Source organism: Vicugna pacos, chromosome 7 (assembly GCF_048564905.1).
Source record: "Vicugna pacos chromosome 7, VicPac4, whole genome shotgun sequence".
Taxonomy (NCBI): Eukaryota; Metazoa; Chordata; class Mammalia; order Artiodactyla; family Camelidae; genus Vicugna; species Vicugna pacos.
In genome coordinates this window covers 43,302,419-43,438,757 of record NC_132993.1, presented here as the reverse complement: position 1 = coordinate 43,438,757, position 136,339 = coordinate 43,302,419, and the positions used below count along the sequence as shown (strand labels likewise).

The window sequence follows — 136,339 nt, the reverse complement described above, 5'->3', positions numbered from 1 at the left end:
TCAAAACTAAATAATATCAGTAATATTGCAATATTTGTAACTATGCCAAGTCCTTGTTCAATTATGAAAGTTAGAAAAGTAGGAGGAAGCAACAACCTGTGCTTCTACATACAATTCTTAATCTGACTCAGTGCAAACTGAGTTCTGAGAACAACTGGCTTCTAAAGACTGGCTCTCTTTAGGACTTAATACACATTCAGTCAAGTTCTTGTTGAACCTGGTTCCCCTTGTTATTCTTAGAAAGTGTTAAGTGGTAAACTATGAGGGGTAGCCCGTGTGGGTGAGGATGAATTATTCTTTTCCGTTTATCTTTAAATGTAAATTGTGACTGGATTTGAAGTATATAAAATAACTAAGTAAAAACTGAGGGGTTGGGACATCATGCATTCAAATGTTGCCAACCATATAGATGCTAGCTTCCATGGAGACAACACATCTGTATTTTATATATTTCCAATTTTGTCCACATGTTAGGCATGCCACAGACAGAATTTGTGAATATAAAGTGTATTTTCTTCTCCTTGCAAATAATTCCCTTAGGCAATTAGTGTCAGATATGAGAAAAGTCTTTTATTGTAAAGTTAATCCTCTCATTGACTTTACTGGTAAACTTGACCTCTCTCTTTAGCTTTGTTTTCATTCAAATATTTGCCATTCGCTAATTTTCCCAAGAATGTATAGCCACAGTATGCATATACATCTGATATTAAAATATCAGTTTCTCCAACTCTTTAATTATTTACCAGTAAGCAATTATCCACTATGATACCTGTATCAAACACCAACAGCCAGATAACTCTTTGTGGAGGATTTACGTGGTTGGCCCTGTGGAGGAGCACTACAACAAAATGGGTAAGGGGTTGGGCTCTGGGGTCAGTGGACAAGTTACTTAATATCTTAGCCCTCTCCATTTCCTTATCTGAAAATCAAAACAATGAAAATACTTCCTTCTTGAGGCTGATTAAATAATTTAATGTATGTAAAGTATTTGACATACGACTTGGCTCAGAGTAATTCTGAATAAATACCAGATTTTCAGGATACTGGAAAACCACATCAATTTTAGAGAATAACTTAAAAGTCAAGACGAACATTCACCTGATTTTGTAACTTAAGAATCTCCCAGGTATAGAAAAAATTAAGTATCCTACCCAAGCTTATACTGTGAATGAGAAAAGACTAAACCCAAGTGTCCTGAATTCCAGTCCTGAGTACATTCCAGAGGGATTGCCTCGTCATACTGGATGCCAAGAGCCCTGCCCTCAAGAAGCTTAAGACCCCATAGCGGGAGCCCAGACTAACATACACAGAGAGTCGAGCTCACTCACAACCTCCGTTAGCTGCTCTATAACAAAGCTACCAGTGCAAAAGATGGAGCTCTGAGGAGGGGCTCAGCTGAAAGAGTCAGAAGTAGTACAGGAGACTTTTTAGAAAGAAGGGAGACTTGAGGCAAGGCAGGGTCTAACTCTGAAGCTGAATGAGGAGAGGACATCCGAGAAACAAGGACGTTTCCCTGAGTAGAGAAGCACTTGCCTCTCCAGGAACATTCACGGTTTAGAAAGTTCTACTCATCACACTGCAACCCTCACCTCTACCTCAGAACATGTAAGCTGAACTAGAAGGGAATGCATGCGTTACTCAATTAAATATATTTTGAAAATATCTGAGAGGAGGGCGCGGGCAGGGATTAAAGTCTCCCTCCCCTTTCAAATCTCAAAAAGGTGAACTAGGGGGCTGGTCTTCCGACCCGGTTTCCTGCCCTCAGGAGAATGTTCTAAGGCCCAGGCCCTCACCGGGAGTCAGGCGGCCGCCTGAGGCACTTGAGCTCTCCATTCCAGCTCCTGCGACTCCCTCCTGGTGCACCCCCGGGCGCAGGGGTGCTGGCGGGAAAAGAAGGAAGAAGCGGGAGGCGAAGTGGTCCCCGGAGACGAGGCGGGGCTCTCGGCCGCCGCAGGGGGCGCGCCCCGACTCCCGCGGCGTTCACGGTCAAGCCCGCGGGCACTCGGCTGGCTCGGCGGCGCCCGCACACTCGGAAGGCCCGGAGGCTGCTCCTTCCGCGCCGCGTGGGTCCCGCGAGGACGCGAACTGGAGCCGCGGCGTTTGCTCCGGAATTCGGAAAGAGAAGCCGGGGGAGCGAAAGGGGAAAGTGGTCGTAGCCATGCCGTCGGGGCTCCCCTCCACCCGCGCTGGCCCGCGGGGGCCGGGCGGCACCCCTAACCCCATCCCCCGAGCTAGTGGCGCCAGCCGGGCCGCTGGGAGGCAGGCGCGGGTCCCCGCGAGGCTCGGGCAGCTGCCCCCTGCGCTCCCTGAAGCAGGGACCCCATTTGTTCCTTGTAATGGAAAATTCCCGTTCATACGTTCCCAGACCGCACTGGTGATATTTGGCGGGCATTGGGGGGAGGGGGTTCGCGGGGGGGGTCGCCTACCATTTAAAATCATTGCTTTCTGCCTTCTCGTTACGGATCTGTGGCGATTTTTCTTTGAAAAGGCAGTAGGTTGTAGTTTGGGCAATGTCCAGCGTGGCTAAAAAGTCTCCCGATTTGAAGAGTCATTCAATAATTTTTCCTTTATTTTCTGTTGCAAACAGTTGGAGTGTTTTTTTTCAACCAAGAAACCACCCAAGCCTGAAAGGAAAACGTAAAACAATCTGATTTCTATAGATTAGCCTTGTGACTAGACGTTTTACAAACACGTTTTTGACAAGAAAAATTTAATGGAATTTTTTTAATGGAGACACATTTGAGGTGTGTCTGGAAATACTGAAAAAGAAACACTGGGCTTTTCATTTATTCACAATAAGCCCAAACTGCAGTCTTTCCAGAATATTTTGCGGGACATAATTGGGATTTGGGATTGAGGGGGAAAGAGTTCATAGGCTAACGTCTGCGGAGCAGAGTAGTTTGATTGATATTAGGTTTTCGGTTCTGCAACCCAAAGGTCAGCTGTATTTGCTGACTGGTGTTATTAAAAATAAAGGCTGTAAAACGCTAGGGATTCCAGTTCAGCTCTTCAAACACTGACAGCCGTAGATGTCCCTTTGGGCAGCAGGTTCTGCTGAGATCAGTACGACCCCACTGAGGAAGGAAAAGTTCTGTTGCAAGGAAACTTTATGTTAATTTTTGGGGTTTGGAGTGCCTGTGGGTTTGCACCCACGTGCGCGTTTTAGGTACATGAGTGAGTCGTGGAGAAAATCAAGAAACATGAACCGAAACATTCAGGAAGATATGCTGTACCACAAACCAAACAGAAACAAAGGCCAAAAAAAGATTCAGGGTTCAGACACCCCTGAAATGGTCCTTGCATCTCTAAGCCCTTCGTAGCTGATACCTCCTGATAATTTAAAGGAGTTTTATCTTGGGTGCAGGCAACTCTTCTTTCATTTATTCTTCCCTAGTCTAGGTTTAAAAACAAATATATATATATATTTGTATATATATACATACATACATACATATATACATACACATATATTGAACCTGCTCACTCTGTCTCTATTTTTATATTTTAAGAACATATGTCTTTAAAAGTAAGTAGCCTAATGTTTTGTTGTTCAAACAAGATGGCAGAAACATTCAACTGGGAGATGTTTCAAAGATCCAGTAATCCTGATGGCCTCAAAATCAAGGACCTGACTGAGTGGGTGACTGGTAAACCAGAAGCGGAAAAATTTAAGCAATATCCAGCCTGAAACAAATCACATAGAATATATGAGAAGGAACAAGATCGAATCAGGAATTTAAAATTAAGCGTACTGGCTTCAGGTTCTAAGCCACTCTGGTTTTTATTTAGAAAGTAAGAATATTCATATTATGTGCTCTAAGTTAAATCGATCTACGTCTGGGTGCCTTATCTATCTGATTCATAAAATGAGAGTTTGGATAGATGGATTCCTTTCCATTCTGGTCACCTAGGCACAAGAAGTCTTAAGGCAGAACTTTTGGAGTCACTTCCCCACTCCGCTCCCCCCAATCCTGTCTAAACAGCCATCTCAGATGGATGCTCTCAGAAATGAAGGCAAAAAGTAGATTATCTATAGCAGGGGGTCACCAAAGTTAGACATCTAGTGAGTAGTTTATTTGATAGGGACATACTAACTCATGTTCTTGTGTGTATTGAAAACAGCATTTCTAAGAGTGAGAGAGGTATTTTACAGTCCCATTCAATATAAAGAAAGATGCAAAAAATAAAATCTATTTTAAAAATCCAAAAAGGAAGAAAGAAAGAAAGATGCTGTTCATGCACTGATTTCAAAATTTTAAACAGAAGTGTTGCCTGTCATTCAAAATAGTAAATTAAAGACTCAGATTCCTAGAGCTTCTACTGCAAGGATGATTATTCTTCAGGAGGAAACACATACAGCAGTGGCTTTTTTTTCCCCCACAGATGTGCTCAGCCATCAGAAAAGCTTAATAAATCCCTATTTAGTATGCATTTATGCAGTGATTACATGAACTTTGACCTCCGAAGAGCTGTAGCAATTAGCTTCAGTGTCCAGCATCTTCTCCCACCATTCCCCACTGGCTTCCTTGGGCTTTCCTTTTTCATCTCAGCAGTTCGTGTACTAGAAGGGCATAAAATTTTAAAGTTGACTTTCCACCTGAGGTATTTGCTTCTATACAAGTCACTTCCCCACTCCGCTCCCCCCAATCCTGTCTAAACAGCCGCCTCAGATGGATTTGGGGGCTCTGATTGTCGATATTACTCAAACGCAAATGGATTTCAATTCAATCTTGCCCTGTACTTTCCCAAAGAAGATAAACTCTAATGGCCCAAAGAGCTTCATTTCATAGCTCGTGGCATCTGAAATAAATCGGATCCCTCCTGTCAGGCTAATTTAACGTTTTTAAAATATTCAGTGTAATTTGTTTTGAGTTGAATGAAACCTAGTGGACTGGCAGAAAGCTAGAAGAGGAGGCAGGAGAAGGGCAGACCCCCCTCCCAACCCCACCCCTAAAAAAAAAAAAAAAAGCCAGGAAGGGAGTGGAAAGTGTTTTAAGTTTCTAGTAAGCACTGTTTAGCAAAAGAATAATAGGAAAGTTGCCCCTTTTCCCAAAGAGGGATGGAACTGTAATTGTTGCCTTTAGCAGAGAGCTCAGATAAACCGCTGGGACTCATTCTAAAGTGACCCATCACTGCATTCATCTCTTCTTGAACTTTCGGTGAACCTGAGATTAAACAGGGGTGAGCAGCTAAGCAGTTTGTTGTTAGCAGCCTTTTCAACAACCCTTTCAGACTGAGTAAATATTGATCGGTTTGAATCTGATTGCCCCAGAGGAAAACACCACAGCATCTGAATAGCCTCCAAAAGTAAACTTTCAAAGGTGAAGCTGAGAGCAGACTTCAGAGCCACAGCACGATTTCAACTCAGCCTAGTTTGGGGACACCCTGAATTTCTGGAGAACTCTGAATGAATGTGAGAGAAGAGAAGTGAGAAAAAAATCATTTGGAAACTGGAATTTTATATTGCAATGATCCCAAGCTCCTAACTGAGACTCTTGTCCCTTTAAAATTTATCAACAAAACGTTATTTTCTGTTTTCTCTCTTCTGTCATTTTAGTTGCCATGGCTGCCATTTTTCAAGGAGCTAACCATGCTCCTCAGAGACCAAAACAGAAAAAGAGAGACCTTGAAATAGGATGTGTTAAGCGCCTTTGATTTAATCGATTGGGACAACTAAAAAGATACAAATGTTTTCCTCGTTGAAAGGTATATTAATGTTTCCTAAATGCATTGCTTGTTAACTGATTTATTCCATGACCTAGAAAAGGCTTGAGATGTTTAGCCATAATTCATCGTTCTCCTCCCTCTCAACTACATTTAAACCAGCACCTTGAAGATTGGAATCTCCGGGATTCCAGCAGGCCGACCCTGCTTTTAGATATTGAAATCTCGGCAGTGGCATGCAAATGACACTTTAACACATTAAAGTATTTGGAAACCAGCCATCTGTTTTGCTGTGTGACCTTACACTAATAAACAAAAGATACCATATAAAGCCAGGCGGGAAATGAAAGAAAGAGTTGGCCGACTTTGAAGTTTTTCTCCATCCACTTGAGTCTTTTAGAAGCAATCTCAGAACCCAGGAGCCGAGGGGAGGGCACAGGGTGCCCTTGATATGGCCGCAGCAACTGCGCCTGCAGAGTCCGGGCTTGCTGCCTTTTGACAGGGAACTACAGGAAATTTCAAGGATACACCAGGAGGCCTGCAAATAACAAGTTTTTGTAGGATTTCTCTCCCCAGTACAATCCCAGCCCATCCTTTGTATAACACCCTTTGGTGAGGAAGGAAGTCATATGTCTGTATTTGTTTGTCATGCTGTAAAATTTCTGCTCTACTCTTGGGGCTAAATTAAAGCTTTCAAAAACGTGTGAAAGTAAAGGAAACTGTGGTAAGAGGTCTAGGAGGAGAGCCACTTTGAACTCTGATTTGCTGGCTTCCTCTCCTTGAGAGCAGCAGATTCTTACGTTGGTCAGAAGCAACTTGAATATTGAGAGACTTCCTCGTGGCTTCCACAAGTTCACCTGGAAAAACCTGTTGAACCCAGAGGAGAAAATATAATTTTTTTCTGGGTTATGTGGCATGGAATTCGAACTGTAGACCCATTAGCGCCCTGATGGCTGTGAAGTAAAAGCTGAATTGGATGGGAATGAGATGTGTAACCCAGAAGGAACTGGGGGTGGGAGTTAAAAAGTGGCAGGAAAGGGTGGATATTGACAGGAGGACTGGGAGGAGGGATACAAGGGTTTACTCAGAGCAGACCACACTCAATTTAAAGGGTGGAATACTTTGGCGCACTATCTGACAATCCAAAAAAAGAAAGAAAGAAAGAGAGGTGGCGTGGGGGCCTCATCCTCAAACAGCTTTATACTGAGCTAATTAAATGTGAATCTCTCAGCTCTTGGTTCACTGATGTGAGGAAAGACTGACTGAAGAGTTTCAGCTTTTGAAGGGGATTCTGTTTATATATATGTCAACATTCAGTTGGAGGTGAAAAGGTTAGCACTTGACCCAGGAAGTATCCATGTTTGTTTCAAAAATAGATCTGCTCCATAAATTTCTTCACCATTCATTTTTTCCATGATGAACTTTGATTATGATAAAGAAGTTGTTGCTATTTAAAGAAAATCAAACTATTACATAGACATTGGCTAGGTGCAGTTACACTTACAGGGGAAGCTTCAGCTACATGATGAAAAGCATTTACTCTTTTTTTTTTTCAAGAACATGATCCATCTCTTTGAAATTACACACCACCCTTCTCCCCTTCCTCACGTGAAATGAGCCAACTTTGTCGGAACCAACAAATTGTAGCCAAGCCAAATACATGGATGCTTAAGCATATCTGAAACTTGAATATATTTATTACAGACATCTTAAGACCCGTAAACTCTGCTCTGGATCATATCACTCCAGATCTCAGAGCTGCTCATGATTGTACAGGAAATGGGGAATATCACAAAGGCTAACTAACTGATAGAACTCAGTGTGGTACTTTAGGGACATCAAAACATTGTGCGACATGCAAAAGCCTATTCACGAATCACACAAAATATACATTCATTGTGCCATCCATCACATTAACGATTGAGTTGAAAATACATCATATCCAGCTAAGGTAACTGTGGAAAGAAGAAGCTGGTTCGAAGAGTACATTTAGGACCCGAATAATCTAGCACAAATTTTAGAGTGTGGCCAGAGAAACAAGAAAGGGGTGGGGATGGGGAGAGACTCAGCACAGGAAGCAAGGTTTCTGACCTTGTATTCTGCAGGCCTTCTTAACTCACTGAAAGAACAAATTGAGGCTACCCTCTGAGGCATCTGATTTTAAATGAGATCTCTTATTCTTTAACCTACAATCACATAGAAAGTTGTACCAGCTTTGAGAGTTTGCCCACCCTGTTTTAGTCACTTAATCTAAACATTTCTAGAAAATCTGTATAAAGATAAATCTTTCAGGACAAAGTATTTACAACCAGCAAACTCAAACACTATGAAATTGAATTAAATTAAGGAATGAATTAATTGTGTAAACACGCTCATGGTACATCTCTTCTTCATGAGCTCCTGGACTCTCCTCTTTCTCTAGTCTGCTTTATGGGCAAAGTAGGGGAGAACTGTAAATATACACATAGATAAAAGATAAGGGGCCTCCTTCTGACATGATTCTGCTGGCAAGGAGACTATATTCCAAAGGGCATCTGAAAGGAACAGTAGGTTCTGTGGAAATCTCCTAAAAGTAGGAGTGTTAGGGGCCATCAGAAAATTGATGCTGGCACTCAGTCTGCATTAAGGAGCCAACACTCCCTCCTCTTTCCCTTCCCCATCAAGTCTCTATTCCAGAATTCTCTGGAAATACATTATCTTGGCCAGGAGTCCCCCAGATAGGATCAGAAAGGAAGAGAGAGATTGTAAATGGAAAGGAAGATAAGCTAAGAATGTGCTTTAGGTGAGAAGTCCCAGCCGGAAGACTAGCCTGGGCTGCTGAGTTTGGGGCTGGGGCGGCATCAGTGCGAGGTAGGTAGAGTGTCTGAGGCAGAAGACCCCGGGGAAGGAATGCAGGGTGACGAGCTGGACTTTTCTGAGGATTCCTCGGCCTTCTCCTCGCTTCCCGGTGGAGTGGCTGGAGAGATGGGCAAGAGGCCCTCCTTCTCTCGCTTCTTCTGCTTCATTCGGCGATTCTGGAACCAGATCTTCACCTGGGTCTCATTGAGCTGCAGGGACGCGGCAATCTCCACCCTGCGGGCGCGCGTCAAATACTTGTTGAAGTGAAACTCCTTCTCCAGCTCCGTGAGCTGCTTGGTGGTGAAGTTGGTACGCACTGCATTGGGTTGACCCACATAGCCGTACTCTCCAACTTTCCCTGGGGGCAAGGTGGGAAGTGATGAGAGAAAAAGGTAAAATTTTTATAATTGATATGAGATTCCCTACACCCTTCAAAGCAACATTTAGGTAAAGGGGGAATCAAGAATTTCTCAACACAAACCGTGCTGGAGAGTGTGAGTGATGAGGTGTAAAGGTTGTTAATCTGAAGCCGACCATTAACTTCATCAGACCAGTGATTAATAGAGCCTAGAGATATTAACAGAACGCCCCCCTACACACACAAACACACCTACCCACTTCCCCATTTCCTACTTCCAAAACCTCTAAAGCCCAGCCCCTTTGGAACCACAACAGTCCCAGATGTTCCTTTGCCCCAGCTGCACCTGGGCAACCTCCCAGCACCCTACAGCACTAGTGGGAAACAAGAACTTGGGGGAAAAAACATAATTAATTTGCCTTGCAAACTAAACATACCAGCTCCTTCCAGAATCATCAAGGAGCAATCTTGGAATGGCAAGACTGACCTGTTTTGGGAGGGTTTCTTTTGACTTTCATCCAGTCAAAGGTCTGAGCTGGAGAAGACGTCTCTGATGCAGGGGAGCGACAGGCTTCTTGGTGGCTGGCGTGGAGAGGGGACAGGGAGTTATTATACGTGGCCAGGGCCAGGCTCTGGTGCTCTTGTCCATATGAGTGGTGAATGTACTGAGGCGAGCCCACCGCGCCCCCAGCATAACCCTGGTGGTGGTGGTGATGCTGGACCATGGGAGATGAGAGATTTCCAGAGTAAACAGCGGGAGCGCACGAGGGGTACCCACCACTTACTTCTGCTTCCTGATTTAACGCGTAGGGGCTGTAAGGCGCGCCGAAGTTCTGCGCACTGTAGCCTGGACCACAACTCGAGTGGGAGTAGGACACCCCCAGGTTCCCGGGAGTCTGGTAGGTGGCCGGCTGGGGGTGGTGATGGTGGTGGTGGTGGTGGGGCGGGCTGATCTGCACCCCCCTGCTCACTAGGAAGCGGTCGTCGCCGCCACAGCTGTTGGCACTGACCGCGCACGACTGGAAAGTTGTAATTCCATGATCGGAAGGGTAGGCTCGCGCTGAGCAGGTTCCCGAGTCGCCACCGCTGAGGATAGGGTATTCCAGGAAGGAGCTCATTCTTGCATTGTCCATCTGTCACTGAGTGACCGGGTCCTGCGAAGCTCTGGGCGACCGTGCCAACTTTCTCACTTCCTCCATGGGGCTGGAGAAGAAAAATGATATGAATGTACAGTGCGCAGGAGGGGGGGCGGGAGGGCGGAGGGCGCTAGGGGAGAGGCACGTGACTGTATCAGCCAATGGCCGAGCCTTCTGCGAAAGTTTGCTGGCTCCTGCGGTGATGGATCACCGTTTCAGTGGCATTTAAATCCCCGGCGCTCCTCAGTCTAGGTGACGCGCAGTCGCCCCCCCAGGCAGCTCGGGCAGCAGCAGCAGCTGCGGCGGCTGCAGGGGCATATTCGGAGCGCTGGGGCGACGGGCAGCGGAGGCTGCCTTCTGCGCGCGCTGACTCTGATCGCCACCCTTCTCCGGGAGGGGGTGCTGGGAGGCATCCCCAGTCACCGCCCCCTCCCCACGGTGCACAGAAAGAGGAACTGGCAAGAGGTGAGAAGCGAAGAGGGCTCCGCGCTCTCTTGGGTCGGGAATCAGGGGGCGGGAGCATTGTGGGCCGCCACTAGCACAGAGGCCGAGCCCGGAACGCGAGGAGCTGTAAGAGTCGCTCCCCGGGCGCTTTCACTGCGGTCCCTGCTGTGTTGCCGTGGGACAGTGAGGAGCGCCGAGAACTGTGGCGTATGACGAATCTGGGCCACCAACTCTCCAAACTCCAGAAGGAGAGGAAAGTGCGCAGAGGGCTGGCTGGCTGGGAAGATCTCGAGTGGGCGTGGATGGGAGGAGGGCAAGAAAGGAAACTTCCCTTCTCCAAGGAGGGTCTTGAAGCCCCTTTCTCCCCTTCCCCCCTCCCCCCACTGGCTATTAGCATGGCAACGGGGAGCTTCTGTAATTCGACGCCCGGGAGCGAGTGAGCCTTGGGAGTTAAGCTTGCCGGAAGAGGTCGGGGTGGCCCGGCTCTTCGCCCTCCCTCTCTCCCCGCTCTCCGCCCCTTTCTCCTCCCCATTCAGAATTGCTCTGGGAGCCCTACGGGGTCCGGAGCAACTCCGCCGCTGGATTTTGAGGGGTAGGAGGCGGGGGAGAGAGATGACGCTAGCGGACGTGGCCAGCGTGGGGGCCGGGCCGTACGCTGCAGACCATCTGCCGGCTCCCTAGGACCCAGAAGTCTGGGTCCTCCTAACCCGACCTCAGAAGGCGAGCAAGTACACAGCTCCAGCAAAGTACGCTAAACTACCATCCCCGCCCCCGCAACGTTTCTCGTTTTCTGGAGGGGGATGTTAGGAATGGTAGAGCCTCCTTTATCCACCCCCATCCCGATTCTGCTGCACAACTGAAGTGGGGGTGAGAGCTGGCAGGTGGGAGGGCGGTGGACAGATGGTTGATGGTGGATGGGACATTTTTTTCCTCCCTTTTGTGACTGACTGTAGTTACTTGTGTGAACCTTCAAGTCTCTCCCTAGAGAGACACGTGTAAATCTGAGTGTCATCCCAGGACAGGGGTCCTGTTCTCCATCACCCTCATCCTACCCGGATGCTGACGGGGTCGTTAATTGCTGTTTACTATTAGGTTTCGTGTCAACCCTTGGCTTATAGAGAGAAAAGGCCAGAGGCCAAGAATTGATGCATTCTTAGGTAAAAGAAATCCAAAGATCATCCAAGAAGTTTTGTAGCCAATGCTGTGCAGGTTTTACTCTGACCATGTTTGCCACATTGCAATCGGACAGATGAAATTTATCTGAGGATTGTATGTGGATTTGGGGTTCCCACTCGCCTCTAGTTTTCCCTTCCCAATTAGAAGAAGGAAGTTTTGCTCGAGGCAAGCACATTTCCAATGTGTTAGCCTTTCAGGTTTCTGTGTCTTGTTCTCCACATATAGGAGTTCCCTCCTAACCTGTCCACAACTCTGGCAGATATTTGACTATGGATTCCTTCAGTAGCAAAGAAATATTTCCCCTAAACATTTCCTTTTGAAAGTGTACTTTCCTGTGACCTTTGACCCATCCCCAATAATGGTTAAGAAGGAGGCAGAAAAGGTCACTCCTGCCCCAATTGCAGCATCTGGGGAACCTCATCCTGGAGAAGGGAAAAGGCAAGGCAGCCCTACCGATGGTGGCTTCCTTGGGAGTGCCAGGCCTCCAGTCAGGGGTAGAGAAGGGGCTCCTGTTGGAGAGGAGGTAGGACGTGAGTGGGTCTCGGCTGGCATTGCGAAGGATCTGCTCTCCCAGCCGAACCCATCGGTACGTTCTCCTCACTTGTCTCTTTCTTGTCCCTTTGTTGGCCTCCTCGGCCGCCGGCCACAGGGCTCGAGCCACAAAGCCACCCTAGTCCACGTGCCGCTCGCCTTCCTCTGCTTGTTCTCGGCCTCTGGCGCTCCTCTCCCTCCGCCTCTCTTCCTCCCTCCGGGCCTCTTTTCAGGATGGAATCCTGGGTGGAGCGTTTTTCTTGGGATCACAAGTGTGCGCTCGCACCCTCGCCCGCTGCACGCGGGCGGGCGACCAGCCTGCCTCGGCTCACTGCTCCCGGCAGGCCGGGCTCTCGCGGCCTGGCCAACTCCGCCCCGGCTGGCTGCCCAGAGCGCTGCTCTCCCGGCGCGGCTCACAAAGGCAGCCTCCTCTGGCCACGAGCCCGCAGGCTTCCGTAGCTCGGTTCCTTCCCCACCCCCACGAAATACTAAGGCTCACTTCTCCTTGTAGGAGACCCTTGGTCCTCTGGGCAAGTGGTCTAGTGCCCCAAGACTCGAGCTAGTCTCTTTAACCCCCCCCCCCCCGGAGAGTGGGTGAAAGGCGAGCTTGGTCACTAAATGATCGCCTGCAAGCGGCTGCTGGGCTCAAAGCGCCTCTTTCAGGGCTCTTCTACTAGAAGGGGAAGGAGCGAGGAGGAGACAAAACATCGCCGAGGCCCGAGCGGTTCACGGCATCCGCGGCTCAGCCAAGCTGTTGTTTTTAAAGAGCAATAAAAATGAATTATGACTAAACGCCTTCTAACTTAATGCTTTCGGACGGGATCCCCGGCAAATACGTAAGAGGATTTTTATTTGTGCATGTGTTCCTGCAATTGATCTCTTTGATGACATTCTCATTCATAGAAAGCGTTTGATTTATGAGTGTAGGATGAATCGCAAACAGCAGCGGCTTAGCCCTGGCCGCAGCCCGGCCGCCTGCTCAGCTCCGCTCTGCGCCTGGGGCAGGAGATCGGCCGGGGTCTTCACACGCCTCCACCACTGCCGGGATTAAGGGGCCAAAGAGTGGGGGAAGGTAGGGAGCATACCTAGGAAGAAAGATCGCTGTTTCCTAATAACTTATAAGCCTTTGCTATTGAGAGCCGGGTTCTTGAATCAACCCGCCCCCTACACATGTTGCTTACACGCTGCGTTTTCTCACGGTCAGTAGCCATCAGAACAGAGCTCAGTGAGGGAAAAAATAAACATAGGGAGACATAAGAAGGAAGGAAAAAGACAGAGTAACCCAGTAACATAGCCTAGATTACATTTTATTGATATTTCATTTAAAGTGCTTTTCTGCTTTTTCTCTCTAGAAACTGGTTTAATTTATAACCTAGGGTGTAGAAACATTCTATTTTAAATCTCATCTTGCTAACCTGACTTCAAAGATTTAATGGTCCATTATTTGCCATGTAAACATATTTAAGAATGAAATATTGATTTTTCTGACCCTGGGGGAAAAAAAATCCTAGTTTGACTGAACCAAAGGATTGGAAAGAACTCTTTCCAAAGTGCATTTTCCAACTGGTAACCTCTGTTTTGTTTTATTTTTGTTTTTCTCTTTCAGGTCTGTTTGCCTGGACCCATCAACAGCTGGGAGACTAATCAACCACACTGAAAATGTTCGGGGATTTGTGGGGGAGGGGTTTGGAATGTAGATGTTTGAAACAGATATGTATAAATAAATGAATTGTTGATAACTTAGTTATTGACCTGATACCTTAGTTATTGGTAGCTTGTTAAAGAAACTTCATGTTCCTCCTTCCTGGAGTTGGGGGTTTCTGTAGGCACTTTGTTTCTCCACTTTCAAAAGCTTGGGCTTGGCCCAGCTCTGAGGCTGCCCAATCATGTTTCTATTACCAATTTAAATCTATGGCTTGAACCTCTACATTGAAAAACCAAATCCATTCCCTTAAAAAACAACAACAACAACAATAACAACAACAAAAAAAATCCCCACACTTCTCAGAAGCCCTAACCATTTTTTGGCTTTCTTTTCCCTTGCTGACTGTTGAAGACTTTGAACATGCCCCCTTTAATAAATATATTAAAATTGAAAAAGAAAATGGATTGTTCCAGAATTTTATTTACCAAGTTAGACTAAAAGAGGAAAAAGAAACCGTTATGAGCCTTAAGAGGGGGAGAAAAAAAATAAGAAAGCTACTTATAGCAAAGGAGAATTTATTCTACCAAAAATACGCATGACAATGCATCCTAATGTAATACAAAAATAAAAAGAAAGTGAAGATACAATTATATGATCACTTTCTTGCAGGCCTCATATATTGCTTTCAGGAAATCACATAGAGGATTGTTGGGCTAGATTTAAAACAACTAAAACTCCAAAATAATCTGAAAAAGATGGCTCTGAAACTGGGTCAGGGGAATCACTAAAGAGAAAATCTTCAGCATTTAAAGAAGGGAGAGGGTAGATGGATGGAGAAGAAAATAAAATTAAAATTAACTCTCAGAATAAAAGAAGGCAAAACCACCTGGTCAGAGGGGTTTTTGTTTTGTGATGCTTTGTTTTGTTTTAATGTTTTTAGTAATTCAGATGCTGCAAGTCAATTGTGGTGAGTGTGTCTGTAAAAAAGTCAAAGCTGTCAGCTGAAATATCTACAGGACTGTCGAGGGAACCTGGCAAACTGGGCGAGACTGCATCTGAAAGCTGCAGGCAGGAATCTGTGGAAAAAACGTTAAAGTCCTGCAAAGAGGGGACCTCGAGGGCCTCGGGACTGTCATTGTTTAGGCCAGAGCCACAGTTCTGGCCCATTGTTGACAAGCAGTTAGGAACAGTGGGTGACTGGTGCTGAAAATGTTTCAGATTTTTCTCATTGCTGGTTAAAGGCGAAACTGGGAAACTTTGGGAGTCGCCATTGTGTCCATTGGGAGCCTGCTGCTGAGAGAGGGCATTTTGCTGAAAAGTGTAACCTTCCCTCTCCAGAAGGGCCCCGGAGACGCTGAGGGCTTGCTCAAAGAGCGACTTCTCTTCCTCATCCTCCTCCACTTTCTCAGAGTCTTCAAGGCTTTTAAATTTTCCTTCACTGTTTTGGTTCTCCTTACACTGGGTCTGCCTCTTGTGCTTCATTCTCCGGTTCTGAAACCACACTTTCACTTGTCTCTCAGTCAAATCCAGCAGCGCTGCAATTTCCACCCTTCGGGGTCTACAAAGGTACTTGTTGAAATGAAATTCTTTTTCCAGCTCTAAAAGCTGCGTGTTGGTGTAAGCAGTTCTCAGGCGCCTGGAGCCCCCGCCGCTGCCATCGGCGATTTCCAGGGATTCTGCGGAAAGGGAAACCAACAAGAGACACACGCACAGTTGGAGGTGGAGGGGTCCAAGCAGGGTTATTCCACTGGAGAATAAATATAGCAGAAAAGATCAACTGCAACAAAATGGCCGCCCCTGGATGCAGGAAAGCTATTGTGCTGCCTTTCCTGGGAGCCCAACCCGAGGAGACCCCATCTCTTCCACTTCCATCAAATTCCTGCCTGTAGTTTCCTCCAACCTCTCCATCCGGGAGCAAACTTTATATTAGCCACACCACAATTTATAATTAATGCATCAGCTGCTTAGCTGAGCAAGAGCGATCTATCACTCTTCATTACTGTCAAAAAGCCAAACTCTAGGACAACTAGACAAGAGGAGGTCAGTTCCAACTCAAATAAATCATCCCACATTACACAAGTTAGGGAAAGTTCCCCCACCCCCTTCTTAAAAATATATATATATATGTCTCATAGTGGAGCGCAGGATCCCTTTTCTCAACATCAAACCCGCTCCTGAGCCCACAGGGGAAGGGAAACCAGCCAAGCATCTCTCCCTCTCCCCCTTCTCTCCCAGCCCACGCTCCCCTCCCCCCATAACCGCTCTTGGGGCAGCCCAGAAGGGGAAGAGGGTCCCGGGACCTGGGGCCAAGTCTTTGGACTGACCTTTGTGGCTGAGGCAGGCAGGGCCGGTGGCGGCGGCGGCGGCCGAGGCGGGCGGCAGCGCGGTTTTCTTGGCCGCCTTCTTCTCCTTCATCCAGGGGTACTCGGGCGGCTGCAGGGCGCCGGCGGGCACTGGGCTGCCGCGGCTGCCCGCGGGGCTCGGCTTGGGGCGGCCGCCAGCGCCGTGGCGAGGGTGACTGCCCGGGTTCAGGCTGGGAATGGTCTGCTCAAAAGGAGGAGGAATCAGTGTCGAGTGTGAAAGCGTCGAGGTCTTGATTGATGAACTTTGAAATGTATCAGCGACAGGGGGAAAAGATGTCAGGCACTCAGCGAGCGACGGCTGGCTATTGATAAAACCAATCTCTCGCTCAAATTCGTAATTCATGGCCTTCTCCTTGGAGCCCCCTCGGAGAAAAAGTTCCCTCTTCTGGAGGGGCTTTGGGGGGGCAAGGCCCAGGAAAAAGGCTAGCGCGGAGGAAAAAAAAATCTATCATAGAAGATCGCTGCTGGGGTGTTTTTTTTCTAATTCACTGATTACAGCCGTATGGGGACCGTGCTACTATTAAACTATTGAATTCATGGAGACAAGGTTGAAATTGGACCGAATTGGCTGTCACATGATTGCTTCTGCCCAATGACAATTTGGGCTTTAATCAAAAGAAGCCACTGTCTGTTTGATTGATCCAAAAAAGTCGGGAAGGAACGCCTCATTGGGGGCCAGCGAGGCTTTATTTACACTTTTTTCAGGGCAAAAATACATATATGTGGGTGTGGGTGGGGATGCCTGGGAGTGCGTGGGGGCGAGGGTGCCTGCTTGCCTCCTGATCAGCAAAGATCTGGTGTGTGCGCCTGGGAGTGTGTGTGAGTGTGCGAGTGCGTGCGAGCGGTGAGCCCTGCGCGGGTCCCGCCGGCAGCTGCCCTCTGCCTCCCCCGCACACTCCGCGCATTGTTTGGGACTGTCGGGAAGACGCCTCGCACCTCACAAATCATTTAAGCACCTCAGTCTGACGCCTGCAGTCATTAACAAAGTAATCCATTAATCTTCAAAGTTTTGACACCCGAGGGCCCCCGCATCCCAGCCACATAAGTTCTGCTAAAGCAGGAGGAAGAAGCAGAGGGAGAGGGGAGATGAGACAGAAGAGAGAGAGGAGAGAGAGAGAAAAAAAGGAGAGAACGGAGAAAGAGAAGAAGGATTCTTTTGGGGGATTCCCCCTTTTATTTCCCCCCTTTTTTTTTCTCCACCTTTTCTAAAACCAGTTCCTGGATCTCTGAACTCATCTGTCTCTGTTTTCCTTCCTATCAGTCTGTCTTTCCCTCTTATCCTCTTTTTTTCCTCTTCTCCCCGCTCCTCCTCCCTCTCTCCTCTGCCCACCTCTCCTCCCCCAACCTCCCGCAGGCCCTCGCCCCCCTCCCAAGCCCGGCTCCGAGTCCTCGCCCCCGGACCCCAGACCCCAGCCCATTGTTAGCCGGCTTTTCCAATTGTTAGCCGGCTATGCATCTGGCTCCACCGGGAAGCGGAAAACGGGAGACGGCTCTCGAAGCTTCCCGACCTCCCTGCGCCATCAACTTTTCAGAAGTGGCTGGAGAAAGATAGATGCATGTGCCAAGAGCCAACAATCCCAGGTCCCTGTGTCCAAATCCCTGTAGCCAGGGCGGCGGCCAGCCAAAGAAATGCCGCCCCGAGCAAACGCGTGCGGCTCCTGGCATTCTGGGTTTCATACCCGTGGGGCTCGGGTGCGGTGAGTATTTCTGATTTCCAGGAAGTCTTTTGGAAGTTAGCAGCAGGGAGGGAGAAGGCGCTTGTTCCTCTCTCTCTCTTTTTTTCCCCTTTCTTTTCGTCCCCTTCTTCTCGTTTTTTTTTTTTTTTTTTTTTTTTTTTTGTCGCTCTGATGGGGGCTTCTTGGTTCAGGCACAGTGAGCCCTCCCTGGCAGCCTGAACTGTCTCCTTCACCTTCCTGATTCTTGGCCACCAGGGACGTTTGCACTCGGGTTCAGTTATGGGAAACGGTATGGTGGGTGAGAGAGGGCGACCCATGGAGGAATTATAAAGGTTCTGTTTCTCTGTTCACTTTCTTTTTTCCAACTTCGAGACGAGACTCAGCGCATCTTGGACTGTGCTGGAGGGTTCAAAAGATAACACCTTTAGGTACCAAACAATAACTTCTAAAAAATCCACCAAGCCAGAAAGAAGGGAGGAGGCTGAGAGAGAAATCTGAAGGTATCTGTTTTCCCCCAAACCCTGAGAATGATGATTCGCTTTTGCTTCCTTTGAAATGGACCAAGTGATCAGACTCCCCCAGGCTGGCAGGCATCGGTGGCAGGAAAATAAATCATTCTGATGGCCAGGGAGAGATTGTCGAGGGAGAAAAATCTATGTAGAAAACAAGGAAGGCCGACCAAGGCACAAGGATAGGACTCCATCTCTGAGGCTGGCATCAAAGGGGGCTTGGGTTGGAAATTATATATAAAGTGGCCTCCGTCTTTGACTAGCCCAGAGCATCGCCTTACAGATAGAGATGCTATTTTGGAAAAATGTGAGGTTTTTCAGTTTTCTTGCTTTTATTCCAAACAAAGCTCTGAAGGAAGTCTGGGTGCGATCAATCTTGCTCACCAAAAGCCTTGACAGCTTCTGGCCCTTAAGAACACATTTCAGCTTCAAGCTCTTTCCAAGATCAAATGTGGCCGAGCAGAGAGGAGAGGAGGAAACGCAAGTAAACAAGGAAAACTAGTCTTTTAAAAGATATTTTTTGGCAGCAGAAAGAGTTATCAGGCTGCTTTTAGGAAGGGTGTTTTGCAGACTCTGGGATGGTGGCTTTTGGCATTTGCTTTTACCAGAAAATTTTGAGGGTTAAGGGGAGGGGGAGCACCGAGAGGGAGCAGCGCTGCCCCCATATCGCTGAGGCTTTGTCAGGGGCTGTGTGGGTGAGAGCTTTCTGCTTGTCTGAGAGGCCTTAATTCAAATACCATCTGGAAGAAAATCCTTTTCTTTGACCATTCAACACTGCAATCTTCCCCAAATCTATTACTTTAACTTGGGAGATATTTTAATAAGGATTACTTTTTAATATCTAGGAAGCTGGGGGGTTGAGATCGATATTTTTTCTTTGAAAGCCAAAATGGATGTCTTGACTGGCAAGATATGGGAAATCATATTGGAATCTCATTTTAAAAATCTCTGCCCTGAGGGAAGGAGGAAGCCTCCAAACAGTTCTCTTTCAGCTAAAGAGTAGATTTTAGAAATGGGTTCAAATAGTGAGATCCCTGAAAGATTTTCCTCCCTGGGTGGGTTGCTCACTCTGTCTCTCTCTGGCTCTCTCCCTGTCTCTCTCTCTCTCTCTCTCTCTACTGTTCTGAATTCTCCCAGGTAATTTTACACACTTCTCTAAAATTATTCATTAAAAGAAGACTCCCGTGTCTGCTCAGCCCACTGTGTCCAGAGCTGAACAACCAAAAGGGCAGAAGCTCCAGTCCTTACAAAGACTGGTTTTCTAGGCTTTGCATTTCTGAGGGTCACCATATTTCAGCAGGGAGGTTGAGGTGGGGTAGGGAGCAAATCTACTTCTTCCACAGACCAAACTTTTTAAAAAGAAAAAAAAAAAAAAGGACATAGCAGGAGCCCCAAGGACAGATGTAGGGGAAGCTTCTCTGGCATGAGAGAAACACTCAGATCTCTACAGCTTCCTGGCTTTGCATCTTCCCAGTCTTTCTTTTCTTTCTTTTTTTAAAAGTGAGGAGGTACCCTAAAAGCAAGTCCTTTGGACCCAGAAGGTACCCCAAAATGGCTTCAGTGTCTGTTTTTAAAGTTCATCTGAGAGAGCTTCTCAGGGGGAAGATAAAGGCCATAATGATGTATATTTTGAATTGCAAACAAAATGGCGACATTTTCCATCTCTGTCTCTGAAAGATACAATCCAGGGAGAAGGGGGATCTATTTCTCACGTAAGATGTTCTTGATCCCCAGACGCAGGTGGTTCCTCACTTCCAGCTTTAAGGGGAGCATGTTGATAAGGATGCAGTTCTGAGGTTTGCACTTTCTGATTTTGGTTCCTTCTCTGAGCAATTCTTTTATTTGACAATGAAACTATTTCCCTTTCCTGTGACTGCCTTTGCCTCTGCCAGCCAGTCAGTACGCAGCCCTATCTTAAATTCAGGAGTAGAAATGTAATGCTTAGCTCCTGTAGCATCAAATCAAAGAAGTACTTGTAAAACTGCATTTTTATTAGAAAGATACCAGTCTTCTTTCTCTCTCCCCCTCCCCCTGGGGCCATAAAAGGAAAGCGAGGAGGGAAGGAGAGGAAATAAATCCAGAGAACGCCAAATCCCAAATTCCGGGAAGAAGCCGATGCTGAACTCAAGTAGTCCATGGAAGGGCTCAGGGAGGCTCCTCGGAGTTCAGCCTTCCTTTTGCTGTAGACCTGGATCAGCCTCAGTCTTTTCCGAGCCTCTCTGCTCCCAGCGGCGATTTTAGGATTGATTCTTTCCTCCTGGCGTTTGAGACAGCGAAACATCTGCGAAGAATCCGATTGCTCCTAGAAAGTGCTCGGCATCCTCCGCGCTGCGGGCAAGTCTCCGTGTTAAGGCGTTGGCTGCTCCGCTTTGACCAGAGGAAGACGGAGGAGAAGACAGCCCTACCTTATTCGCCCGCGGGGCTGCGGGGCACCTGTGCGCCTCGGCCCCGCTGCCTTTGTTTCTCCTGCACGCCGCACTCCTCAGCCCCTGCGCCCATGGCCGGCCTCCGTGGCAGCTGGGCACCAGGCAGCCCAGCGGGCTGGCTGCTTGGCGTTTCCAGAGCTGCTGCCGCTAGAAGCTCCAGCTGCCTTCCCGAGAATTCGTCTCGCTCCCAGGCGAGCCGCCGGGCCAGGCCTCACGCTGGAGCTGGAGGGCCCTGGTGGCCTGCTCCGCCAGTTCGCCTCTGCCTGGACTCCACGCAGACCCTTATCTTCGGCCAAAGAACCCCTTCTGAACACGGATATTATTCAGAATAAAAACTTTATTTTTTGTTTTGTTTTGTTTCTCAGAATGTGAGCAGCAAGGAATGTAGAACTCTCAAAACAAATCTAGCATTTTTCGCGTTTACAGATTGTTTTTTTCAGTTTTGCCTGATGTTACAAACCTAAATCACTGTTTTCAAAAGCTGGATCCTCTCTGGTATTATTGCATCATTACCGTTTTTATAAAGGAATTATATTTCCCTTTCAAATAAAATTTTTTCTATGTACGCCAATACACCGTTGAACAAAAGGCCCAAGAAACCTTCTGAACAATCAGGGTACAGAATTTCTTTAATATAAATACGAGCGGATGGGGATAAATAATATTTAAAACTTAGATTATTCAATGCTTGCAAAAAAAATATAAATAAATCTGACTGTTCACCAGCATACACACACGGAAAGACGTACACTTAGTCATCCTTGCACAGGGAGCCCCTGTTTCAAAGCGCCTTTGATTTTTTTTTTCTCGCTCTTTACAAGAAGTGCAATTTTTAAAAAAACTAAAAATTAAAAAAAAAGTAATCGCTTCCCCTCGGGAGCCATAATGTACGAACAAATTCACATTGGAGAACTCGGCTAGAAAATCTGTTCATATACCCTGTTTCTGATCAAAGAGTAGAGAAGGTAAAGGGTGCAGGGCCAGCGGCCGAGCGAGGGGCGGGAGAAGATAAATATCGCTACCGATACAGACAGCCATTCCAGCAACCAAGATTGCTACGTCACATAAACTATAAAAACGTGATACCAAAGAAAACAAAACGGGGGAGGGGAGAGGGAGAGAATGGGGAATGGAGGAGAGAGAAAAGGGAGGGGCAGGAAAAACCTTAAACAAAACATAACAGAAAAAGCAAATGAAAAAGAAAAGTGGTGGGGGCGGGGGCAGTCTCCTGGCGCGCAGCCCTGAGCCCACCATCACAGATGGGTGAGCTTGGGGGCTTCCTGAATTCTTCCCTGAGAAGGATGGTGGGCGGTAAGGTCCGTGTAGGTGGGGTGCGGCTCCCCTGGCCCGGGCCCGTGATGGTGGCCGCTGCCCAGCGGCCCAGCGCCCCCGTAGTCCATGGCAGCCGAGGCGGCGTGGGGTAGGTGAGTTAGGCCAAAGAGGGGTGGGCCAGAGTTGCTCATGGGCTCCACATAGCTGCCCCCCACGAAGACGGGGCTTCCCTGTAAGTGTGGGGTCCCATAGCTGCCGTTGCCCTGCAGGCCATGCCCATGCGGATCATAGTCGGGTGTGCCCCCGGCGCCCGCCCCCGCCGCCGTGTAGCGCTTCTGTGGGGGCGGCGGGGGTGCACAGCTGGGCAAGGGTGCGGGGTAGGAGGCGGGGGGCAGCCCATAGGCGCCCTGGGGGGGCTTGGAGAAAGGCGGGGGCGACTGAGGCTCATAAGGGACGCTATTAACCAGCGAATGCATAGAGTTCAGATAGCCGCCCGCTCCAGGGGGCACAGGACTGCGACTTGGGGACTGTCCCCCTGAAGACGTCAGCATGCCCTTGCCCTTCTGATCCTTCTTGTACTTCATTCGGCGATTCTGGAACCAGATCTTGATCTGGCGCTCGGTGAGGTTCAGCAAGTTGGCCATCTCTACCCGGCGGGGCCGGCACAGGTAGCGGTTGAAGTGAAATTCCTTCTCTAGCTCCACCAGCTGCGCGCTCGTGTAGGCCGTGCGCGCCCTCTTGGACGACGCCTGCCCAGGTGGGCTCTTGTCGCCTGCACAGCTCTCCCCTGCGAGATCAGAGGAGAGAGGAAGAGTGGCATCAGGGGCTGCCCGCAGCCCCTCCCAGCCCCTGACCCAGCCAGTCTCCTCCTTTCTCCAGGCCCCAAAGATTCCTCCATCTGTCAGGGCCCAGAAAAGGGAAGAGGGATTAGAGGCTGTCCTCTGTCCTGGTGGGCAAACAGTGCTGGTAGCTCCTAACAGAGTAAAGTTGCAGATCATAGGCATCTCCAAGGCTGGGAAGGACAGAAAAGGAGAAGCCCCTGTTTGTTTTTCTGGTCTATATTTCCCTGCTGGAGCCATTCACTTTCTGTCTAATTTATGGACCCTAGGGATACTGGACTGCAAGCTCCCTGTGGGCAGTCTCACCATCTTCATTCCCTTCACAGTAACTGGAATATGGGGCACCTAATATACACTCAATAAACTTTTCCCTCTATCACTGTCTGACTGAAGAATTAGACAGTTGCCTCAACTGGCCACTTATTTAATCTACCAAGTGTAGATGTGTGGAGTGGAAGCTCCAATCTGGAAGGCTTCTTTGCCCAAAGGAAGAGGTCCCCATTGAAAGTATTCATTTCTGGTGGGGAGGCCCAGGCCCTTGATGCTGGGTGCGATTAATTAGGACTTCTCCATGTCATCAAGCAGCCTGTTCCAGCTTCACCCGCTAATCTTGACCTTCCTTTCCTCCCTGGCCCCCCAAATCCTGGCTCTGGATGACCCCAGATACTCAGGCTCAGAGCAGAGCCCTAACAATTGGAGAAGCCAGGGGCAAAGGAAATCAAGACACTGGGAAGCCCAAGACCCAACGCCTATCTTCTACTGGAATCTGGTTCCAGGAGGCCCATGTGGTTCCCATTAGAATGACAAGTCTGCATCCCCTCCCCCAGGAGATCCCTGGCTGCCTTCATTGTACTAAGTCTGAGTAGAGCCTTCCCAGAGGTAAGGCAGCCACTCCATCTGCTGGAGCAAAAATTTAAAAATAGGCTCTGATTATAGGCAGAGCATTGATTCTGATTTGGAGGCCTGCTTTCATTCTGCCACATTTCAGTGTGGAGTAGCTGTCACTGTTTCATTAGAAATGAGGAACTGTGATAAAAAGTGGAGTTCAGGTTTGTTCTGCCCAAAGGTCTTAACTCCACAAGAGGCATTCCAAAGTCACTAGGCCCCACTTGCTCTTAGGTCCAGAGAGACTCCCATCAGGTCTCTTTCTGGGATTTTCCTGAGCACACAGAGTCCTGTCACCTCTCTAGTGCAAAGACTCTCTGGAAACCTTTAAGGGTTTGAGGGAGGAGGAGTGAATTCTTGGGCATGTTTCAGGGCCCCTAGACCTTGCTGGCTGTGGCTGGCGTGGCCTGCCCAGCTGGGCGCCAGGCTGGAGTACCCTCCTCGGGAAGGCGCCCTTTACCTGAGCTGGAGCCGCTGGTTTTCTGCTTAGTGTTTTGCCGAGACTCTTTCATCCAGGGGAAGATTTGTTTGGCCACGGTGGGCGAGTTGAGTAGAGGGCTCTTGGCTGCGCTGGCAGGGGTGGGGTTGCTGCTGGCATTCTGAGGTGGGGAGACTGATGAGGGGGGCGGGGGCGCAGCAGGGGTGGGCGCAGGGGGCTGCGGAGGGGGTTGAGGCTGCTGTGGGGCAGGGGGAGCGGCCTGGGGTGGCGGTGGGGCCAGGGGCGGCTCGCCCAGGCCTGGGGGCTGGCTGGGAGGACCGCTCAGGGTGCGCAGACACGCCTCGCTCAGCTCGTGCGCCTTCGGGTGGACCCTGGCATTCGTAGGCGACTGGAGTGAACAGGCCGGTCGGTGGTACTCGCCATCAGCGCCCATTGCCGCAGACGCCGGGTACGGCTGCTGACTGGCATCATAACCGAACCCATTGGCTGCCTGGTAAGGGTAGCCACCGTAGATCGCCGAGCTGTCGTAGTAGGTCGCTTTTTGCATCGCGTTGTTTCAGGATCTTGATCGCACACTCTGACAGGGACTTGACACCCGTGAGGGCGCACATTGGCACGCCCCCGCGGTCACGTGACGCTCCGCCGCCAATGGCTGCCCCGCGCAGACCTGAGGGGCGAGAATCGCAGCGCCGTGAGGGCTCGGCGCAAATCCATCTTACTCTCAATAGCTAAGTGACATGAAAGCCATAAAAGAAAAAGTGGTCAGCAATATTTAGCAGCACGACTTGGCCCCGGGCGCAGAAAGCCACGCTATAAAAAGCCGCTGGAATTTACTGGCAGCTACAAATATTTGCTTAACTTGTGCCTGGAGTTGGGGGGTTTTCCGGGGAGTGAGGAGGAGAGTGAAAGGTCCTTGGAAGCCGGGTCTCGGGAGCTGGAGTTCAAAAGGAGAAAGGCCTGATGGACTAGAAAGGAACAGGGTCGGGATCCTTCTTTTCCAGGGAAGAAGAAACGGGGTGTCTCTTCGTCACGGCTCCTTGGATTTCTCCCCTCTGGGGATCATGGGCAAGGGGCGAGGGGGTAGAGGTGAGATTGGGTCACCAATTTTTCCTCCAATTCTCTCTTTAGAACTGATACTTGCCAAAAGAATCATGATGTGTGGTGACTTCCCATCCAGGCCCTTCTTGGACCGTCCAGCACCCTAGAGAGGTATGCACAATTTTTTTTCAGGCAATAGCCATACTCAGCCCTGCTGGATTTCAGAAGCTGAGCTTGTTAGGCAGTTAATCTACACTTGTGAAGGGATATGGCCTACCTCTTCCAAAGAGCCCCTTGTGGTCAAGGAGAGGAGAGAGAAAACTTCGGATGGAACATCCTGTGGGGAGGGACCAACACCACCATTCCCCTCCAGCAAGTCACTCAAATCTTGGACAATTCTTTACTCCTTCTCTCTCCCTGTTTCTCAGGCAGGTCCCAGCAGGTCACTCCCAGCTCTTTTCCCTTGCTACAGAAGGTCCCCAGACCTTCCTGCCTTGGACTTTCCGAGGTGCTGTTATTCAGGGCAACTATCAAATTCTACCTGTTAAAACATGATGGATTAGAGAAAAAAAAATCCACCAAGAACCTGAAAAACCAGCGTTCATCTCCATGACCACGGCTTGAACTCCCCTTCCAACTTAACGATAATAGATTCTGTCCTAGAAACTGCTATGTAATTTGATGTATGGGGGTCATTTAACTCCGGACGAGGGATGGAAGCACAAGCCATAAAATGCCACCAGGGTTCCCTGATCTTTGTGTGCTGTTGTTGTTAATATTCCTTGGCCTTTTTACCTGCTTTAGAAACACCAAGTAAAGGGCAAACCTGGAAATCTAAAAAGCAATTGAAAGCCTTCTCGACCCCTTTTTATTTAGGAAGTGGACTACAAAAGTGAAATCTATGTTTTATTTTTGTTCTCACCTTTTCTTGGTTAACCTCTGGTTCTCAGCTCAGAAAACTTCCATGTGAGTTCATATAGTTCCCTCCAAATCAGAATTTTAGTCTCCCTGGCCATTTAAGAAAATCACAAATTTTCTTTATGACAAATTCATGAAGAAAATTGTTTACACTTCTATGTTTCAACTATGTGTATTTGAGTCCTGGAGTTATTCAAGTCTTCCAGGAATAGCAGACACTTTGTTAACCAAAAAAATTAATGTAATAAGCATCTACCAGTAGATGATTATAATTTTGTTTTTAATAATGGACTCCTTTATATTTCATTATTAAACCAACAATCTGCCCAACATCTGGAAAACAGGCACAATTAATTTTCCAGAACCTCAATTAAAAATTACAGCAACCCTTATCCAGAGTTATTGTATGTGATCTTGAGCCCTGGAGTATTGTTTCTCTTTTGGAAATAGATAGGAAGCTACAGATACCATGGTTAAAAGTAAATAAATGATAAAATAAAATTTAAAACAGAATAGCAATTTAATGTCTTAGTTTCCTGTTCTTTCATTGAAAATAGTTCCAATTACATTTGGCAGTGTTAATGTCTGCCATCATAAATTTTTAAGATACTGGGCTTGTGTAAAATAAAACATCAGGTTAAGAAAATTACTCCAGACACTTGAACAGCAAGATATTAGATAAAACAAAATTAAGTTGATTTTGAACATGCAATATTTCAAGCGACTTGCTAATCCATTATCACAAGCTACACCAGCCTGCTGCTTAGGTCTTTCCATCAAGTTGTGCATTGTCTTGTAAAATAACAAAAATACCTTAGAACTCTAAGAACATACAACAACCTCCTAAACTTAAAATGTGAATTCACCTTGTAAATCCCACCAAAGTCCCTCCTATTGTTTGAGTCAGCAGATAATCACCTTGGGGTACACATAATCCACAATTCCCCCTCGCTGCCCCAACACAGCCCCTAAAGTTTGCAACCTAGTAAAGAAGTTGGAGATTTGCCAGCCAGGAAACTTTGCTTTGCACCCCTAAGCAAGGGCTGGGGATGGGAGGAGAGTCTCCTGGAAAGATGTGTTTCTGGACAATAACCCCCAGGTGCAAGAGCTGAAAGAGGGCTAAGGAGGCTAAACTGAGTTACAGGAAGCAAGCTCTATTGTCTCTCTGGAAGATCTGCCCAAATTCAACCTTCTACCTTCAGGCACCGCTCCCTTCTTCCACTTCTGACCCTTCCTCCGCCTGCCCTCACCCCGAGTTAAGCGGAAACAACGGGTAAGAGCCCCCGCATCCCTTTGCCCACCCCTTCCTCTCTCCCCAACCCCGAAAAGTTGAGGCTGGACTGGGGGAGAGGGAAGAGGTGGGGGCGGGGATGGGAAAGCGGCCTGAACTCGAAGTGTAAGGGTATCAGTCACTGCCGGGAAGGAAGCTCCGGCTTGTGAACTCTTCTTGAACCGAGATTTAAGTCTGCAGCCATAAATCACCGAGACGTAAACTCCGCCATTCAGCGCTGAGAGCAGCCGGTTGTGGCCCTGCTTACCTTAACTTCTGACGAGCGCTGCAAGAGTGGGCTCGGGCTCGGGCGCAGGCTTGGGATCCGGCCCCCGGCCCGGCTTGGCGGCCCGGCCGGGTCCCCTCGGCGCGGGATGGGCACCGACCCTCAGCATCAGCCGAGACGGCGGGCGGGAGGGAGACCCTGAGGCCCGGACGCCGCGGCGCAGAGCGTGGCCGCCTCACTGCTCCAGCACGGCTCGCCCAGGGCGGACTGGGGCGGCTCGGACCCCCCCTCCCACCCACCCCACCCACCCTCCCTCCCCTCCCCCACACACCCGCCCCCTGCCCTTCCCGAGGGCAGCAGCCGCGGCCTGGAGATAAGCGCTAGCGCGGCGCGGGGCTCTGCTTGGGCTAGTGGCACCGACTTGGGTATGTTTCTTATGAATATTACACGCGGAGCAGCGTCTGGTCGGGGAGTGCGATGGGGGGTGCTGGGGGCGGGCGGGAGGGGAGGCCAAGGCGCTGGGGGAGCGCGGGCCGGTGTGGGGGATGGGGCTGAGGCGAGGGGAGGGACAGGAGCGAGAGGGGGAGCTCCGTGGTTGCGGGAGGAGGGTAGCCTCCCCCCAATCCCAACCCCCGCCCTCTCCCCGCTCCTAGGCGTCTCTAAAGTCCAGGAAAATTATGCTAATGAGGACAAACGGCTCTCACAAAGGGGCTCTCTTGCTGGCTCTATTAGGAATCGGTTTGAAAAACCACCTAACCCTGTGCCCTGGACATTTCCAGTTGTGGGGCAAAGGGAAAAAGAGAACCAGAATAGAGTTCCCCAGACTTTGAGCAGTTTACCTTACTTGCCACCCCCAACCCAAGAACCTCAAAGTCAATCTCTGGGGGGCCCTGGATGGGACCTCCATTCTCGGAAGACCTCCCCAAGACCCAACTGAGCTGTCTCTGGTTATATTTTTAGGCAGCAACCCTTGAAATACTGGTAGCCAGGAGGAAAGTAGCCTGGGGAAGATGTAGTTTATGGGGCAGTGAAATGGGATGTTCTGTGCTCAGGTACACACAAAGGTGCTAGAAACTCCGTTCTCCAGCTCTTCTGTGCCCATTTCACAGTACAAACATGCAGCTCACTCTCAGGCAAAGACAAACTCTGACCCCAACAGGAATCCACATCTATACTTTCTCCCCTAATTAGTGATAGGCACGCTGAGCAGAGAGGCCCGGTGTACCGGCAATATTGCCACAACTTTAAGGAGGATGGTCTTTCTCCCACCTAAAGCTTCTTCAACTCCCCAGATTCAAAACTGAACTCTGCAAGGATATGTGTGTGAGAAAAAGAGAGAAATGGAGCTTTCGTGTAATTCCAAGGTGTCAACGGCCGGACCTTCTCAAAGGAAGGTGTTAAAAATATAAGTAGTATGTTTAAACTGTCAGGGAGCCAAAGTGTCACCTTAGAGCAAAAACAAAGCCAAGGGAAAAGGGAGAAATCAAAAAGCACTCCGGGCCAGGGTGGCCTCATGCATACCAATGGTTTTTGTCATTTATGGCTGGGTAAGATTTATGACTCGGCGCCCCAAAGCTGTAAACAGAGCACAAAACAGCAAACACTTGCTCCTTATGGCATATTGCTGCAGCACAACTTGAAAGGGGGAGCCGGGCCGCGTAGGAGGCGAGAGCCGGCCGCAAAAATCCGCTGGGCGGCATTTTCTCTTCAAACCGGCTGGGTCGGATGTGGCATTTGAAGAAAGAAGGCGTAGGTCAATAATCAACCCGCACTTTCTCCTCCAAACTGCTGACTCGACTCACCGCCTTCTCAGCTAAGCCAGCTGCAGGGAAGGCATGCACTCCGTGAGAAACTACCAGGGAGAGGAAGGCCGGGGCCGAGGGGGCCCAGGGCGCCGTGGTGAGGGCTGGGGCGCCCGGGGCGCATACCTTTCCATCTGTGCCAAAACCGGGCCGGCAAAACGCGGAGACTGGACACCGCCGAGCCGCAGGAGCCCAGGGCAAGGGGAGCCCAGGGAAAGCCGGGGCCTCCGCCTGAGTCCGACTAGGTGGCCTCTTGGCCGAGAGCTGCTGCGGACAGAAATGGGGCTCCGACCTCAGGACTAGGGGCCGGCAGCCTGACACGCAAATTGCTGGGGTTCAGGCCTCTGCTGAAATCCAAAGGACTGGCTTTTGGAGCTAGGCAGGTGAGGTGATTTAAAATAATAACGTATAATAGCTGAAGGGTTTTTATTGTTTTTTAAAAGGAAAATACCTTGTCGATTCCCAGCGTCAGAAATCACCCCGCGCTGCCGTTGCGGTCTTTCTAGGCAAATCCAGCAACAATTCACCCGGCTCCGCCAAAACCACTGAGGTTTTCTTTGGGGAGAGGACCTCTTGACTCCCCCAGTACCCCAAGTCCCATGTCCTCCATCTTTTGCCCGGGAGGACGAGAAGAAAACATTTTCTCAGCACTAGAAGCATATTTGAAAGGGCAGAGGTGTGCTGGTGCCTCTCCACCCTTCACAGTGTTCTCCCTGTGAACTTGTCGCGAGGGCCTCGGGTGGGTCCTAGGCTGGCTGTGCACCCAAGGAGGAAGGTGAGGAATAACTGTTGGCAAGAAGAGGCATGGAAATCCCAGAATGGGGAGAAAGATCAATGAGGAAATATGCTTGCCTTTGAGGGTTAGGCTGGCATTTTGAGGGTAAAAGAGGACTATCTTTTTTTTAAGCTATAGTTTAGCTATAATGGAGTGGCTTTAGCTCTTTCTGTGGAGGAAAAACCAACTGCTTCTCTATAAACACCACTATTGGCTTCTCTTTGTGCACACTTTCATACAGAATCAGCTTGAGAGTCCATCCTTAGATATTTATTCCACTTGCTGGCACTGAAGTGACAATAAAAAGATGCCTTTAACAAACCTCTATTCCCTCTCTCATTCTTTCTAGCGAAACTATATTATTTATGAGTCTTTAACTGGGTCAAAAATGCGCCAGAACTGGGTCATAAATCATATGAAATGCTGACAAGTAATTGAACAGCAATTAAAGCTTACATTTTATTTCCAAGGGGTGTTTTAGAGCACTTGAAACGGCCTCAGTTAAACACAGTTACCGCCTGGGCCAGTAGCAGGGGAGGGCTGAAGCAGCCCTTCCGTCTGGAGAAGAAAATCCCACTCAAGGAGGGGAAACCTGATTTGATTTTGTTTCAAGTGCAGAAAGAAAGAAGACTTTTTTAAGTCAGGGGATAAATCCAATTCCGGATTCCTTGTCAGCACCCCTTTTCTCTGCTCCAAGAGCTTTAAGAGCAGAGGAAAGCAAAGTTTCCCTCACCTTTTTAGGGAGTTTCCATCCTTCCCAGGAGTGCTGGGTCCCTAAAGCCCAATTAGCTCCGGCTTTCCCAGCAATTTGGAAGCACACTGTTTAACTCTCATCTGCCTCCATCCTGGCTACAGCACCGTTTCTGGACCTCTGAAGCCACTGAGGTATTTGCCTCTGCTTCCTACAGACCCTGCCTTCGGAATTCCCTCTAGCCCTGTCCTCCAACTCTCCACATCAGGTTGGTGGGGTGTACAACAGGGTGCCCAAGCCTTTCGCATTATTAAGCCCAAACTCATCTCCAGCTCCCTCCTTTCTCTGTCTCCTGAATGTTAGAATAACAGAGTTTCTGGGCATCCAGCATGCTTGCCCCCACCCTAAGCCTTTCCTAGATTTGCGCTGTCTTTCTCCACCCCCTGCTTGAGCAGAAGGTGCTCCAGGAAACAATGGCTCCTCCTCAGGGTCTGGCTCCTTCAGTCTGGCAAGTGGAAAAGTGCGTCCTGCAACCCAGCACTGAACAAAGTAGCCTGAAGCATCATCAATAAAATGGCAGCGCATCTGTACACTCATTGATTTCTCTCCCAGTTGCTCTGGCTGTCCAAGTCAGCCCTCACCCTCCATCCTGCCGGCAAACACGGCAAACGCGGCTAACCAGGAAGCCATTCCCCTCCTCATTCACCCAGCCCCCACCCTCTCCAGGCAGTGGAGTCCAGCAAGCGCAGCACGGGCCACCTTGGCCAGAGCGGGCGCTTCGGGACCCTTCCTCCGCCTGGGGCTCAGCTTCTGGGACTCAAGTCCCTCTGCAGTGGACAAAGCCACCAAGCATTGGAGGCCACCAGGCCCACCTAGTAGCCCCCAGCTGCTCTTTCTTTACATTCCCCCAACACTTCCCAGGGAATTAAACTCAGTCTGAGGAGCTACTGGGGATCTTTCAAATGCTTTCGGTTCTAAAGGAGAAACAAAAGAAGAGAAGTGCGGAGGGTCCTGTCCCTGAACCAGGGTCTCCTCGCCTGACTTTTGTCTCTCACAGCCATAACTCACTCTAGATATGAACAATCAACGGAAATACCTTAAAATAAATTCCATCCTCCCGGTGTGGCCTGGAATCCCATCGGCTAGCTCGCCCAGAACTGCTCCATGAGCGCTGAAAACTGCAACCAGCTAGGAGAGTGCTCTCCAGAGAAGGGGAAGGAGAAGGAGGAGGTGGGTGCGTGGGGGTGGGGGAAAAAGCTCTCGCTCTGTAGAGAATCTAGAAAACGTAATCACAGACGAAGCCCGCCTGGGTCTCCGCTCCAAATGCCACAATAATGCGCTATATTATGTGCTCACGTGGTCATACGTCAACTTAAATCCTTTTATTTGAAATAGGGAATCACTGAAGGAACTAGATTTGCTAGCAGAACATTTAGCTTTCAGGGAGGGGAAGTGGGGGACCCTGACCAGCAGTAGGGAATAGTTTTGTCTAGGGCAGTAGGACTCTGGGGGCACCTCCCCGCCCCCCCCCCCCACCAACACATGCCACGCAAGGCCACTTATCTCTGCTTAAATTTCTTTACACCCAATCCAAACACAAGGGAATAGCAATCCTGTCACCATCCTTATAGTTCATGTAACTTTCCTTACAGGCTTCCACTCACAGACAAGCTGAACTCAGAACATCCAAGCACCAGTCTCCCCTGGCCCACTGGCCAGTACATCAAAAGGCAAGGCACAGGTCCCTGTCTCCAGAAGAAAACCCAGTAATGACTGGCCTAGTCAGTGGACTCCCTAATGGCCTGCCATTGTATGGAGTTTGCTAACACCCACACCATACACCACACTCATTGGAGAAACCCAAAAGGCCCATAATTACCTGACAAAAGGCTCAAGCACTTCCTCCAAGTCCAGTTGGGTTTGTTTAATGGTAGCCCCCTAGAAGAGAGATGCTTGGCTCTAGAGTGGAGGGTCAGAGTTTTGTAAAACCTGGAAAGACCAAGTACCCTGGCTAAACCTGCACTTAATCATTTCCTCAGTGCATAGCTGAGTGATACATGAAATTATAGGCTTCTAATGATGAAAAATGTAAGAGGAAATGATTTAATTGTCTCTTCAAGAGAGAAAAAAAGGAACCAACCTTTGCTGGCATCCCTTGAATTAACCTACAAGACAATCTAGGACCCTCTCTGCAGATGGGTCCACTCCCCCAAGACAACTCTCTGTCAACCATCAGAAACTGAACTGGACCAACTTTGCTCAAGAGGAACCTAGCATTCCCCCGCCCTCACCCTACTCCAACTCCTGTCTTCTTCTAGGTGACACTGCCCACTGTCAAGCTCTCAGGGGCCCTCTAAAAATTTCCTCTTTTCAGGTCTTAGTTTCTGAACTTGGGGAGTGCCCTGAGGTGGTGAGATCCTCATGCCATATTCCTTTGTTCCTTGAGTGGGTCTTCAGCTGGCTCGGCCTCCCTAAGTGTGAGGACTCACTTGCAGCAGCTGTAGGAAGCTGTGCATGATTCCTTCCCCCCAACTCCTACCCTGCAGAGGAACAGAGGGGCCTGGTGAGAAAGTAAGGCCTTCCGTAAAGGAGCCTGGTCATGGGGGTATCCAAATCAGAAGGGCAATAAAAGAGAAGACCTAATCCCTTGGAAGTGAGCCCTGGTCTAAGCTGGAGGCAGTGTTCTAATAAGGTTCCATCTGTGGGATAGCTGGGAGAGAACCTCTAATGTGAACCTTCCCAGTTCTGACCTAAGCCACAAGCTAGAAAGTGACAACTCAGAGTGAAAACCTGCTTCTCTCAGGTTTGGGGGTAAGGGACAGGACCAAAGACTGGTTTCAAAAATGCACTCTCCAGTCCCACCCCCAGGGACTCAGACAACTAATGCACTGTCCTTTGCTCCTCTTATCCCTTCTACCCACACAATTTCACACGGAGCTCCTCAGATAGCCTGGCAAACTCCCCTCCCCCACAACCAAAGTTTCTGCAGAGGCTTTAACTCAAAGATGAGAAGGGGCCCCCTTCAGAACTCTCAGAGCAGTCTGGAGCAAACCAAACTCCCGAGGTAATAAATCAATGGGAGAAGCCTTTGGTACTGCTTCAGAGAAATGCCTTAACGCCAGCAGGGCCCAGCAGCATCTCAGCTCCAGCCAGGAGCCTCTATGCTGCTGTTAACAGCCCAGTTAATGCTTCAACTGCTGTTTAACAATTAACATTAACAACTTGGGGTGGGATGGAGTGATTGGGTGGGATGTGAAAGGAAAAATCTGAGCAAGTCAAAGGAAATTTAACTTTTGAGGTTGAAAACGGCTTCCCTAAGAGAGATCTTGGTTTGGTAAACCCCCAGGGAACCAGCAGCTGAGAGTCCTCCTTCACCACTCTGAAACCCAGCTTCCTGGAGCAAAGCTTTGGGCCTTTTATAGTTCAATTCCAGAGAACAAGAACAGAGATGCACAAGTATCTAGCCCCAGGTTGGGAAACCCAGCTGACAGTACCCCCTCTACTGACTCTCCACGTCCCCAGCCTGGCCAGGACTGGGGACACATGCCCTGGATCCACACACCAGAGCCAAAATAGCCGCAAAGTTGTCTTGGAAAGAGCAGGTGACCAAGGATACAGAGCTTTAGTCAATATTTGCAAGGCTGTTGGCAGATTAGCTATATCTGTATTCAAACACTGCAATCTGATTTCTCTGTCAAAAATACACTTAACATTTTTCTCCCTTTTCTTAACTCTAGTGGTCTTTCTATGTAGCATCAGGTAAGGCCCTCTTAGCCCACTTTGTGTGTGTGTGTGTGTGTGTGTTTGTAGGTTATAGATCATTATTTAACATGAGGTATTTCCTGTGGGTGCAACTACAGTACAAATAGGCTCCAAGTTCTCTGGACACATATGGATGTGTGTATCATTTCATACACAAGGCCACAGACCCCTGCAACTATTTATACATGCAGAGTGGTTCTGTTGTGTGCAGAGATGCAAATCCTAAGTACACATTGTGTTGCAAATTCCTGAAATGCTCCATCTATCCTTGGTATAAATAGACATACAGTAGCTGAGAAAGTAACCATCTTTATTATTACTCTGTTTACTTCCTATCTGATAAAGTAATAATTGTATCTGGAACACCATATCAGCCCTAGAGCATCACTGAATAGCATGTTTTGATTAATTAACAACCTGATATATACTGTGGTAGCAGATTTTAAGGAAGACTGAGGCCTAGGGAATAGAAAACAAAATCTTGGAAAACTTTAAAAAATAAGTAATTCCTGAAAGAATAAAGCAAATGCATTCCTTCATCCTGAGCTTCTGAAAGCTATTCCAGCAGCCCCTCCTCCAAATAGGCACAAATTTTATGGATCTTTTACAAGGTAATAAACCACAGTAATTACCTCCTTGCATCCCAAACTAAGAGAACAAATTAAGCCAGAACTTGAAAAGAATTTTAAAGAGTTTTCCCTCATTCCAAATAGGAAAAGAAAACGCCGAGACATAGAAAACCCATGCTTTTCCAGTTGGAGGAACAGCGGATCAACCCGGCTAAAGGAACTGAGCAGCCCAGCTGCCTGTGATGTTCTACACATTTGAAATACAGCAACTTCCCCGTACCAAAGAAAGGCAAGCGGATAGGAGAAACTGCAAGGTGGCGAGACAAGTTTCCTCCATGCAGAGCTGAGACTGAAGCCGATCACCTAACTGAGTCTCCGCAGGCGCCACGAACAGTGGACAAGGAGAGCAGCCCACGCGGCGGCGGCTGCGACGGTGGCCTCGACTTGCTTTTGCCCTGCTGTTCCGTGTGGCGGTTTGTCTAGGGCTTGCGGGAAGAAACAAACACACCCTTCTGATACCCTCCTTCCCCCTACAGTACACACATCTTTGGTCTCTGCAGCCGCCCCTCCCTCAGGACGCTGGCTTTGGGGCAGACTCTTTTGTTTGCCCGAAGCCCCAAGCCCCGCATTCATAGGACATACAGCTGAGAGGAACCAGCTCCCAAACTCCTCCGAAGTTAAACATTGACCGCACTTCTTTCAAAGGGCAAAGGGATGCGGCTGCCAGGGAAAGTAAACTCACAAAGGCCCGGGCGCAAAGCCTGGCGCAGTGAAGAGTTTTGGTGCAGCGCTTACCTCGAAAGATGTCGAAGACTGAACCAGAGAGTGTCTCCAGCTCTGGGAGCTCAGGGAACCGCTGTTTCCGGTGTCCAGGCACTCTGCGGACAAATAAACAGCAGAGGGTGAACGGTGGCTGCGGAGGAGGAAGGGAGTTGGAGGATCGGAGTCGGAGGCGCGGGCAGCGCGGGCGCCAAGGTGGCCCCCAGGGTGACGCGGACACGGAGGAGTCGCCAGGGCACTCGTCCATGAGGCGCACTCATTGCTCGAAAGGTTCCAGTCTACAAATGGCCTGAAGATGGTGATTTATTTTTGTAAAATAAATACGTACTCCATCTCCGCACCCACACTCTTCTTTTTCTTTCTTTGGGTTAGGGGAGGAGAAAGGGGAGCGGGAAGAAAATAGACCAGGCGGTGGAAGACGGAAAGGTGGAAGAAGCTTTCTGTTGGTGTGGTCGGCTCAGCAGCAAGAGCTCCTCACGCACCTCAACTTGGGGATGTGAATGCACGCTTTATTTTCTTTTGCTAACAAAGGGAAGCCTTGTCCGGGAGCATTCAATCACGGACTCTTCTGAAACCTCACTAATAGTATTCATTTTTGTTTGGCGCGAAATCAGACCCGGGTTCAGTCCATGGACCGGAGGGCAGTCTTGAGAGGTTCATCCAAGCCCTGGGACGTCACTTCTGGGTCCCAGTGGGCTGGCAGAACTACCACAGCACCCAGGTCCTCAGAGTAGGCTAAGTATGATTGCTGGAAGTAGGGGAAGCTGGGAAGGAAGCGAGCATCAGACAATACCGGCCCCGGAGTCCCTACCCAGCCTCCCTTTGCTCAGCGGGCCCTGAGCTGCACCAAGCCCTAATTCTGCTGCCGCCTCATCCCTCAAGATGTTTGCAACCTTCTTTTGCCCTCTAACTAGCAAATGGTCAGCCAAATTTGGGGGGGATGTGGGAAGACACTGAGGAGGGGCAAAGAATCTTCCTGGGTGCTGGGCCCTAGAGAGAAGTCCTCTGCTGGGCTAGGGACTTTGTGGGGTCCGATTGTTTCCACAGTCCTGTCCTTGTCCCATTACCCCTTCATCCAGATCTGGGCAGACTCCCCACATTCTAGCCTGCCCAAATCAGCCCTAGATGACTGTTCTGTGCCGATGCAATCCTGCTGATAGCCAAGAGAGGCTACCAAATAGCTGACAAGTCCCCTGACCCTCAGGCTTCAAGGCCTCATAACACACTGAACAAGTGGCCGCACACAAGCAGCTAGCTGCCTTCTGCTACCACCTCGACCTGCAGCCCCCACCATCCATCAGACACTTGGGATTCAGAATGCATGCTGGGCCCCTTTCTCTTGTTCATACTTGCCCTCTGTGTCCCCACAGGGGAGTGCTCCCTGGCCTTGGGGATCCTGGTCTGACTCTGAGCAAGGTAGGGCTTAGCTACCCTGCACGTTGCCACTGAACTTAGACCCGGAAAGATCCCTTATGCCACCATCCACTACCACACACACCTCACCCCTTGACGCTTAGGAGTATTGTAATTATTATGGTTATTATTATTGTTGCTATTTACTTATCCCCAAGTCAAATATTCAGGGCTGCTGCTCCCCATAAATCGTTCAGACTAATGAGTCACAAAGAGATGCTGCCTAGGTTTCTCCCTCTGCAATGGCCGCCGCCACCGTGGCTTCACTCTCGGCGTTTTTGGCGCTCGCTTGCTCCCTCGCTCGCCCGGCGCGGGTGATTTATGAACACCGGGAAAATTGAACAAAGCCGCGCACCCGTCCTGTGGTATCTCTGCAGCCTTCCCCAGTGTGAATCAGAACATTACCAACTGTCTGCGCATCCGTCCCACTTCATCACCAAAGCCAAGATGTGACCGCAGAAATCCCGAGCCCGAACTCACGTTTCCCTGGTCGCCGCGCAATCCCCAGACTCGCAGAAACCCTGCAGGAAAAGCCCCAAGACCCAGTGTGGGCCCGCCAGCTCCGGTCCTCCTCGTTGACCGGCTCTCTCCACCCCTCCTGAAGGAGTTAAAAAGCCTTTGGATGTAAATCTGAGGTTGTGTGCTTTTAAAAATCAAATAGGAAGTTGGGGGACTCACTTCTGAGAGATTCATTCCTAGTGAGGCCCTGATGACTCCAATCCATTCCTGACGATCCGCATTAATTATTTAATGAGTCACGTGACCTCAGAGATTACAATTTCAGTATCTCCCTGGAACAGACGCTACACCTTTATCTGCTGCAACCAGGGTCGTTGTTTGGCTTTTTTAGTTCCCAGGTCTCCGGATCACAGATGCTCTTGCCCGGCTCCCAGGCAAGCCACTGACACTGAAATCCCTGGGCAAGAATTAGTCATGCCAGGAGAACTGTAGACAGTGGGGTGCCCAATTCTCTCCCAGGCACACTGCCATCCATTCCCTCCTGAGCCCAGAGGTCAGTCCACCTGTCTCAGCGCCTTAGCTAAGGCCGTTTAGTCACAAAATCTGCCTCTCTGCTTCAATTTAGTAGCTCACCAGGCAAGAACCAACCCTTCTTCCCTGGCCGCTCCACACCTGTGGCTGTCTGTTTCAAGTGTAAGCCCAGATGCATATGTCCATTCCAGGCAGAATAGGCTTCTGAAGAGAAGAGATGTCAATTCACTTACCTCTACCCAAGGTGAGACCAAAGACTTTATTCAATCTACACATTAACACAAAGAACATGCAGGGGTAGGGGGAGCACTCAGCTGCCTCAGTTTCCTCATTGGTAAACTGAGAAGACAACCAAAATGGCCTCCAGATCTTTTACTTTGCACATTGCTTCAATCTGGGAATCTCTCTGAGTCTCAGGAATCAATCCCAGCGAGAATGAGACTGCCCTGAAAGGGGGAGGTGAGGCGGGGTTATTCCATGAGTTTGGGACATTAAGAAGAAATGCCAGAGTTCCAAGACTGAAGTTTCAGACTAGAATGTTTCACAACAGCCCCAGCAGCCTCCATGATGCTATCAAGGGGTTAGAACACACTCCTCTTTCCCAGCTTGTACTCTTTGAGAGAGGAATCAGAGTTATTCTTGGGCCAGCATATAGAACAAGAAGGGGCAAGAGGAGCAGCTGTTGGGAAAGGTGAACTTGTGTTCTTCAGTACTGGACTGCAGCTGGGGATGCAGAGACCAAGGGAATGCAAAGAACAGCTTATTGCCTGCACAGAACGGACTCATTCACATGGGGATTCCCAGGTTTCTGTTTGCTACATTGATTCTTTGAGGTTTTTCTTTCCTTCCATTCTAAAGAGTCATTTATCTGTTTCTAGGTTGAAACCACTGTAGGAAAGGCAGCGGTGAGAAAAGCAGCACAGTTTGGAAGATCAGGGAAGCAGGGGGAAAGAGGAGAGATGGTGACACCCACCCCATGGGGAAGATGCTGAAAGGTAGGGGAAGGGGAATGTGGGCACCCTGGGACAGTTGAATAAAAAGTCAGAGATGCTGTGCAGAGAGCCCACTCCCCATACATCTAGGGAGCTCCATCCTGGGTATTAAGTACTCTACTATGCCTGTCACAGTTGAATTCCTGCTGTAATAAAACACCGGGTATATCGTAGATTTCAGCAAAAATAGGAAAGAGATCCTACAAAGTGCCATTTTTCTTCAGGGGGGAGAGTGTTAAGCACTTAATTCAAACTGTGACCATTAAAGTGTCTCCTATCCGATTTAGGTTGATTTCAGATGTTGACAAAACTTTTATCTCTGGAGTCATGCACAGTGTGGCTCTGTGACTAAAGCAGATGAGTATGTATTAGAGAGAAGGAAGGAAAAAGAGAGAAAGAAGAAGGGAGCATGTATAAGGGTCATTTTGGTAGGAGAATTATAGAGCTTACACAAAATACTGTCTTTAAAGGTCAAGGGTTTGAGGGGCCAGTAGGGTTAGCTTTAAAAAAAAAAACAATTAATGAGATAGAAAATTTGTCCTCTGGGTGAACTCTCATGGTTGCCCTAGCAAAGGGCAGACAATGCACGATTTTGAAGCACAAAGTGGGATTTTCTAAGCTGTTATAACAAGCTCCCTTAAACCAGATCTGAAACAGGCAAAACACTTGAAGAAGTGACATAATCATCTGGATCACTGTGGATAATTTTAGCTTTGTAAAACTTAGCAATACCTTAATAAGCAAGACAGTTTGGGCAAAAACTTGCCATTTGTCCTGGAATATTAGAAAAACAAGCCTGATTCTCTCTCTCTCTTCCTTTCGTGGATAGGCTCAGAATAAGTGAAAGAAAGTTACCTCTTTCACCCCTATACAAGTGCCTGTGGTATGAAGCTAATGAATGCCCCTGTACCCTCCTTCCTTCCCTATCAAGGAGAAATATAAGAATTTACCTTAAGTGATGATAATCTGCCATTTGAGGTTTTGCAGCTTGACATTCAATTTCCACCAAGAATCCAGGCATTTTTTGAGCAGACAGTGAAGATGCTGAGTCTTTGCCCGAGACCACATTATTTGCAAGAAGATCCCTCGCTTCTCCATAGACTTTTCCCAGAGAATGCCTTTCAGAATTGCTGTTGAATCACAAAGAAGTATTTATTGTATAAGGTGATTGATGATTCCTCAGAAAATTGCTATTTTCAGCGTGATTTAATTTCGTTTTACAAGTGCGTGTGGTAGGGGGAGGGATAATAAGTTTTAGCAGTAGTCACAGTGCTTCCAGAAATCCCTGGCACCCGTTCACGCCTTGTAAGATGCATTTTATGCCAGGTTTGGCCTGACTGGGGAAGGAGTGTATTTGTTTGCCCCTGAATTTTCTTGGGGAGAAGAGGAGGGCCCTCAGAGACTAACTGTCCATCACTTTTCTCTGGAATTTGGTTTGCTCCCAGGTAGACAACTGATCGCCCTTGCCTGTATCACACACAGGGCATCAGAGGTGAAAGGGGTAGCAGCGCTGACCACTGGCTAACGGTTAGCCACTATCAGAGGAAAAAGCCTCTGATAGTGCAGAGGTAGGTGAGTGCCCCCTCCCATCTGTGCTAAAATTATTACATAAACTAAAAACTACCCTAATTCAAGGCCAGGTGACATTTCTAATATTCTGGGGGTAGTGTGTGCTGGTTTTCTGAATCTTTTTGCAGAGCAGTCCCTTCAGTGACAATCAAATCTAACTTCTCTTTTCTGACTTGTAAATCAGTAAATGAATACTAGGGCTATGGAGATCGAGAAGTGGGTTTTGAGTTCAACCTTTTGAATCTAGATCTCTAGGCTGGGCAGAAAGCTCTGGGTGCATGTGAGGAAGGTGACCCTAGTTCAGAGTTTGGCTTTCTTCCAGCACCTAATACTCCCAGGTCTGCCTTGCGTGGGGTGCATTTTTGGGTGCCATGATGCTTTTTCTTTCCTTAGAAGAAATTTTGGAGGGTGTACTGGGAAAGTTCAGTTTATTTTGAAAGCTCTTGCTTCAAAGAAAGAAACAAATAAACAAACAAACAAAAATCCCAAGCTGTAGTTAGTGACGAGAACCTTAAAAACAACCAAGAAACAAAAAGCAATCTCAACCCTTTGCACAAACTATTTTTTATCTCCAGGGAAACAGGCAGATTAAGTGTGAAGGTGCAATAAATACCAAAGGGACCACTTCTTTCCAAGTGTGTTCAGAGTTCAGCGTGTAGAACAGCTGCAGAAACTCCTGGGCCCACAGCACTGCGCGGTTTCACCTTTCATTGCAGGGAACGACACGTTTCTATGCCTTACACAGACTTGAAGCCTGAAAGCCTGGCCAAGTTTGGGAAGAAGAGGAGCCCTCTCAGAGCTCAAGAGCCTTCCTACTCTTTGGAACTTTTCCCATAGTGGGTCAAACTCAACAAGAGTTCAGCTCAAGTTGAACACACTCATACAAATTATGGGAGCAGTCAATCCAAGTGAACACAACTCAAGCCAGCTACAGGATTTTTACATGCAAGGTCAAACATCTCAATCCAGAGAATTTTTTTCTTAAATTAAAAGTAAGAAACACACAAATGTGTCATAGAGCTTTAATGTTTTTTAAACAGAGTTTATTCTTAGCACATGGCTTTCTATAGAGCCACACCACAATTTGGACAGTTGCACATGGGTCTAAATGCACTCCCCCTCCCCCGAGATTGTATCTCAGAATAAGACAACAATATCTCTACAACGTTTTAAATAAATGAAAAGAAGGGAAACTAACACATCATGTCTACCACCAATGTCTATACATTTTGAGAATTAAATAATCTTGTGAGATCCACAATGTCTACTAATTTATTCAGTTCAATACAAGCTTGTATGAGCTGCCTTTAATGAGGGAGGGGGAGGGGGGAAACAGGAAAAGGGTCTGTTTTCTTCCTCTTGAAACAAATATACACGTGCATGTCCGCTGTCAGCATGGGCTGTGCAGCTGACTTTAGCCGTCTCAAAAATATTTGATACCTAGTGGTCCTTTCGGATACCCAAACCTGGCAGCCTTGTTCAGGCCAGCAGGTTGTTCCACCAGCCAGCATCTTGGTCATTGTCCTCTCTTGGGTAGCAACCAGCTCATACTCTTACTAGGATAATGTCTTCTTCTTTAATTAGACTTTTCACCAAGTTGGGTTTTGTTTTGGGGTCTATTATGATCCGGGTGGGGAATGGTGGGTGGGAAAAGCAGCAGAAGAGAGGAGAAAAGGTGAGGGAAAGAACTGGAACATTATATGGAGGAGGGAATGGGTGTGGAGGCGCCCTGGTGAGGGTGAGGATGCGGGTGCAGGCTTTGAGTTTGTGCTTTCCCTGGCTGGCCTGCTGAGGCCGAGGCCGAGTTTGAGGATCGCATCTTTGTGTTGGGCAGTTTGTGATCTTTCTTCCACTTCATCCTCCTGTTCTGAAACCAGATCTTGACCTGGCGCTCGGACAAGCAGAGTGTGTGGGCGATCTCGATGCGGCGCCGCCGGGTCAGGTAGCGGTTAAAGTGAAACTCCTTCTCCAGCTCCAAGACCTGCTGCCGGGTATAGGCGGTTCGGGAGCGCTTTGCCTCCCCTCCGTTATAACTGGGGTTGACTGAAAGCCCATCACCCCGAAGGAGAAAGCCAAGGAGAAGGGAGTGGAAAAGAGGGAAAGGCGGAGGAGAGAGAAGGTGGGATGGGAAAGAGTAATTGGACATCATCATTATATAATAACCTGACACCAAGTTCACGCAAGATACATAAAACGGCAAAGAAAATGTTTCACAGGCTATTGACAACGGGAAACACCCGAGAGCCATAAAGAATGGTGCTGGGCATTGGGGCTGAAGAAAAGCTTCAAAGACACATGGCCTGAAGCCTCTGCCAGGGCAATTAAATTTATGGGGGCTATAATTACTGCCCTAACAGTTTGGCGTCTCGTAAATCTCCCGATAAAGGGACCCGGGTACAAAAGGGTTCTCACGTTGGGATCAGGCGGCTGGCTGGCGCACACACACCCACATCCCACTGTAGCTTGGGCCAGCTGGGGGCTCCCCTCTCGAGAGGCCCCCTTCCCCTCGGCCTCTCCCCCTGACCCTCGCCCCGACCCTAGAACCCCGGGCTCGGCCCCAGCCCACCCTCACGCGCCTCCCCAGCGGCGCCACGTACCGGCGCTGACATGGATCTTCTTCATCCAGGGGTACACCACGGGCTCCTTGCCCTTCAGGCCTGGCGGGCTCTTGTCGGCCAGGAGCAGTGGGCACGCGGGGGCGCTGCCCCCTGCCGGGACGCCCGGGGTGGCGGGAGCCGCCTCGCACCGCCGCGGGGCGGCTGGAGGAGCAGCTCGATGCTGCGGGGGAGGCGGCGGCAGGACCTGACTCGCGTGCAGGCCATGCGCGGGACCCTTGGCGTGCACCGGGGGCTGTTCGGGCTGCGGCGGCCGCCTGGGGCTGGCGCCGCCGCGGTAGCCAAAGGGGTAGACGGTGTCGGCTGCACCGTGCGCAGGGTAGAGAGCGGCCGCGGGGTAGGAGGGCTCACGGGCGGCCCGCGGCGCGTAGTAGGAAGCGGGGGGCTCGCGGCTGCCGCTCGCGTGGGGGAGCTGGGGCTGCTGCGGCTGCAGGTGCTGGGCCGCGGGCGCTGGGGACTGCTGGTAGCTGGGGCCCCCGCCCGGGCCGCTGTCTCCGCCGCCCGGGCCGCTGTGCTGCGCGTACTCCTCGAAGGGAGGGAACTTGGGCTCGATGTAGTTGGAGTTTATCAAAAACGAGCTCATGGTCATTAATTTGTGAAGTGCAAAAATACTAATTTTTCTCGCGTTGTCGTTTTTCTGGGCTGGCTGAGGCCCCTCCCCCTCCTGCCTCGCTTCCCATCCCCCCTTTCCTCCGCTCCCTTCCCCTCCCCCGCTGTCAAGCGCCCACCCCTCCCCCTCCCGCCGCCGCCGCCGCCGCCGCCGCCGCCAACGCCACCAAAGTTCGCGCCGCTCCTCCCCCGCCCGCGCCCGGGCGCGCGCGCGCCCCGCCCAGTACCTCCACGTGACCCACCCGCGCCAATGTGCGCGCCGCGCGCGCGGACCCGGATCAGGAAGCGCGCGGGCGGGTGATGGATGCTGCTGTCCGGCACCAAGCGGAGGGAGGGAGCTGGCTCTTTGGTCTTCCAACCCCCCAACTTTGAGTCCCTCTGGGAATTCGGGGCCCGCAGGCTTCTGGTCCTCTCAGATGCCCAGGCCGGGCCCTGTGCGTGCCCTACTCTGGCCTAGGCCTCGGGGCAGCTAGGCAGCCACGGGGCAGCCAGGCAGCCACGGCCCAGCGCTGACCTCGGGGGCTCAGCCTCGCCTGGCCTGGCCTGGCCTGGCCTGGCCTGGCGTCTTCCAGGGTTCGAGGCCTCCTGGGGGAGGGAGTGGCGTCGGGATCAAGTTTTTCATCCTGGCCGCGAAATGAAACGAATGAGGCCAACAGACCGGTTTCCCTGCCCCAGTTCGTGCTCGTCGCGTCCGCGCCCGACTTCCCCGGTTTGAGAAACCAGGCAGGAGCTGAAAAGGGTGGGTGGGTAAGCAGCTGAGAGAAATTGGCCTCAGGAGGTAAAGCAAAGCCATTCCAATATAACCGGATGAGCACTTTACCTTTTTCTTTTAAAAGCAGAATCAATTGGGTTTTTTTCCCTAAGAAAAACCAGAATTTTCTTAAATAGCATCTCATTTGATAGAGGTGTCGAATCAGAGTTAAACATGCTCGAATGTAATAGGTGCGATTGTGGGAAAGAAGATGATCCGGGGTGGGGATAGATAGAAGTGACGACACCTCCACAAAATCGAGCATTGACACCAACAACTTCCTACTTCAGAACAATCCGCAAACAAAAACAAGACGAGGATAGAAAACAGGCACTACGCCGATAGGTCTGTTCCCGTTACGAACTTTGTTTTGACTTTTGGATGCTGCTTTCTCAGGCTGTATCTGAGGCTAAAGTTACATTTAGGGACAGCTTATAATTTCTGAATTGCTGAAAATTAGCATATTAACGATTTCTGTAGCTTTGAAAAGTGGGGAGAGAGGACTGTTGCCTGCCATTTGGTAATTGAAATTTGATGGGTAAACTAATTACACCATTATTAACAAATAAATTACTTATTAATTCCATCTAATGTTGATCTTTGAAGTAAATAATGATGCCTTTAGTGTGTACTTTTCTAAGTAACAGACACACCTAGATCCTTTACTTTTCAACCTAGATTAAAGCGGTGCATAGTCACCATTTTAAAAATACTTTCATATTGGCATGCAAAGCAGGGATTTTTCAGCTGCTGTACCTTAGTTGATTTTTCAAAGAGCAGTATAAACAGCCTTCTCACAACTGAGTCTGGAACGCAGACAAGGAAAGTTATAGCCTAAGCCTGGAGACACTTCAAAAGGAATGTCAATTCTATCTTCATTTATATCGGTTACTCATATGAGTTACTAAATGCTGGAATATATCCATTTGATGGATAGTCATTTAATGCTTAGCCACATAAAGCCTATTATATGGGACTAATCTTTAAACTAATTTAGGAAAAGAGGTTAAAAAAGGGATCATGTTAGCTTTCTAACTGCAATCACCCTGAAGTGGTACAAAGAGGTTTTCCATGTTGGATGTGTGTCTGTAAAGAGTGCTGTCCATCGACATGTGGCACCCTGAAAAATTTTTTAAATGAAATCTGAGCCACAGACAGAAATCAACACTGACTGTAATCTTTAGACATCCTCTCTAGACTCGGGGGAAAAAATCTAGCCTGTGATATAGCTGCCTAAACCAGTATCTCTCTAAAGCAAGAAAAAATTATATATATATATACACCATATAACATGAATAATATGTACCTACATAATGTAATTTACAAAACTGGGCTCTCTAAGTTTCAGGGAAGGAAAAACATAGCAAGGAAATTTTGCCCTCCTCCTCGTGTCATCAGTCTTGAGTACAAGATCTTAACCATGTCTGTTCAATATTATTTACAGACACTAAAACACAAAATTCATGTTGTTTAGCCTCAGAACCTTCTACTGAGTTTCTATTTTAAAGTATTAACGAGGTTCGGGCACTGTTTTGTATATGTAACCTAAACGAGTTAACTGTGCCTATGTTTCATGTGGTTCTATTACTTTAGGAAGATGGGCTTACAGAGAATCCCCCCAAGGCCTGCAACTTGTCTTTGTGGTTCGTATCATAAACACAAACGGAGCCAGGACCACCAAGTGTTATCTCACACACCGACATTTTGACATTTTACTGCAAGATTTATGGCTGTAATAAACAATCTCAGTACCTTTTCTGATCCTTCCACAATCTCTCTTTGCAAGCCATAGCATCATTCAATTGAATCAAATAATCTTTTGAAAAACAAAACAAAAAAACTCTTGCCTTCACATGAGATCCAAGACACCAAAGTAAAGCCAGGAAGGAACTAACTCAATAAATAAACTGAAGTTCACCAGCAGCATCTCGCCCGAAAAAGATGGGACGCCCGCCCTGAAATCAAGCAGAGAGGGAGCGTGCTAATCTTCGCACACCAACTGGCTCCAGTCCCAAGCAGGGTGAAAGCGTTATCCTTTCCTTGGGAAACTGGTAAGCACATTTGCTCCTTTCCACGTGCTGGGATAACATATATTCCCAACAAAAGCTTTCTTAAAATCCCATTAAGTGAAATAACTTTTCATCATGTCCTCAAATCCCAGATGGAGGAGAGCGAAGGAAGTCCAAGGGAGAGGGAGGGTGAGAGGGAGGCAGTGTTTTGCAGCCTAGTTTGAATCTGATTTGAATCATTTTGAATATATTTGGAACAGCCTTCCCTCTTGAATGCAACCCTGTCCCAAGTTTCAAAGTGACCGAACAGTGACACCGTGTGCATTTTGTTTCTTATTAATCTTACACATTGACAGTCTTTGTTAAATCACAAGGCGCGCCCTTCACCAGCCGACATTTTCATATTTGTTAGACGCGTTGACCTGAAGTTCACCTCGGCCTTGGACTTTGCGCTTCTAAAAGGTCTATACAGTGTCTTTTAGAGAGCAGGGTGCTTTGCCCAGGTCACTCCTTCTCAGGGAAAATCGGGGTGGGGGGGCAAAGGAAATGTAAACGTTATGGAATGTATTGACTGTATTTGTCCTTTGTTCTCTAGAGTGAGAGACCCCCAGCCTGACTGTTCGCTGTCTGAAGCACGCCTCTGGAACGCACACGAGAATGGCTGAATTTCAAAATGCTTGATGGTGGCATTTGAAGGGCTTCCCCCGAACTACGCTAGGCATATGATTTTAGGGAAGCAATATTTTATCAACCATTTGACCAATTAATTGTTTGGAGGTAATTTCCTCCTAGTAGTTTATACTAATGAACACAACCCAAGCCTAAGGACTGGAATTCACATTCGGATTATACATTAATTTTAACCAGGATTGTGTGAGAGGCCTAAAGATCAAAATCCTCCAAATGAAAAAAGTACTCTAAAAGCAATAACTTCTGCAGGTACCTTTTCTTTTACTTTGCAAACTAGGTAAGAGGTGTCTGTGATTGTTGAACCTGACATGTTTCTAAGGTGTGGCGCGTCTTTAACCAATAACACAATAAGAAGGTTTTTCTCAAAGAGACACATAATTGTCTTGGTAATAGAGGCAGTTTCTGTTGTCATCATTTCACTGGCCCAGATGTGGTGAAGTGTTCACTGCTGGGACAGTGGTCACCACAGTTGTTCCCTTTCTTCTGTTCTCATCTGGCTCACACCCATTTGGCTTCAAGCTCTTGGCCAGAGTGAAAACTTTACACATTGCACAGTGGAAGCCATCTGATTACTTCCATGAATGCAGTGTTTGGGAAATATTTGTTTTTTACCACTGAACATACCTGGCACCAGCAAATCCAATCAACCAGAATATAGTGGGATGATCTTAAATGTCCCTGCAAGAGTCTCTGTTCTGAGTAGCTGAATTAGCTTATCTCTAAAGTTAGAAGAAAAACCTGGAAAAAATTTATTCTCTCTTCTCTGTTTCCCTACACTGATTACTTGAAGATCAATACATAGAGAAGAAAAATATGTCCCCCCAAAAGTAGATGCTAATGACACCAACACTTAAGGTTAATATAGATGCATGAATAATAAAATATTGTTTAGCTCTCCAGTTGCAACGCACACAGGAGGCATGGTTCCAGTCGGCTTCCTTCACACACTGTTCCCTTTCTTTTCTGCTCTCCTGCCCTCCCTCCTTAGCTTGCTTCCTCTCTCCTTAACTTTTATTCCCAATGTATTTTTAAAGAGTATTTTCTATAGAAGGGAAGTCTGTCTCAGTGGGCTTCTGAAGTGGTCTTGCATTTGTGGATTCCACCTTCCTGCTAAAATGGCATATTCTTCACAGTTCAAGTTATTCACCTAGAGATTACAGCATTTCTCTTACATTCAGTGAAGGGTTAACCATAAATACAGCGAAAACCTTTTGATAACAGGAATATTTCCATGGTACCAAGAAGCACTTTCTCACTGGTGGAGGGGTAGAGGAATCCTTTCCCTTTGGGAGGGTTTCTGCTTTCTTCCTGCCCTTCCCAGCTCTGAGATGTCTTCACGTTTACTGAGTGGCAGTTTCAGAAAAAGCACTCTGTGCTTGAAAATTGCAAAGAATACACTTTGCGAGAAGTGCCTGGGTTTGTCCTCGTTCTCACACACTTTAGGGATCATTATAGGTACTAAAAAGGGAAAAAACTGGCCAATCAAAATCACGGTTTTCAAGAAGTTTTCTGCCCCATTCTCTTGCCTTCGAAGGTATGATGGAACATTGGAAACTTGCTATGTTATTTCTTAAAGGTCCACTGATGAGTTTTGAGCTTTTTTATTTTGCAACAAACCCGCAGACTCCTGGTTCTCCAACATCTAAGGTGTTGGTTTTTCAATAATCTATGCCTATTTACCTGCTGCTATTCCCTCAGAATGGGAGCGATAATTCAAGATGAAATACAGCATGTATTACTCTTGAAAAGAGGAATTTTCTATCCTTTCCTTCATAATTGAGGTCATTCAACCACTAGGGTTCACCTGGAGTCCATACCATGATACACGCGTCACTCCGAGCCATTTTATCTTTTGTGCTGATAGTCAAGATCGCAGCTCTAACATTGACATCAAACTCTGTCTGGGCAGATGACTAAGAGTGCTGCACAACGTAAACTTTTGACCCTCAACTTTTTGACCTGCAGTTGCAACCACAAAGATACACAAAGCTGTGCCTCTTCTTTCAAGGGGAAGCCCCCTCCACACACACACACCCAGGATCGCAGGGATGCCCTGCCTCTGCCTCTGCCTTTTGGAATAAGAGAGTGAATTGGATTTTTTTTTTGTGCGTTTCTTACTGTATTTCCTGTCAAAACAGCCTCCTACCTCCTTTTGTCAGCACTTAAATAGGAATGAGATTACATTTAAATCACTCATCATTACCTTTACAAGGAAAATTTGTAGTGGGACAGGGGAAACTTGCAAAAAGTAAAAGAAAAAGGAAGACGGGCAGAAAGCAGGCAATGGGAGCTGGAGACTTTACCCCTTTATTTAAAAATAAAGATGCAGCCCTAATTGTTGGGAGAGCTGGCCCAGGCAGGCGAGTTGACTGTGAACTTGTACTAAAGCGTGCTCTGCTGGCGATTCCTAGGGTGTGCAGATTTATCTTCTCTGCATTTACTTAACCCGGCAGTGAACTGCACGGGCGTCATTTGTTAGGCGATGACAGACTTCACCTCCAGCAAGGGCTGCTTCACAAAATCGTAATAATTACCCAATAACCTTCATAACAAATATTATTATTGAAAAGACCCATTTGTGGGGAGAGGACCTGGTGGGAGAAGGGCAGCTTTCTTTGCGGAAAAACAGCAAATAAAGCAGACCTACACAGATCCTCTAGTTCTGGGGTATAGAATGGTTTGGACTGAGGTTCCCCTGTCCAGTGTGGGTGGGAGCTTTGGCAGACCCCCTGAGCCCTGCCTGGAAGCCCCGTTTATAGTTTTATCATTGACTGGAAAGAAATTCTACCTTACAAGCCAAAGGAATGGCACCCACAATGTTCTGCACTCTCCATGGTGGGCAAACCTCGGACAGACTCCAGAGCCAAGGTTGAGGAGAGGCTTTGAAGGGCATCTTTTAAGATAAAAGGATTGTTTTCCTCTTTAAAAACCCATCTTTCAGGATGTAATTTGCTCTCTCTTCACTAATTGTTTGGATATAATACTCTTCACATCTCAACAAATGAACATGACTCTGTTTCTGGTAGAAAATTCTGTTGCTGTCCCAGAGCTGCCAACAATGAAGCAGGGGAAAGAGCAGGGAAAAAAGGAATCTTGGCATAATGTTGTGAAATTAGACCATGGAAACCCTAACAAACCCCTAAGTAAGTGTGACCAGAAGCTTCCTATTATATTTATAGTTCAGGAAATATTGTCTCTTCAGCTTGTAGAAACACACAGGGCCCGGCACATTTCGGACAACTTCTCCTTTTACAAGACAAGGAGCAAAGACACTTTTGCCACCGACTGAGGCTGGATGTCTTCATAAAGCCCTTGATGACAGTTTTTTTTTCCCCTAAGTATGTTCCTCTGTGAAAATAACCCCACAGAATACACGAGGGAAAAAAAACTTTTCTACAACATGAGCAGATAACCAACCATCCTCTTTACTACGCTTCCTATGAAAATAGGAAGAAAGAAAAAAATTCCTCCAATGACGTTCACGTAGGTCTGACAGGATGCTGTATTTTTAAAAAGTCATTTAACTTCATGTGAGTTGGCCTGCTCTTTTAAGCTCTAAAGTTTTATGATGATTACAGCAGACAGAAATAAGCAAGCTGACAATATTTATAGCCTGTAATTTTTTTTAATACATGGGAAAGATTCCCCATATTCTGTGATGGTGGTCCAACAGTCTTTCTGCCGGTACCCACACCCTAGGGTGGGATTTGGCCATGGAGGTGGCGTGGACACTTCCTCCAGGCAAGTTACTCAAATGAACCTGCCAGTAGCCTTATCACTCTTTTTTTCTGCCACTAATTTAAGTCACCAAGAAATCACTCAAGCAAGATCACCAAATGAGTAACTAAAATAAAACCTTAACCCAATATTTTCCAATAAAGAACCCAAAATTCAGAGCAGCGGAACAAAGACTCCAGAATTCTCACAGACACAGAAAAAAAATTTGAGAACCCAAATAGAGTTTATATTCTGGTTCCCACTGAGATGGAGACACATCTTCCTAGGTGCTGAATTATCGATGCTCACTTTAACAGGTTACACAAAATGATTTCGGGGATTTGCCTTGCCACTATTCAAGAGAAATGGAACTTGTGAGAGGGTTTTGATTTTCCAAAAAAACTTCCCAGGTTTTGCTTTCTGGACTTCTGATTTTGGGATATCTGTTGGACTTACGTTGAGTGTAAGTGGCCTCTGCACAGTAAAGTCTGTGGAAATTCCTCACCTATACTTTCAATTTCTTCACTGTAAGGACTTAGTAAATACCTTTACCAATTAGCATTTGCAGAAGACTACTCAGCTAGCTCCTAAGCGGAAAAGCATTTGAAGACAGTAGATCCCATTTTTTGTTTCATTTCTGAATTGGAGAATTTAGCTTAGTTCTTCATATAGGATATGGGAAGTCTGCTAGGCCCCTGTGGGTACCCATCCAGAGAAAGACCCCAGGACAGGCCACAGTGTCCCCAGTCACGGCTTTGCCACTGAAGAATGTAAGGGGTTGGGGCCAGAAGGGGTGGCTGAGACCAAGCTAGAATTGTACCCCAGAAAAATTTATTTCACCTTACTTCCCCCATTGGTGCAATACTGGGGATTGTTTTGGAAATCATAGATTATGTAAATTTCCTGGGATCAAACAGAAAGACCAGCTAACAAAAGAAAGGCGGAAATCTCCTACTGACAAACGACCAATTTCTTCCCTAAACTATCCTTTATGATGTGTGAGGAAAAACAACCTAATGGCTCTGGGGACTTTTAAGTTGGGCATTGAAGACACTTCGATTTCCCCCCAAACTTCAGGGCACAGTTTGGAAGAGACTTTGCCTGTATATTGAGGGGGAATATATTTCTCTAATCTTTAGTGTTATCTAGGGGGATGCCTAAGTTGCCTTTTGAGGGTCCTGTGCATAGATGTTTTAATTCTACAAAGGAGGAGAGGAAAAGGAAAGAAGGGAGGGAGAAGAAAGGCAAGGCGGAAGAAAAGAAAGCGCTTTAACTCCTTTCATTTAGCCTGGGGATTCAAAGAGTAAAGTTAAATCCGGCCATAAAGTTTATTGCTTCAGACTCACAGGCGGGTGAGAACAGTCCCACCGAAGTAAAAAGAACGCGCAGGCAAACAACGTTCAGGGCCTGGTCCCGGGTGCGGAGGAGGGGGTGCTGAGCCCCCTACCCCGAGGTGGGGACCATCGGTCCTCAGCCTCCTGCAGGCGCCAGCGGCCTGGGCGCGGCCAGGCAACCCAGGGGCCCAGCTTGGAGGTGCGGCCCGCGCCCGGCCGGCCTCTGCCACCTTCCGGCTCTCCCGAGCCAGCCTGCAGCCCGGCCCCGAAGGCCGCCGCCTCGATTCAGTGCCGCCAAATGACCCGGGCCCGCGAAGACGTACTGCCACAGCCCCGCAAGGAATCCCGCCAGAGTCCGCTCAGCCCTGCCCGGGCCTTTCTTTCCGACTCCCCAGCGCGCCCCAGCACAGCGCGGCCTCGGCGCCCGCGGCCGGCGCCCCCCTGGCTCCCAGCCCCCACCCAGGGCTCCGCTGACCCCGCAGAACCGGGCCGCCAGCCCCGGAATGGGCGGTGGCCCTGCCCAGTCTCCGCACGCAGGCCCCTTCGCACACAAAAATCCTCTTTTTCCGCGAGGGCGAGAGCAGCGGAAGTCATTAACATCCGCGGTGGTGCAGCAATTAAAGTTAGGCCTGGGGATGCGGCGCGGCCACAGGCGCTTTGCACCGCTGTGCCTGCGAAAGCTGGCTCCTGGCGCTGCTAATATGGACAGAGGAAAAGTTTACTCTCCCCTTTGGAATTGCAAGGCAAGCTCAGAGTTATTGAACCAGAGAGAGAAAGAGAAAGATCGAGAAAGAAAGTTTTCAGAGTACAAATAAACTTGAAAGCGTTCAGGGGGCGAGCTTACCTTAACTCGGAGGGAGCCATTTTTCAGAGAGTTTTGAGAACTTGTGGTTTGGACACTTCTGGACCTAAAATTGACAGTTTGAATGACCAGGAGGCACACGTAGCCTGCAAAAGAGTCAAATGGAGTCCAGCGTCAGTGAGATTATATGTTATGTGGTATATAATGTTGGATGTCAACTCCCCAAAACCATAAAACTTACTTTAATGGCCCCACGTGACGTTTTATAGCCAGTGAGCCGATCTGTCTGTGCTATGGATGATTTTACGATCTAATTCATAGACAAAACCCTATTCATTTGGCACCCAAATGTCATATAGCCGGAACTGGGGCTTATAAAGTTTACTGTTTTATAACTTTTAAAAGGAAAGACGGCATCAGTGTAAGCAGTCGGTAAATGTGCAAATCTCTAGTTGCGCTTTAGCTGCTCTGAGGAGTTTCCCAACCGAGCTAGGATGGGGTAAGTACCTTCCATTTGTAGCAAATTAATTGTAGCAAAAGAAGCCAACTGGGTTCAGGGAGGGCGAAGAGTGGGAAAGGGTGCCTGGATGGGTTAGGGGCAGAGGCTTTGGGGGCCACAACTTGACATAGCAGCAAGTGGAGGCCTAGGATGGCCTTAGGAGAGAGGCAGCATCTGGGTGGGCCCCGAGGGTCCCTAACAAAGCCCTTGGCCTTTTCTCCTCTCTCTCTCTTCCTCTTTTTTTGTACCCAGCAAGTTAACTTGGTTTCCTCAGAGACAGGCAGGTTGGCTCAGGCTTTGGAACCACCAACAGCTTTTCCACCTCCTGCCCTGAACTCTCTGATGGGTCAGAGTTAGGGAGGCCGCGGGTCAGGATGTTGGTCTGAGGTCCTCTTGCACAAGCAGGCTGCTCAGGTAGCCTCAGACTCACTGCCTCCCAGCATTGGACAGACAGACAGACGAGCAGAAAGAGCCGCTTGCTAGTTGGCACAAATCAGACCAAGAGAACTTACAATAGAAAGTTTATTTTTTGTTTCCAGTCAGTATTTTTCCTTAAAAACAAATACAAAAAAAAAAAGAGCTGATCACAGTTTGCTTAAACAGCCAGACTTGGACAATATTTGTAACTTTGTTCACAAAAACATACATCACTGAAGCTGCGCTTATAAGAGCCACTTCCAGAGTTCGTGCAAAGGGTCCTACAAAGGCACGCAGGGACACACCGCTCAGAGTCACAGTTTTCATCACAGAGTCACTAGTCACTACACGTCGAACAAGTTAAGTTGTGTCTCATCAAGTCATCTCTACAACAGCATTAATTACACAAGGAATATAGGTAGTTTGAATAAAAATATCTTTAACAGCTTGGAGCTATTGAGACAGGAACACTTCCACTCACATGCACAGTTAAACAACTGGAGTGCAACACACAACATTGGCACTAAACGAGGTCGAAGGGGGACTTTTTTGTGTGTTTTTTTCTCTTTTCTTTTTTGTTATAGTTACTTCAAGTAACACAGCTTGCTTCATATAAATAAGTTAAAACATCTATTTTTTTTCAAGACAAAGCCATTCAGGACAAAGAGATGAACAGAAAGCAGATCTACTTATACAGGCGCTATAATGGCAATAAACAGGCTCATGATTAAAAGATGAATTAGGGCAACGAGAACAGGGCTTCTTCACAGAAGGAACACAAGGGAGTTTCAGAAAGTCACCTTAGTACTGACACTACGCGGGGTCCGCTAATACTGCTCAGTACTTTAAATGCTCAAATACTCAGGGGCGGAAGGCCCCTCCCGCTGCCGCCATGCTCATGCTTTTCAGCTTATTATCTTTTTTCCACTTCATTCTCCGGTTTTGGAACCAGATTTTAATTTGTCTCTCGGAGAGGCAAAGAGCATGTGCTATTTCAATCCTTCTTCGGCGGGTCAGGTAGCGGTTGAAGTGGAACTCCTTCTCCAGCTCCAGGGTCTGGTAGCGCGTGTAGGCCGTTCGGGCCCGTTTGCCTTCCGGGCCGCCTATGTTGTCTGCAATAGAAAAGTCAGCGGTTTAGCCACCAACTCCTCCGCCTCTGGCTACCAAAGTCCTCCAGATGGACGAGCCAGGGTCCTGAGCAGGGTCCTGAGCAGGAGAAAAGCTCAACAAGTCCTCCCTGCTCGCCCGCCTACCCCTCCCGAATTTCCTTCCCTCTTCCTTTCTAGAGAGAAAACAATACGATTTGGACTCTGGGAACAATCGGCCCATCTGAGGCTGGAGCCGCTTCCCGGAGGATCGCCCTGCTTTCCCTCACCCCTCTCCTGCCCTCTGGCCCTGCCCCTGGTGCACCCGAGGCGGGACACAGACCTCTCAGGCTACCTACCGCTAAGAAACCTACCAAAGCAAGGCCCTTTTCTGAGCGCCCAAGTGGCCTCCAGGTCACCCTTCCTTAAAGTTCCAACCCGGCGAGCCGCCTCCTGTTCCAGCTTGAACGGTTGGGGCGCCTGCTTTCTTTTTCTTTCCTTTCCTTTCCTGCTGTCCCTCCCGCCCCCAAACTTCAGAATTCTGGCGGCTCTCTCCTCGATTATTTCCCCCGCCAAGCCCCTTTTCGGGGACTCTAATTAGTAACGCTGTTTCCCCAGCGTAGCCCTCCTCATAAATTATCCGCCCTGACAAGCCCGATTCACGGCCCCTACTGCCATCCTCTACCTCTTTGCGCCCAGCTCGGCTGGCTTGACCCGTGAGCGCGTTCCGAGGCGCTGGGGTTCGATCTGGGTTTTTTTCTCTCCCTCCCACCCAACGTGTAAACTTGCCTCACCAGCAGCCCCTTTCCCCCAATTTGGGAGCGCTGGGCGCTGCAGAGAAGAGGAAGAAGGAAGGCAGGGGGAAGGAGAACGACGGGGAGAGGCTCCACAGGGCTGGGAGAGGCGAGACCAGGAGAGAGACAGGGAGAGAGAAGGCGGTAAAGGAGAGAGGGGGGACCGAGAGCCGCGCCCCCGCAGCCGCGTGGGTTTAGAAAAAGGTTGGCTTTACCATGACTTATGTGCAGCTTGCGCATCCAGGGGTAGATCTGGGGTTGGGCGGGCGGCGCCGGGCTCGGCTCGCTCTGCGCGCTCGCCTGCTCGCTGCTGGCAGGGGCGTCCTCCTCGGCTCCGGACGCCGTGCCAACCCCCTCTCTGCTGCTGATGTGGGTGCTGCCGGCGTTGGCCGAGGCGCTGCTGGAGTTGCCCAGGGAGTTTTTCCCGCCGTGGTGGCTGTCGCTGCCGGGCGAGGGGGCCACGGCGGAGCAGGGCAGCGGGTCGGGCGGAGGCGAGTGCGTGGAAGTGGCCGGCTGGCTGTACCTGGGCTCGGCGGGCGCCGCGCTGGCGCCGGCCGCGTAGCTGCGGGCGCGCTCCCCGGAGCCAAAGTGGCCGGAGCCTGAGCGGCCGACGCTGAGATCCATGCCATTGTAGCCGTAGCCGTACCTGCCGGAGTGCATGCTCGCCGAGTCCCTGAATTGCTCGCTCACGGAACTATGATCTCCATAATTATGCAACTGGTAGTCCGGGCCATTTGGATAGCGACCGCAAAATGAGTTTACAAAATAAGAGCTCATTTGTTTTTTGATATGTGTGCTTGATTTGTGGCTCGCGGTCGTTTGTGCGTCTATAGCACCCTTGCACAATTTATGATGAATTATGGAAATGACTGGGACATGTACTTGGTTCCCTCCTACGTAGGCACCCAAATATGGGGTACGACTTCGAATCACGTGCTTTTGTTGTCCAGTCGTAAATCCTGCCTGATGACCTCTAGAGGTAAACTCGTGCACTAATGGGGGAGTTGGGTGGAGGCGAGAGGGGTGGCGCGCGCGCCCCAGGCGCGTGCCCGCCGCCTACCGCCGCCGTTCAGTCGGACTCGAGCGCCACCCGCTGGAGGCAGGGCGCATCGCTCCGCTTCCGACCCGGGGCTGCAAGGGCCGGGGTCGAATTGAGGTTACAGCCCATTATGGCAAAATTATTGCATTTCCCTCGCAGTTCCATTAGGATGTACCAATTGTGAGGCCGTCAGCTGCCGATCGCGTGCCCGGCGAGGATGCAGAGGATTGAGGGGAGATGGTGACTTGGATTTTATTTACAACAACTTTATTTCCCCGCTGTGCAGCCCCTCTTATTTTTATGTCGAGGTTGGGGTCCGTTCTGCCCGTCGTGCTGGCAGCTCTGAAATTTGAAAATACAGATATCACCTTCGGGGAAGGGGGGAGGCCATTTAGCCAATTGGAGAAATAAATCCTGCCCGCAGCAGCAGCTACAATTACGGCTCTGTTTTTGCGAGCGCATAAGGGACAGTATCCCTGCCGCTCTTAAATGACAGGCGTCTATTAAAGATAGCTTTTGTGTAGTGTTTCTCTTAGGCGAGGTCAAATTCCATACACTTTTATAACCAGAGTCGATTTTTCTTTCGTGTAAATACGGTTTTCGTGTCATTAGTTTGCTATTTGATTTCTTTAAGTATCCGTCCTGGAGAATCTTCACCACCGGGTACCGTTTCTCCAGCCAACTGGGCCCCAAGTCGGAGGGTTCTCAGTGAACCCAGTGAGTGGGCCAAGGCTCCTTGCAGCCATAGAAGCTGCTTGGGGGCTGGGGATCCGTGGGCCGAGTTATTAGGGTCTTGCTTAGACTTCCAGGAGTAAAACGAGGGCGCTAATGAAAGCATTTTTGTGGCAGTGCCTAGTACCTCCGTAGTTGTCTTCCTGGATTCTGAAAGACGAAAGTAAATCACAAATAGAGCTTAAAGGCATGGAGGGGGGTGTCTCCCCACTAGAGGCTAGGCATCGCAGTTGCCACTGGCACGTTTGGAAACCAGGACTTTTGCCGCTCCCATAGCCCTGGGCTCCCACCTTACGTCCTGAAAGCTGTTATGGCAGCGCCGGCACTGTCGGAGGCAGGGAACCGGAATCTGGAGCTCAGAATCTGGGCCTCGGGAGCCCAGTCGTTCCCGGAGCTGTAAAGTTCCATCCGCTCCCAGGTTGGCTCGGCTGGGCTGAGGCTGTTTCTCTTCCACGGACGGTTGCGCGCGGGGCCGAGAGACTAGGCTCTCTCGGGGCCCCCTTTGTTCCTCGCGCTTCTTCCTGTCTGGGGGCGGCCTGGGAAGCCACGGCAGTACTGGGGCCCCAACATTTAGGCCCTGTCTTTCCAGTGGCGGGAGTTGATTTGGTGATGCCCTCCGGGCCTTGGTGGCGAGGAACCGAGGCGGAAGCGCCCAGACACCGAAAGGTGCTCGGCCCCAAGGTTCCTTCCTCTCCAGCAACCCAGCTTCCCGAGCTCAGGGCCGTGCAGAGGCTCTAACACAAGAGCCGGGGACGGATCAGGGGCGCGCCCTGAGATCCAGAGCCGGCTTAGGCAGCCTTTGAGAGAGGTACTGCGTGTGCAGTGCGCCCCGATCCACCGCTGGGATTGGCTGTGTGTGGATTTTCTTTCTTTCTTTCTCGTAAGAAATAAATGCTCAGGCGTTTGCAAAGCGCCGGGATATCCTGAAGCTGCGGAAATCCCCCAGATGGGAGCAGGCGGGAAGAAAAGTTGGGGAGCAGGCCAAGGCAAGGGGGCAAACCCGAGGGAGGTTGCGGCGCGGGCCTGGTCCCTGCCCAGGCGTCTACTCGCCCGCCTTTGCCTCAGCGTCTTCCCCGCTGGGCTGTGTGGAATTGATGAGTTTATTTTCCTTTTTCCACTTCATACGGCGGTTCTGGAACCAGATTTTGATCTGGCGTTCGGTGAGGCAGAGCGCGTTGGCGATCTCGATGCGGCGGCGCCGCGTCAGGTAGCGGTTGAAGTGGAACTCCTTCTCCAGCTCCAGCGTCTGGTAGCGCGTGTAGGTCTGGCGGCCTCGGCGCCCGTGACTCCCGTACACAGCACCTGCGGGCAGAAACGGCCGGGTGCCGGTAAGCCAGGATCCGGGCAGACTGACCAGCCAGCCTCGCGCCCCACGCCCCGAACCTCGGGGCTGGAAACCACCAGCCTCTCCCACTATGTATCCCCTATGTCTGGGGCCGAAAGCGGGCTGGATGGGAGAAGATTATTTCATATCAAGCGAGATATTCTCCTCCTAAAACGACTTGGGGTGGCAAGTTATTGTTTTTGAAAAATCTGTTCTGTAAAAGAAACAGTACAAGCAAAAGAACAGAACAGCATTCTTAATTCGGGGTACCTAAGTCTGTTTTGTGGGAGTATAGTGTGTGTGTGTTTGGGAGTGGGTGTGGAACCCTGTGAGTAGGGTAGATACTCTGAATTCATACACGGACCTCTGTGAAGATGTTACTGTGGCCAACCACATCAGAACACAACATGCTTTTTGGAAAATTCTAAATGGTCAGCCCTCTCAAATCTTTGCAAATCCCTCCCAACTGTATGGCCCTTCTGAGGAACACAGAGCTCTTGAAAACATGAGTGAATTTTAAAGTAAGACACTACAAATTTTTAAAAAATCCGCAATAGGCTCTGTCCTTCTCCAAGGATTCCTGGTGGAATTTTTGGAAACCAGGGCAAAAAGATGGAGCTATGGGCCATCTGGGGTTTCTGGAATATGGGACTGTGATGGGCTATCTGTTCTGGTGCCAAAGAGACCCATGGGTGGGGGTCTCTCCCCAAGCTGGGTGTATGAGACTCAGGCAGGGCCTCAGAAGGAGGCAGAAGTTGGCTGTGAGTGAGCAGTTGAGTGGAAGGGGGAGGAGGGGAGGGAGGAGAGAGGAAAAATCCTGAGGCTGGGGATGTGGCCCTCCTAGGCTTTGGGGAGACACTTTGAGGGGCCAAATGAGGGCCTTTAGATGGGTTTCTGAAGGGCAGAAAGGTGAGGGAGTGGGAGGTAAAGGAGAGTTCTCAGGATGGGTGCAGAAGGGGAGCTGAGCAGGGTGTTACCAGGATGTAGTGTAGGCAGGCACTCTGTCCCAACCAGCCTTGTTCTCTCTTCAGGTTACCTGTCACTGAGTCTCACATAGCATGGCAGTGACTCCCCCAAGGTCCCCTAAGGTGTCACCTTACATGGACACAAGTGCACTGCCTTCACTCTGCCACAATTTGATTTCCCCATTGGGGATGGGTTGGGTTTTGTTTTTTTTTTTTAATCTCTTTTTTAAAAGCCCCAAAAACTTTGCTCATTCTTTCCTCCTTTCTGTTTCCTCCTTCTACCCTTCCTTCCTTCCTTCCTTCTTTCCCTGCCTCCTTCCCCTCTCCCTCCACTCTCTTGAGGGGCTTCAGGAAAGCACCTTACCCGCGCAGGAGTTCATCCGCTGCATCCAGGGGTAAACAGGGCTCGTGTACTTCCGGTCGGTGCCTTCGTCATGGAGGGCTTTGCCCGGCACGCTGCTGCTGTCGGGTTTGTACTGCTGCTCGGGAGAAAAGTGCAGGTAGTCCCCGGGGCCCCTCTGCTTGCCACTGCCCGAGGGCGAGGCGCCACTGAGGTCTTTATCAGAATAGAAACACGAGGCCCCGTACTCGTAGGACGCCCGGTTGCAGGCCAGGACCGAGTTGGACTGTTGGTAGAAACAAGGTGAGGTGTACGTCTTGTCCGGGAGGCTCGACGCCCCATACGAGGCCGGGAAGGGCCTTAGCGCGTCATAGCCGGCCGGGTAGAGGGGCAGCTGGCCCAAGAAGGAGTCCTGGCCGCTAGGCAGGCTCCCGGGGAAAGTGGGATTCACAAAATAGGAACTCATTTGCGCGCCCCTCTGCAGGACTGTGATTTGTTGTGTATTAGTACATCTGGCTATAACTATTAGTAGTCATCGAACTGGTTTGTTTCTGGATGGCCGAACGCCAAAAGCGACAGCAGCAAATCGCACCAGCTGACGCGGCGGCGGCCAATGGGAGCGAGCGCCGGAGCCCGCTCCCCGGGGACCGCGGCGACCGAGGCAGCAAAGTTACAAACAGCCCCCAGCCCGCCCGCCCGCCGCCCGCCGCCCGCCCGGCAGATTAATGGACGCGCACAGCCAGCCGGCCCGGCTCTCTCCCCGAACGCCGGCGGCGGGCACGGCCCGGGCAAGGGCATGCGGATCGGTCCAGGATAGGGCCACCCCCGCGACCCGGCCGCCGCAAAGGCCCGGCCAGGCCCGCTCTTTTCTCCACCCCTTTCGCCTTGTTGGATTTTGCTGGGTTTTCTCTCCAAACAGGAAACCTGACAGCCCCGCGCCGGGAGGGGCGGTGACAAGGATGGCTTTTCTCCGGGCCTCCCTGCCCTCGCGGCGGGGCCCGGAGTTTGCCACACCCTCTGCACTCCCCACGCGTGGGTGTGGGTTCCGGAGCTGGAGAAGGGCTCTGAGAAACCAGGCCTTCATGCCCTGCTCCTCACTTCTGCGCCTTAGAAATCGGTGTCTCCCCTCCTTCTTTCCTTCCCCACTCCCACCAGGGGCCTGGGCCACGAGAGCAAGAGGAGGAAGGCTCATCTCGAGCTGATCAGGACCAGGATGAGTCCAGTCTCTTTCCCTCTTCCCCCACCGGCCCCTACTCCCACACACAACACATCCTTAGAGTCTCCAAGGGCTTCCTTCTAAAGGCCAGCGACTGCTTGGCCTCAAAGCACCCCCACAAGCTGTATGTCCCCTTCCCACCGCCTTTGAATCCAGGCACTGAGAGGCCAGAAACCACTGGTTTCATCGAGAAAGGGACCTACAGAGGAGTGGCTGTGAAACTGAACTCCGAAGCCAGCCTTGGGACCTGTTCCTCTCACCCAGCTCCCCGGAATTGCAGTCCACCACCCTGACTGCTCAGAGATGAGACAGACCCAGAAGTGGAATCTCTATCCTCATTTCAGAGGTGCCGGTGACCCTGGGTCCCTGGCCCAGCTGGGCACAGAGGGCAGCTCTGCTGGCCAAAGGCGAGGATAATTGATGTGCTTGGTTTCTGGGTTGCCTATTTGTCCTGGGGTGTCCCCCTTTCCTGGGACTTTTTGGGGACCTGCTAGCCACAGTTGCTCCAGAACCAGAAACAGCTGTCTCACCGGCTCCAGAAACTGAATTGCTTTTACCACAGTCCCAGGCCTGGCCTTCCCCAGACAAGACGTGAAAAGCCTGTCCTGGGCTGCCATCTCTTGCCTGAGAGTTGTGCCTTCAAGACAGTTGACTTTTACAGAACATGGATCAATCTCATTTTGTAAAATGTGGTATCCTTCCAATGGCACTTTTACAACTGTATTTGTTGGGCTTGTAAAACCCCTTGAATTAGCTTTAAAATCCTCAATTCTGTGGAGCTTGAAAAAGACTATTTATATGATTTGGTTGAATTTCCGGAGGGTGTTTATATGCTCTGTAAAACTGGCGAATGTAGATTGGTGGGGTTCAGGACTTGATGGTGGCAAGGCCCCCCCTAGGAATCTGGAAACGAATTTCCTAATCTCTTCCTTGCTTTTTGATTTTTACCCTTCATTTCCCCCAAGGGGAAAAAATTGGGAAAGGACAGGGCTATGGTTGGCCTCCCCAGAACCTATCATGCATTTTTGAAAGCGGCTGCTGCCCATCCGGCAGGGGCTGCACCCAGAAGCCTTCTGCCTGTGCCCCAATCAATCCAATTCTGGAAAGTTTCTCCTTTGCATGTATAAAGAAGGGACTGACAGGAGAGGATATAATTTTAACTTTCTCTTGAATTTCTTCAAGGAAAAAATCAGATAGGTGAAAATGAAAGTTCAAGAGTCAAAAATTAAAAAGGGAATTATTTTTTAAAGCTGTTTTAGAAGAAAATCACATTTGAGTTATTGTTTCTTAAACAAGACCGTCAGATGACAGTGATTTCAAGCAAGTTATTATCATGTAAGATGAAAATAATCGTTCAGAGATGTTGATAAATGTTTACATTTATAATGTCTGCTTCATTCCTCCAAGTCCCACACAGTGTTGGGGCTGGTGGCAGTGTTCTATTATTAGTAGTATTTGTTATGGTTCGACCTGGGATTCTCAATCTAATCATTGTCTCAGCCGAAAAAAGAATTTGATTTCTCAGCTAAGAACCAAAAAACATTATATTTCTAGCTTCTACAGGCACTAAGATAGAAAAAATATATTAAATTGAAATCTGTATGTGTTAGCCAAGGCTGGTACTTATCATGTTGGCAGACTCCCAATTTATTTCTCCAACCAGCATTAGGGGGTGTGTGTGTGTGTGTGTGTGTGTGTGTGTGTGTGTGTGTGTAACAAGAGGGGGAGAGAGAGAGAGAGACCCATTCAGGCAAGGATAGAAGCCCCAGACGCTGGAGGGAGCCTCTCCTGGGATGGTGATAATGGCCACCAGGGCTCTTTTCTCTGTCACAGCCACACAGAAAGTCCACTTACCTTTCAGCTGTTCTTCAAGGGAAACGGGATGGTGAGCAGGGCCTCACAGTCCGCCCTTTCACTAGGCTGCCTACTGAGCTCCTCGACCTCTGCCAGCCTGGAGGGCAGCCTGCTGGTGGGTAGGGGGGACCTTGAGGGCCCCCCTTCGCCCCGATCGCTAGACCAGGCCAGAGCCCATGACACACAGGTGCGTCCTCTGCGTATCTCAGGCCCTCGCCTGGAGCCAAAGCCCGCCTTCCTTGCCATAGCCAATCCTCCTCAGGGCCAGTCGGGCCTGCAGGCCTCAGGGCTACGAGTGCTATCTCCGATTTCAAAATCCCAAAGCGAGCGCGGTTCCCGAACCAGTGTACGTCCCCGGGGCGCCTTGGGACGCGCAGTTTGGACAGAAGCAGCCGTGACGTGCCAAGCGGCCTGTGCAACCAGTCTCCATGGTGCTAGGGTTGGGGGAGGACCTGAGTCTAGTCGGGCGTCCGGCTCCAGTCATGGGTGGCCAAGGCGGGGGAGGTTCCTGGCCAGTCAGGCCCTGGGAGGCCGCCCCTCAGATTCTCCCTCGCCCCCCTCTCCTCGAGCTGCCTGGGAATCTCTGAGGGGCCCGCGCAGCAGTCGCGCCAAGCTGCACGACGCGGGGTTGCGGCTGGCGTCGGTCCCGGCGACGGCCACAGCGTGGCAGCAGCGAGCGCCCGGTGCGTTCGCAATAAATAATCAGCCGGCGGCAGCCGCAGTCAAGCCGCCCAGGGCCCTGCGATGCAAATACGCTGCTTTATCCGCCCCAGCGCACCCCTCTCAGCGCGGGTGGAAGACCCAGGTCCACAGGCCCTTCTTAATTATCGAATGCGTACCAAGCCATTATCCTAAGTTGGGAAAACAACAACCAAAAGCAAAAAACAAACAAAAAGAACTTGAGCCCAGAACCTCAGGATCATTTCTGATCGCTGTCCCAGAAAGCTCCCATGCCAAATCTATTCGAGGCGCACCCAGGCCGGCCAAGTCCAGTTCGTGCCACCGCCCTACGTCAAGCCCATGCCCGCGGCACCCTCCGCTCCTCCTCCGGGGCTGCTGAACAGTCCTTCCCCGGCTCTCGGGAGATGGGGTGCCGGGCAGTTGCCAGCCAGTCTGCTGCGCCGAGGTGGTTTGGGGGGGTCCCCCTATAGCCCAGGCTCGGTTTGCGTCCTTCCTTCAACCTTAGTTTCGGGCTCCTGCCACTCTCAATAACACCAGATCCTCCGCATCGAAACTTCCCGCCAAGCAACACTCAGCCAATTAACCCCATACTCTTCTCCAAAACAGAATTCCACCCACGCACCTATTCCCTCTCCCCGCGCTTCAGACACCTCTCTATTGGAAAACCGCGTGAAGGGAAGCGAGCTCTCAGCAGAGGACTCTGGCTGAATTAGTAAGTTTGCTTTTTTTTCTTATTCTACCTTTCTTTCCAGAAACCACTTCCCACAGAATAGAAGGTGCTGTGTTGATGCTGATAAAACGCCCGTCGATGAATTCACCTTGCCCTCACTTCTTCCCACCTTCCCAGGTCGGGAACTGTCTTCCAATTACTGGAGAATTCAATTGAACCAATTGGGTCGTGAAGGAAAAAAAAAATCCAAACCCAGGACGCTGGCGGGGGAATGCAGAGTGCAAGGCCACTTCCTTTTGGGCTTTGTGAGGTCGTTGGGGAAGGGAGAGAGAAGACCTCACTGCTCCTGCCCGGCGCAGAGCGCTGTGCCACGGAAGGAAGGAGGGCATTCACTGCCATGATCTGGGAGAGGAGTGGAGAGGGAGGGACTGTGTGTGTCTGGGTGTGTGTGTGTGTGTGTGTGTGTGTGTGTGTGTGTGTGTGTGTGTGTGTGTTCGCGCGCGCGCTCGCGCGAGCGGCTGTAGTGTGTGATGGGGGCGGGTGTGAACTGGTGAGTGGGTGGGCGAGGGTGAGTATGCCCTTCTTGAAAGCCGCCCTGGGTGCCCTCTTCCACCGCTGCCAGCTCCGGCTGCCATCTCACCACCTTTGCTCCTGTCTCCCCACTTGTCTCACCTTCAGATGACGGCTCCCAGAAGCTCCTGCCCCTCTGACAGCTGTCGCTTGGGCAGCCCGGGAAGACGAATTGTCCTTCTTCCTGGTGCTAGAGGACGCAGGAAATTAGCCAGGTTGCGAGTTGCAAAGCGGCCGCCGCGGCGCCGGGAACTGGGCGCGCCCCATCTCCAGCGGGAGCAGCCGGGCCGGGCCGGGCCGGGGCCTCGCCTCGCTCGCCATCGCCGGACAAAGCGCAGCCAAGCCTGGCTGGAAGGCAGAGCTCTGAAGCAAGCAGGATGGAGCGGAGCAAAAGAATGCGGCTCTATTCTCGCAAGGGAAATTATAAAAAAGTTCATGTTCACGGTTCCCATCCACATGACCGACAGCGGCCAATGGAAGGGCCGAACAACTCATAAAGTTGTATTGCAAAGTTGTAAATTTTCATAAACAACAACGGATTTATGACCCTTTCCCCATCACTAAGAGGAGGCAGCTCTTACATCGGCGCCATCTTACCACGGAGGCAGCCCCGACTTTGGGCCGCAGGTTTTGCAGACCCAAATTGGGCCGGATTTTATTAAAAGAGCAATAAGAAGCGGGCCCAACCCAAGCAGGAGGCTGGAGTCGAGGTCTTTGCCCATCAAGCTTACACTGTTCTGCGCTGTCCTCATCGCCTCTGCCCCCTCCCCAGCCCCTCATCCTTCTCCGCGCCCAGACGCCCTGGTGAGGTTTCACAGTGGCCCCTGCCCCTTCCTATACCCCTCAGCTTTCGTTCTGGGCCCTGGGGCCCCTCGCTTTGCCTGAATGTGGGGTCAGGGCTACATCAGAGGCCCTGAATCTCGGGTCCTACCCTGGCATCGGGTTTAGGGCTCATAGAGAAATTGGAGTCAGTTGCAGGGCAATACCCCTTTCCAAGCCCATCCTATAGCCTTAGAGGAAAGGGTGGATTTGGGATTTGCTCATGGAATTTATGAAGGTGTTTTGGGAGGTTCATAGAATATAATGTATCACTCAAGTATTACGTTTTCAAGAGATCTAGAAAATGTCTGTGCACACACAAACAAACCAGGCAAAAATCTCTGCACAGAGAAGTGCACATATACAATTACAGACACACAGAAACACATGCACACAATTATGGGCTCAGAAATATATGCAATTACGGACTTATTTAAAATATACATAGAAATGCACATACACAGAAATAGACATACAAAGAGAGGTACATAAGTAACTATACAAAGCTACACATAAAAAATCCACACATAAAGGGACTCAACACACATATACACCAATACCCAACACTTGGACCCTATTCGTCCTTCCATTTTTGCTGCCCCAAAGCCCTTGGGCCACACAGACACAGCCAGGGCTTCCTCTCCAGCCATGCTCACCCTCTCTTCCCCAGGCCCCTCTCCATAAAGCAGTCCACATTTCTTTGTCATCAAGCATCTTTATTTTTCTGTTACATAAAACACAGTTAACTGGACAAGACGGAAGCGTAACCTCCCATTCCTGGAAGCCCAGGCTAGAACCGAGAGGGATGAGGGGGACACAGGACAATACAGAAGAGGAAGGGCACTAGGGAGGGCTGCCCTCCCCACCCGCTAGAGTCAGCGCAAGACAACACACCATGCTACAAAGTCATCCCATTAACACCTCCTTCCCAAGTCAAGACATTGCCTTACAAATGAGCTTCAAGACTATATACATGACCGAAAAAATCTTGTTCAAATATACAATATTTGCCATTGTAGGAAAAGTCAGGGTGTATATATTCAACATGGCTGGACAGTAGAACATGGGTGCCAGGGGAGGGGCAGGGAGGCTGGGAGCATCTCTGCAGTCCTACTAAGCAGAAGCGAACCCAGAGGTCTACAGCTAGTTTGGGAATGCTCCCTTCCAGAAGTAGGGGGTGATGGGCCTGAACTTGGGGTGCCCAGGCCAGAGAAGGAGGGATTCTAGGTTGCAGCACTTAGAATGCTTTGGAATAAATATATTAATTTTTCAATTTAAATAGAAGCCAATGCCCTGGTCCCCGGACCTAAGCACCTTCTCAGTGCAGCCTCAGGGACCCCAAAGGCTGCCAGCCAGAAGCAGCAGAGGCCTGACTGGCGAGGGTTCGGCACTAGGTAGCAGGCGAGCCAGCAAGCACAAGATAGGTAGTTTGGGGCTAGTAGGTAGTACTGAGAGTCAGGTCCTTGCCGGTATGGGGGCTGCTGGGTATCTGCCAGTGTTGGGACAGGTCTGGGCTTCCCAGGAGTGGAGGCCCTCCGGGGCTGGGCCCATAGGTAGTTTGGGGGTGCCTCTCCCCGAGGCCTGTGATAGGTAGTATTTTAACCGTGCCAGCGCAGAGCTGGCCGGCCTTGGGTTGGGGGTGTCTGTTGGGGGTCCTCAGAGGCAGAGGGGATCCCCACGTGGACCCAGTCTAGGTGGCTGCTCAGTCCAGAAAGGTTGGGAGCTGGAGTGGGTAATGGGGTAGATAGGGTGCAGGTTGGGGGCTTTTTTTTTTTAACATTTTCTTTTTTTCCCCCATTTTGTAAATAAAATCAGTCTCTAAAGATGCTTTCCCGACTGTCTGGGTGCAGCCAGGGCCCGGGCTTTGGCCCTCATTCCTCCTCCTCTTCGTCATCGTCCTCGTCGTCGTCGTCCTCGTCGTCGGCCTTGTCGGCGGCTGTGGCGGCAGCGGTGGCGGTGCCGGGCACGGCGCCCTCGGGGGCTGCGGCAGCGGCCGGACCCTCGTCCTTATGCTCTTTCTTCCACTTCATGCGGCGGTTCTGGAACCAGATCTTGATCTGGCGCTCGGTGAGGCAGAGCGCGTGGGCGATCTCGATGCGGCGGCGCCGCGTCAGGTAGCGGTTGAAGTGGAACTCCTTCTCCAGCTCCAGCGTCTGGTAGCGCGTGTAGGTCTGGCGGCCCCGCTTTCTGTCCGGCCCTGCGAGCAGACATAGGGACACATGGATACACAGACAGACAAGCCCACAGGGACACAGACAGGACAGTGCATTCGCCTAGCTGCTACCCCTGAGCCCTCATCTTACCCCGGCCCTGACCCACGCACCAGTCCCCCTCCGCCCTGCGCCCCAAACTGAGCTGGGGGAGGAGCGGGAATGTTAGCAGAAGACCCCAACTGCGGTCCCAGACGCGCAGGCAGCCCTGTGAAGAGGCAAGGCGCAGAATCCCAACTTTACAACCGACCTTTCCAGCCGGCTAGGCTTCCACAATGTCCTGCTTCCCCCTGACAAAGGGAAATTGTAAATATAGAGTGTGGGCAAGTGGGAGACGCTGTGCTTTTGCCATTCAAAGGCGAGCCGGGCCGCTTCCCCGCCTTGCTAGGCAAGTGGGAGACCCTCTCAGGCGGCTCGCACTCCAGGGGCGCCTTCCCTCCCCAGCAGCCCGCACCCCATCCCCGGACTTTTCTAGGGCACTCCTGCTCTCCGTCTCCGCTCCCACCCACCCATGCATCCCCACCTTGAATGGCCCTGGCACAGGGGCGTGTGAGGGGCCCTAAAGGGTTTGGCTCTGCCTGCTTTTGAGAAAGAAAAGCCAGGCTGAAAGGCAAAGGAGGAAGGAGAGAGAGAAGAAAATGAGGGAGAGAAGAAAATGAGGGAGAAAGAGAGAAGAGCGAACAAACTTAATGTTGAGATTCCAAGGCAAATGGAGTTAAATAAATTTACGAGGATCGAACCCATTAATTGGGCCATAAAAAGTTTTATGAGCCTCATTTACATACAATGCTATGAGCTCTCCACGCTATGGCGCCTCGGCTCTAATTAAAACCAGAAAGGCAGCGCCGCCAGGAGTCACGGGGCCGCCGGCTTGCAGCCGCCTTACTCCGGCGCTCCGCGCCCTCAGCCCCACGCTCCCAGCTCCCAGTCCGCCCGGCCACCCGGCCCTCCTAGCGGCTGCGCCTACCTGAAGACCGCATCCAGGGATAGATGCGGAAATTGGCCTCGGCCGGGCCATGCAGCGCGCCTTCGTCCGCCTTGTCGCAGGCGCCTTTGGCGAGATCACTGCAGAGCCCCGGGATGTTTTGGTCGTAGGATGTGCAGGGCAGGTTGCCGTAGGCGTCGGCGCCCAGGCCGTAGCCAGACGCAAAGGGGCTCTGATAGAGGGGGCTGTTGACATTGTACAAGCCCGGTACGGTCGAAGGGAAAGCGCCGGCGCCCGCCCCATAGCCGCTTCTCTGCGAGTTGGGCGCAAAGGAGCAAGAAGTCGGCTCGGCATTTTGGAACAGAGAAGCCCCCGCCGTATATTTGCTAAAAAGCGCGTTCACATAATACGAAGAACTCATAATTTTGACCTGTGATTTGTTGTCCGGCAGCTTTCAGTGTCGGTTTTACGAGGTAGCGTGATATATGATAACATTACACCCCCAGATTTACACCAAACCCCATTTTCTTTTGGACGGAGCTGGCCGCAGCACGTGACCGCCCACATGACCGCCTCCGCCAATCTCAGCAGCCCTCACAGGTGGTCTCGCTCCGCGGGGCCCGCGGCAGCCTAGAATGGAAGGGGAAGAGGCTCAAATATGTGGCCAACAGTCTGCCCGCGCACGCCGGGCCTGGCGCATCCTGCGGGAAGAGAACTCCTGAGGCTCCGAGCGGGCGCTCAGTGCGCCGCCAGCCTGACGCCTGGCCTGCAGAGACCGCGCGGAGCCGGCCGGGTGCAGTCCCCTCTTGCCTATTACGGAAACCTCAAGGTCCTCTCTGACCATCTTCTGCCCACTGACCCAGCCCAGGGAGAGTCTCCGCACCCCGCCACCCGCCAGCCCCACGGTGGCCGGGTGGGCAAGCCTCGGCTCTGGGCAAATCGATTCTTTGCCTGTGTCGCCCCACTAGGGCAGGTTCGACTTTAAATGCCCCCACCACCACCACCAGGTCCAGTGGGCCATAGACCGACTTAGTCTCCCATCCACATGGGGCAGGCGCAGCGTCGCTTCCAGCTGCAGGGAGAAGGCCACTGCAAACTGAAACCATGTGGTTGGAATAAAGTCAAGGTCTCCCAGCTTCCTTTCCTTAATCGGTAGTGCACTGTTATCCGCCCTAAAGGAAGCAGTGAAATATTTATCTATTAATGAGTCTCATTTGCCAGCAGAGTTATTAACATGAGGTTTCCCCCTCCTCCTGGACACCGCTAGCTCAGCAGGCTCTGTGCCCTTGCTTCTGGGCACCCGCTGGCCTCTAGCAGCCTAAGAAATGGTTAGACACTCTTCTGTCCTCCTTGCAACCCTTGGTTTCCCCCTCGCTCCAGGAGAACCAAGTCTCTTTTCCCTAACTTGGAGAAACCTCAGGCCCGCACCTTTCCAGGTATCAGTCGCGCTGTGAGGTTTCTGGCAGCGTTTATCCCTGCCACCTCTGGCCCTCAATCAGCTCTTCATGGGCCTGGCTGCCTGGGAGCAACGCATGCTTTAAAGTCAATTTGGAGAAGAGAGAGGGCCCAGGTGCCTGGGGACTACAGCCACTATGGATCTCTTTCTTTTGGAGATCCCCAAAACAAATAGGGGTGTCCATCTGTAAAGGCCACCCAGCTCTGGCTCACAGAGAGTAGAGTGCACACTAGTCTCCCTCCCTTCCACCCAGGGCCCCAACTCTCCAAGCTTACCTTCCCAAGCCACCAACCTCTGTGCAGGGTTGGACCAACCGAAGCCCCTGCTGCCCACCACTCCCCAGGAGGGTGGTGGGGCAAACTCTTCCCCTAAAACGCCTCATAAACTGCCCAGGCCGTGCTGGAAGCCCAGCCGCCAGGTCAGGATGCCTTTTACTGCTCAGCTCGATTGCACACCATAAACCCAACCTCACAATGGAATTGCCCCGGAAATTCTCCTCTGAATTATAAAGTTTGGTTCCTTGTGTACAAAGCGCTTCCCATCACTTTCAGAGGGTCCTGGCTGTTCTGTTTACCGCACCCTCTCAGGGGTCCCAGAAGCACAAAAGGGGGAGGGAGGGCTCATACTCAGATGCAAGGAGCCCCAGCTCTGGCTTAGCGGTCTGCCCAGGGGCGTAGGTGGGGAGACCAGAGCCGTCAGGGCAGGTAGGTGCCTGGTGGTTTCCCCTGGGGGTACAGGGCCATAGTGGGGGCAATATCCGGGGATGTCCTTTATGGAGGGTCAGGATGATAGTGTGTCTCCGTTGGAGAATGGAGGGGGTAAAACTGGAAAGGAAGAAAAATTCAGATATTCCAAATAGCATTAGTTCCCTGCAGGGAATAAAAACCTAAGAAAGTTAAAGGAAGACCAAACAAACAAGAAGAAGGCTAGGAGATCAAAGAGGTGGAATTAGACAGCTTTAGACCAATAAATTGTTCCTCTGGTGACACAGAGTAAAATGCAAAGAAAAAGACTGGATCCGCCGCCGCCGCCGGCTGTCTAGACTCCTGCGGCTGGAGCAGCCGACAGCGATGGCGTTTAAAGTGGAACCTGCCCTAATGGGGCGACAAAACAGACTGAGTGGGGAGCGATTTCTGGGAGTGCAGGAGAGAACCCAATTCCAGCCAAAAGATCCGGGAATCGGTGCCATAGGCTCATCCCTGCCCAGGTTTTGTCCGGCACGGGTCCAAGCTGTCCTGGCAGGATGCACGACTCCTCCACCTAGGCCAAAGAGGATCCAGATAGTGCTCGGCCTTTTTGGGTCCAAGTCAGCCAACTGGGCCAAGTTCTGAGGCTGCTGAAACCTCCCTTTCGTTTCTGGGCTTTTCTCTCCCATCCTGCCTTATGCAGCAAGGTTTTAAAACGAAAAGGCCAGAAAAAATCAAGTTTTCAATATGGCCTCTTTAATTGCATGTTCTCGAGCCACTGGTTTTCTACTTATTTGGCTGAAAAGACATAAATGCACTGGGCTAGATGTGATAATAGTCACAGAAATACTCGTTGACTCTAGGCCTGGAGCAGCCACGTGAAGGCGGGGTTCTAATTAGCCGAGCTGTCTTTAAAGACATTTCCCCCGTGCTCTCCTGGAGCTGGACTCCTACCTACCAAGCACAATGTGTTTCTCTTGCTTCATGTTACCAAATAGTCCTCAATATTTAAATCCGGCTGAGAAGATAAACCAAATTCTGCGGCAGCGCATGGAGCTTGCTTGGAGTTGGGCGGCTGGCGATTTGCTTCTCTAAACGTTTCCAATCCGCAACCCTTGAGCCGGCTGCGCGTCTGTCCTCCAGTGAGCAGTCTTCCGTCGCGTCGCGGGGACAGATTCTTCCCTGACGAAGGCAAAGGAGCTCCGGCTGGCGCGAGGTCTTGTCTGCGCTGTTTACAGGGAAGCCGTTCCCTGGCAGCCGAGCGGGAGAGCTGCCTCCCAGCCACCCACCGGCCAAGGGCAAGAGAGGCGCCGCCTGGCAGTTCATGAGGCCTCTGAGCTCCCGACTGGCCTGCACCTTATGTGGGGCCTCGGCGATCGCTGAAGAGAAGCGGTCGCCACTGATTTGCTTCTTCGCCATTTATTTGTAGTTACATAAATCGGGCTTCGTATCTGCGGCTTGGATACACAGCCAGGGGCGCCTCTTGGAGGAGGTTATAAAACCCTTTCAATCAGATGCTGTGGAATTTTGTGTATTATATAAGTAAATACAATGAAATCATGTGTCTGTAATATCAAGGTGTGTATATAAACAGAAAAGGGCAGGGGAGGGGGAGGATACTGAGTCAGGAGACACGTCAGCCAAATTTCCAGTCCCCAGTTTTACGGTGTGTACAGCGCGGAGATGCAGGTTGTAAACATTTTGTGGGCTTGGCGGAGATTATTACAACCCAAATAAATGCACCGCGTGGCGTGTTCACAGGGCTCCGGGGTGCTTCGAAGGGTTCCCTGTTTGCCTTTGCGTTTACCCTCTGAAACCCTGCACCAGGATCTGATCCTTGCACCCTTGCTCCAGGCCGCCTCCTGGAAGGCTCTGAGGCATGTTCTCCAGCCCAGGGCCGGGGATAGGCTGGGCCTGGATTGAAGTCCCTTCCCTTGTCCTCCTCTCCTCCTGAGCAGAGGATGCCAGAGTTGCCGCAGTGCCTCCACTACCGAGGTAGTTCGGCGAGGAGAGAAAGCAAAGGCGGCTTTCACCACATGAGCGCCTATCCTGGAGCTGGGATGGTAATGTAATTATTTCAAATATCACATTTATTTTAGAATAACCAAAGCATTTCCCAGTCTGTCCCCCGGAATCCCCATCCTGCCATACCCACACTAGACAGTTACCAAGAATGCCTTTGCGCCAAACTTTCAGCCCCCTAATTTTATTGTGACGTTTTAAAAGCGGCTGAGTCCTGGGGTCTTAGCTCGCCTGCGGGTGCTGGCTCTTCCGACCCTGTACCGGGGCACAGCCTTCGGGGGCCTCCCGAGACGCTACAGGACCCTTGGCCACCGTATATGCCCTCTGCACATCCCCTGGGTGGGGGTCACCAGGTCCAGAGACTGTAGGCCTTTGTCCTTGTGTCTGTCTGCCGGTCAGCCGCGTTCTCCGACCGTCGCGCCGCCCCGAGGCCCGTCCCAGGCTGGGGACGGTGGCCCTAGATCCGTCCCCGCGCGTGCAGCTACTGCCCGCAGCCGCCCGACAGCTGTAGCCCCGCAGCGCTAGGCCCTTGGGATGGCAGAGACCGGGGCGGGACCGGTGCAAGACAAGCGAGGCACCGCCGCTCGTTTTTTTGTTTCCCAGAGAGGCTTCTGGCCCGGTGTGAGCTACGCCGAAAATACACAACCGCTGTTCACTCAAATCTGGAGCTCCCATTCCAGAAAAGCTGGCGTCAAGTCGACATCTTAGGAACTTCCCAGGGTCGCCGCGGCGGGAGATGGCGGCGCGGGCGCCTTTTGCGTGGAGCCATACTGCCATCTGCTGGCCATATATTGACACTGCAGTCCAGCAACCCGGTCCGAACTTAGTCAGCTGCCGCCTAGGGCCGGGTGTCCCACTCCCAAAGCTGGGCAAGGGCCCATCCCCGGGGGGTCTACATGGAGCCCGGAATCTCTGCTGCCAAGAGGGCAGTGCCTATAAAAGAGAGCTGTTTCCGCAGCCGCTTTATCGGCGGCAGACAGAGCAAACAAATGAAAGGGCTTTGGTGGAAAATCTTAATTGGGGCTGGACAGTTGTAAACTAATTAAGGGCCGAATTCCAGACAGTTCGCAGACCCGGCCTTTATGGCACACCCTTACTGCCCATTCTTTGAAGTTCCTTCTGTCTGCAACAACAGAGGGCATCGCAACCTGGCGGCAGGGTGGGGGTGGGAGTGAGGGGACGCCCCATCCCCTGGAGCCTCGGTTCCCCGTTTACACCCACAGATAACTTTACAGTTTGCAGAAATCGTGGGGGGTCAGAGGGGAGGGCGAGAAAAGGGAGGAGATGAGACTGAACCCTTCGCCACATCTAGAAGACGCTGGGGCCTCCGAAGTTGTGGCGGTTCCCCCCGCAGCCCTTTACACCCCATAAACGGTAACAGCCCTCATTTTCTTTTATGGCGCTTTGGGCTGGTCGGTTGCCTGGGCTCTGCCTCGGTCAGGACTTGTGCTTGGGAGGGGTGCGCGGGACAGGACCCAGCATCCCCAGGGCCGGCCTGGCAGGACGCGGGGAACGCGCGGGACGCAGGCCTTCAGTCCCCTGAGAGCCCCGGATTGTCTGCTGAGACCACACTGGAACGGCCAGACTCCTCTTTCCTTCCTGGCAGACTCTTTAGGAGGCAGGCCCTCAGTCTCCGTCCTGCCATCCTCCCCTCTCCTGCTCCCCATCCCTCGCCAGGGTAAAAGGCCCCCCGGGATCTCCGTGGACTAGGGTTTGAGAAATTTCTTGGGGCGCCAAGATGAAAAAGTGGCCTTTCCCAGCTACTGGCCAGCCATATACGACACCCCAGCCCTGTTTCTCAGAGGCCTCCCCGCCGTCCCGCAAATGGACACAAAGCGGGGAGCCGGGCCTCGCCACTGCTTCTTGCCCAGCCTTCCTCCGCTGTCTGCACAGCCAGGCAGCAGGCCTGGTAGGCAGAACTGAGGCCTGGATGTGGCAGGTTCCACCTCCCAAAGGCCCACCCAAGACAAAACTAAGGTTCTGTCCTCCTCCAGCCCAGTCCGGCCCCCGCCCAGAGACTCTACCCAGGCTCCCCAGCCCCGGAGAAGAGGGTGCAAAGAACTGACCGGCAAAAATTAGAAAAGAATCAATATATTTTATTTGGCAAAAAGTTAAATATCTCAACACAACCATTTGGTCAGTAGGCCTTGAGGTAACTATTGCAAAATATACAGTGTATGTTCAGCCCGATGGAAACCCCAGATTCATCAAGAATACAAATCTACAGTAGCCCAATGGCAGTTTTATAGTGTATAATTTATTATCAATAAAATTAATTCCATTACAATAAGCATTCATTTTTTCCCCGATTAAAATTAAATGTAAACCATAGGTAGTAACCTTCTGCACATACGTATAGCTCCAAATTTCCTCACTGTTTGGTGCAAAAACAATATTCAAGCTTGTTTGATTACTTTTTCTTTAATATGTGGGTTATATATATATACAATGAACAAGACGGGTCTATGGAGCATGTAGACACTAAAATGTCCGCATTTCAAAAGAGAAGAAAACCATGAATTTACGCATTCTGGAGAACACTTTCTTTTCTTTTTAAAAAAATTTTATTTCGCTAGGAATTCCTTACAGCTAGTTTACAATCAAAGATTAACAGCCTAGTCATACAGAAGACATATTCCACTACAGAGCTATACTCTATGCAACTCCCCCCCCCCCAACAACCTGAGTTCAAATCGAATTCTAGCTTTCACAATCACAACGGGTGCATCACCCATCACAGAAGTTTGAGTCACAAAACATAATTACCACAATAAAACACAGTGTTCAAGTATTTGGGCAGATTGCTCTGCTGCACAAAGAGCAAATTAAATTAACTACACAGACTAAAAACTATACAGCCCGCCGTCAACAGTTGTGCATTATAAAAAGGTAGTTTTTTTTTGTTTGTGTTAAGTCGGGAACAGGTAGATTTTTAAAAATATATACAAGCTAGCACACACAGCCATCAGCGCTAATGCCACCCCACCCCACCCCCCGCCCGCCTTTTTTCTGTCTTATAGAAAATGGAAAGCTTACAATACCTCCTCCATCAAAGCGGCAGGCCAAGGAACCAGCCTGAGCAGGGTCTGCCAGGGGGAGATGAGGCCTGGAGTTTAAAGCCGCTTTGTGCAGGGTGGTGGAGGCTGGGGTGGGGTAGGGGTAGGAGAAGGGGACGGGCAGTTCTTTCTCTTTCTCTCTAGCTCGCTCTCTCTTTTCTAAATGAACTCGAGTTGCATCACTCGTCTTTTGCTCGGTCTTTGTTGATTTTCTTCATTTTCATCCTGCGGTTCTGGAACCAGATCTTGACCTGTCTCTCGGTGAGATTGAGCAGTCGGGCCACCTCATACCTGCGGTCCCTGGTGAGGTACATGTTGAACAGAAATTCCTTCTCCAGTTCCAGCGTTTGGTGTTTTGTATAGGGGCAGCGCTTCTTCCGCGTGGAGCGAGCGTGGAGCCAGTTGGCAGCCGGGTTACCTATGGGTGGGGGAGACAGATGGGGGATTTAGAAGGAGAAGAAGCCTACCCACCCCCCTCTGCTGGGGGCTAGGGAAACTCCTGGAGTCTTCAGCCAAAGTGCAGGACGCTGCTGAATTGGTTAGGGAAGGCAGTTGAGCCTGGGACACAATGGAACCCTGGCAGACAGACGCTGGATCGGTCACTTACAATTGCACGCAGTAAAACCTCGGCTCCCCCCTCCCCTCCGAGGCTCTCCTTTCTCCTCCTCTGTCCTCCTGTCCCCTCCTCTCCTTCCTCCCACTCTCTGCACATTGTGTTAGGAGTGAAATTTGAAAACAGGTCTCTTTCTTGCCACACAGAGGGAAACCACGCTGCCCTGCGTTCCTTATCGAGATTAATATTCTTTTCTCCCTCTCACTGACTCTCTGTGTCGTCCTTTTCCCACCTTTCCTTCTACTCTCCCCACTCCTTATTTTGACCTCCATGGAAGGCCGCGGGGCTGGGCAGGCCGGCCTGGCGCCCCTACGCACACCAAGGCCCTTGCTCACTTCTCCAGTTTATTTGAATAATCTGGCATGGGGACCTTCGTGTCCCAGTCGCCTGCAGCCACATCTTGGGCAGGATTTACGCCGCCACTGGCTGAAGGCAAGAAGTGAAGGGACTCGGCCGTCTTCCCCAGCGTCCCGGGTCAGGCTGCAGTTGTTGCCGCCACTCCCGGACAATCTAGCCGCACAAAAGACTTTCTCTGCCGTCCTGCTTTCTAAGAACTGCCCAAAGTATCTCTGTCTTGGTCAGGGACAGCCAAGGAGAGGGGCAGCGGGTCTTGGCTCGTCCCGCAGCGCCTGCCCCGCCCCCTCTCTCGGCAGCTGCCGCCTCCCCTCCCCCGGTGCCCTGCAGGCCCGCTTGTCACAGCTTTCTGGACTTGGAGCCCCATCCGAGGCCTCCCAAACAGCAACTTCTGGCTCCCGGCCTCTGCTCAGGAGGCTCCCAGGGCGGGCGAAGGCAGGCTCCAGGGAAAGCTGGCGGGCCGGCAGATCCAGGCGGCCGGCGTGGAGGTGGTGGCTGGTCTGGAGGGAGGAGACACTTACTGGGATCGATGGGGGGCTTGTCTCCGCTGCTCTCATTCTCAGCATTGTTTTCGGAGAAGGCGCCTTCGCTGGGCTGTTTTTCTCTATCAACTGGAGGAGAACCACAAGCATAGTCAGTCAGGGACAAAGTGTGAGTGTCAAGCGTGGGACAGTCACCCCTTCTGGCCGACAGCGGTTCAGGTTTAATGCCATAAGGCCGGCTGGAGGGCAAGCCCGCGAAGGAGAGCGCACCGGGCGTGGGCTCCAGCCAGGAGCGCATGTACCTGCCGTCCGGCGCCGCCGCCGCCACAGGCGCCTGGGGGTGCACGTAGGGGTGGTGGTGATGGTGGTGATACACCGCCGCGGGCACCGCATTGGCGCCCGCCGCGTGCACTGGGTTCCACGAGGCGCCGAACACCGCTGTCTTGGACTGGAAGCTGCACGGGCTGAAGTCGGGGTGCTCCGCCAGCCCCGTGGCCTGCCGGGGGTGCTGACCCAGGGCTCCCGGCGGGTAGCGGCCGGCGCCCAGCTCATCTGCGGCGTCGGTGCCCAGAAGGAATGAGTCCACGTAGTAGTTGCCAAGGGCCCCGGTGGTGGCCATCGCCGTGCCCCGCGTCCGGCCGGCCCGGCCCTACCCGCGGAAATTATGAAACTGCAGATTTCATGTAACAACTTGGTGGCACCAGGGGGGGAAGTACAGTCACCTAATAAGTTGCCGGCGCCCGCGCCCCCATTGGCCGCGCGCGTCACGTGCCTGCTCAGCAGAACAATAACGCGTAAATCACTCCGCACGCTATTAATGGCCCGGTGTTTTGCAGTCATAATTTTTATAGCAAAAGCCATATGTTTTTATGCAAAGGGATCGCGGCGCTCTACGATCGGGTTTGTTTTAATTGTGGCCAACGAAGATTAAAAGATCAAATCTGGCCTTGCCTCTGTACTCCCTCCCCTCCCACCGCCAGCACCAGACACACACTTCTTTAGCGGACTATTTTATATCACAATTAATCACGCCATCAGCAAGGCTCGGGTCCCGCGTGCGAGTGCGGCCAGCGGAGCCCCTCACATAAAATTAGACAATAATTGAAGCTATAAAAAAGCAGCCAAATCGCATTCTCGCTCTACTGTATTTAAATCTATATTTATGATATTTCATAAGGAGTTATTGTTTCAGAAGCCACACAGGCTGGTGGGAAGTTGGGAACGGCCAACAGATTCGTTTGCCTCATCGTGACTCCCAGCTGTAAAAATTTATGAGAACTTGGAAAGGTTAAATTAGACTGTTGTGTTTGGTTGGCGAGCTCCCTGTAAATAATCCTTGCGGTCCCAGGAGACGCGAGTTTACCCCGAGCCAGCTGAGAAAAGTCAAATTCAACGCAGTATCCGTTCCAAACTGAGCCACCATAGCCTCTAACGGAGCGCGCTTTGCAGCGACAGACCACCGAGATGGCACAACCTACTATGGTCTCCTGGCATCTGCCTGATTGGTGCACAGGGAGCCCCGGCAGCCCCCAGATTCGCCGCTGAGCCCCCAGCGAGGGCCCCACCAAGAAGGGGTCAGGAAGGGAATGGCCAGCCTTCCCTGAGGCGATGGGTTTGAGGGCTGGGTTGTGCCGCACGTTTGGTCCCAACCCCGCGCACACGGGCGCCCAGCGCGCCCTGCTCGTAGCCAGCCCGGATTCACTGTTCCCTGGCGGACGCAGCAGGCTCCCCAGCCCTGTGCTCCGACTTCGAAGGCCCTAACGCCGAGCTGTGCAAACCTCAGCGCACTCCCTGAACCTGAGGTGCGGGGGCGAGGTGGGGGAAACAGGCAGCATCAATGGAAGGCGAGTTCCGCTTGAGAAGAGGCACCCCAGCCTAAGAGACCAAGCGGCTGGCCCTGTATAAGTCTTTCAGGGCTCCTTCCTTCCTGGCCGCTATCCCGGGCCCGCCTCTGTTACCTACCCGGTCAGCGGCTCAGCAGAGTTACAAGGCCCAAAGCAAGATGGCCCGCAGCTCAAGTCCAGGGCTAGAAATTAAAACGGGGAGGGGTATGGGCCATTGACTTTAACTCCCATTCCTTAGCTTGGCCAAATTGAGGAGGGTATTTCTCATCCCTTCGAGTCTTTCTAGGAGTAAATTAAAAGGCCTTGGCTTGTCTGTTAATTGCAGAGGGAAAAACCTACCCCAAACCTGAACAAAAAGAGGCGACTGCTAAAAAAAAAACGGGGTAATTAAATTCACGTGTGAATACTCTGCCTGCAAGAGTGTGTTTCTCATTAGCCCACTTCCCTGTCGGCGAGAGCAGGCCCGCGGCCTCGGTCGCTTCCATCTTCTTTTCTGCCTTCATCCTCCCCAACAGTTCCAGTAATCACCCCCAAACCCTGATACATCCCTGTCCCAGGCAGGGACCCTCAAATGCCAGGTTCTCCCCGAGAATGAGGCTGCGTAGCCTCGCGGAGCCCAACCGGGTGCCCCTTTCTCTGCCCGCGCCGGAAGAGGGAAGTGGAGGACACAATGAACTCCGACGTGGCCGGTCCTGGCCGCCTCATCCTCCTCCTTCCTAATATTTTCCTTTCCTTGTAAATTCTTTCGCCTATTCCCACTGCTGCCTACCTCAAAGTGTCCCAAATACCTAGTAGTTTGCGGGGTTTAGATTTTCATTAAGAAAAATTAACCCTGGAAGAAACCTTCGCCCCTAATTTTAAATTGTCTGCAAACAGGCTGGACATGCTTGGTTGTCTTTTCCACTTTTTGTAATTAGAGAAGACACCAATTCGTATTTTTAAAAATAAAAAGACTTTCTTTAAATAGCCTTAGCCTCCCAAATAGAACTGATACTAAATAATTGACAGGCGTTGAGTATTAAAAAGTCCTTAATGGTCTCTAGAATAGGGGGAAATTACAAAACCAAATATTATCCCTACTCAACCCACAAGTTTGGGGGGAGAATATTCAGGCTTTTGTGTCTGGTTTTATTTTAGAAGTGAAAGGGATTGTGTGTGCATAAAGAAATAATAAATGGGTGTAATTACAAACCTCCTCTTCTAGCCTGAGAGTTCAAAAATCTTGATCTCCAAAACAAATCCAATACTCAGGTCCTGAAAATGGCAGAGAGAAATTGAGGGGAATGCTGTGCATGGCCTTTCAGATAACAGGAAGGTAGGCTGAGCAGTGAAAACAGTTCCTGGGCTGCTGGAGCTAGGAAAGGAAGCACTGCTTCGTAGGCTTGAGCTTGAAGGACCAGGCGTGTGTTGGGGGATAGAGAGAATGGAAGTTGTTTTCAGTTCCCAGTAGTAAGAATGGTCTCACTGGCTTCGAACCAGTGTTCTACAACTTGAAACATGGACTCAAGTTTGTATTCCAACAGTTCTGGAATTTAGGATTCCTTTCCCCTGTTGTTTGAAACAGACTGGCAGTGCAAGGGTTCCCTTCTCCAGCATTGGTCCCCACAAGGATACCATATCTAACATACTCTGAACCTGATAGAATACTGGCAAGCAAGCAGCCAATCTTTGCCTTAGCGGGGCTCCCTTATCGCGGTTAAAGCTGGAGCCTGCACCGGCAGGCGGAGAGAGCTGAGGAAGCTTCCCAGCAGAGTTCCCTGCCTCTCTAGGCTCCACTGAGCCCGGCTGGGTCACAGCCCACGTCCCAGCCTCAGATCCCCAGTGAGGCTGGCGAAAGCCTCTTTGCACTCAGAGTGGGCACACAAAAACGCAGCGAATGCCCCCTAATCAGATCTCCTAGGCTGCCGTTGCGGACCCGCGGAGTAGGAACGCTAGGCCGCCGCCATCCGGTCGTGATCGTAACCGAGGCCTTGTCTGCGCCGCGGCACACCAGGCCCAGATCCACAGCCGTGGACAGCCGCGCCCCTCGAGCCCTTCCTCAGCAGAGTCCGACCTCTACTTGAAGACGCTTAGAAAAATAATACCCCACTCCCAGGCTCTCCCCAAGAAAGCTCAGGGTCTTTCCTGGGTCCCTCCCAAAGAGAATAGTTGGGGAGGCGAGGGAGTGGAGGTAGAAAGAAAATGAAAGAAAAATAAAGGGAAGAGAAGAAGAAAGAAAAAAGAAATGTGTGAAGGAAAGAAGGAAGAAAAGAGTCAAAGGTAACTAGATTAGAGGGCGGCTTACAGAGAGAAGGGTAAGTGACAAGGCCAGGATCTCAGCCCCTGTCAGCCCGGTCCCTCCTAATTTGGCCTAAGCCTCTTACTGTCAAAGGGATCTTTCCTGATCCAGTACCATGGATTGGGGCTGGAGGTGTCCCAGCCTTGCAGGAGTATGACGGAGGCCCTGGCCAGGAGCATGCCTGGAGCGGGAGAGGCCCAGGATGGAAGCGTGCGCCCCTGACCTTGAATGGCCCGGGGCGCAGAATTCCTACCACGCCCCTGGCGTCCTCGAAGAAGCAGCTAACCTGACCGTACCTGCTCCAGGCCAGGTGGGGGTGGCGGTGAGGCCAGCAGCCTGGCAGAGCGCTGAGAAAGAGGCAGGGTCGAGGCTCCTTCGCTGGAAAAGCCGAGGTTGCCACCGCAGGCCTGGCATGGCCAGGGCCTGGATGCCCCGCCCGGCCCGGCCCCCGCGCGTACAGATACCTGGAGACGATTTCAACTGAAGTAATGAAGGCAGTGTCGTGCTGTCGAGAGAAAGGTGGATCCCAACAACAGGAAACTACCTAAATCACCGACCAGTTCTGGTGCTGCCCGCGCGGAGCTGCCTCGCCCGCCGCCGCCACCGCAGCCGCCGCCGCCACTGCCGCCGCCGCGGCCCACGGAGAACCCTGCGATCGCGCCCGACCCGGCCCCTCGCCAACCTGCGCCCGCCGCTGCCATTGCTTGCCCCGGGATGCCGCTAAGGCATCGCAGGGGGAGAAGCCCTGGTAAGGTAAACCTGGGAGAGGGAGGGAAGGAAGGTAAAGGAAAAAGAGGAAAATGGAAGGAAGAGGAGAAAGCGAGAAGAGAGGAGAGAAAGAGCAGTGTGCCTGCTGGTTTCCCAAATCTCGCAGCTCCGCGAGCCGGCGGGGCGCCGAGCGGCGGCAGTCCTGGGCGATTCGAAAGCGCCAGGGATAGCAAGGAGCCCGGCTCCCTGTCTGGTCTCGGCCTCCCGCGCTCGCTCCCCGCTGTTCGCTCTCCCCCTCGCTCCCTCCCCGCCAGCCAGCCAGCCGGGGTGCGCGCTCCCGCGCCCCCTCCCCCCTGTCGTGCCCCCCTCCCACCTCCCGCGAGCAGGAAACGCGTGGCCCCGCCGAGGGCGACCAGGTGGGGGAGGCCGTGCTGGGGGAGGGGGCACCCTTGCAGCCCCGCCGCGGTCTGCCTAACCGCTGCCACGGATGCTACTGACGCGCTGTGGGCCCAGCCTGCTCCACCGAATCCTAGGTTGGGTGTCATCTAGGACCAAGAGACCCACGAAATAACCGGCCTCTGCGAACCTCCCTGGGGCTCCCGAAAGAAATCCTGTTTGGCTTCCTCTGTCTATGCAGCTCCCCTCTCAACTGAAACCACTGGTCCAAGACAGCCACAATCCAGATATACTAGCAAGTCATAAAACTGAACAAAAGCCGACAAACCTTACGGCACCAGGGCTATAGGGCCCAGACAAATTACGACCGTCTAGGTAATATTTAAATAGATGCCTAAAGTAATTGCAGGGGGAGCGGGCTAGTCCTCCTGTTGTAAAAGTGGTAGACGGGATAAAGTGGAAGGTGAAGATAAGAAGTCAAAAAAAGAGGTAAAATTAAAAAAGCTTCATTCCACAGCTTTTATTCTTCTATAAGAACATAAACATCGTCTTTTTTTCCACGCACAGCAGCATTACAATATTAATTTATTCTCATTTAAGATTAGAAGTAAATAGGGCTAGAACTAACATTTATAATAACGATAGAATGCATTTGCATAAAACAAGATTGGCAATTTTTCATAATAATAGACATTTATACAGATTTGTATTTTATAGTTTTTTCTTTTTCTGCACCTACAGGTTTGACCCTTTTATGCATGTAACTTCACAGTATAAAGGAAACCCAAACAATGTCTCCCTTCTCTAGTCTATTCGGCTTGCCCCAGCCCTCCTCGGCTGCCATGAATCTGGGGGGGGGGGAAGAAAAGGAAAAAGTGGGGGGGACCTCCACAAGATAGGGAGAATTGGGGTGTGCTTGTCATGTGTTACCAATGGTAACAATTATTTAATGACAAAAATCCATTAAATCTGTATGTATAACAAAACTACATTCAATTATTTATCTACAGACAGAAGGACATGGAAATTCAGAGGTAAGTGAAATAATTTAGTCCTGCAATGCAAAACCTTACACAAACTGGAAGAGAAGTTTCCTTCTCCTGGTCATTCTTTTCTCCTCTTAAAGCTGGGGTATCTTACAGAGGAAGGAAAAATTAATCTTTCTGACTTTCCCCATTTTCCCATCAGCCAAAGTCAAGCCCTTTTGCCAACCTGCGTGTCCATGCCTACAATCCCTTTTCTTTGCCAGGGAAGAAAGGAAGAAAGAAAAAAGAAACCCAGGGGCCTGTATCCCCTGATTAAACACAGCCCAGCACTCCAGGCAGGCGAGCCCGGTGGCGGCTCCTTGCATCATTGACCTCAGGCCAGACACCTCAGCTGCCTACAATGGGACCTCCGCCTTCTGGCTAGGTTTGCCAGCCCTACAGGAAACCAGCTCCACCAGAAGGACAGGGGCCATTTCCAGTAGTGGAACCCCGAGACAGCAAACCATCTTAGTCACCGCTTGACACCTAGGACAATCTCTCTCTATATAGAATTTTAGCGCAATATGGCTTTTCCCCCAGAAAACAACAAATAAACCAGCACCAAGCAAACAAAGAAACAAAAAGTCAGAACAAACCAGCCCTGCACAGATGTAATGGCCAGCGAGATGGTGAGTGTGGGAGGAAGGAATGGGTCTCCAGCACAGGTGCGAGTTCCTGGGCAGAGGCCGAAGATAGAGGGAGGAGAACAGCTCTCTGGAAGCGGGGGGGAAAAAAACCCACGTTGCCTGGAGCTTCATCAGGAAAAATTAAAGTTGGCTGTGAGCTCCCGGATACGGTTTTCTCGGTTCATTTTCTTCAGTTTCATCCTGCGGTTCTGAAACCAGATTTTAACTTGTCTGTCCGTGAGGTGGACGCTGCGACTGATCTCTAGGCGCCGCTCTCGAGTAAGGTACATGTTGAACAGAAACTCCTTCTCCAGCTCCAGCGTCTGGTGCTTGGTGTAGGGGCAGCGCTTCTTCCGGCCGCTCTTTGCAGTGAGCCAGTTGGCTGCGTTTTCGCATTTGGAATTACCTGGCATTTAAAAGAATAAAGAGGGAAAGGTTAAATCGAGGCCACGCAGGCTGCACGCAGGGGTAAATTCAGGTAGTCTCCACTATAAGAGGGATGCCCTAAGTGACACGGATAGAGTTATGCCCTGGTTTAGCTTGCCCAGGGAGAACAGTTTCTCCAAAAGTCATGTGTGAAATCGAGTAGGCCTTCAATCTACACCTACTCTTACAATTTACATTTCCCCCCACTTTTTCCCCCAAACACCTGTTTTAGCACAAAGCTGCCAGGCACTTGCAATGGACAGCCTGGGAGGGCAGCCTGTATATCTTGAACTTAACGCCTTTCTTTGCTTCTCGCCCCAAGGTAGACAAGCATTTCCTACAGCCCCCAGGCTGGGGGGCGCAGGGTGCTTACTTGGAAGGGGGACGGGCAACGTGGCCCTGTCTCGCTCCAGCCCCATGGTTGCCCAAGGCCTGATAAGAAGAGGGAGAACGGCATAGTTGGGACATAGGAAAGGCACAAAAAACTGATTAGAGTCAAGAACCGTCTCTCACGTCTCTCCAGGAGCCAGGGACGTGCGGTCTGGGCGATTCCGAGTTCCAGAGGAAGCGAAATGGCCCCTCTCTGACACTCAGATCAGGGGCCCGGCGTCCGGGCCGGGTTTGTCTTTTCTTCTCCCCACAACGAGGATTCCCGCCCCTCCAGCAACTTTGAAAAAAGCAAGGGGGATCGTAAACTCGAACTTCGCCGGTTAATGGGCTTATTTATTGGTGCTGGCGGCTGCTTATTTTGGATGTCTTACAAACATCCGCGCTATCTGCGGGTGAGCTACTTTCCCTCCCTCCCCCTCCCCTCGCGTGGGCCGAGCCTCGCAGGCTGGGCCCAGACCACCGCTTAGGGTGCTCTGGGGCACAGAGAAGGGTATGCACAAGAAGGGGGCTGCTCGCCGGTGTCCTCGCCCCCAGATGGGGTGAGCTGAGGGGAGCGCAGAGGACGTCTTGCTGTGTGGGGCGCTAAGCCGGACATGAATTTTTACTGCGTCCCCACGCCCAAATATTAAAAAGCAAGTTCACAAGGTCAGCCTGACTGCAGCTCGGGCCAAGGCCAGCCGGCTGCTGTGCGAACTCCTGGCTCTCTGCTCCTTCCCTTCTCTGGGTCGGCCTATCTGCCCGCCTGACTTCGGCCCTTCAGCGAGCCCTGCTTACCTAGGGAGTCCTTCTCGGGCGAGGCTTTGCTGCTCTCTGAAGGGGCCGGGGAGAGCTCCTCCGCGGCGGAGGACGAAGCGTGCGCCTCCTCGTCGCCCTGCGAGCCCCCGCCACCGCCACCACAAGCCAGCGTAGGGGGCGGCGGCGAGTCGAGGGCTCGCTCCTTCCGGGCTGCATCCGCCGAACCGGAGGCGAGAGCGGATGGCGGATCGAAGCTGCGCCCCGGGGGCTGAGCGGGGAACGGGCCGGCGCCAAGCTGCTGAGCGCCGCCGCCGTAGCCCTTGTTGGTGCCATAGGCCTGGGAGAGGCGGAAGTAGCCGGGCACTGGCACCCCACTGGAGGTGCCCAGGGCGCAGCCGTCGGACGGCGGGCCCCGCGGGAAGGGGGCCAGCTCGGCAGCGGCGGAGGAGCCTTTGGGGCATTTGTCAGCCGAGTCGTAGAGGCAGTAGGAGCTCTCCTCTTTGATGTTCTGCGCGAAAGAACACGAGGTGGCCTGCGGCGGGGGCTGGGGTGGTTGCGGCGGGGGCGGCGGCTGCTGCTGGGGCGGCGGCGGCGGCCCCTCGGGCGGCTCCATCCGGCAGGACCGGGGCGCGTCCAGCCACAGGTCTATAGGCGCGGGAGCGTAGCTGTGCGCCCCGGGACCCAAGCCCCCGCTGCCACCACCGCCGCCTGGAGACGTCGCCTCATTGCGCTTGCCTCCCAGAGCCGGGAAGAGCCCGCAGCTCTGCAGCCCGTAGGGCAGGTCGGCGGCCGATGGCAGGTAGACCCCGCCGTGGGCGTAGTAGCTGCCGCCTCCGCCGCCGCCCCCCGCGCCGTTGCCACCACCGCCAGCCTCGCCTCTGCCCGAGCTGATGAGCGAGTCGACCAAAAAAGAGTTCGCGGCGGGGCTCTCCGAGCATGACATTGTTGTGGGATAATTTGGCGAAGGGAGCAGATAGCCCTTTCTGGCTGACATTTCTTGTGCAAAACATGCTGAATACGATTAGCAATCCCCCCGCACCGCGGCGGGCGCCCGCAGCCAATCCTGAGCCAGAGTTTCCGAGCGACCACTCCCAGTTTGGTTTCGTAGGCGCGGGGCCGCTCTCCGAGGGCGCCCTCCGAGCCCGCGATTGATATAAATATGTAATCTGTATTGATGGGCTGTGAGACGCACACCCGATACCTCAGCCCAAAGGCCAGAAGCTTCGGGGGCTGCACCAACGTGGCTGGTGTGGGGCCTGGCCCCTGGGCTCGCCCCGCCCATGCCCAGAAGTGAGCCCTCCTTCGGGGTCTGTTTGAAAGGCCCCTGGGCCCCGAGCAGTTAACAAGTGGGGTGTTTATGGTGCGCACCCCGGCCCGCCTTGGGTGCTCCCCATTTTAATTTCGTAATCAGCCACCAGAACTCGGTGCACTCTAAACACTAAGGGGGCCTGTCAGGGCCTCAAACTCTTCTCATTTAGCCCTGAACCTGGAGCTGTCTCCCCAAAGTGGCAGACCTGATCCTAAGGTCACCAAAATCCTCAGAGTGTATGAAATCCAGAGTAGATTGAAAGCAGGCAACTGCCACTTCTTTCTTGCATCCCACACAGAAATTTCGCCAAAATGCAATGTCCTGGCCTCTCAGCCTCCTACACACTCCTCCTTGCCAATGGGTTGACACAATTAGGATCTTCGCCTATGGGGCGCTCACCTGGCTTGCCTTCTCTGCAGTTTCTGTTGGTGAACCTTGGTGGGCTGGCATAAGACGGGGTCCAGGCAACTGGCAACTTTGGCTGAAAGGCTCCCTCACCTTTACTCTGAGGCGAGAGTCAGGTCCGGGCACCCCAAGCAGCATCACCCTGGCAGCCTCCAAGCTCATATGCCTTTCCTTTCCGGGAAGTGAAAGAAACATTGATCTTCAGGGTCTTTGGCTTGCCCGGAGGGGAAGACTTGAAGGGGGAAACTGGAGGCGGGGAGTGGCTAATGGACACCTCTGCCACACAATTCTCCAACTCTCCTTTTAGACTTGGCATTCGCATGCTACTGGAGGCTATGACAAGAAACAGTGTCACCACTCCTGCCTCTCCATCTCCTCCCCCCCCCCACCAAACCCGCGGCTGGGGCAGCCCTCACTCCTGCGGTGTTCGCATTTTAACGAGGCCCGCGGTGAGGAAATCCGTTCCCTGTGAGGCCTGCCTGGGCTCGTGGCCCAGTTACAGGCGCGTCCGGAGGCCAAGCCCTTTACTCAGTAGACACCGGGGCCTCCTTCTTCCCTGGCCGTAGAGACCACGCTCTTAGTCAATTGGAAATGGCTGGCCCAGAGCTCTAGCCCTCAAGTGTGGGCCTCAGGATATGCGACCTTTTCCGGCCGGATCCAGTGGAGCCCAAGAGGTCGCTGCATTGCCCCTGCGGGATACAGCTCTCCAGGATGCCCAGGCCTGCCCGCTCCGCCAGCACCAGCCCCTGCAGAGGCCCTGACTGGAGCTGCTGAACGCCGGGATCCCAGGAAGCAGACCGCTCAGGCCTCTGCGTGCGGCGGGGAAAGACCTTTGCGTCCTGGGTGATCTGCCTGGCACTTGGCCTTGTTCCTCCCAGTATGAACCCAGTCGGAGGAGGAAGCTGAGCCTGAGAGGACCGAGAGAGAGCGCACGGGAGAGCGACGGCAGAGCCCTGGCGCTGGCTTCGGAGATACAAGCAAGCAGTTGCCGTCGGCAGCCGCGGCTCAGCGCGCAGCACCCGGGAGGCCGCGCCACCGCTTGCGCTGCGCTCCAGCCACTTCTACCTTTGCGCCCCGCGGTGACTGGCTTTGAGGACTGGGCGTCTGGGGTGGAGAAAAGAGGGAGAGAGAGAGAAAGAGAGAAAGGAAAAGAAAGAAAGGACAGAGGGAAAGAAGAGGGAGGGGGTAGAAAAGGAGAGAGAGGAAGAGAGAGCCAGTTGTCTCCAAACCGGCAGGATCTCGAGGCTGCAGTAGCGGCGCAGCCGAATCAAGTGAGGTGTCTGGGCGGAGGGATCTGGAACTGTCCTTCGGTCTCCTTATTGCTCTCGCACAAGGCCAAGGCAAATTCTAATCTGGCTAGGCCCACGAGATCAACTAACTTGAGTATCAAAAGCTTCAGAGCATTGAAGCCTAGGACCCTTCTCCAAATGGGCTTGGTCCTTACCCAGCTTGTCAGGAGAGTGAAACTGACAGGGACTGTTGAGCTCAGCAATGCTACTGAGAAATGCCACAAAGCTGAGGACTGCCTGAGAAGGGGGCTTTGCCCCTCAGCACTGTCCACTCCTCTCAAGAGAGCTTTGCCCAGTTGGAAGTAGGTCCCAAATACAGGAGAGGGTCCCTTGAGGAGAATGAGCCCCAGCAGGCCAGTGGACCAGGGTTTAGGCCTTTCCAGATGAAGCGCAGAAAGCAACCTCTCCGGGCCACAGGTTGGGAAAGGCTAGTGACCACAGGAGAAAACGCTGGAGATGGTGGAGGTTAAAAAACTAAAGTGAAAGACAATGATCTAAATCTGTCTTTCTTAATCTTTTCAGAAGTTAAGGCCTCTTTGGAAAATCTTAGGCCAAGTTCTCAAATCCTGTGAAAAATGCACATTTGTGCATTCCCACAATTTGACCCATCCTTTCCAAGGAGTTCACAGACCCTTCAAAGCCTTCTCCTTGGGCTCTCCAGAATGTTCCAAGACTCTCTGGGAATTCAGCAGCCCTGTCAGTTTGGTAAGACAAGGTGGGTATCCGGCTGTAGGCAACTCAGTCCCAGTCACGTTAAGGCTCTCTAGGGTGGCCAAATGGGCTTGTTGGCTGAATGGGATCCAAGAGCACACCCGCTCCAACCAAGGTTACAAAAATCAGTTTGATATGGCATTAGCTATAAGAGGGCCATCCTGGCTGTGGAGTAGAGGAGGCAGAAGGCCTGCTGCAGACTCACAAACCATGGCATTGGCACTTGGGTCTTCCTTTGGGGAGAGCCGGATGTTTTTCTCCAGCATCTTCCACCCTCCCCCCACCCTGTTGGGTTTGTGCTGTTTCTTGTTTGGAAAAAAAAAATGTGTAAGCCCTAGTGGGAGCCTCTCACTGGCCCAAGGACTGCCACCCCACCTCCATGCTGAGCCGAGATTGAATCAGGAGCCTGTGGGTGCACCTGGGACCTGGGATGCAGATGGGTCTGCCCCGATGGTTCAGATGGAGAAGATAGCCACACAGCAGAAACTTAACCAAAATGCCTGCTGCCTTCTTTGTCGGTCTCGGTCTTCACCTCGGAGCTCCCAGCATCCCTGACAGCCCCAAGGCTCCACACCCCCCAGACTGTAACAATAAAGTGTTAGCTTCCTCAATAGAATAGTCCATTTATTGATCATCTTGGCTTTCTTGGGGTTCCCCACCCCGAGAGATTAAGAAGAGCAATTCAATTGCAGCACGGGTTGACTTCTGGACACTCTCTCTCCCTCTCACCCATTTGCCTTCTTTCTCTCTCTTTCGCCCTCTCTCCTAGCTGCTGAATTTCTCTCTGGTGGTCAGTATGCCTTTAACCTAAAACTCTCTGGTGTCTGTTTGCTTCAACCAGGCCTGTGCAGCCACCAGAGTCCACATTTTATTTAGGAGTAAATATTGCTCATTTCTACCTGGTTGCTAACACTCCCCTCCCACATGGCTATGGAGCCCAAGTAAATGCCAGGCTGGTAAAATAAGCTCTCCGGCGAGGATTACCATGCGGTTCACCAGATAGCGGATTCCTTCTCCTGAGTAGGCCTTTGCAAGCCATGAGAAATAAACTATTATTACCAAAAAAATCTTAAAAACTAGGTACTGAGATTGAGATAACCAGTAAACAATTTGTATCTGGATGTCACTCTCAATGCTTTTTGTGATCAGAATTATCTGATCGTCTGTGTTGTTGAACTGCGGCCCCAGAGAGGAAAAATAAATGCTATTTCCACATATCCAGCTTTAACAAAAATTCTGGACTTCTCTGATTCATGAATTTACTGCATAGTTAAAATCTGGGGGAGGGGTGAGCAATGACATTCTTTCCCCGTTCATCTTTAACAATGTGAACATTTCCAGGAATATTTCATGTATCTGCTTTGAATCCATCAGGTGCAATCTGTCCCTAAACAACCTGCTTTAAATATTTTTCTAAATCCAACCACTGAACTGGCCCTTCTCTCCTGATGGCAGGAGTGCTGGGACCTTTACACATACACCCCTCAATTGCAATATCCTTAGTTTTGTCCATAATAAACTGCCTCTGGCCTTGAAACTAGAGACAACTTTGGGATTTTAGGGAAGGTTCAGGCTGCAGAGAGCACCGTGTGGGTGGCCACTTCTTGCTTTATTCTATCAGAATTTGGGAGACCATGATCAACAAAGACTCCTGACTATGATCGGCAAAATTTACATGCATACATACATGCTCACACGGGCAGCACCTACTTTGAGATTCCCTTTCCCACACACCCTTGCACTGCTTATTTCTGAAAAGAAAAATAACCATTTCAAGAAATGAATAAAAACATATTGGAACAAAAAATTTAAATATAAGAAGAGGGGGAATTTGAATCTGGCCTCAGAAATGTAAGTGATATCATTATTTTAAACTTGTTTTATGACAACACTGATGGAGGGATTCAGGGCCAGATTTTGAAAATGTATAGGTATTTACCAATACAATTTTTGCATATTTGCAAAAGATCTCATTTTTACATCTAAGAAATTGCTGCAAAACTCCAGCCAGGTTTATAGCGGTACACTCCAAATAAGCAACACAGACTTCTCTGGCAGCCTCAAAAATCTAATGCGACCTTTCTGATTTGGCCTTTTTCGGAACAAAGGTTTCCTCCAGGCTGTGGCGCAAACCTAGAGATCACCTAGTAGGAAACCAGCTACCTCCCAGGGAATAAGCTCGCCCAGCGGCCACGGTTCCTGACCACCTCATTGTTTCCGAGTAGAAACTTTCTGTTTTCCCCAATCCCGCCACCGCCTTCCCCGACCCTCCACAAGCCTGGGACCCTTTTGCTTGGACGCCGTCCATCCCTGATTCATCCCACTCTGAATATTTCTACAAAATCTAAAGATTGCCTTAGGTGAATTGCTGGCGCGGAGGGTTAAAATCGTCAACTTTTCCACTGAGGCCTCCCCCTGCTTTCCAACATTAGGAAGCGATGGGAGAAGGGGGGTGGGGTGGGCTGAGGGCCTATAGCGTCACCCCCGAGCTCACAAACCCAGCCACTTTCCCCAGCCTTCCTCAGACACCGGCCCCACTCCTGCCCCAGCCAGATTGAAATTACTAAACTTGTGGCCTCTTACCTTGACATATTTCCGAATTCACTGCCAAGGGACATCTGGCTTCTCCGCGCCGCGACGCCTGCGACGCCTAGAGAAAGCGCGTTGCTTTAAATTACACCACCAACAACTTCTTGAAGGTGAGCCCCCCCTTTTTTGATACGAAGGAGAGCGGGACAAGTGAAATAATGTAACGTGCTGCTCTTAGTATCAGAAGCGAACAAAGGCCAGGAATCGCGCTGGGGTTCCGGGCTCCCCGGCGGCTTTGACATTGATCGGAAGTGCGCCATCTCGTGGCGGCTGAGCGCCTAGGCCGGGCCCGAAGTCCAGCCCGGAGCCGGGAGACGGGAGAGCAGGCTCAAGGCAGAGACAAGAGGGAGAGAATGTGCCCAGCCCGCTGCTAAAGAGATCTTATTTTTACATCTAAGAAATTGCTGCAAAACCCCAGCCGGGTTTATAGCGGCGCATTCCAAATATGCAAATTGGCCGGCCCCGGACGGGTTTACGACCACATTGTCACAGCCATCGGAGGATGGGCTTTTATAGGGCTCAGAAATCAAACCCGCGCCCGCTTGCCGCCCGCCCTCAAACAGTCCTGGCTAGACTCTCTCTAGCAACTTGCGAGACTTTGGTTAATCTTTAACCGTCCCAAAGGAAGTCTTTCCTTAAATCCTGGACTTCCCTACCCACCCCTCCCCGCCCCCCAGGAGAGTCCTTGTTCACCTCTGTCTATCAACCTAGACATTCATCTTAGGGTCTGTCCCACTCCCCTTTGAGCTTGATTTCCCCAGTCGCGCCAGTTAGACAAACACACAAACAAATAAACAAAACGGGGATCTGGAGTCTGGGGCCTCACTCCAAATTCCACCCTCTCTGCTGCTCTGGTCCTGCCTGGGTGGCTAGGGAGAGAGTTGGGTGGGGTGGAGTGGGGTGGGGTGGGGGTGGGGTGGGCAACAAAAGGCTCTGGCCTTTCCGCCCAGCCCCTCAAGGTTATGTGTGATGTCCAAATTTAAGGCAGAAGTTCAAAGGCAGGAAACAAAAAGGAAACCGGCATCTTTCTTTTCCCAAAGGGAAAAGGCAGCCTCCGCTGGGAGCTAGGGAGAAAGCACCCTTAGAGTCTCCTGAGAGTCTGCTCTGTCTTTGTACCCAGACCCATCTCCCTCTTGCTGAAGTGCTCCCCAGGGCACCCTAGAGTGTTTCCTCTTCAGGCCTCCTAGTTCTGAGGTGAGTGAACTCAGCCTGGGATCAGACCCATTGGCCACCTCAAGCCCCAAAGCTTTCTCCCAGGGATGGGGTCAGTCTGAGAGGATGAAGCCCCATATTCCAAGCCCTGAGATACTCCATTCCTGGGACCCCACTTCCCAAAAGGTCCTGGCCATTCACCTTGGCTTTCTAAACCTGGCTTCTGATGGAGTTAAATCCTAAGTCAAGCTCCATACCCCCTCAGGGGCCTAGTGACTAGCCCCTTTCCTGAGTGGGGTGGGTGATAGTGCTGGGGGGGCAGACATTTGGCAGTAAAAGGTGAACAGGGAGAGGAATGTCACACCAGGACCCAATACTCAAGTTTCCACAGTCATTTTCCTTGTGCCCTGTTGCCTGTATACATGCTGTGACATACGCGGTGAGTGAGAACCGAGGAACAGGCCAGCACTCCCGTTACAAACAGAGCCACCAGATACTTCTTAACACAGGGAGGCAGAGGAGATTTAATGGGAGGGTGCCTGGCTTTCTCAGCTGAGATCCCTAGACCCTGGTGGGCCAAACTATCTCAGACCATCTCCCTAATGCTTTTCAAGTATTGCAAGAAATTAAAAAGACCATTCCCAATGCCTTTTCTGCCCCCCTCCAACACCCCAAAGGAAATCAGCTAATGGCAAAAAAAAAGCATTAAAATAAAATAGGTTATAGTTCCTTTATTTACAAGTCTTTTGAATACCATCCCTGTATGAAGTGTACATTCAATTATTCCTAGCAGTGAGTGAGTTTAACCGTGGAACACTGTAAACAGATAGAGCCTTTAAATATTTTCTTCATCATCTTTCTCCCCCCCCCCCACATTGCATTTTTTAAAATTCACTTTGGTTCCTGCAGGGAAATATATATATATAATATAATATTTATCTTTTAAAATAATTCCAAATCACTCCTGAGCTCTTGGAAGGTCACCAGAAGCTTCCAAGCTCAGTTCTGGGGTGGTGAAGAACAGAGTACGGAGTGGGAACTGAGTGTTTGGAGGAATTGGGTCCCTCATAGATGGGGACCGCTGGCCAGGCCTGCTGCTCCGTTGAGCAAATCCAAGCTTGAATTAAGTGTGGAGTAGACTTTGCCAAGCTGCCGCACTCCACAGGCATTTCCTGCAGAGATCTCAGGGCCAGTAGCCTGGGTGCAGCTTCTCAGGGTTTTTGATGTCTTCCACCTCAGGGAACGGTCTGCTGCTCTGCAACCAGGCTTTAGGCTCGAGTGGCAGGCCCGGACGAAGACCCTCATCGGTAGGAAAAACTAGGTGGGCCACAGAAGGCAATTGCTGGAAGCTCAGGCCTGGGACAATGCGGTAAGTGACCGGAGGGGTGGAGAGCCACTAATGGCACCTGGAATAGATTTTTTTTTTTCCTTTAATGATCAGCAGCCCTCTCCCACCTCACAGGCACCTCTTAGTCAGTCATCTTTCACATTGGTTTAGGAAAGCAGCCCCAATCCAGACATCTAGGAATCCACCCCTCTTCCTTCTGCTCCTGTCCTCAAGCTGAATTGGGTTTGGAGATCTTGACACAGGGGTCCTGGGGGTGGGCAGGCTCCATGTGGAGGGTCCTGGGCAGGGGTCACTCTCCAGGGGGCCTGGCAAGGAGCCCAGTCCCTGCTGGAGACCACACCCAGCCCGAAGCTCCGCAATCTCCAAGAGTGAACCACCAGGGGTCCCAAACCATTCATTTTAGTTGATGTACAACTCTCTGAATCCAATTGTTGTTAGAAATCTTAACCACAGATCCCCAGGAGAGTCCCAAGCTGCCTCCTTCAGGGCTGTCTCCGTGTAGCCTCCCCTCTCTTGCACATCTCCTTTCTTCAAAAGTCACTGCGTGCCTTGACCTTGTCAAGGACAAAATCTGCATATAATCTCAAGTGTCTGAAACCCCCCACCCAATTCCAGCTGGCTGGAGACTTAGAGGAGTGGGTTAGCTGAGTAATACTGTAAACGGTCCCTATTAATTTTTTTTTCCTTCATTCTCCTGTTCTGAAACCAGATTTTGACTTGACGGTCGGTGAGGTTGAGCATGCGAGACAGCTGCAGGCGCTTCTCTTTGTTGATGTACACACTGAAGAAGAACTCCCGCTCCAGCTCCCGGATCTGGTACTTGGTGTAGGGGCAGCGCTTTTTTCGGGTTCGTTGGCCACCTGTGGAGGGAGAAGGAGGCAGGGAATAAGCCAGGTGTGGTGGCTGCAATCCATCCCAGGGTCCCAAGTAGAGGAAAAGGGCTGGCCCCAGGGACTGGAGGCCCTACCCAAGCCCCATCATGGTCTCCCCCAAGGTCCCTGACTTCAGGCTCCTACTGCTGGCTGGGGACAGGCTGCAGACGGAGGCTCCGTCCCAGATAAAAGCCAGCTCCCTAGATAGGCCCCCAGGGAAGCTGCTTACTCTGCCCCAGAGCAGAAAGGAGGTCTCCCCACTGCAACAGGAGAATTTGTGCTGCGGAAACCGCTTTCAAAGCAGCTGAGTGGGGGTTGCCGGCTGCCTTCAGCCCAGCCAGACTAAACAAACAGACGACCTCGGACATTTCACCTTCCAGCACCTGGGCGGCTGGGTCCTGAGGCAGTAAAGGCGGCCCCAGCCCCAGTCTTTCCCGGCTGCGGCGGGACTCGGCCCTCGTTAACTTCTGGGGCAGCTGCCATGTCTTTGTCAGCCTGAGTCCTGGACACCAGCTCCTGCCTCTCCAGCCAGCGTCCTGGCTTCTGCGAGGTGGGGAGGAGACAGCAGGAGCCCCCTACCCTGGGCCTTCCCTGAGCACCAAGGCCACACAGCCATCCTGGTTCCCTGGCAGGACCGGGGTGCTGTTTTACATAGGAAGAGGGGCTTCCCAAAGCTGTGAGCAGGCTCAACTTGCTCCCCTTTCCATAAAATTCCACAAGAAGTAAAGAAAAAAAAAACCCGCTTTTGACAGATTGAATAACAATTGTAACATGCAGTCGGACAGAAGGCAGCACATAATTGCCACCGCGCCGGAGGAAAATGGCTTCCTTTGGACAAAAAGGCCAACTTTGGGTTAATTTGTTTCTTTTAATATATTGCTCGAGCTAAGCGGGCTATTTTATCTGTTAAACACGCTTCTAGCGCCATCGTTAAACAGCGATGCCTTTGAATCCCGGCCGGGACTGGAGTCCCGGCGCAACACATGGCTTTTATAAAAATCTCCGGATTACCTCGCTATCAAAGGCTCCCGAGCCCTTGCAGGGGGAATTTACAGGCGCCCACCTCCGGCTCCCCAGCCCCGAGCTGGCCCCGACCGGGGTCGAGCTGCCGGGCTTGGGAGCTGAGAAAGGAAAAAAAGGGGGAAAAGGTTTTTTTTTTTTTTTTTTTTGCAGGCATGCCTTGGCCGGTGGGTATTTCACGGCCAATTTCAGCACTCGCCACGTGATCCCGCCTTTTATAACAAAGTTTTGTTGGGGGAAACCTAAAGGCCCTTCATAAACCTTATATGCTTATAAAACAGCATATAAAAATTTAACAGCGGTGCTGTGCTAGATTTCCAACTCCCCTTTCATAAAGCGCAGGGCGCTGCTTTTATACGTACTGGAGCCGCCGGCCTTGTCCTCAGTGTGGCCGGAAGACGACTCGGGGCTGCTGCTGCTCTCGGGGCGCCGCCGCCGCTCCTTTTCCTCCGCCGCCGCCGCCGCCTCCCGGCAGCCGCCGGCGCCGCTGTCCGAACTTGAAGTTGCCGGCGTGCCCGTGGCCGCTGCCGCCGCCGCCGCCGCCGCCGCGGAGGTCGCCGCGGCCGCCGGGGGCCCCTTCTCGGCGCTCTTGTCCCCGGGGTAGTCGGAGGAGGCGAGGTTTTCCGGGGTGCCGTAGGCCGTCTCGAAAAACTGGTCGAAAGCCTGTGGCAGGACGCCGTTTCTGCCCACGGTGCTATAGAAATTGGACGAGACGGCGGGGGTGGGGTGGTGGTAGACGTTGGCCGAACTCTTGGCCAGCACGTCGCCAGGCACGCCGGCCGCGCTGGGCGCCTGCAGGCAGTCTCTGTGCACGAGCTCCTCCGCGGAGTAGCAGTGGGCCAGATTGCCGCGGGGGTGCCATTTAGTGGCGGGCTCAATGGCGTACTCTCTGAAGGTCACTTCGCGCACGGGTTGGACCTGGGGCAGGTTGGAAGAGTAGGAGTATGTCATTGGGCGCGAAGACGGGGTCTGGGGCAGAAAAGAAGGGAGGCTGGAGAAATCTGGACCCGAGACGTAGTAAGTACAACTTGGCAAATACATGTTAGAGGAGCAGGGACCACGCTCATCAAAATCCATCATTGGGCTACCTTGGGCTCTCCGCAGTAGCTGAGCTTAACATGATTCTCCACTGCAGCTGCCTCTTTGAAGCGGATCCGTGAAGTAGAAATTTGGAGACGTAAGCTGACGTGGAAATCTATCCCCATCCTTAGCAGGGAGGTGCTGGTCATGTGACCCGATGTTGAAATTGACAAGCTGCGAGCTAGTCCGGGCCTTTTTTTTCCCCTTTCCTTTTTTTTTTTTTTCTTCCCTCCCTCCCCGGCTTCCTTTCTTTGTAGCCACCTCAGGGGAAGCAACAGATCGTCACTCCGTGTTCTCACCGAAAGCACGTAATCGCCGGTGTAACTCATGTTGGCTGGGGGGGCCTCCCGGCGCGCGGCTAGACTGGGTGCTACCCCATGCCAATTGCTTGTGCTCAGCTGCACGGTCCTGGCCCTCGAGTGCGCCGAGGGCGGTGAGAGAGCTCAACTCCTGCCACCCACCACTCCCCGGGTGAGGGATGCCACAGGCTGGGGGTGGCTAGGTGGGAGACAGTCGCTGCGTGACCAGTGCGTGGTCTTGGAATCTTTTCGCCTGGAGGCTCGCTTTCGCACCTCCTTCTTCGCTGTCCCCTCCCTCCACGGGCTTGCTCTGGGAATCACCTCTGCCTCCGACCCTGGCCGGACCCCCTTTGGGGCCAGGGTTCGCAGCCGTGGATGTGCCTGCCTCGTGGCTTGCTCGATTTGCACGGTGACTTGATTACACGCTCGCATTCATGGTCACTTCCGAAGCGCTTTAGTGCCTTCCGTCCCTAAACCGCCAACAACCAGGGCGGCTTCCCCCGCGGTTTGTCAGGGATCCGCAGGTCCCGGAAGGGCCTTCGTCTTACCCGGGATCCACCTCCCCTCCATTCTCCCTGCCAGCCTCCTCACCCCACGCCCTGCCCTTGGAGAAATCCCCTCCTCCCCTCTGCCTGCTGGGGTTCGGAGTGACTCCTCAGAGCCAGAGGCGCGGGGGCTGAGCCGCTGCGCACTGGTCCGCTCGCCCGCCCGCCCGGTCTCCTGGAGCTGAGGACTCGGAAAACCATGCAGCTGAGGCGAGGCTTTGGCTGCTTTAGAGGCGCTTCTCCTGGGTATGCTGCGCCTTCCGGGGGCCCACAGTGGAGCTCCAGGGCTGTGGAGAGAGTAGGGGCAGTGGGGAGAGGGCGAGGGCTAGGGAGCCGTGGTTGAGAAAGGGGTAACACGTCTCCTTTCCTTTGCAAAGCTTGAGAGCTAGGGATGTGCAGGGCAGAAACTCAGAATTCTCGGTGCCTTTCCTGCTACTATCCCAAAGAAGGAACACAATGCCAAAGGAAAGAGACATGCTTCCGAAACTCCCAGCACCTTGAGTGAAAAGAAGGCTTTGAAAATGCTGGATTTGAGCTAAAGATGGAGACAGAGGCCACAGCAGCTAGTATGTTTAGCTTACTAGGGAAGAGGTGGGGGGGGACCTGATATGGTGAAAAATGTTTGCCATCCTACAGGACTAAATGAACAATGTTTAGGAGAAGGAGAAGAGGAGGGCATACAGACGGCAGGCAAGGCCAGGAGCTGGGAGGGGCCCAGCTCTGAGGCCTCCCCACATCTATCCTCTTGGAAGGACCTGGATATCGCTGAAGGAAAGTTGAAATATGAAAAAGGATAACCTTTTCCCTTTCCCCATCCAGGAAATAGCCGAAGGTATTTATACATCTTGGGGAGATTTAGAGTATAAACTCTAATATCTTTGGTATTTAAGTGTCAACATCGATTTATTTATTTATTGCTGAGCTGACTGTAACTGACTCAATAACAAATCTAATCATGTATTGCACTGGGAAAGAAATATTCTTATTATGCATTTTTTCCAAATGATGGCCCACCATTGTATTTGAATACACGCTGTAAATATCAGTAATATCGAGTAATTACTCTGTAGTGGAGTAAACTAATTTATTAGTATTAATGTTTATGTGGCTCCTAACCCCCTCCTTTACAAGGGTTGCATATCACAAATCAAACTACTCAGACACATTGGTTTAATGAACTCTTTATTCAGGATTTGCTGCAAGAATTTTCATGCCCCTTAAATCCCTGAGAGCTGAATTTGAAATTATTTGTGCGTCTTCAGTTTGACTCATTTGTCCACTGTGGCTTGTGCAGAGGGCAGTATTGGTGTAAGAAGGTCTGGTGGGAAGGAAGGTTGTTTGGGAAGGGTAGCTTGAGACCTCCTAAAGCTGGAAATCACAGTTTCAGGATTGCTCTGCAGTGAAAAAACTTCTATTTCCAGGGGTGACCAACAAGGCAAAATATTTATTTCTCCACAGCCTCTCTTTCTTGAAATCAGAATATAAAAGGGAGAAGGAGAGGTTTGTGAACAGCAGTATTTAAGTCATTCCCTGGCTGATGCTGGCTCTCTCAAACTCCCTCCCAGCAGCCCACCCAGTCCCCGCCACCCCGACCCTTGAACAAAAGGAACGCTTGAGGGGTTTCAGTGACTTTGCCATAACAAAGGCGCCACCATCGCAGGGCTTGCCCCGCCCCTGGGTGAAGGCAAACAAATTCTTGCACTTGTATTAGGGCTTTTAAGACTATAATTGAACCCGGGGGCGTCTAGGAGAACCGAAAACAGTTCTAGACAGACCTGGGGTTTTATAGCAGTGTTGGCAGTCAACTTCAGCTTGTTCCTGAGCAGACCGGCTGCAGTGGCCCGCCAGCGGGGGACACCAGGCTACCTACCCTAGCCGCACTCAGCCCCTCTCCCAATTAGATAGGTTTTCCCCTTGGTGCCAGGGAGAGGGGTCACCGGAGAAAGGTCGGTATGGGGATGTGCACTGTGCCGCATAACCAGTGCTTCCCATGTCCTTGAGAGCCAAGCTGAGAGGGTGCTGGCCAGTCTGGATCCCATGGGTGTCTGGAGCAGACAAAGGCAAATTCCCGAGGAAAGGCTGGGGCAGAGGAAGGCACTCTGGGAGCGGCTGGCAGGGCAATTCCGAAGGCTGTACCGAAGCGGGGTGCTGGAAGAGACTTGTAGCCTGGAAGGGGGCGAGTGGGGGCGCTGCCGTGAAGACAGATGAGGAAAAAGCCTTTTGATGCCAGAAGAAGGGAAAACGCCTGCAGCGGCGAATGCTTTTACTTCCTCAGCAGGGACAGGAGGGGGTGCTCAGATCCCCAATGCTGCGCACTGCTTTCAGCTTTGCCTGCTTCTGCCCCTTTTGCCTGGAATATACTGGCAGTGTGAATGTTTTGGGGGGTTATTTGCGGGTGGGAGCAGCTCTAAGGATCAGATCAAATCTTGGAAAGGCAGAGGAGGCAGAGCTGTGGGTCCTTGGTTTTGACTTTGCTCTGATCCTAATTGACTCTTCCGCTTTGCAGGAGGCCCAACAGCCAAGCTGAGCCCACCCAGCTCAAAGGAAGACCCGATGGGGGCTAGAGCCGCCCTGGAAGGCCAAGTGCGAGTTGCATTTTTTGAAGAGTCCAGGACGGGCAAGGCTGTGACATTGGCCCTGAAGACTGGTCTTCCATGAGTTGTTCTTTCTCAGGAGCTCCACAGCGCAGGGCCATTCTCCAGAAAACAGTCTTCAATGTGTATTTCCTTCCATCGTCAACCCAGAGCCCCACGGCAGCTAATGCAAGAGGCCAAAAATGTTTGGGAGGAAGAAAAACAAAGGCAGGAAGTGGCGGCGGACTGACGGTGCGTGTGTGTCTGCGGAGAAGGGAGGGAGTCGTTTCAATCTCATCTTGTTTTTCCAAACTTCAGGGTCTAGGCAGCTCTCCGCAGGCCGGCCCGCGCTCCCTGCGCTGCTTTTGGAGATGGCCACCCGGAGAGGAGAAGGCTGGCGCCCGAGCCAGCCTTGTCAGGCGGAAACGACTAACGAGGCGATTTGCTCAGCAAAGCAGACCAAGCCTTTCTAAACTTCATTTGATTTGGCCCTAAAAGTTGGGGGTTGGGGATTCTGCAGCGCCTCCTGGACCTTCCTAGGCGGGCGGACTGAGTGCACCTTGGCGGAGACTCGTGAGCCCTGTGCTCCACATGCCTTCCCAGGCGGGATATCGAAATAAAGTGTGTCCAGGTGCTTCTGGCCAGCACTGCCGCCTTCCCTTCTTCTTGCAGAGCAGGGGTCTGGGCAGCAGCTGGAGGATGCCTGCTGGCGGTGCCCAGGCTGGATAGCTTTGGTGTAGTCAGAGTGCACCGGGGCAGAGTGAGCCTTTCCCCCGGGTTGTCCTGCAGTCATTTGCAGCATAGTTATTTGAGGGACATAAGCCGAAAGGACCATCACTTAATATGTAAGTTAAGACCCTCTCACACTGAGGGAGAATAGAGCTGTGGGCAGGTACTGCCTCCAGACTTTGGGGTTCCCAACCCCAACTGGCCCCACTGATAGGCTGCCCTCTGCTCTCCTTGGGGCTAGCTTGGACTCTGGCAGCGGCTTATTATCCCGGAATGTGAGAATCTGGAGTCCTCAGCGCCTCCACTTGCAGACCTTTGACTGCTCAGTGTGTAATCCCTAATGTGAATGCTAACACCAAGCTGCCCACTTACTCCATTCCCTCCCTGGCCGGCCAGTTCCTCTCCCTGCACGGCTCCTGCTTGTCCTGCCTCTTTTCAGCGGAGTCTTCCCTTATGCAGCCTCCTGCCTCTTCTGATACCTCTCCCAGTAAGAGCAAGAGCTGAGGTGCCACTGGAGGGCACCCAGTATGCAAGCACAGAGAAAAGGGGCTATTAGGTTCCCGATTCCCCAATTCAGGCCTCCACCAGGGGTCTGGACTGGATCTCTTACCTCCTTTTTCTGAATACTCCATGCCAAGGCCCTACCATGTTCTTTTTTTTCCCTCCCCACCTCCTGACCAATACTTCCTCCTTCTCTTCTTGGGACTCAGCTCCTGCTTTCTCGGCCTTGCCAATCCTGGATAGCAGCCAGCCTGGGAGGGGTTAGGCTCACCTGACAGCCAGAATTCACCCCCAAAGAACTATAGTTGTTTATCTGTGCTTATCACATAGGGCACCAATTTTTTTGCCTTTTTTTTTTTTTTTTGCTGATCTGAGCCCCTACCTTCCTCTGTCCCTAAATGTCACTTGTTTCTAGAAAGCTACCCACAAGACCATTTCGACCCTGGTGCTCATACTGCACATAGGTGTGAGAGTCAGCTGGAGGACCCAGGTTAGATATGGCCATCAAGCCCTTCATGGGGTTAGAGGCCAGGCCTCCATTTGGGGGCTTTCTCCTTCCAACTGGTAGATGTCCTGGGGGTACATCTGTCCTCCATGATGAGCCTAGGAGATGGGTTGTCTGGGAAGCCCAGGAGATCGCCCAGTATTTGTTCTCAGGAAATGGTCTATTGGCAGATCATGGCCAACTTACCACATTTCCAAGCACTGTGTAGAGGTGGCCCTGAAGCTTTGACGAATTATTTAGAGATGCACCCCCTCAATCACTGTGAGGTGGAGGCAGGGGTTAATTTCTCTCACCCTGACCCACCCACCAACTCCTCTACCCTTCCCTAAAGCATAGGAACAGGTAATGCCTTGAATTTGACCTTACGGTTGGTTCTTCTCTGACTCATAGGTTCAATCTCCAAGGTCCCTAAGCATCTGAAGAAGTCCACATCTTTCTCCTGGCCACTGAGGGTGGGGCATATGGCTCAGCTGAGGGTCTCAAACACCCAAGCAATCTAGTTGTTTAGTTTAGCGAATCCCAAAGTGATAGGAGAAAGAGGATTACCTCCTTTGAGAAGAACTATTTTAATTTTTATTGTTGAGGACTCATCAAAGTTTTTTTTTCCTCTACTGAGTGAGAACAGATGGGGGTGGGAAGCTAAAGGGCAAAGCGTCTGACCTCCATTCTCCCTGCAACTTCGGCCCAAACGGGTTTCCCCAACCAAATGTGTCCATGATAAGGAGGACAAAAGAGGGCAGCCCAACCAGAAGGCCAGCTTTGGTCCTCAGGGTCTTGGTCCCCACATCAGTGGTTCACAGGAAGCCCTTGTACACCAAGCTTCAGCTGCCTCTTAGGGCAGTTCCCCAGTCTCCTTCCTCTGTTTTACTCAGCATTTCACATTCCAGACTTGAGAAGAGCAAGCCCCTGCCCAATCAAACCATGCCCTAGGAGTCTCCCCCAACATGCCCTTATAGTTCTGTGATGGTATCTGTGCACAGACAATCCTTCCAGCTAGTGTCCTCTCAAGACCCTGTTCCACCCAGGCAACCATAAGGATAAAACCCAGCGTTTCCCTATTCTGTGGGGGGAAAAAAAGACAATCATTTGCAGGGCCTTTTTTATTCACCTGGAGCAATAAGCTCAGTGGTAGATGTGGCTTAAGCAGGTTGGACCATCAGGCCTGATGCGGTGACCTGCTGCAAGCAGGGTATGGGCAGAGGGAAGGTGCTCCTACCGCTACAGAGCACAGTGAGAGGGTTCTTGGGGCCCAGGAGTCAGGGATTTTTACCTTTGGCAGAATGCACTTCACATCTTGGCCCAGATTTTAGGCAGGCGAAGAAGAGCATCAAAGTTCTCACCAAAAGCCTGCCATGCATGGAAGGGATTGGACCTGGACTCAGGTACCTCAAGAGAGGCTTCCAGCAGGCTCCTTGCTGCCCTATCCTATTCTATGCCTGGCTGGCCCTGCCAGGTCCCTTGTTTCTACCAGGGCCCAGAACTCGGATCTAGCCGCCTCCGCTTCCCGGAGCTTGCAGCCTTTGCCTCTCACCTGGGCTAGGCCTCCGCGGGCTCAGCTCTTCCAGCACTCTAAGGAACATAGCCTGGGCCACCCCTGGTTGCGGGAAATCCTTTTCAATACGGCTCGGGGCGAAGGAGTTGGTAACAAGGAAAAACTGTCTCAAGTCCTCAAGGTATCAGAACCCGCTGGCCAGTTATGTGTCCTGCGCCTTCCCGCAGCGACCAGCCCTGACCATGGAGACGGCCATGGCGCGGAGGACTTGACCTTTCTTTGCGGCGTAAGGGGATGGCGCTCTCTAAGCTGCCAGGAGGGAGATTCTGCTGTCTCCAATCTCTCCCACCCAATAGCAGCCCGAACAACCCACGTATGCTGTGCCTGCTCACCCCCATTCCCCGCTACATTTTGTGCAGTGTCCGCAGACCCACATCCAGAACAAAGCCTCCAGCAGTGGTCTCACCATCGGCTTTACAAGCTCTTGTCCCTAAAGGCTCGGAGCTTAAGCCAAGCGTTCTAACCCCCCCTCCCCACCCCGTCCTCTTCTCTCGCTTAACCCCAGCCACCCTCGGCCAGCGCCAGTGTGCAACTCTGGGTGCCAGCCGGGGCCCCTGCCCCTGCCAACTTCGCGTTCACCGGGTCCCGGTCTCGGGCTGCGGGCGGCGCCGGGCCTACAAGCGAGCTGAGCGTCGCCGAGGCGCGGGGCGCAGCGTGGCCGAGGCTGCTTTCCGGCCCAGGCGGAGACCCGGGGCTGCACCGGGCGCCCATACTTGGCCGCCCGGGTCCACTACGTGGCCCTGTGTGCCTAGCTCGTTCTCCGCTCCCTCGGATCTCACCCCACCCGTCAGGCCGGGGCTCAGAAAGCGGAAGTATTTGGTAGAGAAAAACACGGTTTCTTTTCAGCTCGTCTCAGAACCCCTTTTAGAGAAAATGCTCCTGTCAAGTTTTATTTCCCGTTGCAAACCACCTTCCACGCTGCCAAGAATTAAGACTGGGAGAGATTAAATACCCGATTATTCTCTTGGGGAGGGAGGGGCGGGGCGGAGAAGGGGCACCCGCACAAAACACTCGTTTGACTCGGCTTGTCCTCATCAAATAACGCCTAGAGAGGCCGGCGAAGGCCCCCGCGGGCGGCGGTGACGTCAGCCTGCAGCTGCGGGGCGAGGCGCGGCGAAGGGGCCGGCCCGCCGGAGTTCGCCTGGAGCGGGCCTGGGGGTCCAGGGCCTTGACCTCGGCCTAACGTCCTGCTGCACGCCCCCTCCGGCCCACAAGCCATCCGAGCGAGGCCGGCTCTCTAAGGGTTTGAGCCTGCATTTTGAGGAGAGGGTTCACTCCGAAGCGCGGAGGATTTTGAGCCTCCTCGGCCCTCGAGGGGCGCGACATCGGGAGGCTCCCCGGGTCCGCAGCAGCGCTTCTACCGCGCCTCCACGTCCCTGCACCTGGGAGAGGCCTCGCGCCGCCGCGCTACTGCACGCGAAGGTTTGCACATCTCCAAGGAGCCGTGGTAATGATTGCTGCCCGGTGGATCCAGCTCTTGGGCAGTGAGACCAGGCCAGGCAGAAATGAAATCAACTGTGGCAAAGCCTTGGCTGCTTCCACGGAGGAATTTTTCTGTGTCAGCGTCTTTTTTCTTCCCTTGAAAATCAAATTAAAAATAGCAAACACCTTTCAGGCATTCGTCGGCACTGGGTAGAGGCGCTAGGATTGGAGCAGCTGATCAGAAAGTGGGTATTTTCGTGAAGAATCAAGCCGGCTGTTATTTACCCGGCGGCTTGGCGGATGAAAACTTAATTATTGTGTGCGTGACCTAAAACCGAGGCATAAATCTACCCAGGCCTCTTCGATAACGTTACATCCTTGCTTATGAAAAATGGGATGTGAGCAACTCGCTGCACATTTCTCTGATTCTCCAGGTCTTGGGATACTGACACGCATTCGATCAACTTTAAAGGAATGCGCATAAATCAGCAAGCCCCTAGCGTCTCCCCCATAGAAGTTCGCAAATCCGGAAGGGCGCCTCTGAACCCACCGGGTCTGGGGCTTAACAGTCCCGGACAGGCTCCATCTCAACTCCAAAAGAAACTCGGAAATTCGCAGAAAGGAAGCGAGACGCTGCATCTTCACCAAACTCTACTAACCCTCAGCAGGGAATAATCTGTACATATATTATATGGTGAAATGTGTTACCCGCACACACATGTATCATCCTCAGCTGAATTTCGCTGCCTCGTGAATTTTTAAGAAAATATCTCAATTAGGTTGAACTGTTAAAGAGAATAATTTTCTCCTCCCTTTCTCTCTTTAAAAATTTTACTATTTCCGTATTCAAAAAAAATTTAAATGGATGGCTTCAGTTCCATCAGGCATAAATAGTAGTGAAATGCAAAGTGGCATTTTACAATCATCCACTTAAAATACCTTAATAAATTTGACAGTATTAAGAGCAGATGGGAAATGTGGGGTTTTTTTTAAGTCCCATATTTACAGTTTTTAAAAAATAGTAACATGACAGGCCATTACAGGATTAAAAAAATCATTGCTAATTTTACAGTAGAAAACGGTGTCTAGTTGTTTCCATATAACAAATTCTTATTCTGAAAGTATGTCCCTTTTAGAAAAAAAAAATACTTGAATCAGCTATTCAACAACACTATCCCTCTGTCTGGCATTATTATTCCTATATGATAGCTGATGTCCTCCTGGATGTATTTCTTTTCTAAAGCTTTAGACTAATTGCTATTTGGGTGTTTGCAAGCCATCATAAGCCATGCTTCACTTCAGGTTATCTGGTAGATCCATGGGAATTTTAAGTGAGAAATAAGATTGACATTATCAACAACCATTTTAGAACAGGGGTAAAACCTCTGAAATATCTTGTCATTAGTTTCAAAAACAGGAGGGAGAAAAAAAAAAAAAGAAAGAAAACCACTACTTTACCCAGAGTTCCTGCAGTGGCGATGGCTTGTGAAAGGGGTGGTATTCCGGCTGCAGAGCTGCTGTTGGCCTCCTTCCTAGGCCTGAGGCTCAGAATATTTCTTACATCTAAAGAAAAATATCCCCCGTCAACAGAAGAGTCCCCTTTGGAGCTGTTCGTAAACACACAGTTTGATCCAGCTTTGAGGGGATTTTCCACCACTTTAAACATTTTGGGAGAAAGTTGTTACTTTGGCTTGATGGCAGCTCATTTAGAAACTGAGTGCTGTGGAACAAGATGTGGGGAGGTTGGGAAGCATCATTTTCATTTGTTTCCACAAGTGGAGTGAAAATCCTCAGGGCAGCAAAATTGATTGCACTTCACAAGACCATTCCATGTGTATGTTTCAAGATCATGCTGTTTTTGAGACAGCTTTAGAAATTCTGTCTATAACTCTCCAGCGTGTAGAGGTTTCCATCAGCCAGGTTTGTAACCAACCAATATTATTTTCCAAAAAATGATAAATATGGTTATTCGGTCCACAATTACTTTCCTCTAACAAAGATAAAATTAGTTCATTTCAAAATTCTGCATCGTAAGGCTCCTGGTTCCACCAACATTTCAATACATATGTGCATAGCATGTTTTTGACAAAAACACATCACCTTATGTGTATATTAAATATATAAACATACATATGTATTAGTTATGACTCTAAACAGAGCACCTGATGTGTCATTAGGGGTCAATAAGTAGTAAATATGATAGTTATTACTATTATAGTTTTGATGGTGGTTGTTAATATTGAATGTGTGTATTTCTTCTGTAAATCAAAAGGCAGCTTAGAAAGCATCAGTATAAGATTGCACACCACCCAGGCGCAGCACTCGACTCTGAGCTATCCAGGATAACTCTCCTTCTGCATCCATATTATGGTCATTTTGCAGATAGGAGGTCTTTAAGCTTTCCATACTGACCTCTTAAGAGGTAAGTTTCTTTGAATTTCTAAAATGTAACTCTAGATCTCTAGAGTTAGCAAGGCATCTGACACTTTTTATTTGCCGTACAGATTCCTCTATAGCTCTAATTAGGATGGTAGACCACCTTGGAGGGTGAGGGCCAAGCAAGAATGGTTATTTAAGAACACCTCTTAGACTGTAACACAAATGTACAGCTTTAAAGTAGATTTGCAGGAGTCTGATGCAGAGCAAGCCACTAAGAATACAAATCAATCTTGGCCTTTAAAGCAAAGGAGCAAAACTTCATCATGTAAGATACATGTTGTACCTTAACTCTCGGAATCACCTTAAATTACAACATCTTGGGTCATCAGTAATTAATGATACTCTATCTGTACAGATTCTACAAATATATATACAAGCACACACAAGCACTGATATGCAAATGTATACATGTATACACACATATGATATATATTCACATATATACAGGCACGTGTATAACTTACATATATTCAAATTTGCTCCATCTGGAGACAAATGAGTACTTAATCTCTAAAACAAGGAGTTAAGGAGGTAAGACCTTTTGATTCCCTTGAATCTGAAGAATTACAAGGAAGCTTGTCAACGCGAGGTGGCGCCCTTGATCTACTAATCCAGTCGAGGCCAATTCATGAGCTGTCAAAAGTCAAGGTCACAAATTGTCTTTTTTCATCAAGGTCAAGGTTTAAGGCCTTTCCTAGTCCTGTCATTTCAACAAATATCAATACCTGCCCTCTCAGACACATGCAGACCCAACAGCAGATTTTAAAATACGACAGCCTGGGCATCGCTGATACTGAACAACTGGTTTTCATTTTCCACAGGGAGCCTGGGAATTTATACTATCTCTTCCTCCTTCCTTTTCTCTCCCTGTCAGAATACCTGACGCTTTAACCTTTTTGAAGCACTTATCTAAATTTTTAGGATTTTAGTTATGAGGGATTTCTCCCTTTGCTTAAAAAATTTGTAGCGAAAAAAGAAAAAAGCTGAATAATAATAGAAAAGAATGGTCCTTGGTTTGTATAGGAAAAACCTGCTTCTTTTCTTTCTGTGCAGTGCACATTTAGCATGGGAAAATAACGAGTATTTCCTTCAGATTTTAAAGGCAGTGACTATTTTATTAACATAATTAATACCACTATATCACTATCTACAGGTCTAAGGGTTTTTATTATTATTTTTAGTAGAAATATTTGAAAAGCAGGTGCACAAATACATTTTCACAGTGTGCTGAATGTCTTTATTTACAAGATAGCATTTTATAGTGAATATCAACAAAATGTGCTGGTTGAAGTTAACTGCTTGATTAAAGATGTGCTGTGACGATGAATCCCTAAACTTTCTAATGCAGTCTCATAACACAATAAACAAGGAAAAATACTAATCTCGTAATAGATGAAAATATAGAATGTAAACATCTATATGTTTCAGGGAATGGATTTGCATTCTGAGTTTTCTAAAAAATAAAAAAGGAAAATTATTTCTCCAGCAAGATGTTAAGTAAATATTGGGAAATACCAATTTAAATGAAAAACTGTGTTCAAGCCAAAGTCCACCATGTTCGGTGGGACCTCTCAGGAGATCTGACATAAAGTGAATTCTGTTAATTATCTGATGCTTTAAATATTTTTAAAAGCTATTAAATCTTTTGGAAATTAAATTATACTGGGGCAGAAAATATTGTCCAAATGCCACAAAAATGCTTGTTATAAGCAAATAGAAATTATTATCAGAAGGACGTTTCCAACCTGGAGGTTTGGAAACGTTTCCCCTGAAGCCTCAAAGTCTCACTCAGCTGGTGGTATTTACCAAGACAAATGATCCTCCGAAGAGCTTTCTCTCCCTTTCTCCCTTCATAGTAAATAGTCCAATATCATTATTTCAGTACCTTCTTCTCTTTTCCTTTCTAAATCTATACATGACATGTTCTGCAGAATATACAACAACGGTAGGAATTTCACTAAGATTTACCTGAGCAGTCACTTAACATGCAAAGGGAATGGTGACCCAAGGACAAGCAGATGTTTACAACAGCCTCTTGGATTTGTAACCAAGTTTCGGATTATTATCATATAACATAGTGTCCTAAAATATAACGGTCACATAAATACTTACAAGATTTCAGTACATGCGTAACTTATCTGAAATTGGCGTATATGGGGGTTGACGATTTACTCTAGAGTTTGTCATTTAAACGTCTGGTGGGGTTGGCGGGAGAACTGGCAGGTTTTTTGGGTTTTTTTAACCATATCTCAGAGTAAAGTTTTTAAACAGTTGTAGATTCCACAAGGAGAAAGATCCCCCTTAGGAAAGCAAAACGCCAGTGCTCTCTCTTTCTCTTTCCCGTTCTTCAATTATTATTAGCATTATAATCATTATGTGGGCAAAGCAACGAGTTCTGAAGCATTTCTTCAAGTTGCCCTCTAACTCCACTTTTAATCCATTAACTAGTGGTCTTCAGTTTGTTGATAACTTTTTTCTCTTTGACCCTCCTGTTCTGGAACCAGATTGTAACCTGCCGCTCGGAGAGATTCGTAGTGGCTGATATCCGTCTCCGTTTGTCCTTGGTAATGAATTTGTTTGTAGCGTATTCCCGTTCAAGTTCTTTTAATTGCACCTTGGTGTAAGGGACGCGCTTCTTTCTCCCTCGCCTGTAGGAGCTGGCGTCTGAGGGATGAGAGACCACGTCTGGAAGATAGGGAAGAAGACAAGTTACAGAGGGATAAGATCCAGGCCAGGACACAGGCGACAGCTTTATCAGAGCCACTGCCTTGCAGTGCCCGATGCCCTTTGCCACGCGCTGTACAATCTAGTCTTTCCGCCAAGACCTAGAGGGCCAGCAGGGAGGGTGGTTGGCTCTGCACTGAAATGAAATCGCCCAGGGCTCCAATGGCCACCCTAGCCCAGGCTATTCTGCCCCTCACAGCAGCGGGATTCGCTTGATATCCTGGCTCAACGGCCCAAATCTTAGCACCAGGCTCAGGGGACACTTCTATGCCCGGTTCCTCTCTATATTCCCAAAGCACCAACACTTGAAGCTTCTACAATGAAGGCATTTTTTGAGTGAACGAATACAGGCAATTTGGTAAACGATTTCCAGGTCAGTTTCCCATCCTTAAGTCGATGTCAAGGCCTGGGGAGGGCGGAGTGCAGAGAGAGAAGGAAGCTAGCGGGGTCCCCACAAGCTTCTTCCCAGCCATCCCTCACCCAGGGACAGCCAGGAACCAGCCCAACTCAAGGGCAGTGCGGGCAGCGCCAGCCACCCGGGATCGGGCTACCAGGGGTGCAGCACCACTAGGACAGGCCAGGGAGAGAGCAGAGGGGCACGAAGGTGACCCGGGAGCGAGCGGAGGAGAAGCTGGAGCAGAACCGGAGGACCGGGGCTGAGAAGAGGGCGCCATTTACCGGGCAGAGTGGACTTCCAGAGGTGGGGAGGCTGCGCCTGCTCTTTGGGGCAGTACATTTGGCCGTTCCAACCATTGGGCAGCGCCCAGGGCTGGTAGCTTTCCATGGGAAGACCCAGGGGCTCGTGGCGCGACTCGCCGGGGCCCCCGAGGCCCGGCACCACCGGCATATCCAGGTAGCCAGGCACGGGCTGATGGTGGTGGTAAGGCCCGGGCGCGTAGCCCTGGTGGTAGAAGGCGAACTCCTTAGCGCGGGAGCTGAACTCCTCTGCTGCGGGGCCGGCGGTGTCCATGTACTTGTCCGCGAAGGCGGCGGCGGCGGCCGAGGCGGGCTGCGCGCACGACTTGATAGCGTTGGGGTGCGGGCCCATGCGAGCGCATGGGTAGTAGCCGCTGCCGAAATAGCCGTAGGGCAGCGCTGCGGGCCCCGACGAGCTCTGCGCCGCCGCTGAGCAGGGACTGCACTGCTTGGCGGCCTCAGCGCCCGCTGGGCCCGCCGGGCCGGGCCCTCCCGAGGACGAAGCCGCGGCTGCCGCTGCTGCAGCGGCGGCGGCGGCGGCGGCGGCGGCGGCGGCCGACGGGGGCGCCTCCCCGGGCGCACTGCTGTAGGCGGCCGCGGCACCGGGGGCCAGAGGCGCCGGGTGCGCCATCAGGTTGCGGCACTGGTTGGCCGCGGCCGCCGCGGCCGCCGCGGCCGCCGCCGCCACAGAGAAGTTGCCCCCCGCGGCCGCAGCCGCCGGGTGGGGGAAGCCCCCGCCCCCGGCTCCGGCCGCTGCCGCCGCTGCCGCCGCCGCCGCCGCCGCCGCCGCCCCTTCCATGTTCTTGTTGAGCTCGTCGGCCACCAGGCCGCCGCCGTTGTCGTAGAGAAACATGACGGTGGGCTCGATCCAGCGGGGGTGGAGGAGCACGGAGGCTGTCATAGCACGAGCCGCATGGAGAAGACCCCAGTGGCGCTGTTTTAAAAAGCCCCCAAGAAGTGAAGAGCGCGCGGCGCGGGGCCGGGGCCCGAGCGAGGGGGGCGGATCGCGCCCCGCGGGGTCGCGCCAGGCGGCCGCCCATTGGCCCGCCCCCCCCGCTCCGCCCACGGCGTATGCAAAGCGGGCGGCTCCAACCCCAGCTCTGCTCCGTGCACCCGTGGTCCCCACCGCCTCCCGCGCCGTCCCCAGCGCCAGCGCCTGCCGCGAGGCCGCGCACCATTCACCCAGGGGAGAGGCGGGGATGCGGGTGGGGCGGAGGACGGGGCGGGCGGGGCGGGGAGGGAAGGGAGACCTCCTCGCCGTTCCCCTTTCCTCCCCCTGTCCCAGCGGGGCCCAGAGCAGCGTAAAGCGGGGAGGGGACGGGGCGCGACGTTGGGTTGCGACCTGTGGCGGTGGGGACAGGTCAGGTAAATCTGCGGAAGGCTGGGGATGGGAAAGTAGGGAGGTGTAAACCAGGCTGGGTGTTTCTTGGGGCCTCCGGCGTTGTTTTCTTTCCAGGTATCGGCACCTCTTTCTGCAGCAAGATTCCAGTGGGGACACTTGCTCTTTCTGCTTCGACAGCGTCGCGATTTGGCTCTTTCCAGGGGAACAGTGGCGGGGTGCTTGCGAATGCTTCTGGCTCATGGGTCCCAGGACATCCCACTGAAAGCTTGGACTGCATTTAGGAGCTCCCTCCTCTTCTCTGTCCACAGTGTTAGTGGGCAATCTTATACACTCGCACTTAGGCCCATAGGCTCAGAACGACCCATCACACCCTTACGAACATACACACGCACACACTCATGTGTACTATGATCACACACTCACATTTCTGTATACAGACTGTTCCTCACTTTGTCCTAGTAACAACCCTTCCTCCTCCAGAGACTTTGCAATGGAGAGAGTGATCTTTGTGCACCGTTCTTCAGCGCTCCCACATCTCCAGCCAGGCTGGCCTGTCTTTGAAGGAGTTTAAGAGGAACAGGCCCCAGCTGGGTGCTGGGCTGGGGCTCAAGCCCCCTTCTGGAGTTTAATGAGCCTTCACAGAGCCTGGTTAGGAGCTGACTCTCCAGGCCCCTGGGCACTCTCTATTTCACTCTGTTTTGGGACAGGAGAAAGGGACTCTTTGGGGCCACTTCATGCCTCCCCATTTCCCCCAAGTAGGATTGGGGAAAGCAGTGTCTCCAGCCTGCAGAGGGTGCCCGGTCCTCCTCTGTCCAAGAACTAGCCGAGAAGCTTTACCTCTGTGCCTGGGAAATGCGATCTTTTCCTGAGAGCATGGTGGGGTGTTGGTTTTGGAAGAGCCAAGCAGCCGCCATGTTTTGGTGAGGAATTCTGGGGGTCCTGTTGCTTTGGGGCCACAGATTTTCATCTTCAATTGTGAATGCTGTGAGCTGGTCAGATGCCCAGAAAGGGAACATGCATTCAAAGTGAAAGTGGGTGCATTCCACAGGAACATCAGGGTTGGGAAGAGTGCTGAACTCCCATCCTAGGCAGACTGGTGAGCAGCCAGGGTTGGATCTACCCTCCTGTCTCAGCTTGCAGACTCAACCCTAAGCTCAGGGCACTGGGAATATCCCCAGCCCCTATCCCAACCCTCACCCCACCCCAGTCTGCTCTCTAAGTTTCCTGGTCTTCCCAAAGTGTTCGGGACAACAAGGATGGACTCTGGCTTTTATCTATCTTCATCCCTTGGTTTGCTGAGATGAATGTAAGTGTTGCCCAATAAAACCTTCTATGACCCCCACCAATATACATATCCAGTGTCCCCTTTCCCTCCTGCCTTTTTAGTAGCTCCGGGTAAATACTGATTTGCCCCCAGTTTGCCTACTCCCTGACTGGCCATTTGCTGACTAAAGAACCAGCCTCTGTAGGGACCTGATTTTTGTGTTACTTTCCGGCCCATTCACTCCCCCTTCCTTCCTCCAAGTGGCATTGTAAAACCCATGATGACAAAGAGACAGGGTAGGGCTTGAGGCCCCAGTTCCTGAGGACTTAAGGGCTGTTTTACATACAGGTCAGACACGGCTGGAGGCCAAGGTCAAGTTGAAAGTTGCAGTCTAGCCAGCGTGAGAACTGCCATGCAAGCTTGGAGACCAAGGCAGCTTTGAAAGGCCCACCGCCTGCCTCCCCTCCCTCTTGATTCCTTTATCCTTTAGAATTCCTCCCGTTTCTGCCTCTGTTTGGCTACCCAGCATTTTTTTTTTCTGCCTTTGTGGAGTTTTGGGGGCAGTGTTTACAGACTCTTCTTCTCTGCCTCCGCCCTGCTCTTGGCCCTGGCTTTGTGCTTCTTCTGTTTTCCAGCCAGACTCGGAAAAAACGAAAACTCAGCTCGGGGAGCCCCCACCAGCCGGCGCCCGTGCCAGTTCACCTCTGGCCGTGGTGAGGCTGCCGGTGCATGCCGCGTCCAAGGCCAGCTCCACATTCCTCCCTCCCTCTCCCCACTTCACCAGAGACTGAACCCGGCATGCAGAGGAAGGGCCCTCAGCTCCACAGACTGCCAAAGTCGACTGGGTTTCCCCTCACCAAAAATGGTGAGACAGGATTGTCTGCTGAGGAGCTCCAAGCAGGTTTGTCTGGAAGGGACGGCATGGCACTGAGTGGGGGGGAGGCTTTGGGTTGCATCTCAAATGAGGCTTTGCTTCCTAAGCTTGGCGACTCCGCTAAGGAAGGGCTTCAGGCCTGAAGTATTTATTGAGCTTCGTGGTGGATCTTCACTGATTAAGTTATCTGGATATTTTCTTAGTTCCGCATATCTCTCTATCAACTTTTAAAAACTCTTGAGATGTGATTACTTAGAAGGTGGTAGCCTGCTTGTTTCCTTCTTGTCTTGGGTCTCAATATATATGAAATGATTTTTCTACCAGACAAGTCAATGGTGTCCTGGTATGCCTTAACTGTTTTTGAAAGTCTGCAGGTCCTGTTAGATATTGGATATTGAGTTGTAGCCACCAACCAGTGGGGATGGTTTATAGAATTTGAACTCCATGAATAATTTTGGGTCTCAGTTTCTAGAATTTCTCCTTACTTTGAAGGAAACCCCTCTCCCCCTCTTGTCCGTTGCTGAGGGACCTAAGAGATGTGTTATCGGTTCCCAATATTGTTTCTTAGACTCTTAGCCCCTCAGGCAGCCACCAACCTGCTTGCTATGGAAAAAGAAATGTCGAGGGCAGTGAAAAACTGGACTGTGCTCTAAGAAGCAAGCACAGACTCTCCCAGAGCTCTTCCTCTTTTCCCAATAGCAAGGTCAAGACTCAATTGACTGCCCAGCTAGTTGGGCCTGAACTGCCCCTCTACTTTTTTCTCTATCAGACTCAGAAATGCCTATGGAGTTGGAGGGAGATACCTCAACTTGAATCCTGGCAATGATAATTTTATCCTCAGACCCTTTGTAGGCTAGGCTGGGGAAGCCCAGGCACCCATTGGGATCTGCGGGCAGCAGTGGCTCTTGAGCAAGATGGTGGCAGGGGTAAAGGTGGGATTTGCCTGGCATTTTGGAGGAGCTCTGAGTGAGCAGCATGAGCAAGATTCGGAGAGCAGCAGCTTTTGTTCCAGGAGCTGCCAGACCTTTTCTCTTGCCAGCCCCTTGGTAGGCATGGCTTCTGACCTCCTAGGGCAGGCTAGGATGCACCAAGTGGCTTTGGTTGCTTTGGAGCTTCTCACTGAAGAAAGACACCCTGGCTGGGTTTTTTTTGGGGGGGTGGATGGGAGACTTTGCCAGCCTGGGCCATGGGGCTCTGGGTTCCCAGGATTGGAAGAGAAAAGGATAAAGGGAAACCATGTTAATCGAGTTTGATTTTCACCAGCAAATGAAATTTACCTGCTCTCACTTTAACTCGGAGGAGGCTGTCAGCACTGCTTGCTGGCACAATTTCTCTGCATCCATCCAGCATTAGGATAAACATTCCTCCTTGGTTTTAAAGACACTTTGTATTTCAGGATATTCATGTGTTTCTAATGTATCCAAGCAGCTTTACGAGCTGCATTTGCAGAACATCTTAACCCTCTCTCTCCCACTGCAGAGAGTTGGAGGCCCAGAGATAATGGTGAAGGAAGAAAGATACAAAGGGAGAAAATGGCTGAGGAGCTAAAAGAGAAAGAGAAAGGGAAAAACACCCAAACAGGATAGCACTTCTGGATCTGCAGTCAACCAGACCATTTGGGAAAAATACAAGTGAGGGACTGCTTTGTTCGTGGTGGGCTTTTGGAGTTTCCCCACCAAGGTGGAAGCTGTACTCTTTTTCTTAAAGAGAAAGGGTAGGTTCTGAAGAAACCTGGGCCAAAGCTGGCCACCACGCAGAAAAAATGCTGCATCCTGAGTCACTTGCTCAAGCTTTCATTCTAGTTTTTGTTTTTTATTTTTGGGGGGGTTTTTTGTTTTGTTTTGTTTTGTTTTGTTTTTGTGAAGCATTAATGAGGCAGCACAAGGCCCAAGGCTGTAGGTACAGTTTTGGACTGTGGGGAGTCACTTGGCACTATGGTGACCAAAGGCTAATATAGTGAAAATGGGAGGATGTAGAAGGTCCAGGAAGATCCATGAAGACCCTAGTTTGCCTTGAAAGATCCCCTCGTCCTGTGGATTTTAAGGAGAGCAAGTTTTGGAGGAGCAGTTCTCCCTTTGCCTGGTGGGTTCCTCCCAGTACCAGGCCTTCAAGGCAAGAGTGCACAGAGCCTCAGACAGGACCCTCCCTTCCAGCACTGGCCTGCAGTATTTCTCCCAAAAGTCCCTGAGCAGGGAGAAGGGTGCCTTCCCCCCCACCCCACTTTTAGAACAACTAGCCCCAGGTCCCAGGCTCCCTTGAGGAGCAATCCCCTCTGCACAGTGCCACTGTCGCCCAGACCCCGCAGGGTTGGCGCAAGCTTGGAGTGAGAGGCGCGTTCCCGCTCTGAGACCAGCCGCCCTCGGGCTCAGGGAGGCCTGTGTGATTCCACTAGTGGCGGTGGCTGTGATGATGGTGAGGGGAGTGCTGCCTGCCCCGACGGTGCTGCCGCAGCTCTACTCTTGACTTGACCTGGAAACTCAGCCTCCGCTTAAAGGACAGGAGCCTGAGTTAGAAGCAGAGGGAACTCGGAAAAGTGCTCAGCGGAAGGCGGAAGCGCCTTCTGTCTTCCTCAAGGGGCCGGCGCCGGTACCAGCCTGTCCCGTGAACGGCGGGGCCCACGCCACCCAGGGAGTGAGCTCCCCGTCACTCCGCCAGGGCTCAGGGAGAGCGCAGGACGACTGAAGAATATCGGGAGGCTGCGGCGTGGAAGAGACGAGAGGTCTCTGAACCGACGCTCTGTCCCTGCCGCAGCCCAAAAAGAGTCACATCTGCCGGTTTCCACCCCAGTCCTAGCTTGATGCTCATGCCCGCATCAAAACAGGAAACCAGCTCTGAGCTGTGGATTCATCATGTCAATAAACACACTGAAGACATTCGAGCTTTTGAAGGAGATAGGGGGCTTGGACGTAAGCCTGGCCCCGCGGAGTTCCCGGGTTTCTCGCCGAGAAACCGGTGCAGGCAGCCATGCGGCCACGCGGCCTGGGCCCGCGTGGTCTGTCTCTCTCCAAAGACTCCCATGTCTCTGACCCGGTTTGCAAATTCTTAACGCATAGGGCAACTAAGGGAACTCACCACCGTAGCCACGAGGAAGGGGAACCCAGAACAGAAAACACAGAAGTGTGAACAGACTTTTACCCGCACGTTATATGCCGTAGTCATAACGGTGTTTGTACCCTGATACACACACACAGATTCACACATCAAACGCGCACGCACACCCAGTGAACGCGGACATTCAACATCCTGTGGGTGAAATACAGGCATCAGACCAAGTCCTGAGGAAAAATAGTTTACCCTGTTGGACCAGTCCGGTGACATATTTCGGGGTGGCTGGCGTCTCCCTACCCTTGCTGATTTTTCCAACCACTCACCATTCCCTCCCCCGCGGTTTTGCAAATACACCTGTCCCCAGTGGAAGGCGAGCCCCCGACTGGCATTTACCTGGCTCGGATGTTCTCCCCTGAAACTCTGGCTGGCTCTGGAGACTGGCGCTGAGCCGCTCAGGGCGCCGACGTTGCTCGCGGCGCAGCCGCCTCTCCTTTGTCCCGCTGCTCTGGCCCCGCTCGGCCCAACGCTCGGGGAAACGAAGCAGCTCAATAAAAACTTTTGATATTAGTTTTTATGGGTATTTACACTCTAGTCAGAGGAGCTGAGTACGGAAGCTCCATTAATCAGCCCCCAACCTCGGGTTTGGATGCTCAGTTTATGGGTTGGGAAAGGGAGCTTGCTGGAAAGAAAGCCTGGGGATGGCCGGCTGATTCCGGAGAAATGAAAAAGGGAACAAGGTCGTTTTCCGTTCTTGAAAAAGGAAGATTAAAAGGGTAACTCCAGGTGCTACCCAATGGACTACATTTTTATTTGAGCCCCCTGGCAGGGATAATTTTTCCACCTTTGCCTAACACAATATTTGTTTTTAAAAATTCTTTTCATTATGGAATTTTCCAAAAACACACAAAAGTACAACGAACCCCTATGTACCCAACTCCTAGTTTCAACCATCATTATCATTTTGTCTTTCATGTTTCATTATCCCCTTCGACTCTTTTCTTTTTTCTGGAGTATTTTAAAGTAAACCCCATACATCACATCATTCCACTTCCAACATAGGATTTTGAAGATTAATTTCAAGGTTGAGAAAAATTGCTCAATAAAAGGAACCCTTCCTGTGTCTGAGGGTAAGAGGTCAGTGTGTTTGAACTTGAATTGTTCCAATTACAATCTAGAAAAAAACTGAGGGTCCACCCAAGAGAAATCTGGACAAAAAAGGAGTGTAGAATGTAGGGCATCTTGTCTGAAATTTCATATGTCTCTTCTTCATCAAAAATACATCTCTAAGAGTGAGACTTATGTTCCTTCTTCCATGAGTCTGTCATCCTTTAATTCAAGATTTCTACAGCTACATCAGGAATTGGGGGAGAGATTAAAACCATGCTTCAGTCCTTTCCATGTCCTAAATTGACATATAGTCCCTTCTTATTGGACAAATAACCACCTCCCAGTTCAACACACCTCCTCCCCTTGTAGGGATCAAAAAAGAGACTTCTAATGATTAATCTAGGAAGGGAATGTTTGCTCTGGATTGATAAATCATTGCAATAACCACAGTTTTCAAGAAGAAATTCAATTCCGTGTATTTTTAAAAATCTCAGCAGTGAAATATTTTCAAAAGGAATTAATAAAGGTGTTGTGGTTTGTTTTGTCTTGTTTTAATTCAGTGGTCTAATTGACAATGATTATGCTCCTCCTCTAAAGTGTGATTTAGCTAAAAAGCCTTGGCAATTTTAGAAAGCAAAAAGGCAAAAAAAAAAATGGAAAAGAGCAAACTGCCGAATCTGACAAATCCAACACCAGTCAGCTCCTTAATAAATTCTAATCTCATCTGTCCTAGTGGATATTGGTCACCCTTTCTGTAGCAGTGTTGGTTTATTTTGCATTTGGATTGTTTATGGCTCCTTAGTTAATTTTTTTTTGAGGAATTGTTAAATATCTGGGACACTTTTAACCTGGGATGCTTTTACACTAATAATAAACACAAAAATAACTGCTCACCACATTAGAAAAGAGCTATTTGGCCAAACTATTAGGGATGTAAACAAAATTAAACTAAAGGAGAAATTACATGCACAGATTTTATATAACTTTCTGACAACTCCAAATATATCCAGCAGAAGCCCCTGACATCCCTCCCGTGCAGCCCGTGGGACATCAGCAAGATCAATCCCTGCTGGGGCTCTGGGTAGCTCCTTCAAGGGTCTCCTGACTCTAGGATGGAGTTCACCATGGGGGTTAGGGTTTGGATCAGGGTCAGGGTGGAGACTGCAGAAGTGAGAAGATTCAGAGGGAAAGGGAGAAGAGAGATATTACAGAAAAGCTGGGAGACAAAGAGGAAAGGAGAGATGGGAGGGCAAAAATGAAAAAAAAGGAGCTCATAATTCCCACCAAAAAGTCAAGCCATGGCAGCTCAAGGCAGGCCTGTGTTTTTAAAGCTCTGCAGAAGCCCATTCTCTGCGGAAGCCTATTCTCTGAAGAAACCTGGCTGCTCCCTCCTCTCCCCATGGGTAAGGATGGGACGCTTAGGCTGCAAGTCTCCCTGTGATTTCTTTAACTGCCCCAAAAATAATCTGAGCTTTGAGAAACCAACTGGAATCCAGAGTCAAATGTGAGTGTGATCTTCTGCCTGCAGAGAGCCCACACAAGGACTTCTGGCTGGTATCGGCTGCCCCAGCATAGGTCGTGAGCCCTACTTGGGAGAAACCCGCAAGCCTGCTAGCAATTACCTGCTCTCAGTCACTTTTAAAAAGGCCATATTTCTTTACATTTCTAGGACCTAATGTGGGGTTATGTCGGGTCATGGGACCCTTGGCTGGTGCAAAGTAATTTGATGTCACTGAGAGCAAACAGACTCGTTTGTCACCCACAGGAAGAGACGTCCCCATGGGCCTGAGCTGGGAGCAGAACAGAGCAGGGCTGGCTGGGTCTGTGGGATCTAGCCACAGGTCCAGTGCCTGCTTAGCCAGGTGGGCTGGGAAGGGGCTTTCTGGATTGTTTGTGTAACCACGGGAGAGTGAGGAGTCAGCTCTGTTCCAAGCACACATATCAGCCCATTGAGCTTGCCTGAGACCCAGACTGCTCCAGGCCCTTGGATCCCAAGTTTGGGTTTCTACAGGACCCAAGTCTCAGTTTTTCATTCCCTGAAGTTAAAGCTGGTTTAACCAGATGTAGTCCTCCCCTCAACCCCCATCACTCACCGCCACTCTAATGGTCTGTATCAGATTCAATAAAACCGAAGGGAGTCTCTCTACATGAGGGACAAGATTTCACCCAGCTAAGAGGTGATGAAGAGGAAAGGGCAGAAGGAGCCATATTCCTTTGGGGAAGTACTTCATTGTGTGACAGGACTGACTAACATCTTGGTGAAGGGCTTCAAAGCATTTGTCTATGATGGTCTTATCCACTGTTTCCAGTTACTTTATTGTGCGGTGGGGATGGTGGTGAAAGGATAACACAAAGACAAGAGTTTCTTGAGCCTTCCTTTGAGAATGAGGGAGTGTTTAAGCTTTGGAGTATGGGCAGGTATGGAGATGGCAACTTGATGTGCAAAAGAAGGAGGGAGGAGGCCACTTCTGACAACCTTGGACTGAGCATAAGGTGGGGTCCTTCTACCAAGGGCAACTTTCAGCAGTCATCACTGTCCCCTGCAGTCCCTACCCCAGAGGGCCTGGAAATCAGTGGAGTTGCAGGCCCACTATTGGGGGGCCCAGTCATGTATCCTCGAAGTCCTGGGATTCATTCACACATCGAAATATAGCACATACACATCCCTTGGCCATTTGTATCATCAGAAGTCACCCTGGTGCCGCTCTTCCTCCCTGACAATTCTAAGATGATATAGTGCCACAGTCAATGTGACAAGAGGGAAAACTTAGTTCTAGCCAAAGTGGTCAGCCAGGAGAGCCTGAGGGGAGGACTCTGCTTTAAACAGGTGAAGCTGGCCAAGAGAGAAGCTCTAATTGGCATCTTTGAGGCAGATGGGAAGGTTCAAACAGAATCCACCTATCTTTCTGCCTGCTTCCAGGTTAGGAAGAGGCTCTGGTGAGGCTGGGAGAGCTAATAATGTAAGAGATAGCATACCATAGTAAGGCTTCTTCTCCCAAGGTCATGAAACATGCCCAGTCCTCCATAGAAATTAGGCAGTCTGGGCAAGAGGAAGCAGACAGGGCAAGGTCAGATGTCTCTATGACAGAGATGCAGTGAAAACACCACCTGTGCACCCTGGGAAGCTGGACTTCTACAGCTCTGCAGTGCACCTGACCAATGTCAGTCCACAGGTGGCAAGAGCTCAAAGCAGACCACTGGGTGGGATGGCCTTCTGGGCATTTGGCCCACTTGAATTCTGTGATGATCTGTTGGTCCCCAGAGTCACTCAGGACCCTGGAGGAGAACCCACATATGTTGCTCCCAGACTCCACTGGCTCTGGGTTCAGGAACCCCCAGGAAGAGTTGAATGGGAATATGGGGATCCTGGGCCCCATATGCCCTCAGTTGGCTGACCAGGACCCCAATCCTGAGAGAGGAAACCAATGAGAACTGGACCTTTCCTCTCCGAAGTGGAAATAGCGCCTTGGCCCTGAGTAAAACCCTGGCCAAGGGAACTTTGAGACAGTCGCGTCCTTCAAGGAGGTGGCCAGGGAGAAAGGGTGTTTTCTTTTCGGCCCTCCCATTCCCACGCAGTTTAGCGGCTGGCTGAGGTGGAGATGCTTGCAAGGCGCTGCTGCAGTTGCGACCTCTTCCCACTAGATGTCTTCCCAGTTAATTGGAATTGAAGGGCGCTGTCTCTTCCAGGTGCCAGAGACTCGGTTTCCCCTGCCGCTTTTTGAAGTCTGGCGTTCCCTTGGGAAAGCAGACCTTTTTCTTTCTTTCTTATGGCCCCTGCCCCGCCCCATGCTCCAAATCCTGGCAATGGAAATCCATCAGAACTAAACGCCGGCTCCCTGCGGGCCCGCGTCGGACCCGCTCACGCCATTGGAATCTTTTTATGACCTTTGATGTGTTTAAATAACATGGCAAGGCTGAGTACACACCTCGGATTAAACTTTAATCGGCTGCAGTCAAGGTCGCCCAGGTGGTAAACACGTTTCCTCCGACGTCTCCTGGCAGACACTGCGGGGTTCAAGGTCTGGGGCTGAGGCCCCCACTGTGCCCTCCTGCCTCTGTTCAGGCCTGGGTGGGGGCCAGCACCAGGGCCATCCCATTGAGCTCCAAAGAGGACTGAGGAAATAAGATCGGAGGCAGACACCCAGGGTGGGCTAATGACTGGAGCACAGTTTTTATAGCTACTAGACAGAATAGTTAAAAATTCCAAGAGGCACTTCCAATTTCCCCTGACTCTAGAGAATAGTTGTAGGTCCAAAGTTATGGTCAGTGCCTTGATTATCTCCCCCAGTGTGGTTCTGGTCACTCAAGGAGAGATGGGGGGTTGCTGGTAATGATGAATGGTGCAGACAAGTTAGTTGATAGTTTTGAAGGTTGCCAAGCCCTTTAGAGGTTGGTCAGGATCTAGAACCCAGGCTGTGGCAGCCCTTCCCTCAAGCAAGGCCACACAAAGTTAGCTTGATTTTCAGCTGGGTTGAGTCACCAGTGCTGAACATAACGTTCTGAACCAATACATGCATCATAGAGAATTGCCTTGGACAGTTAATGAGAAAAAAAAATCCAGGGCCAGGGCAGCATGGATATTGAGGGCTACCAGTGTGGTTTAAAAGAGGGGGTGTGTAACAAGGGGTGGAAGGATAGTCAGGCCGTTAATAACAGTGGCTTCCTCTGGAGAGAACTGAGGTCGGCGGGTCGGAGGGAAAATTCACTTTTTACTGTCAATTCTTTTGTATTGTTTGTAATTTGCACCAATTTCCTGTGTTAGCTAGTGGCGTTACAGTTTTCAGGAAATAGGGTGCCCCGTTTATCTCATGGCCAAACATTCCCTTCACACATCAATCCAGATTTGGATTCAGGGGAGACTTTGAAATAAGTCACCCCAAAGCTCAGACTTCAGTCCTATAGGCATCCACTCAGATTCCCATCCCTTGGGAGGGGTTCTGAGGCCTTTCTCTGCTAGGTTTGCCCTCACCTAGAAATGAACATGCCAACTCACTATACAGAATCCCAGCTGTTCACAGCATCAGGAGAACTCCATTGTGTCAAAATGAATTAAAGCCTTATCTTCAATTTTCCCCAAATTTCTGAGTGTCTGAGGGTTTATAGACAAGGCTCCACCCCACCCCCATGCTCCTTCAGTTTAGAGATTCTCACATCCCCTAGCCATGGTGTGAATAGTAAATATTCTTTATGTGTATATTTGGTTTTTCAATTTTTTTCCCTAAGGATCAAGAAGCTCCACATACTTGACTGGGGTGTTGACTTCTTGAGTTAGTGACAATATTATCATTGACTAAAGTTAGTTTTAAAAGTGCTTCTTTGTGGACCCTTTTAGGGGTTCGTAATGTTCTATATCTTAATCTGGGTAGTAGTTACACAAGTGTATACACATATAAAAATTCAGCGAGCTGGGTGCTTAAGATTTTTATGCTTTGCTATATATATAAGTTATATGGCAATAAAAAAAATTTAAGTGCTTCCTCCTAACAACCTGTGAAGTAGGTCCCGAGGTTATTATAATCATCTCCATTTTACAGACATGGCAACTAAGACTCAAGGGAAGCTAGAGCGTCCCAGGCCTCCGTGGGAGAAAATAACCACTCCCAGCTTCCTTCTCCCAGTCTTGCTGCTTCAATAGGGAGCTCTTTCTTTTCCAGCAGATTTCTCAGGTAGCAGGAACCAGCCCAGTCTAAAGATGCCCTTTACGGCTGTGAGGTGTGAACATGACAATCTGCTCTTTCTTCAAATTCTTTAGCCTTTAAGTAGGCAGAGGTTGGTGGAGGGCAGTGCCCAGAGGCTGAGAGGCCTAGCTGGCCCCACTTGGTCCCTCTGATGAGGAAGGAGGCCTCTGAGGCTCAGAACCAGTCACCTCTGCCCAAACGCACCCTGAAGCGGAGCTTGAGGCCCAGAGACCCCTCCAGGAGGCTACACCCTCCTGCCTGTACCCACCTCCCACTCCTCGCATCTTTTCTCAAAGTACTAGGGGCGGGTAGAGAGGGAGTTTTCTGATATTATGGTGGCAGCATTAGATGGCTCAGGACATAGAAAGCAGTTGTTATTTATTCCAGGCACAGTCGCAAAAGGCTTCCAAAAATATCGAGCCGAGATATTTTATTGTTCAGCCTGTCTGCAGCCTGTAATTATGCGTTCAAGATGTTTAATGTGTGCAAATGCATTAGCCGCTTTCGCTGGTGAAAACCCTAGCTGGGAGCGGGGGAGAGGCAAGTCTGGAGATAATTATGTCGTACAGTCGCAAACATTGTTCTGCTCTTACTGTAAACAGCCCGGGACACCTTTACGAGAAGCCAGGAAAACTTGGAGAGTGACTTGTAGGTTTATGCGGCAAACTGGTTTCTTTCTTTCTTTCCTTCTTTCTTTCCTTCTTTCTTTCTTTTCCTTTTTCTTTTCTGTCTCTCTCTCTCTTTTTTCTCTCCCGTATTGTTCGAAGTTATTGGGCAGTGTCTGTGCCAGGTTCAGGGGCGCGCGCGAGAGAAGGCTCCGGCCCGGAGCGCCCGGAGCGCCCGGAGCGCCCGGAGCGCCCGGAGCGGCCCGCGCGGATGCGTGGAGCCCGCGGCCCTCGGAGCCGGGCCTGGCACGCGGGCCTGACAGCAGGAGGCGGCTGGGCTGGTGGCCCGGAGCCCTGGCGGCCGCCGACAGCCCCCATCTTGGGCAGGGGCGAGCACTCACGCTCTTCCCGGCTGTTCGAGTCTCCTCCGCACCCTCCGTATGTCTTGATCAGGCCTCGCTCCTGCAACTCGCAACTCCACTGCGAAGCGGCTCCGAGTGGAAATGCGACCGCTGGGCCGAGGCCCTGGGCTGGAGAGCCCTTGCTGGGGAGGGGTGAGACGTCGGCCCTCACAAGGCTGACCTGGGGTGAACTGGCTATTTTAGGTCCTGAGTGTTGCGGGGCCAAGAGAACAGCTGGGATGGAGACGTCCGCCTCCACCTTCCGGGCTGGCACGTCCGCGCCCCCCATTCCCATCGGGCCGAGGCATGGCGTGCGGCGCCAGGGGCTCTCCGGGACCTTGTAGGGTTTTGTGCTGGCACCTCCCACCATGCCACACGTACACCTCGGTCCCCATATTCGGGCAGCGGCTCCGCCAACTGAGTGACGGTGACCAGTTCAGGGACAGCAGTCCAGGACGGGGACCGGCCCCCTGAGGAACAAAGGCGTACGTCTGAGTGCTAGCAGCAGCCCCAGACTTCTCCCAGTCTCCCCAGATTTCTATTTCAGCTTCGGCTTTTAGGACAAAAACAAGGTCGTGGCGATCGGCCGGAGTGCCAGGCTGGGTTAGCCTCTGGCTCTGTGATCTCCGGACGCGAAACCCCTTGAGCGCGGCCTCGGCGGGGCGGCCGCGGGAAGCTCCTTTCTGCTGGAGGCCAGCAGACTCCCCTACAGGAATCACTGGGTCCGGGCTCCCTGTAGTGCAAAATTCCACCGCGGGCTTCTGTCCTCTCATTTCTTTTTAGGGAACAACCGACCAGATTTTGAAGCTCATTTTACGCCGCTGATTTAAAACAAAAGAAAACAAATAAAAAACGGGCATTCATTTAGTGTTGTGAGGCACGTAAGAAAATCGGTGTGGGATCCAGCGACCTGAGGCCTGGCAGCGCTGTTGCCCTGTGCCCCAGGGCATGGCGAAAAGGCAGGAGGGCGTGGAAGGATCCGGGAGGATGACATAATCCCCGGAAGGGAAATACTCACACAGAGAAGAAAAACAAAACCCACCAGACACGATTTGTTCCTGCTGCAAATGCAACATCCAGGGAGAATTCCTTTCGACTGTGGTTGTGTAGACTCAGGGGTCTGGGGGCCTCAGATCTACTAATGTTGAGGGAGGTTCCCTGAGAATTGATCTCCCAGCCTCTGCCTTGAGGTTCAGGCTCTGGCTGAGGGAGATGAAAGGGAGAGGGAAAGCCTAGGTCCTGGGTAGCTGCGGCCCCAAAGTAAACTCCATGCCTTGGATGCCTCCACTTACTGAAGTTGCCAAGACCCCCACACCTGGAGAAGGGAGTTGGTTAGTTACGCAACAGCTAGAAATTTGGGCACAGCAAGGCCCTGGCAGGAGGCACAGACCAAATCTTTCAGATTCCCTCCTATTGTTCTTCTTCCCTCTCTCCCTTTCTCTCTCCCATCTTTACCCCACTCAAGGGGGTCAGGCCTCTGGGTACAGTGGCTTTGCTCCCAGGTCCTACTTGGATGAGAAGGAGAGATTGGGAATTTTGGGAAAGGGTCTCACTAGTGATTCAGATTTCAGAGACCCCAGAAGTGGCTACAATCTGAAGTCCTCCACCCACCTCCCCCCCAAAAAAACCACACAACTTAACCACATTCACAGTGTCCCAGGAGATTTGTGGCCTGGAAGGCCATCTTCTAACCCAGAGGTTCCTGGTTGCCTGAGAGGCTAAGCAGTATTTTGCAAGCAGAGGGGGACAGGGAAAGAAAAAAAAAAAAAAGCCACTGTTTCTGTTGATTTCTTAACTTAGTTCAAAACTAGTGCTCAACAGAGGAAGGAGGGCATGTGTCCTGTTACTGCTCTCTTGAATGTAATTTTTCCGTCTCTTTGACTCACATAGAATTGAGGATTTCTGAATGCCCTCACAGCAATCCAATATTTGATCCTCCCTATGGGAAGTGAATCTGATCAGGGCCTTCCTTGCTCACCTCCTCCTCTGTTTTCCAACCCCCTAAAAAGAGCCCACAGAGACACAGAAAGGCCCAAGGGGTGACTCTTCCTGCTGGAAATGGCTCAGCCTGGGACCCAGAATCCAGAAATGGTGAGTGGTTTCTCTCTAAAGGCTGCCTGGGTCCTGGGGCCTGGGGAAGGCTGGGTGGGCTGGGCTGGGCTGCCAGGGGGCCTCCCTTGGAGCTGTACCCAGCCAGGGAAAGGGGTGGGCTCTCAGGAAAGTGGGTGAACAGGGCCACCTGGAAAACTTAAACTTCTCAGCTCTGTAGATTCCCGGGAGGAGGAATTCTCTGGCTGGGAGTGATTGTTGCCAATTCCAGTTTCCAGATTTGGTTTTCCGGCCCAGGAAAATTGGGGCCTTGTTTAAGTCCTTTCCTAGAAGTTATATGCTCATTCTTCAGCTTTCTGTTTTCCATTAGCCAAATAGAGACTTCACATAAGATAATCTCGGTTTCTCCCTGTGACCTCTGAAACATGTAATTTGGGGGAGATACTGTATTTAAAATGCCAATCCCTGTAATGAGCCCAGCTTAGCAGTGTGAGCTCCCACCCTCCCCTTAATGAAGAGAGCTGTTGAGAAATAATTTCACTTTGATCTAGTTTGTGACCTGATTTTTTGGCTTAAAGAAGACTGGGCAGCTAATTGGATTCTTCAGTTGCCTTTAATCTCCACCTCAACACTTGGAACCTGACCAAGCTGAATTAAAACAAGTCTGATAAACAAGATGTAGCTGGCTCTCAGGTTAATAGCAACAAGAAAATCCCCCCACCACCGTGGGGTTTAATGACCACAGCGTGGCTGGCACCTCACAAAAATGTGAGGCTGGAGGCCCCCAGAACCTGCAGCACGGAAGTCTTCAGAATGCTTTCCCCTTCCCTCCCAACACCCTGGACATGGTTTAATTAGAGAGAGAAGGCGGGGTAGAGGGAGGTGGGGAAGAAAAACTTACAGTTGGTGAAAGAGGCAGGGTTGGGGGGCTCATCTCAAAGGGAGGCAGGACGTTGAGGAGACTTTGTCCCTGGGAGAGGAAGCAGGCCGAGCCTTTGAGGGCTGGACAGTAAAGATTGCAAGTTGAATTTCCAACTGTGCTCCTAGAGTGAGGGGGTGCAGGAGGGAAATAGGAGATGAGGGGCAGGGTTATGCAGCCTGAGGGGCTGGGAATCGTGGGTTTTATTTAATCTTTTCAGATGCCAGGATTTTGTGTTCTGGAGGCAAAGCAGAAGGAGGAAGGAGTCTGCTGGGACCTCCCCATTCTTAGTGTGGGGCCTGAGAAAGGATTCTCTTGGGCTACCCCGCCACCCCCACCCCATGCTCCAATTTGCTCTCTGCTTAAGAAGCTGGAGGAGTTCTGAGGGATTTCTTCCTCCAAGGCAGTGGGAGTTGGGTTTAAGTCAGGATCTCTCTATCTAGGCACTATTGACATTTGGCACAGGAATTTTCTTTGCTGTGGAGGGTGTCCTGTGTACTGTAAGATGTTTAGCAGTATCTCTGGCCTTTATCCATCAGACTCCAGTAGCCCCTACCCGAGTCGTGAGAATCAAAAATGTCTCCAGGCACTGCCAAATGTCCCCTGGGGGCCATAATCGCCCCCTGTCGGGAACTACCAGTTTAGGCCTTTGTGAAGCAGGCTTTTCTGAGAAAAAAAAGTGGAGTGCTTTGCTTGAAATGATCTTTGTAGGGTTCCGGAGAGCCAGGGGAGCAGGATGGAGGATTTCTTCTTCTTTTTTGGCCTTCTGGCCAGCCTAGTCATGAACACCTTCTCAGGGCTGCCTTGAACCTCCACTGCAACAATTTCATGAAGGCTTTGAACAAGCATGTAGCTCTTACGACATATAATCCAAACCTTTAGGCACACTAAATCTACGCTAAGTGTGTGTGTGTGTGTGTGTGTGTGTGTGTGTGTGTGTGTTTAGATGCTGGGGGAGGGGATCCAGGCTTCACCTTTTCAGGCAACCTTGAGTAAAAGAAAGCTCTTTCCTTGGCATACCTGGCCTGGAAGTGGGAAATGATTGAGCTTTTGTGCAGCCCATGCTGTTGATGGTGTCAGGAGTGGGGAGACTGTTTGCAAGTGTGGAGGTGACAGTCAGTCTCTCTTATGCTGCTGGTGGGCAGATGCTCATCCAGTAAGGGGCCTTATAACTCTGCAGCCCATTCCTGGCTCCAGTGGCCCAGCCAGCCTGACTCTGAGCAACCTCTTCTGATCTGGGTTTTCTAGAAACTGTAAGGTCCAGGGAAGAATGAGTTTGGCATCATTTATTGAACATTTGGTATTATGATTCTAATGCTGATGGAAAATTATTTTAAAAATGAGAATTTTACCACAATCCAGCCATCTCAACCTGATCCTTCCTCCCTCCCTTCCCTTCCCTCTCTCCCTCTAGTCTTCCTCCTTCCCTCCCTCTCTCCCCTCCCTTCCTTCCTTCCTTTCTTCCTTCCTTTCCCTCTCTCTTTCTTGTCTTCCTTCCAGAACTTGTCCACATATAACACAAATGAAGGAAAGTAAAGATTGAGAGAAACTGGTTAATTCACAAGGACAGTTCTATCAGGCTTAAATATCAATAATAAGACCAGGGTTAAGCTGGGTGACCCCTATATATATTTTTACCACAGTCATCCTCAGTCTGTCCTCCAGAACAGGTTATAACCATTTAGGGCTAGCTAGGTACCCTTAGGAGTCAGGGTCCTTAGATGTATTAAGCTTTGGGTATTTGACAAAAATCCCTGATTGAGTGCTTACAGAGTGCTAATCGCTGTACAAATATCAACTCATTTAATCTTCTTAACAACTCTAGGAATTAATATTGTCATCATTTTCATCTCACGGATAGAGAGACAGAAATACAGTCAGGATCAATAACTAGCCCAAGATCATCTGGCTAGTAAGGGGCAAAGCCAGGATTGAACCCAGGCACTGGGTCCAGGGGCCATGTTTTCAACTGCTCATCTGCTGCCCAGAGGACAGAGTTAGGGAAGTGGGCATCTCTGTGCTAAACAGGTAACAACTACTTTGGAAACCTCACTCTGAACTTCAGAGCCAGATTCCCTGTCAACAGCAGGTCTATTAATAGAAGCTTTTCTGATCATTGAAAGTAAGTTATGGGAAATGTAATGCATATCCCTGGTATTTACTGCCTCAGGAACACAGGAGACGTAATGAAGGAGGGAAGGTTGTAATTGTAGAAAAACATCAATTCTAGGAACAGAAATCAGTGGCAGCCAGAGACGTTCTCCCCAGGTTTCCGGTCCTGCTGGTGGCCCCTCCACCAGGCTCCATGCCGGCAGGAACCCCCCAGAGGAGGAAAGGGGCATGTTATAGGAGTCATCAACCTGTCACCACGGCTAGGGTGAATATGGCTTCTGAGTTGGGGGGAGGGGGTGGAGGCTTAGTCTTTTAGCAACACCAGCTGCAGGGAAAGGGGGAGGGGGCTCTGGGTGGGGGTTGGGAGGGGGAGGCTGGAGGTAGAGCAGGCCTTCTCTATCCACAGTCCCGGAACAGACATTTATTGAGTCAGCAAGGCTCTGTGCTAGGCACTGCTTGGCATTCAGAACTAGCAAGGTGGTACTTAACCTCAAGCAGCCTGAACAGTGCATAGCATGTGCTTGTGTTTGTGTGTAAGAGAAAGATGGTGTGACCCAGCATCATAAATGATGATCACACTGACTGCTGAGATAAGAACCCAGGGATGGAGTAGTACATATACTGTGCTAAGAGGTGTGGGATTTGGGGGGTCTGGTTGGGGCAGGCAGCAAGGAGGCTGGGGTGCTTGTCTGGGGGCCTAGAGGGTGTCTCTGACCCAGGCAGGCGGGGTGTGGGTGGTTGTCTCTGGTGGAGATGCAAGGGGCAAGTTAGGAACAAGCAGGAAGACAGTTTGGCTAAAGGTAGGGGAGGGTAAAGGAAGTATTTTACAGGATATCTCATTTAACACCCTTATGAGTTGGACAGGATTGTTATTCCAATTTTACAGATGAGGAAACTGAGGCAGAGGGTCAGTGCAAGTTTCCAAGACTGGGTGGCGAAGGCCAGGATCTGTGTGACTCTGGAGCCCCAACTCTCAGCCACTCTGAGCGGATCCATAGGTGGGCTGGTGCAGTTAAGTCCGGGTCAGGGGGAGCCCAAGTGGAAGGTGGTTGGTTGTGGTTTGCATAAAAATTGCTGCATTGTTCTTCCATTTCTGTATTTCTCCCTCAGCCACCGTCATATCCTATGGATGATATCCAATCGTGCTGGGAAATTGTTTCCTGTTTTTTGTTTTCTCCCCGGGGCGGGTCAGACGGCACCGTCGTTCGGGGAAGGGGACCAGGGCGCCGAGGCCGCGAAGGCACAGGCGGACAGACGGCCGCGGCTGGGAGGACGGCGGGCCCGGCGAGCGGCCGCGAGAAGGCGAAGCCCGGGGTGGCCCGGGCCTCGGAGCCGGCGGATACCGCGCGGGCCGGGCCGAGCACGATGAGGCCTCCTTATGCCCAGCCGGGCCGTGTCCTCGGGGCTCGCTCCGGGCTGCGGGCGGGAGAGCCGCTTCCGGCCTCCCGGGTTCCTCCCGCTGCCTCGCCCAGGGCTGCGGCAGGACGGCCGGGGCGGCACGAAATCGAAATGGGGCAGTGATCTACCCTCTTCCGGCTCCGGGACAGGAACCGAGGCTCCCGGCTCTGCGGGTTAACCAAATGCGTGACGGAGCCAAACTCATGGAACGTCTTCTCGCCTGGGAAGAAAGGTTAATAATGACAACAGTATCAACACTCAACGCTTTGCTTACCCCACGTGATAGGATCAAATGAGATCCTTTATTCAATGTAATGTCCACCTACTATATGATAGGCACTATGCTGAGCTCTTTTCATTCTAAGATAGTTTTTATTTCTGCCTTTTTGGATAAATTATATTGAAATACTAAGCACGAAAAAGTGCACAAATCATGAGATCAACAAAATACCTCAAAGCATCTGTGTAACCATCAAGAGATCAAGAAACAAAACACCTCCCTATCCCCCAAGGGGAGCCACTGTCTTGACATCAAACACCAACAATTATTTTCATTCGACAAATAAATGATGCTGTGAAAGGGCATTGCACACAGCCAATAAAGTGCTATCATTATCAAAGTTACATGCTGTTGAGCCAGGGTGGGATTTATTTGAATACCTGCTTCTCCTGGATATTTCCAAGGGACTGGAAGACTTGGTTTGTCATACCCCCGGAACACCTAGGCATCTCCTGTGATCTCTGGGCTTTCTTGGTTGAATGAGGGGCTTGGCTTCTATTCTGAGGACACTTTATTCTGCAACTAATAAGGGTGGTTTGGGTGTATCTCAGAAATAGTAGGACAGATTTGAAGCATGGCTTGTAGTATTTATTATTATTACAACAAATATTAGTCCATTCATAACCATAACATATGTCTTAAGGTGAATGTCTCTAGCTTGAGACTCATAAAACCTCAAAGTGTTCTACTACTTTAAACAACAACTGGAGTTTTCCCTAGAAGTCTTCAAACAAGAGTGTTTCTGCCTGTGCAAGCAGAATCTTCCTACTAAACAGTCCCCTCTAGTACCACAGGGTAGTAGATGGACCAATATTGAAACAGTCCATCCCCAATGTTATGGTACGCTGTCATGAGTTCCAATATAAAAATTAACAGTAGCAGGCACGGATCTTTAAGAGTCTTTTCCTGCTACGTGCTCATTTCCTGTTAGACAGGGTGACGGGTAAAATGTTAGCTTCCCCACACCCCCAGCTGTCTGGGGATGCACAAGGACAGTGCCCAGGGCAATGTCTTTAAAGATCAGAAATCCTAATCCAGTGGAACTGAGTCCTTTTGTCCAAGGGAGCTAAATGTTCTCAGAACAGGGCAGCATCAGGTATCGAGAATATGATGGAGTAAAAAATCCTGACATATGAGGGGGGACTTACAATTGACAAAGCACTGGCCATTTCGCCATCTATTTGGTGAAGTTAATTGAATACATCCTTGGATTTTGTTTTTGTGATGCTAGAAGGGTACAAAATGCAAAGACCCCATGTTAATTTTGAAGTGTAAGGTGATTCTGGCTTTAACTCCGGAGTCAGACACAGACTTAGATTTATGTCTCCATTCTGCCACCTACTTGATTTGTGACCTTGGGTAAGTCTGCTCACGATTCTAAACTTGTTTCCTCAACTCAAAAATGGATATGATAATATCACCTAGATAGCTCACAAGGGTGTTGTGAAGTTTCAGTTTCATGATGCAAACAAAACAGCCTAGAGCCTAGAATAATGTAGATGTAATAACAGCTTTAATTATATAATGTCAATACTGTTATATAATGTAATTCTCATAGATATGGTAGCACTCATCCTAATTTTAAAGGTGATAAAACAGAAAGTATTGAACTATTAGCATATGTTAGATCATGGATGAACCTAAAAAAATTATGCTAAGTGAAAGAAGTCAGACATCAGAGACTAGCTATTGTATGATTCCATCCATTTAAAATATCCAGAAAAGGTACATTTCAGAGACAGAAAGTAGATTAGTGATTGCCTCAAGCTGGAGATGGGAAGAAAGATTAAAAAAGATTAGCTGTAGAAAGTCAGGGAGGATCTGGGAAGGAAGGGATGAAAATGTTCTAAAACTGATTTATTGTGATGGCTGCACCACTTGAAAAATTACTAAAAATCATTGAATTATACACCTGAAATGGGTGAGTTTAATAATATATAAAATATATGTCAGTAAAGTTATCTTAAAAACTCAGAAATTTTCACAGAAGAAGAGGAAGAAGAGAATCCAGGTTTCCAATTAGGTGTTCATTATACTAAAGTAAATTGTTTACCTCCCATTGGAAGGAGCTATTGTTAGAATCTCCTTTAAATAAGGGGTGGAACTACAACTAACAGGAGAGTGTGGAAGTGGCAGTGTCTTAAGCAGGGGGGAATGGAGGGAGCATAAGCTTTTTAAGGGGGTGTAAAAGAGTAAGTAATAGTTGTGGCTAACTTTTATTAAACTCAGTGTTCTAGAAAGCTTTATATTCTAAAGCTATATTCTTAGTATTCTAAAAGCTTTGTATACATCATCTTGTTTAAACTGCATAACATTGTAAAATGGGCAGTGTTATATACATTTTTGAAGTGAACTTGAAGCACAGAGAAGTTAAACAATTTTAGTAAAGCCATGGCTAACCCATGGCAGAGCCAGAATTAGAGCCTGGGTAGTTTGTTCCAGAACACCTGCATTTTACACTGATGCTATAAATGCATATGAAAAGGAGGAGAAACATGTTAGGGATCTGAGCAAAAATCTTGGCATGTGTGTGGGTGTGTGATCTTGATATATTCTGAGATTTTGCCTAAAGAAATAGGAAGTTGTTCTGTGTGTAAATAAGAACCATACCAGACATCTTGGTGGGGGTGGATCCTTTCAGTTTATTGTTGCTGGGTGCCATTTTTCTCTATGAATATTTTTAAATGCCAGACAATCACTTCATTTCTGCATGTTGACCATTCTTATTTCCCATAGTGTGAA

The 136,339-nt window shown here is 50.8% G+C and overlaps 11 protein-coding genes and 3 long non-coding RNA genes across 23 annotated transcripts; 3 read left to right on the top strand and 11 right to left on the bottom strand.

The window, feature by feature from the left end:
- Positions 1–7,353: 7,353 nt before the first annotated feature.
- HOXA1 (homeobox A1) lies at positions 7,354–10,078 on the bottom strand. 2 transcript variants are annotated; one of them, XM_006201830.4, is made up of 3 exons: positions 9,646–10,054; positions 9,348–9,442; positions 7,354–8,860 (listed from the first exon to the last, which is right to left on the bottom strand). In XM_006201830.4, exons 1-2 carry the CDS (start codon positions 9,991–9,993, stop codon positions 9,383–9,385), a joined length of 408 nt encoding a protein of 135 aa, XP_006201892.1. In that variant the 5' UTR covers positions 9,994–10,054; the 3' UTR covers positions 7,354–8,860; positions 9,348–9,382. The 2 variants fall into 2 exon arrangements, with proteins under 2 accessions (XP_006201892.1, XP_006201891.2); XM_006201829.2 differs by having other exon boundaries at positions 9,348–10,078.
- Positions 10,079–14,697: 4,619 nt separating this feature from the next.
- HOXA2 (homeobox A2) lies at positions 14,698–17,478 on the bottom strand. The gene is made up of 2 exons (XM_031674181.2): positions 16,117–17,478; positions 14,698–15,468 (listed from the first exon to the last, which is right to left on the bottom strand). Exons 1-2 carry the CDS (start codon positions 16,496–16,498, stop codon positions 14,729–14,731), a joined length of 1,122 nt encoding a protein of 373 aa, XP_031530041.2. The 5' UTR covers positions 16,499–17,478; the 3' UTR covers positions 14,698–14,728.
- A 3,607-nt stretch (positions 17,479–21,085) lies between these two features.
- On the bottom strand, positions 21,086–40,507 carry HOXA3 (homeobox A3). Of its 6 annotated transcripts, XM_072964790.1 has the most exons (5): positions 36,048–36,111; positions 25,517–25,780; positions 25,343–25,402; positions 24,223–24,868; positions 21,086–22,825 (listed from the first exon to the last, which is right to left on the bottom strand). In XM_072964790.1, the coding sequence occupies exons 4-5, from the start codon at positions 24,746–24,748 to the stop codon at positions 22,020–22,022; spliced, it is 1,332 nt and encodes a 443-aa protein (XP_072820891.1). In that variant the 5' UTR covers positions 24,749–24,868; positions 25,343–25,402; positions 25,517–25,780; positions 36,048–36,111; the 3' UTR covers positions 21,086–22,019. The 6 variants fall into 6 exon arrangements, with proteins under 6 accessions (XP_072820891.1, XP_015092767.1, XP_072820890.1 ...); XM_015237281.3 differs by lacking the exons at positions 25,343–25,402; positions 25,517–25,780 and adding an exon at positions 40,378–40,507 and having other exon boundaries at positions 36,048–36,130; XM_072964789.1 differs by having other exon boundaries at positions 24,223–25,780.
- A 1,745-nt stretch (positions 40,508–42,252) lies between these two features.
- HOXA4 (homeobox A4) lies at positions 42,253–44,305 on the bottom strand. The gene is made up of 2 exons (XM_072964794.1): positions 43,594–44,305; positions 42,253–43,039 (listed from the first exon to the last, which is right to left on the bottom strand). The coding sequence occupies exons 1-2, from the start codon at positions 44,198–44,200 to the stop codon at positions 42,693–42,695; spliced, it is 954 nt and encodes a 317-aa protein (XP_072820895.1). The 5' UTR covers positions 44,201–44,305; the 3' UTR covers positions 42,253–42,692.
- Positions 44,306–45,188: 883 nt separating this feature from the next.
- LOC140697400 (uncharacterized) lies at positions 45,189–47,922 on the top strand. Its single transcript, XR_012074396.1, has 3 exons — positions 45,189–45,316; positions 46,565–47,022; positions 47,576–47,922. It is a non-coding gene; the product is annotated as an uncharacterized lncRNA (long non-coding RNA).
- Positions 47,923–54,526: 6,604 nt separating this feature from the next.
- HOXA5 (homeobox A5) lies at positions 54,527–57,095 on the bottom strand. The gene is made up of 2 exons (XM_072964795.1): positions 56,534–57,095; positions 54,527–55,551 (listed from the first exon to the last, which is right to left on the bottom strand). The coding sequence occupies exons 1-2, from the start codon at positions 57,093–57,095 to the stop codon at positions 55,301–55,303; spliced, it is 813 nt and encodes a 270-aa protein (XP_072820896.1). The 3' UTR covers positions 54,527–55,300.
- HOXA6 (homeobox A6) lies at positions 54,527–63,761 on the bottom strand. The gene is made up of 3 exons (XM_072964796.1): positions 60,743–63,761; positions 56,534–59,391; positions 54,527–55,551 (listed from the first exon to the last, which is right to left on the bottom strand). The coding sequence occupies exons 1-2, from the start codon at positions 61,182–61,184 to the stop codon at positions 59,132–59,134; spliced, it is 702 nt and encodes a 233-aa protein (XP_072820897.1). The 5' UTR covers positions 61,185–63,761; the 3' UTR covers positions 54,527–55,551; positions 56,534–59,131.
- LOC140697399 (uncharacterized) lies at positions 60,904–65,956 on the top strand. Its single transcript, XR_012074395.1, has 3 exons — positions 60,904–61,021; positions 65,076–65,181; positions 65,818–65,956. It is a non-coding gene; the product is annotated as an uncharacterized lncRNA (long non-coding RNA).
- A 2,443-nt stretch (positions 65,957–68,399) lies between these two features.
- Positions 68,400–70,654, bottom strand: HOXA7 (homeobox A7). Its single transcript, XM_006201833.4, has 2 exons — positions 69,706–70,654; positions 68,400–68,725 (listed from the first exon to the last, which is right to left on the bottom strand). The coding sequence occupies exons 1-2, from the start codon at positions 70,082–70,084 to the stop codon at positions 68,400–68,402; spliced, it is 705 nt and encodes a 234-aa protein (XP_006201895.1). The 5' UTR covers positions 70,085–70,654.
- Positions 70,655–75,902: 5,248 nt separating this feature from the next.
- On the bottom strand, positions 75,903–82,525 carry HOXA9 (homeobox A9). 2 transcript variants are annotated; one of them, XM_072964788.1, is made up of 3 exons: positions 78,635–82,525; positions 78,372–78,461; positions 75,903–77,301 (listed from the first exon to the last, which is right to left on the bottom strand). In XM_072964788.1, exons 1-3 carry the CDS (start codon positions 79,191–79,193, stop codon positions 77,063–77,065), a joined length of 888 nt encoding a protein of 295 aa, XP_072820889.1. In that variant the 5' UTR covers positions 79,194–82,525; the 3' UTR covers positions 75,903–77,062. The 2 variants fall into 2 exon arrangements, with proteins under 2 accessions (XP_072820889.1, XP_006201896.1); XM_006201834.4 differs by having other exon boundaries at positions 78,372–79,087.
- Positions 82,526–84,063: 1,538 nt separating this feature from the next.
- Positions 84,064–93,382, bottom strand: HOXA10 (homeobox A10). Of its 3 annotated transcripts, none has more exons than XM_031674304.2 (3): positions 93,058–93,382; positions 86,800–88,807; positions 84,064–85,615 (listed from the first exon to the last, which is right to left on the bottom strand). In XM_031674304.2, exons 2-3 carry the CDS (start codon positions 87,752–87,754, stop codon positions 85,341–85,343), a joined length of 1,230 nt encoding a protein of 409 aa, XP_031530164.1. In that variant the 5' UTR covers positions 87,755–88,807; positions 93,058–93,382; the 3' UTR covers positions 84,064–85,340. The 3 variants fall into 3 exon arrangements, with proteins under 3 accessions (XP_031530164.1, XP_031530165.1, XP_072820887.1); XM_031674305.2 differs by having other exon boundaries at positions 86,800–88,645; XM_072964786.1 differs by lacking the exon at positions 93,058–93,382 and having other exon boundaries at positions 86,800–93,018.
- A 1,553-nt stretch (positions 93,383–94,935) lies between these two features.
- On the bottom strand, positions 94,936–98,698 carry HOXA11 (homeobox A11). Its single transcript, XM_072964787.1, has 2 exons — positions 97,818–98,698; positions 94,936–96,423 (listed from the first exon to the last, which is right to left on the bottom strand). Exons 1-2 carry the CDS (start codon positions 98,533–98,535, stop codon positions 96,191–96,193), a joined length of 951 nt encoding a protein of 316 aa, XP_072820888.1. The 5' UTR covers positions 98,536–98,698; the 3' UTR covers positions 94,936–96,190.
- Positions 95,461–102,599, top strand: LOC107033332 (uncharacterized). Its single transcript, XR_012074394.1, has 3 exons — positions 95,461–95,584; positions 96,273–96,379; positions 101,886–102,599. It is a non-coding gene; the product is annotated as an uncharacterized lncRNA (long non-coding RNA).
- A 7,681-nt stretch (positions 102,600–110,280) lies between these two features.
- Positions 110,281–113,444, bottom strand: HOXA13 (homeobox A13). The gene is made up of 2 exons (XM_006201835.3): positions 112,503–113,444; positions 110,281–111,785 (listed from the first exon to the last, which is right to left on the bottom strand). Exons 1-2 carry the CDS (start codon positions 113,419–113,421, stop codon positions 111,541–111,543), a joined length of 1,164 nt encoding a protein of 387 aa, XP_006201897.3. The 5' UTR covers positions 113,422–113,444; the 3' UTR covers positions 110,281–111,540.
- Between the last annotated feature and the right edge of the window lie 22,895 nt (positions 113,445–136,339).

Coding starts and splice junctions, on each gene's coding strand:
- HOXA6 (XM_072964796.1), bottom strand. CDS start 61,184: ATGAGTTCCTATTTTGTGAATCCCACTTTCCCCGGGAGCCTGCCTAGC. Junction 59,392..60,742: donor GCGGATGAACTCCTGCGCGG/GTAAGGTGCTTT, acceptor TTCTGCCCGCAG/GTGCTGTGTACGGGAGTCAC.
- HOXA13 (XM_006201835.3), bottom strand. CDS start 113,421: ATGACAGCCTCCGTGCTCCTCCACCCCCGCTGGATCGAGCCCACCGTC. Junction 111,786..112,502: donor CTGGAAGTCCACTCTGCCCG/GTAAATGGCGCC, acceptor CCTATCTTCCAG/ACGTGGTCTCTCATCCCTCA.
- HOXA2 (XM_031674181.2), bottom strand. CDS start 16,498: ATGAATTACGAATTTGAGCGAGAGATTGGTTTTATCAATAGCCAGCCG. Junction 15,469..16,116: donor TGCCTGCCTCAGCCACAAAG/GTCAGTCCAAAG, acceptor CCCTTTCCGCAG/AATCCCTGGAAATCGCCGAT.
- HOXA4 (XM_072964794.1), bottom strand. CDS start 44,200: ATGACCATGAGCTCGTTTTTGATAAACTCCAACTACATCGAGCCCAAG. Junction 43,040..43,593: donor GAAGATCCATGTCAGCGCCG/GTACGTGGCGCC, acceptor ATGGGCTTTCAG/TCAACCCCAGTTATAACGGA.
- HOXA1 (XM_006201829.2), bottom strand. CDS start 9,993: ATGGACAATGCAAGAATGAGCTCCTTCCTGGAATACCCTATCCTCAGC. Junction 8,861..9,347: donor AAGAAACCCTCCCAAAACAG/GTCAGTCTTGCC, acceptor CCTTGCCCCCAG/GGAAAGTTGGAGAGTACGGC.
- HOXA10 (XM_031674304.2), bottom strand. CDS start 87,754: ATGTCAGCCAGAAAGGGCTATCTGCTCCCTTCGCCAAATTATCCCACA. Junction 85,616..86,799: donor GCCCGAGAAGGACTCCCTAG/GTAAGCAGGGCT, acceptor TTTAAATGCCAG/GTAATTCCAAATGCGAAAAC.
- HOXA11 (XM_072964787.1), bottom strand. CDS start 98,535: ATGATGGATTTTGATGAGCGTGGTCCCTGCTCCTCTAACATGTATTTG. Junction 96,424..97,817: donor GGACAAGGCCGGCGGCTCCA/GTACGTATAAAA, acceptor CTCCCTCCACAG/GTGGCCAACGAACCCGAAAA.
- HOXA7 (XM_006201833.4), bottom strand. CDS start 70,084: ATGAGTTCTTCGTATTATGTGAACGCGCTTTTTAGCAAATATACGGCG. Junction 68,726..69,705: donor TCCCTGGATGCGGTCTTCAG/GTAGGCGCAGCC, acceptor GTCTGCTCGCAG/GGCCGGACAGAAAGCGGGGC.
- HOXA3 (XM_015237281.3), bottom strand. CDS start 24,748: ATGCAAAAAGCGACCTACTACGACAGCTCGGCGATCTACGGTGGCTAC. Junction 22,826..24,222: donor AACCAGCGGCTCCAGCTCAG/GTAAAGGGCGCC, acceptor CTGATCTCGCAG/GGGAGAGCTGTGCAGGCGAC.
- HOXA5 (XM_072964795.1), bottom strand. CDS start 57,095: ATGAGCTCTTATTTTGTAAACTCATTTTGCGGTCGCTATCCAAATGGC. Junction 55,552..56,533: donor CAAGCTGCACATAAGTCATG/GTAAAGCCAACC, acceptor TTTCTATTGCAG/ACAACATAGGCGGCCCGGAA.
- HOXA9 (XM_072964788.1), bottom strand. CDS start 79,193: ATGGCTTTTGCTATAAAAATTATGACTGCAAAACACCGGGCCATTAAT. Junction 78,462..78,634: donor GCGGCGGCGCCGGACGGCAG/GTACATGCGCTC, acceptor GTTCTCCTCCAG/TTGATAGAGAAAAACAGCCC. Junction 77,302..78,371: donor CAAGCCCCCCATCGATCCCA/GTAAGTGTCTCC, acceptor CCCCACCCATAG/GTAACCCGGCTGCCAACTGG.